Consider the following 144,179-nt stretch of genomic DNA (forward strand, 5'->3'; position numbering starts at 1 on the left):
CCCAAGTGAAGGAAAGGATGGATGAATGTGTGGCAAGGAGGAGAGGAGCGGAGGCACTCACTGGCATGGAGGGATGGAGAGAAGTCATGGTGAAGGACAGGATACAAAAAGAGGAAAAGTTTTCGGAAGCATAGGGGATAGAGGAGGGCAGGTGAGAGGGAGACAAGAAGGGATGCATGGGTGTGCAAAACTGCTGAAAAATAGGTAGAAAACTGTTTTGGAAGTGGAGGTGGAGGGGATAGAAAGGAAGAGAAAAACTGCTTGAGATGATAGTTTGTGTTGGGACAAAAAGAGGAGAAGATGGAGTTAGGAAAGAGGGAAATGAGGGATGAGGAGGTGGAAAAAGATGGGGAGTGAGGGGGCAAAAGAGGGAAGGAGGAAAAGGAGGGGAGGACAGATGGAGAAAGGGAAAGCAGGCATGGAGCAAAAGGCAGGGGGAAGGAAAAGCAGGGTGCTGAGATGGACGGAGGGGGAGAGGAGATTGGCTGTTTGGTTTTGATAGCATGTGCCAAATCGATTGTGGCTGACTAATCCAGTTAGTTATGGCAGAGGCATGCAGAAGAGGCGCTTATGGGGGTGTTAGGTTATAGTGTAGGGGTGTGTATGTGTATGTGTGTGTGTGTGGGAGAGAGTGTCGTCTGGGGTGTGTTTCCTGCCCTGTGTGTCTGCATGTGTGTTTGTGTGTGTGTGAGGCATGTCCAAAGCTGACATGAGGCAAAGCTACCGCCATGCTGTGAGACTTAGCGATTGGAGAAAGAACAACTCGTCAGTATTCACTCACACATGCACAAGAATAAGTGCTGAAATGTTGAGTTAAATTAAATCGCTTCCACCAGACATTTAAGGATGATTATGACAACAGCAAGAGAGACTTACTTTAATATGCTGTCTAGATTCTTTTGGCTGAATGTTGTATTAATTAGATCCTTTAAAGTACACACTTTGGGGCACACACAGATGAGGACAGATGGAGTCTGCTGGCAGATACAAAGGGTTTGTTTCAGCTGGAAGTGAGGCTTTTTCCCCACTAGCCATTTCCACAGTCTATGCCCAAGAAATATAGCAGAGAATAAAAAAATTCCTTTGTCATATTCCATTTAAAGGCATAGTCAGAAGTTATGACCATGGCCGCAGCCATAACATGCAGCAGTGCTTTGCTTAGCATGCCCTGGCCCCTTAGCCTGCTCTTTACAATGAGCCACTTATGTAGAAAAGGAATGCTGGCATGTTAAATCACTTCATCTATAATTGCCTGCATTTACTTCTCCTCAGAGGCCCAAACATAAGAAATCCTCGCAGGCCCAATAAATGCTGCTGCTGACCGTATTTCTGATTAGTGACCGGGGGGCGGGGGGAAAGGGGGGTTGACGCTCATTTTTCACAAACAATTTTTCCATTTTTCTTCACAGGCAGACAGTTGGCATTAGATTAGGGCAGGCCTAACAGAAGAAGGGCCGCTAGCAAATTGTGCGGCTTGAAGGGCAAATGCCCCTCTGAATTTATCAACTTATGGCTCCAGTGAGCTGCGAGGGATGGTGATGACCTTAAGATACCCTCCTAAGGATGCCTTTTACCGTCACTCCATGCTACAAGCAGAGGCTCTTTACAGGGCCAGAGGGTACTGGTCTGAATGAGAAACAGTGGCTCTTTTGAAGTTAAACTTAAATGAATGTGGAAGTAAATTGGCTTTTAATAGTAGTGGTTATTCTTATGTGTTTACCGCTTTAAATGCAGTAATAGTATATGGTATTTTCTTTATGTCTAGGAGTGTATTGGTTTTATTTTAAGGAACTGCACTTTGGTACCACTTAAAAAACTTTCGGTCATATGAACTATGGGTGCAATGGTAAAACAGGTTAGTTATGGAGGTGAAGTGAATACAATCTAGTGCTGATAAAATGTATTTTATTTTGAATGTCAACCGGATGTTCCGATTGAGGGCTCTGACCTGGCGGATCTGACTTTCAGCATAACAAAACAAAGCAGAGCTGGTGTGAGTTAACACATTGAATGGATTTGAAACATATCAGATTCTGTGCCGTGAGTGGAGACGGATCGGGCACGGAATTGGTGTGATCTGGCTGTCATCCCCACTTCTGTTCGAACCACAATAAATGCATCTCACAGTCCTGCCAGTGGACAGTGCAAGCTGGCCTACTTAGTGTTGAGTTAACTTAACTTTCTCTAAGAAAAATACTAAGCAGCTTGCTTTTGGAGTTTGCTGGCAGCTATGCGTTGCAAGTATGCAATATGAAACGTCAAAACTTGTCCTTGTTTGGTGTTGAAAAAGATAATCTAAAGAAGTCAAGGACCGATTACTGATCATGCTTCATCCACCTCAGCTGTTCAATTATGTTATCAAGACATTAAGTATCATAGTTATCTCTTGTTTTCATTTTTAAAGAAATAAAATGAGGTATCATCTCACTGATGTTCTGTAAATGTAAAGTCTACTGATTAAAATACTTGACATGGGATAGTTTCTAGAACATATGCATTGATATTGTCATACTGTGGAAGCAGAAGTATCACATTTTCACTCAGTAGTATCAGCAGTATTGTAGTAAAAAATAAAGCCCTTCTGGCTCACTTCCATGCTCAGCTAAAGTGGGGATACAGAGAGTATGACAGAGACTATAGTGGATAGGCGCCACATGCACACAGCCACATGTGAGCGTAAGTGTGTGCACTGGTGCGTGAAGCCAGAGGTGTGTTTCGCCTCAACTCTATCACTCACCTCCTGTGACAACTCCATACAAAGAAGTGTTGTTCCATCACAGTCGTAACTCAGCTGGAAGGACAGATCCAGTGGAAACACACACATCTCAAGGCTTGTGTAAAATATACTGCACTGTGCTTCTGACTGTGAGGACTGACTGTACGCTCCAATGAAATGTACCTGAATGGATACATTGTGCTTTTAAAAACAACCAGTAAATTATACAGTTCACAGACGACATGTGGCTATGGAGGTGGACAGATACACACAGGGACTGACTCACTCAAATATGCAGACAGGATCATTTGAGCCTGTAAAGACATGCATCCTGTAATTATGTGCAGCTTTAATTCAGGTTAGATAAATGCACCTCATTACTGAACAATGCTCACACACTGGATATTATTAGAGGGAAAGAAAGTTGTATACTCTTTTGTATTTCTTTTTCCACAAATGGAAGATTTTTTTTTTTTTTTTTTTTTTTTATCAATATTGGAGCAAACTCCTCCTGCATGAACAGAAGACCAGGGCCCATACATTAACAGTAAAAGGACACAGCCATTGCTAATGGTGTTATGAAGATACAGCAGGGATTACCATACACTTATTACATAGGTGTGATTTACTACCCCTGCAGAGTCATTTGTTCTTACTGTAATTATCATGCAATCTAGATGATCTGAAAGCCTGTTAGTAGTTAAGAGTTTAAGGTCACCCCCACTAATGCTTACTTAATGAAAAATGAGATGTTTCAGTACACACTTAATCCATAAACAGCAATGAGAGGCACTGACCATGAGCCACTTCAACATATGATCATTGTGTTTTCCCCATAGAGGCTGCAGTGCAGTGAAGGCTGACTTACACATCGTTTACACTACCAGTACAATGACTTACACTAATGATGCAAAGTTTATATAGCTGGTACTGTAGATAATGTTCTATACAAGCCCATGTGGTTTATGGAAGTGAGTGACTTTGTTTGTGCTGCCCAAGGCAAAATGTAAAGCATTTATTTAAAGGATGGGTCCAAATAGCACAGAGATAGCACAAAGTCACAGAATCGACCACACTGCATTGTCTTTTTGACAAACCAAACATCCTCCAACCTTCTTCATCTTAGGTCACATAGTTTTCCTCATTATTGACAGTTAGCAAGGTAACAAGCAGACAAGTGTGCCAGCCAATGAACTAACTCACCAAACAATCAATCCAGCAAGCCAACCAACCAACCAACTGACCAACCAACCAACTGACCAACCAACCACCCAAGCAAGAAACAACCAGCCAATATACCCATCATGTCAAGTCAAGTCAACTAACCAACAAAAGGAATTATTATTAACAATGTAGGGATTAAGATAACAGAATAACAGAAACAACCGACCAGTTTCCCGCTTTATTGACCATCCCTCCCAGGAATGGAGGCATTAAAAAGATTCAGTTTAAATCTAGTTAACTTTAACGGTCTGGTTGAATATAAATGATATGTTTTGTGCTCACACAGTGTTGAAGCAATAATACGTAGGAAATATGTAAGACAGCAATCAAGCTTGATTTCTGATTTGGTAAATCACCTGATAATGTGCTGTGTTTACCCTAGTGTCATTTTATGTAAAGCTTCTTGCAATAAAAACAGCATCAATATCTTTGAAAAAAATTAAATTTGTATATGCAAACAATTCATAAAGCACACCCTGAAATTATCCCTAAACGCTGCGCTCACTTTGATCCATGAGATGTTTTGTTGCTGTTGGCAGGCTGCATTATTTTAGCATTTGATGAATGGAAATCTGTCACACACCTGAAAGTGCAAAATGCTGTTACACATGGTGGGAGTCTCACTTTATATAGGATATAGAACATATAGTCTATGGAGTACTCTCTGAACACATTCAGTAGAAATCCTCTCCTTACTGTAGGCTGCCTTTTAAATTGAAAAAGCTTTATTTAAGTCCAAGCCATCAATCAAATGGTCCAAACATATTAAAGTCTGAAGATATTTTGATGGCATGACTGCACTGGATTCAATCATGTGTGCTTGAATACCTCGATGACTATGTGTATACATTTTTATGAATGTGTGAGAAAAAAATTAAACTGTGTGAACTGCATGATATTCCCCTTCATGATCCTCTTCATCTGAGAGGGTTTGGATTCCTCCTCTGAACTCTTCTATTTTGACCAGTGAAACATGGTACTTTTTTCATCTATTATTTCAGTGGCTGGGGGCAAAGCAACAGGGAACAACTGAAATGTAGATGGCAGAGACGGAGCTGATGCAGGTCAATAAATTATTTTCATAAGAAGTCGAGGAACAAAGACTGATGAAATAATAACACCAGCAGAGTTCAGGATGAAGAGAAGAAGTCAAAACAGGCAAATAAATCCATGGAGGGCTGACAGGACATCCAGAGTCCAAGTGGGTCAGACAAGGTTACAGAAACACAGAGGCTGTATTCGGAGGTCAGAATGTAACCTGTCTTGCAGACATCACAAGACTAACAAAATTTTTCAAAGCAACTACAGCTTTCTTTTTAACCACACTGCATTTCTTTATAGCATTCTGTTCAACCTAATCAAACAAAAAAGCTGTTTTTTTTTCAGTGCTACTTGTGGAAAAAGAGGTCAAGAGTACGGTGCTGAAGTGCTTCCTACAAGCCAACATCCCTCTGCAGCATTGAGTTGACCTTCTCACATTGGACCAGCTCCAGTTTAAGAGCTCAACTGAGGCCTTGTGAGCATTTTGACCACCTGCTCAGTGCCTTTCAATCCAAAAGAACTCTAAAAGGGGAATGAGTCCAACCTACCTTCAAGGTGGAGATTTGCACTCACTAAATGTAGTCAGTATCATGGATATTAAGCTGCAAAAGGCTTTGAATGTCAAAACATCAGCCACAAAGGCAAGGGCATGGGCAATCTTTCACTTTTTTATTTTCTACCAGATCTTTATCTTTGCTTCTCATTTTTAGCTGCTTAACCTGCCAACTGTGAAGCACTTTCACAGTATTCAAATTCTTCAATGGGGAACACAAGTGATAGAAAAGCCAAAGCAAAAGAAGTTAACTTGAAGGTATTTTATTTTCTTTTCAGGTATGAAAAAAAGGAATCTGCTCATTACAGCCAAAATCTCAGATTATAGACTGATATGCAATGTGCAACAATGACACATGTCCAGCTCAATCAATGTTCTTAGATGTAATAAATCACATCAATGCTACCTTGATGTAATAAAGTAAACAATGATCTTTTTGAAATCAAAGCCATTACCGTGATCAACAAAATCAAGCTATTGCAATGGACCTCTGGGAACTCAGAGAGCCAAACATACACGCCCCAGCAACATGATTGCTTTTGCTTTTTCTGTTGAAGCTGTTATGACTGCATTAAATTACCAACCCTGCTTCATAACCTCAGGTATTGCAGAGCTTAGCGGAGCCACGATGATTCAATTCCATACATATAAAAAACGTGGACAGGGGTCTGTAATCAATGGATAATTTCCATGTTACATGTCCTGTGGACTTCTGAGGTGTCAAATGCAATCAGAAGTGTCAGACCCTGTGGAAGTTCCTCTCAGTTTGTGTATGTGTGAGACGGTGTAGTGAAGGTGTGTGCACATTTTATATCAACACTTAATATCTGCACTATCCCTCACTGGTCTTTGAACAACAAATGGAACCAACCACTGTGGTGTAAATCCAATTTCAGAACCCAGTGGGTGTCATTGCGAGCCTCATGTCAGTCTCTTTACTTTGCACATTACTTCAACATCAATTATAATTAAAACTCCACTTTCACTTACACTAATTAGAAGTACCACAAAGAAGCAGTCTTTCATTAGTGTAAGATACTGTCACTCATCTTAAGGCAGAGGTTTGAATAAACCGCATCATGCTGCAGGTGTTGAGTATGTGAAACTACAGGCTAAGTTTTTATGAATCAGTCAAAGCTGATGCATGTCTTTATTGTGTATAAATGTTGTGTATAAAATGCAATTATAATTACCTCTTAGTGACATTTCAGTCAACATCAACATATTGGAAAAATGGAAGTTTTCCTGGGTTTGTTAAATTCAGACGTCTGAAAAAAACTGTATGCAAATGATTCATAGCACTAATCAGAGGTTTTAGCAATTCTACTGGCAGCTTTAGCAGACAAAAATACATACAGCACATCTATCAAATAAAAAAACAAAACTCCAGTGATCTAATGACCCTGTCTGATTCCAGACATAAGGAAATATCACTAGTATTCATATAAAGTCTATCTTAACCACTCTACTCTCTTAAGACACGAGAATAAGAGAAATGATTAAATTCGTCTTCTCTTTTTTTGCGCTTGCTAATGGCATTACATCTCTTTGTTATGCCTCGCTGGTGCAGACAGCAGTCCCTCAGTAATTAAGTACAAATGCTAAAGAGAGAAAGAGAGCGGGAGAGGAAGAGAAAAGGGAAAAAGGCAGGCTCAGCTGGTTCCCTGAACATAAAAACAGGTCTAATTAACAGCGTTGACTTCACACATGAGATTGACTCAAAGGGGAGTGGATTGCAGGCAATTACTCATACTGCAGAATATCATTTATAGGCGATTCATTTGGAAACTTCTACCTTTTTTTCCCCTCTCTTTCAGAGCCAGAAAGCAGATTGTGGAATAAAGTTCAATTTAATGTGGCAAATTTTGGAAAAAAATATCTCATGTTTTAATATTAATATCAATATTAGTGATAATCATTTAAGTCAAATGAAAAAAAAAATTGACAGGATCAGCTCGCAGAGGAGATTAAGGAGAAAAGACCCAAAAATAGATGTGTAAATGCGCTAGATTTAGGGTAAAATTTGTTTGTTTTTTACATTTTCTTATATTAGTCAAGTTTAAGATGACATATCCAACATTAAATACATTCATATGATCTGCTTGTAAAAGTACCCAGTAGTTAAAAAATCCCCAAATTGTATTACTCCCATTGAATGTAGGCCAATCATCTCCCCTCATTTTGGCTTTGTATTAAGTTGTTCCAATTTCACAATGGGGAAGTTACCCCGTGTGTGGATAGTGCTTTGTCATCAGGTTTGTCTGACAAGAGATGGAAAAAAACCTCCACCCGTCCTTCTGCCTTCTTCTTTTCTTTTCACACCGAGGCGTGATAAATGGCGAGTCAGCGTCCCACTAGAGAATAATATAACTCCAGCCTTTACTGTCTGTCCATGCCTCCTGTCTCTACCTCTTCCAGAATTTTCCATTTTTCTTGCCTGTTTTTTTATCCCCCTGTCTTTTGCAGACACTCCCACCTCACCACACACACGCACGCACACACACACCACCCTGCTCATCTTAGCCCTATCTCTCTCTTGTCTGGAACACTCCCCTCGCTCTCAAACCTCCCCTTTCTGTCTCCCTCCCGCTCTCTCCATCATCTCCCCTCACCTTCTGCTCCCCCACAGAACAGAGAGAGGGGCCAACATTATTCTAGCAGAGGAGCAGGTGAGGGTTAAAAGGCGACCGCGGCCTAGTCTTCCAGGAATTAAAGGGAAAGAGCTCGGGGAAGCGAGGGGGGATAAAGACGGGGCCTGTTTAAAATTCTGACACCTCTACGCTATAAAGTAGGATTTCTGAGCCACTTGGGGCACAGGGAGGAGGAAAAGAGACTTAAGCAGATGCAGAGGGTAAATGCGAGGCTTTGTTATCCCTGACAAGCCCACAGAATGGAAATGTCATTAACTGACTGTAAATATTCAAACTCTATCTTTCTCGCTTTCACTCTCTGATGGAGGTTTTTACCGTGTTGTTTTGTCTTTAGGCACATGCATAGATAATCCACATCATGCACACTGAAGATATTCTCTGACACTTATATCAATAATTCAGGCATATAGGTGGGGAAAAAAAGAAAGGCATACGTAAGTCCCCCAACGTAGAATTATTCATTTCCATGCATTTCATAAGACTGAGCCTTTTTGAATTATGAAACTTGAAAATGGGAACAATGTTTTGCATAGTATAGAAGGTGCACTTTGTGAGAATGGTTTTATGTGTGTAGGCAGCTGTGTTACATTATGATAAAACTGTTTTATAGGACTCACATTGACATTCTGCAGAGCACTTCAACTTGAAGACTTTTAAGAGTTAAACTTTCTATGCCCTAAAGTTTGTAGAGTGGCCTTTTGACTGTGTATGGTATATTTTATGTATTTTTGCATATTCAGTTCACTTAGTGCAGCACACAGAAGTAGATTGATACCCCTTAGCTACAAGGATTTTTACATACTAGTATATTTCAGAGCTTTACTACCACCAAAATCAATCTTTTCCTGTCTGCTTTTGAATATTAATACAGTATACATGGAAGAATAATCACAAGACTAATAGTGAAATAATAATCAACAACAGCAACAAAAAAAGAAATAAAGGAAGTAGTAAAGAAAGTAACATCATCTCATAAAGAGTTAACATGGACAGACTCACAAGTCCAACACCAAGCAAAAAATTGGGCAAGGTACTGTACACACACAAACTAGGCACAAAAGACAACCCAAGCAGATGACAACATTTTCAGCCAACATCTTCAAGGACAAATGGAATAGTGCTGGCAGCCGCAGAGCACCTGAGGGCAGCCAGCAGAATCACTCTCCACCACCAACAACATATATTTGTCATTTAGCCCTCGGCAATCCAGTCCCCTTGAGACATTTGGAATGCCTCATCAAATGATGCCGATGTTCCCTTTCGCTGGTTTTGTGTTGTGTGCCCAAAAGCTGCAAGGCACATTCATCTTTGGAATAACCCAATCCCTTTCTTTCTTCCTCCCCTTGTGGGTAAGTTGAGAGGCCTGCTGATGTGGGTTATTTGTCCCCTCATGCTGAACACATGGAATAAGTGTATTTGGGTTGATACCGTTGCAGTATACTCGACTCTGTTGCAGCAGACTCAGAGATTGAAAAACATGTGGGAGAGAAAAGATTGGGCATGTCAGCAGGTCAGTCACTCTACTGCTTTGGCTCAGGCTTCAAAAGTACACGGCGGGTGGAAAAGTAAGCTTGCACTGGGATTTGCTGTGACCAGAGGTTGAATCTGATTGACTTTGAGGATTCCCTGGTCTTTCTTTTTGGGTCACTACAAGATGACATTTGTCTTGAGATATCTCAACAACCCTTTGTTGGATAAAAGCGGGTGTAGATATTCATGGTCCTCAAAGGATGAATGCCAATAACCTTGTCTTATCTGTAGTGCCACCAACAGGTCATAGTTTATGTAATTCAGTGAGTTATCTGAGAAAAAAATAGCCCCAAAGAAAGGATGATACATGCATGGTCCCTAGAAGATGATCCCAGACTTTGGTGACCCTGACTTTAATTCCACTAGCACAAGATTGAAATATATCACTCTCAGTGAAAATTGTGTACAATGTCTGGATAGGTTGACGGAAAGAGATGCAAAAAAGTACTAGCTTTAGCTGTATCTTGTATGAAATGCTGACACCCATGCAAATGTTGCATGCTAATAACCCAAACTGTGGTGGTAGGACCAGTACTTTGGTAGCTTGACATCATCATGTCTTTTATAGCCTGTTAGCATACAGATGATAGCACGCAGCTTTTTCATGTGGCCTCAGACAAATCTGCAGCCACTAAGGATGGACATTTCAAGCAAAGAACTATTGGATATTCATTCATAACTGTTCAAAAATTATTTGAAGATGCTCTCACATGGCTGTGTATAGTTGTTAATGACTTGTGATGCGCTAGTCTAACCTTACAGAGTTTGCACTGCACCTCATTTTTGTTCATTTTTTTCTAAAAGAGTTCTCACAATTCCCAATCCATTTTTAAGCTTCCCCTCATTCTTGTTTTGGCTGTAAATCCACCAACCTGTTGGCTCCTGGTCTGGCTTCATTCATTGTGTCAGGTTGTTGCTGTAGTCAAGTTAAATACGATCTGGTTTGGACACGGTTTGTTTATTGTTGAAAGTACTTGGGCATTTTAGATGGTTTCTGTGCACAACTTACTGTCTTGTTTGATCTGGGTTTTTTTTGTGAAATTGACATGTAAGAGCTCCGGCATCCAGCATAAAACTGCAACCTTCCGCAGATAGGACAAAGTGATCGTCACCAGGGGTGGGTGATACTGGGAATTTTGGTATTGCTCCGATACCAAGTAGATACAGGGCTAGTATCCCCGATAATGATACCGATACCGATACTTTTTACATGACATGTAATGATCATTGAATAATTTTGTGATTTTGCCTTGAGTTGGTTGATTTTGATTATGGCTATGGTAAAACACAGCACAAAGATTTTAGGCAATAAAAATGCTTTTCATTAACTAACCCCAACAATAGAACAACATTTTAACTGTATAAAAGTAATAAACAATTATTCTACCACCACAATAGTTTTAGGAAAAAAAACAAGAGAAACTGCAGTAGAGAAACTGCAGTATTGATCTCATCACGCTAGTATCAATCCAATACCAATACTCATCTTCGTATCGTTACAATTGATATTTGGATCGAAAAGCCCACCCCTAATTGTCACATAAACAATTCAATTTTTCTGATGTTAATTGCTATTTGAGTATTTAAAAACCATTGCCCATCCCTAGCAGCCACAGACTCGTACTCGACTTGAGTGTGCAGCATGGAGCATATAACAACAGAAAGCGCATATAGTGAGAGTTTAAAAAATTAAAGACTAAAACAATACAGCTAATGCTACTTCTGTTAGAAATATCCAGCAACAACTTATTGAAGTCCAAATTCGTACAAAGTCTTTGAGTGTTATTTTTATGCTTCAGAAGCTGACTAAAGATTACAAAATTCCTTCACAAATCTAATGTGATGCAATGTTTTCGCTAACTAAGTAAGGGCTTTTCCAAAAATTACAAGTTAAAATGATTCTTGATCTATAACAGACAGAAACATAACTGTAATGAAAAAGGCACGCTCATTATCTGGTCGTTAAAAGTTAGTGATACCCATTCTACACACTGCAGCTCTGTGCAGGCAGCAGCTCGTTATGAAGAATGGAAAGGTACTGAACATCAATAGCATGCATGACTTCTTTTATGAGCCTTGCACACAGTTAAATTGGTGACATTTGGCCTTTAATGGGCTGGCTGAAAACTCATATCCCTTCTAACTACTGAATGAGGACTTCTAATGAACACCCGACCAGCTAAGAGAGTCAGTGGCCAGTACCCAGTGAACTGAGAAACCAGGAAAGGCAATTATCAAGGTTCCCCAACAGCACTGATCGAGGATTGCTGCCCAGAGCAATGTTTCTAACCTTGGTTTTAGAGCTGTGGTTTTACTACTGCAGCCTTGCAGCAGTTTTCATTATTAAACAAATGCCATTACACTCTGTTCAGGGACAGCGTTTTAAAAGCTGATCCTCCAAAGAAACTTTAAAGCCAGAAATGAAATTAAACACATTCACATTGAAAAACCTCAGAAGGGTTCTCAATCTAAGCTCTACAGAAGTTGGAAAGCAAGCATTTGGAGACTTTAATCACATTGTACGGATCCGAACCTCCAGATTAGCTTCTTCATGATGCTCTTAAAGGCCACAGCACCAAGTCACTGACGCAGCCAGCTGTAAACTTGCTGATGGAGAACATATATGACATGTTTTATACTTCAGCATCACTTTTCATGCTTTCATTTTTAGCACGGGACTGTGCTATTGATCTACGAGTGAGGTGATTGGACGTTGCGATTAATGACCTCAGATGAAAGAAGTATTCCTCTGAGGTCCATTCCCTGAAATGCCACTAGATTACCTTCTACCTTCCGCTAGAGCTTCATCATTGGAGTGAATGATACAGGGGGGCAGGAGGACAGAACAAATGACGGCCCCTGAGTCACAAGAGAGCTGTGTAAGTGTAGAGGTAAGGTAATTTTTGTAAAGAGCAAAGACTCCATCCTTCTCTCTCTGTCATTTATTCATTCTCTTTTTCTCCCTGTCCCGTCCACTCACTCCCTCTCTTTTCTTGCTCCCCCCTTTGCTCAAGCCCAAGTCCTCAATTATTTTCAGACTGCCAGGCAAGGCACTGCGGGGGCACAGGGGACCATTTGGACTTAGTACATTAAAGAATTCATGATTTGAAACCACCACAGCCCACCCTGACGACTCTATGATATGACTTTTCAGTGCCTGAAGCTCCTTCCCTCTTCCCCCTTTTTCCGCCAGACTAGCTTTCATTCCCCCTGACGGCTGACATTGATCTATCCTTGAGTCTTTTAGCTCCAGGACTCCCATACCTTAAACTTCTGACTCCTGACCATTAAAAGAAACAGAGTAGCCGATATTTATGAATCTGTCTGTAATGATTTCCCTGTCTGTTTCTCGTGTCGCCATCTGTAAATTGGCCTGTTGGTATCAGGGACATGCAGCGACGGACATGACAGCAGACAGCTGAGAGAGAGATGAAATGTCTGCGTGTAACACATGAGATCAATCTGTGTAGAAAGTGGGGCCATTGTTAAGGGAAAATGGGACAAGGACACAAGATCAAGTAAAGACTCTTGGACTTTAAAAAGTGCCAAATCTTTATAAAAAATGATAACCATAGATCAGGGGTGGCCAACCGGTCAGAGACCAAGAGCCACAAAAATAAACGTAGTACTATAAAGAGCCACGTCACACATGTGGTCTTACAAACGCACTTCCTCTCACGCATAAACAAAATGACATAAAATGAAAACCAATACATTTCCAATTTTCAAAGCGAGATTTAATGTGTTTGTAAGTATGTTTGAATTTGTACTTGAAGCCATGTCAAAGACAGATTTCTGTTTTTACTGCAGAAGAGACAAAGTTCTATCTATCTATCTATCTATCTATCTATCTATCTATCTATCTATCTATCTATCTATCTATCTATCTATCTAAATAGCTACGAGCACATGAGCGATGAAAGGAGCACATGTAGAGAAAAGAAACTGAAACTTAAGTATCAATCTTGTCACCCAAGTACTGGTAAATACTGATTCCAATACATAAGATGAATGGACTGAAGAGCCACACACCAAAAGGTAAAGAGCCACATCTGGCTCGTGAGCCACAGATTGTCCACTCCTGCCATAGATCACAATAGTTGTTCTTTTAATAAATCTAACATTAAGTTTTCTTTAGATTGAAACTAAATAGTTCTCCGATTGACCAAAAAATAGGCCTTTCAAATTAAGTTTTTATGTGTGTTCATGTGTGTGTTTTGTGTGCAAGCATCACTAATGACCTCCATTTAAGGGTGCTTCTCTCGAGTGCTTGCTATCACTAGATTACTGATCATTGTCCATTGGAACTTTCCCTTCCCTTCCTATTTGACTGAGGTCTTGTTGCATATTTAGCACTTCCTGACCAGAAAATTGTTTTCACAAAAAGAGAAGTGAGGTTACTTTATGTTTTATTGTTTTAAATGAGGAAACTGATGTAAGAATTACCGCCCTGTCTTGAGTTTTACTGGTGATTAAAAAGTGATATTGATGAGTGTGACATTGTTTCAAAAGTGGTACTGATTTCAAACTTCAAATGTGCAGTGTCCATTAAAAAAAATTGACATAAAGCATGAAACTGTATTGTTTTTGTGAAGAAAAGAGGCACTTATGTGCAACAACCACCACAGACACAGGCCCAAATTTCCTTATCTTGGATGAATCTTACTGGATAAACTGTACAAGATGATTTCATTAGCTAATTATCAAAATTACTGTCAACTGCTGCCTTCGCAATTAAACACCCTTTATAACCTGACACGATTCATCCAGAAGTGTTATCACTGTAAGCAGTAAGTGTAACACAATGCTCCTCGGTTCTACATCCTCGCCTGCACCTGTTTGCTCTTCACAGGAGAGGATGACATCACCAGTTTCTACCTCACAACAACACAAGAGTTCATTTTCAGTGGGAGAGAAAAGACACGTCTGCTGTTACTACGCTACTCGCAGCCGCCTCATTCATAAATTTCCAACCGCTGCATGTGTAAGAGAAGAAATCAGGATTCCACAAAAGTAGAAATAATGTCAGGACTAAAAACTCTTTCGTTTGTGATGTGCTTGTTAAGTGGGGAAAATTTAAAACTAGCACCCTGCTGAGTTCTCAGCTCTTTAAATATAATTTGTAAAATGCTGACTGAAGGATCACTAAAAAGATGAGCAATAAAAAAAGAAGAAAGCTTTATTTGTCAAACTGAAATGCATTATCGCAGGGTAAAATCACACATTACATTTCCAATTATTTGTTTTGACATTTCGAAATGTTTGCATGCCAACACTATATAAATGCCAGAACAGTGAAAAGCTTTTAGACAGCCACTCATTCAACCTCTACCTTTTCATTCAAGCCCTACTGTACATCTTATTTTGGATGTTTTATTTTGGTGAAACAACCTGCCTTTGTATGAATACAGCATACAGTACGGTGTGGTCAATGTGGTGGGAACATACTGCCATCTCCTGGCCTGGATGGATTCTGTCATACTCTTAAAACACAAACTGGCTGGCTGTCTGAGACATCTGGTTGCAGACGTATAATGTTGCACAATCCCTGGAGACTTAAGTCTTTTCTTTGCTCGTCTCCAGTCCAGCCTGCTGTTTCTGTTCTCTTTATGTGTGTTTGTCTGGAACAGCCAGACTCAGACAAAGCAAGAGTGGAAAAGATAGTGTGAAAGAGAGAAATCATATCTGCAGCCCATCACTGGTAAAGATACAGAAAAGCCTGAACATGTGTTTCTGGGGACATTATTCCGCTCCTTGGCTACAAAACCCTGACGCCAAGTGAGCCCTCCTCACTGTGGGCGGCATGCAACTCTCAGTGTGAGTTCCCTAATGGCCATAATGGAGGACAAGACCATTTATTATTACCGGGGGGTGAGGTATGTATACGGCTACAATTAAGGAGAAAAACATCCTGGTGCTTGTAAAGGGCAGTAATGTGACTCGGGAGTGATGGATGCTGGGGGAATGAGTCGCAGGCCGGTGGGAGTATCTTATTATCTGAGGCGGGTTGGGGATCAGTCATTGAGGTAAATTAGAAAAGGAGAAAAGATGGGGTGATGGAGGGGCAGGAAAAAAATGAAGGAAGGAGAGCGAAAAAAAAAAGAGAGGTATGTGGATATTGCAGAAAAGTGGTGTGGAAGTAAGAAATGCTATTAAGATAGGACCCAGGTTTGCTTTTACAGTTAGTTATAGCAAATCAGTGGCTATGAGAGTCAGCTCTACACTTGTTTTGAGCAGATGCATTTTCTATTTAGATGATTGCAAACAAACTTAGAGATGCAACACAGTTCACTTTAAAAAAAGATGCTTTTGAATTTCTTATACCCTCAAGGGGATAAAACCATTGTTATAGTTTATGTATGAGGGTGTTTGTAGTATGCTGTTTATCACTGCAGCCATCCAATGTATGTAATTATAAAATTTCTAGTTATTATTACTCCCCAAGTGAGCACAGGTGTGTAGGGTGTGTATAGTAATGTGTAGGGTCTGTTGATTTAACCATGTTTGTATGCATGCCTGTTTTTCTCTGCAGTTGAAATTATTGTGTCATTGCAGGAAGCACAGTCATTAGAATATGCCTGGTAACACATTGTTGTATGCATGTACAGAACATGCCTGTATACCCTTTTTAATAAGTAGCTATCTATTTGAATTACTGTATCTAGCTGCATCCACAATTACAAGTTTACCCTGGGGACTCAGCAGATACAGACGGTATGGGTGGTCAGCAGCAAGCAAATCTCAATTACAGTGACAGGTGACAGTGAACTGAATAAATTATCATTATGCCTGCAGAGTGGAGCCAAATGTATTACTGGGTCTATGTGTATGTTAACGTGGAGGCGCCGGTACACGTGTGTCCTCTTTTGGAATAATCAGCAGTATGCATGAATTTACTGTGTGGGGCAGCAAATGCCAATGAGCTGCCTAATAGTGCCATTAGGCTCTGACAAATGAAAACGCTAACTTACACCAAAATAGAGATTCATAGCTTTCATTGCAGTTGGTTTCTTAAGCATCACTGCAGGGTCAATCTTATGATTATGTATGCCTGTGACATTTTGAACTGCCATTGATTCAAATGGAACATTTAAGCGCATGGATCACAGTGATTCGGGTTTTACAGGAGGTGAAATTGGAGAATGTAATGTGGGCGGATTTTATTATCTTTGGTGATTGGTCATGTCCTGCCCTAATAAAGGCAAAGTCTGCCCAAATCAGACAATCAGAGAGGTTAACTCTGTGCTGCCATGGGCTTTCAAATACTGATATCTCATCAGGCCATGGTGGATATAATGTAATATAAATCTAAATGTAACTCATGGATTCAACTCTAAGAAGAAAGGCACATTTTGGATTTTTCCCCCCACTAAATAAGTGGTAAACAGTTTCAGCTTTGTCTAAAATGTATTTATCAGTTCTACAAGCAAGGTTTCTGAACACCTTCAACCTTTTAGACATGAAAATAAATGAATAAATAAATAAAGGAATAATGGCATATTTAGTACCCAACCATCAGGCTAACAGCTACAGCCTATCTTAATTTGGATTGGCTGAAAATCTGTATTCAACCAACATCTTGGTACCAGATGTGCATGAGGACACAACCAGATGCCACACATCCGCTTCCTTGTTGAGTTAAAAAGCTACAAAAGAAATCAGTTCTGGGGCCTAATGATTCATAAAAGGATGTCAAAGGTCCTTGAAGCTAAAATCAATCAAAAAGAAAAACATGCCAATAGATTACAAGTCAAAAATGGTGAGTTTGTAGAACATACTGTCTACAATACTCAGTTGTAAATCTCTAAAGCAGTATTTGTACCTCAACAAATGAGAGTAGCATTACACATTCTAATTTCATTAAACATTGTAAGATGTTGAACGGCATTGACAGTTCTCCCTGTGTGTCCCTTTTTGTCATACTTTTGAATTACTTAAATGCAAATCATGTAGAATAAACCATCCTGCAGTCTACATGTTTGTGAGAAAATAAATGCAGTCCATAACCTTAGAAAGAAATTGGTATTTAAGCCCGGTGACTAGGAAATATCCCATTTAAACCAAGCTGATATGCTGTTTAGACACCATGCAACGTTTTTCCATCTCATCCTTATCTGGATAATCCAAAATTCCCAAAATGGGAATAAAATGTCACGGTCCTCTATCTCATGTACATACCCATGACATTTCTTGAGCATGGGGTATAAACTTTGTTTATCCCCATATCTTCGTGTGTAGTGCATGTGTATAAACACACTTTGTCAGTTAGTGTGTTAAAGCTGATGTGTTTGTTGCATGTCAGTTGTACCTCTGTTTGCAGGTGGACTTTGTAAATTTACTTTCCGGTAGATGTCCTTGATTTGCAGTGTCAGTGGTGTGCACTGAGAGACAGGCCAGTTTAATGCACAAATAGATAATCCCCAGCCTTGTGGTGGATGCAATATGATAAGACATTTGTTGTCATACCGATGTGCTTTCAGTGATGTCATGTGCCAAATGCAGGAAAGGAGAGCAGAAAAACAGAGAGAAATAGAGCAACATAGAGAAGCCCTGAGAGGGACAGAAACTAAGACAATTAGCAAAAAAAAAAGAGAGAGACAGAATGAGCACGGGGCGAGAATAAAAAGCTATTCAGTTATACAGACAGAAGGAATGACAAAGACAGTCAGACAGCAGGAGCAGGAGATAGAAAGAGGCAGATGGGGGACATTAAGTCAAAGTTAAGTAACCATCGTCTGCTTCTTTATCTCACCCAGATATGCTAATCCAGTGAGCCTCTCCTGATATGAGTTTAACAGCCTGGCTGGTGTGTGTATATGTGTGCGTGTGTGTGCGAAGTTGAGAGTGAGAAAAAGACCCAGTTGTCCTTTTTCATCATGCTTCCAGTTACACCAGCTCTGCCTAGCCAGCACCGGATGACACAGTTATAATCTCATTGGAATGGAAAAGTGAGGATAAATTACCTCTAAGGCACTCAGCAAAATGTGACTGTGTGTGTAAGGGCAGGATAAACATAAGAACAGAGTGTGTAGTAAAGAAATTTGTGTTTTTGGGTGTGTGTGTGGAAGGAAGGAAGGAAGGAACGAGGGGAGAAGTGTTTTCTCATCATAGAGGACGGAATTAATCTGCATGTGCATGATTCTTGAACGGGACAGAGGAATTAGAGAAACTTGATCAGATGCAAAGTGACCATCTGCAAAGCTACATATTAAGGACTTGAATGAAAGGTCACCTATAAACAATAATATTCCTGTTACATCAGGGGAAAGAGTATGTCCGAACAAGCCATAAGCATTTGGTCAAGTTTGTTGCACAAAAAATTATACCTTCTCCCTCTCTAAACTTTGACCTGTAGGTTGAGTAGAAATTCAGCTCTGTACGTAGGGTTTGGGTGAACCAGCTGTAGCCCCCAAACTTGTGCTGTAGGATTGCTTAGCGACCCCCCTTTCACAACAAAAATAATTTCATAACTTACACACAGTTGTCTGGGGTTTGTGTGATAAGCTGATGGCAGGAGAGAATACTGTGAGTGCACTTATGAGCTGGTTATTGCAAGGATGGGGTATGTAAACAGGGAAGATGATGAAAGGTCTGAGGATATCTGGTGAAGTGTAAGAGAACAGCGTAGGATGATTGAAAGTTGGAAAATAACCTGTAAAGAGCATCAAAGATAGACAGTCGGAAGTTAACTAAAACCTTACCTTCACCAAATTTCAACAAGTTCCTAAAACTATAGATTTTTTATTTTATTAATACATTCCTTTATACAAGGGCAAGACAGGGGATAGAGTGGAAAAAAGGTGTGAGGAGGGAGTGATATGCAGGAAAGAAGCAGCAGGTTGAGTTCAAAACTGGGCTAGCCGCTTAGCTACACAGAAAAAGGTTTGGGTATGTTCTCCAGCAAATGAGTGAAGACATACTTTTTTTCCCAATGGAGCATGCTGTCAGTCCTCTAAGTAGTATTCTACTGGTTCCAGTTAAGATAGGCCCATTTAGTGGTCTAATATCATTAGTCAACCAGCTATTGATCATTTTTTTATATATATAGTTTGAAGTCACAAGTGATCACTGTATGTGTTACAAAACTAGCATGCAACTACTACACTTTGTCTTATCATTCAAAGGCTTGTTTACTGTTACACTGAAATTATGAATAACTTATTTTCAATTGTATTGAACTTTTGCTCTTTGAAGGGCATGACTGACGTGATTGACAAGCGGGCACACTAAAGGCATCTGAAAAAGGCTCAAAGGCTTAAAGTGATACTCCAGGATGGAACAAGTTGGGTCCTATCACAAGGTTTAGGGCAGAAATTACCCCTAGAGCAGTGTTTTTGTGCAGCAGAAGCCCAGGGCACTTGCACCAAAGACCCCCTCCCTGCTCGTCTGCCAGTTTCCTATGCATTCAGACGGGGCCATATTGTACTTGACCAAAAACACAAATGAACGGACTCCCACCGAAAAAGTCTGATATGGGTCTGCATTCATGCTTTATTTAGAGAATTTTCAGCGTGTTACTTTCACACAAAAACACCGCTAAATAAGGCTCTAGTTCTCATAGTGTCTCTTTGTCCTGGCAGACTACCTGCGTTTGTTTATATCTGGCACGCCGCGCGCACAGACTGATACACCAAGCGGTGAGCGCCTCGTAGCCAGCTGTGGCTCTGCTGTGGAGGTAGCGCCGTTTTATGACACGATTAGAACTAGAGCCTTATTTAGCAGTGTTTTTGTGTGAAAGTAACGCGCTGAAAATTCTCTAAATAAAGCGTGAATGCAGACCGATATCAGATTTTTTCGGTGGGAGTCCGTTTATTTGTGTTTTTGGTCAAGTAAAATATGGCCCCGTCTGAGTGCAGAGGAAACTTTCTGACAGGCAGGGAGGGGGTGTTTGGTGCGAGCGCCCTGTGCTTCTGCTCCACAAAAACACTGCTGTAGGGGTAATTTCTGCCCTAAACCTTGTGAAAGGACCCAACTTGTTCCATCCCAGAATATCACTTTACAGACCCACCACTGTACCTTATCTAAACTTAAAAGGAGCTACACTGAGTTCAGTATTACTAGGGATGGCTACTTTTTACATTTGACATGATATGGTACCAATACCCGGTACCTGACACTCAGTACTGGTACTCAACGGTACCAATTGTTGGTACTTTTTTGTGTTTATGTGGTAAAAAATATCAATTTGATTAATAGTTGAATATAGAAATTATTCTATTTAACATGTTTTTCTTCAGTATATAAACTTGCAATGCTGTGTTCATGCCCAGCATGGAAAATCACCTACTATTCCACTCCCTCACAGTCACAAGGATACACTTAGGTACCTAGACATGGTACCTTTTGGTTTTACCTGAATCAGTACCCAGTACTTTTGACAGAATCCGGTCGGTACCTATAAAAGTACCTAATTCGGTATCCATCCCTTAATATTACCAATATAGCCTGTGTCGACTATAGGCTTCAAAATCTGCATCAGAAAACAAAAGGGTGACCTCACAAACTCCACATCAAAATATTACTGACTATGGTTTTCACTCAGCATCAAACTAAAAACTGTCATTTAGGATGTGCCCATGGGTAGAAAATCTGTGAACCACCGATTCAGAAAGACTGAACATAAACAGCAAACAGTTGGCAACTTTTGGCAGCAGAGAAAAGGAAAACTTCTTTTTAACAGGCAGAAAACAGGGAGCAGGTTTTAGGCTACATCTGAAGCACATCTCATTTCTGTTCCAGAGCGAGACCTTATTACCATTTGAAACATTTTAAAATAGTCACAAATGATCCTGGGCCAGCTGTGATGACCGGATTTCCAAGTGTGCCTAATAGCTGTCATAAAACTCTCCATTAGGTGTTCTTCATGTTTTAAAAACATGTTTTAGCTCAAATATCAAGCATAATTCTGGGTCAAATTGCCTGACAGAAACCCATACATATCAGTGCTTTCATATCAGACAACCCATAGACATTGTAATTTCATATCACATGGCTGTGAGTTTATCTCCCATACTCGCGACCGATCAATTGGACATGCTTCTTGCTAACTCTGAGACTTGACCTAGTAACACAATTAGATTATAATCTAGCAGATACTTTCATGTAAGGACAAGTCCATGCTAAAGATAAAGAAAATGTGCTTGCACGTACAGATCAGCTGTTAGACATCCGCTCGTCTCGAACACATCTAGTTTCATTTTCAGTGGCATGTTCATGTCGCCTTTGTGCGTATCAAATCATTGCTCACCCTTAACAACTGGTAGAATATACTATAAGATAATATAAAGCAGGCCACATGCTGTGAAATCCATGACACATGTGCAAGAACAGACATGAACCCACAGCCATGCATGTTAACTGACATGTGCACACACTCTCACAAACACACTCACACATCACAGATCTCAAAACCTTTTGCTGGTAAAATGACTATTTCAAGCCCCGATGGCTAAAGTGAATAAAGCTCCATTAACTCTCTCTCCTTCACTTTCTTTGCACCTCTCTCCATTTTTCTCTCTCCTTCTGTTTATTTCCTTCCTTGGCAGTCTCTTCCTCTCTCCTTCCTTCCTTACCCCCACCTCTCTATCCGTCTAACTCCCTTTTTCAGCCCTCTCTCTCTAATATCTCCCCTGCAGCCATTTTCGGGACTCTACAGGGAGAGAAGCAATCTTAGATTTATTTTACCTCCAATTTCCAATTTGAGAGACCCCTGCTGCTGGAGGCGAATCTTCAGAGGGGCCTGATGTGAGTCGTCCTGTTAAATTAAAGTCTGTAAAAAATGGTGAAAAGAATTTGACGACTCCACATGTTTATAGAGCGGCGTGAACTAGCACAACACCCATGTCCTTTACATGGGGCGGTATGCATCACTTATCGTTATGGTGTTCAGGGCCCGAGATGTGGGACCTGTTAGTGTTGAATTCCCTCACGACATAAGGAGGACCATGACTCATAGTGTGAGATCATAATCTGTCCAGAGCTAAAAATGTCATGAAAATGCTTGACTTTAACGGCTGTCTGACACATCTCATGTGCACAGTGATTCCCGGGCAGAGATGTGGGGACTGGTCTTTATATTTATAGTTGTGCAGTGCTTGTTAAAAGCCTTTTGTGTGACTTCATTTGTTGCATAACGTGTCTGAAACTTTTACAGTATATCTTCCGTCTCTTCCAAAGAACAGATATTCAACAGTTATAGTTGCTTCCTTTCAAATTGCAGTAAAAGCCCTCTTATACTCCTGGTTCCTGCTAATCTGACCCTCTGCAAAATAAAACCCCATTTCTTCTCAGAATGCCCTTTGATAGTCCATTACACTGAAAAGAATACAGTCTGCTCTGTAGTCTCCATATGTCCATTCTCAAATCCGCTCACAAAAGAGCCACGCACACAATTTTCCTTTTTTTTTCTCTCTCTCTTGATCTCGCAGAAACACAAACTGTCTCACTCTCCCTCAAAAAACAACTCACAATCTGCCTTCCACTCTTAATGTCAAACACACACTGTATTTGTGCACTAGCACTCATGCAGCACACACCCGTCTATTCCCAGTATAAAGCCTGGAGACAGGTGTTGGATTAGCTTTCTGGAAGAAAAGAGCTCAGCGCCTTTGATAGGAGTTGAGCTGGCCTGGAGAGCAGGGAGGCAGGTGCACCACGAGAAGACGGGAGGGTGTGTGTGTTAATGAAAGTGTGTGTGTGTGTATGTGTGTGTGTGTGTGTGTGTGTGTGTGTGTGTGTGTGTGTGTCAGAGGATGCAGCCCAGTCATCCCATCTATTGAGAGGAATAGAGGGGGTTTTGGCAGAGTCGGCTTCTGTAATTGGAGAGCTTGGCGCAGCCAGAAGTGAAGCGTGGTTGGCTGTTGCCACGTGGTGACAGTTGCTTGCCAGCCGGCCTGTCTATACACATGTAAACACACACATTTGTGCACAAAGACACACACTAAGTTTTTTAATGGCCAATCCTCGACTAACATTTGAAATCCAATGGAAATTTTTGGAATTCTGCGTCTGTTATCTTAACCTTAAATTAAACTCTGAGCCTTTTACCTGAAATTAAAACCATGTTTTGATCCCAAATCTAGGGAAAAAAACAGGGATTTGGTCAGGATGTTTCAGCTGCACACTAGAGTAAATACATGCAATACATACTCAAATGCTATACAAACACAGACACAAGCTGCCAGCCTGTAACCACGGTAACAGAGAGAGCGAATGAGGCCTCTTCCAGATGCTTTTGTTCTTAAGGACATCCCTCTGAGAGTGTCTGCCCTATCACCATGGGACTGCCTGTCTCTCTCTCACTCATAGAGAGAGACAGAAAGACGAGACGCGAGGGAGAGAGGGAGGCAAGCACCTCTAATCCCCCAATTTGAGGCTTTTTCATTTAAATGACCAATTACAGACACAGAGGGAGAAAGAGAGGGGAAGAGAAGCGGAGCAGAGGGGGTCGAGGACAAGAGTAAACTGAACGGCAGATGGAAACTACAGAATACAAAAAAGAGCAGTGGACGCAAGAGTTACTGGAGTGTGTGTGGCGTTAAAGTCCAGCTGGAACTCAGGCTCACCCTGCTCACTGAGAGGCAGGTGCAAGGTGGCATGAAGCAGACTCAGGGCAGTTTTAAATCAAGGAAGGAGCACTTGCTCAAACAGGGGTTTTGTTCACAGAGCAGAAGTGTGGGTGACACTGTTAAGCCAAGACTGTTTGTACTGGAGCTGCTCTGTTGTACCAGAGCTCTGCCAGAGTTGAAGTGTTTTCTGGAAATCGGTTGTTTGAATGAAACAAAACAGGCTTGAATATCAGTCCAGGCCAAATGCACCGTTAATAACAAAGTGTATGTAAGGAAACACTGCCATCTCAGTCAAGGTTTGTGCTGAAAATGGATTTAAATTCAATTAGATGTACAGATTTCTAAGGCAAACAATCATTTCATCTCTTTAATATCATTTTTAACGCTTTTTCCGTTGCTAGGCGCTGCCCAAGTAGCTGCCTGTTGCAGTAGCTCTCTCGTCTTTGTCCTTTTCTTGTAATTTTTTTCGTCTCTTTTTCGTCATCTTTGTATTTGGAGTGGATCATCACTTTGTATGGTTCATTGTTGGTCACGGACACCAAACTTTTTGTGGCTTCGGCGATATTTTTACTACTTTTCTCCTGTGTTTGTCTGGAGATCCTACATGTAACCATGGCTGCATTGTTTACATGTGAAATTAGCTAGCAGCCTGTAGCATGTCAATGCTAACTAGTGTAGGGCTTGATGATTTCCCTCAAGCTGAGGAGGAGGAGGTGAGGATGACGTGCTGGTTCTCGGGTGTGAGCTGGGAGGTGACGACGTGGACCTGTCCTTCCATCCATCGTTGTTGGTAACGTGGGATCTAGCTCCCGGGGATGGACGAGCTAGCCGTGCTAGCCCAGCGGCATGGTGCTGTTCACGGACGTGGCTGACGGAGCTGACATCGGACACCGGCGCCACATTGGAAGAGCTTCACCTGCTGTGAGCAGACAGGATCCAGGAGACAGAGACTGAACAGACTGCTGGGGAGGCTCAGTCCTGGACCCTGTGGAGGTGGAGACTGGCTGGGCTGGAGAGTGGTGAACGAGTGGTGGACGGGATGTCGTCATCTAATTTCTTATGGACATTTTTGCACTTTCTATACACTTTCTTACTTTTGTTTTCTTAAATGCTGCTGTGACTTTTGAATTTCCCCTTGGGGATAAATAAAGTATTTTCTATTCTATTCTATTTTTAATAGAGCTGGGTATTGCTAAAAATCTCACAATTTGATTCAATTTTGATTCTTTAGGTCACGATTTTGATTATCAATTCGATATTGATTCAAATTAATATTGATAGAATTTTTTTGATTTCCACACTGTAAAAAACTGAAATCTTATCGAGTGTTTTTGTCTTATTTAAGAAAAAAATTGTCTTGTTATATAGATATGAGCCACATTCAACTCATCAGTACAGAAAAATGTCTCGTTTCAAGTTATTTAAAGATAAAAATTAGGTCTGAATTGATGAAACAAGTAAAAAATAAATCTGCCAATGGAACAAGAAAAATTTGCTTGAAACCAGAATAATGTCTTGATACAAGTAACTTTTTCTCTTGTTCCATTGGCAGATTTTTTTTTTTAAACTTGTTCCAGGCAATTCATACCTAATTTTTGTCTTTAAATAACTTGAAACAAGACATTTTTCTGGATTGGTCAGGTGACTGTGGCTCATATTAAGTCTAAGGAGACATTTTCCGCTCGAAATAAGACAAAAACACTTCATAAGAGTTCAGTTTTTTGCAGTGCATGCCCATCTGAACATATGTGGTATGTCACCTCATGTTTTGGAGCAATAAAACAACCCTAATGTCAGACTTTTAAGGTGAAGGAGCTGGCTTTAAGCGGCTGCTGCTGCTTTGGCTGCCATTTAGTTGTTTGGTTGTTTGGCAAATAACGCGCACAGCACCCCCACGCGAAGGAGGTTAATTGATTCAGAGGATTTGCCGAATGGATATTGAATCGCAATGCATGGATTCATTGATATTTTACCCACCATTAATGTTTAACATCTCCTGTCAAAGTGCCACTGGAAACAAAAATGACAAAAGTTCTCATTCTAATACTGTAGGGTCCTGTTTTTACACCAATTAGATAAAAGTATTTCCTTTCAGTTTTTAAAAATCAAATGCAAGTGGAAAGATTTTTTGGGATTATTTCACTGTTATTGGATAGGACATTTTAAAAGTGGCAGAATATGTAGGGATTAGCGAGTGGTGGAAGGCCTGAGATCAGGAGTCAAAACAACAATGTGCTGGGACAATAGTCATATCTTTTGTATATGGAGTGGGCTTGTACTGCCAGGCTAATTGCACAACAAAGAGTAAATGTTTTTAAATGATCCACATAATGCAGCTCAGAAGACATATGAGGATACTTGCACAGAAGTTATCTTTGTCATTTTTCAGAAGCCAGAGATAAATGCAGATGAATGCAGACCGTCAGCAGTAGGTGCTCAGGAAGTTTTGTCCCACAAGAAGTAAGAAAAACAAAAAAAAAAGAGCCATGACTTAGCATTGCATTTATAACAGTGAGGGGTGTATATCAGCATTTATGATGAATTTTGCTGCAAAGTAACTTTATTCAAACAGCTTTTCTTGATTCACTTTTCAGTCAACTAATAAATCATTTTACAGATTTTAAGCCTGACTCTGACTCCAACCCACAGGTAATGCAGGACTATCCAGGTCTGCTATATCTCTTCTGTTAATGGATCCAAGTATATGCCTAACGGAATGTGATTTTCTACTGAGTTATGGTCTAGACTGCAAAATGAGCTTTGGTTTGAACAGGGTTTGGTAGTGCTAATGGACTTGTGTGCATTGTTACTTTCTGAGATGGACAGTTTTATGGTAGTTTACTCCATGTTTCCAGCATGAAAACACTCACCTCAACGGCTTGAAGTCACCGTGCTGAAGTGTGTGTGTGTGTGTGTCTAAGAAGGAGAGTCTGTGGGGTGTGATCCAGTGTGATTAATTGCCGCTAAGTGTGTCTCTCATAAGTGATGTTGTGCCTGAAGAGCAAAGCAGAGACGATTACAGCTCAGACTCATACATCAACCCACATAGACCTGTGACTGATGACCACTCAGAGAAAATGTCTGAAATGGGACAATTAAAATAGAGGGGAACTGAGGATAACTGTAGGAGCAGCAGGCTGTAGCCTCAAAAACTGCATGTTGTGTGAGTGTGGGCATGCGGTGGAGCCTGCAGGTAAAGAGTTGTCAAGAGGCTTGAACAAATCACCGACCATTATTTATTAATGATGCATGATTATGACAAATAGCAGAGTAATGACACATTTTTCAAGCAGAGGCAGCAGAATTGATAGAGCTTGAGATAAGAAAAGGGACAATGATGCACTGATTGCTAGGATTGTCTTTACCTACCAGTAACTTCCATCAAAAGCAGTGAATGATTCATCTCGTCAAGCCTCTGGTGTAATTTTGATGTTTTGTTTTAAATAAATGTTACAACAACAATTAAAAAATGTTAAAGTTTCATTTTCAGCCCAAGTTTCAAAACTGTTATTGATTACTAATGAAGAAAAATAATCAAAAACTATTATTTTTTCCCCAAGTGAGTATGTCTCTATTTGACTGATTGCTTTCAAAATCTACAGCCATGGCTTCACCATGCTAAACTAATTCTCTGTATTCACCCTGAAGCTCCTCAGATAGATAATAAATGATTACAGGACACATAAGGGATGTGTTCTCATAACTAGATTTGTTAAAGGCTGAGTAAAGCAGATAGCCACAGGCTACAGTTTTAATATGTGGATGAAGGAGCTGAATAATTGCGAGGCTCTTCTGTATATTATCTCCATCGTTCTGCAGCAGGTCACATGACAAAAAAAAACAAGCTATAACCATTTCACAAAAGGAAACTCGTGACAGTTTGTCGCCTCTCTAAATTGCACCACAGAGTTTATTTTTTATATTCAGTTATTTCCTCGAACGCACTGCCATTCTTTGAGTCTGTAAACGTTGCCACAGTTTAATGTCCACACAGCTATAACTTTGACAGCTCTGTCCCACAGAGAATGATCGCTTCCATCACGGCGACACTTTTTTTGCCCCCTCCAGTCAATGGTTTATGAAATACAGCACGGCCCAAGAGCAAAGTCCGAGCTTCCAGCCCTTGTATGGCAGGGTGACAGAGAAATCAATACAATGAAGAATGGACAATAACACCAAGGCTAAGGTTCCTGAGATGGATAGATCAGGTGTCCCTCCCTCTCATTTATCATCAAATATAAGAGAGGAGGGGAGGGTCAATGCAGGAACGCCAAAGCAGGAGTACTTAAAGATTAAGATTGATTAGAGCAGGGGTTTTGGGTTTGTTTGCCAAAATCCAACACAAATGACAACAGCTGTATCACTTAAATTGTCTTATATGCTCATACTATTATAAAAGGAAGTTTTCAAAGATAACAGTCACACATGTGGTAAAACCTACATCAAGCGTTTTTTATAATTATTTTTCAATGCTTTTTCTGATAAACTGAGTGGAGTTATGAAAGTTACTTTCACTTCTTTGAGAGAATTTTATTTTTTTTACACAATAAAAATTATCAGTGATAGACTACTGATTTGAATCTCTGGGATAAAAATGGTCAATGTGGAGATGAAGATACTGAATACATGAGATGCAACTGTTCAAGAGTAAACATTTACTCAATGTTGATGCAGACCCCCTGACGCCCAGTAGATGGCAGCCTTGTTAGAGGGTGGCTGTTTTTGCCTTCAGTGCTTGTGTTTACAGAGGCAGTGTACACACATGAACAGATTGATTTAAAAATCAAATGCATTTACAGCTGCTGCGGTGTAATCTCAGTATTAAACCATAAGAGAAATAATCATAACAGCATACTGTGTCTAGATAAAGAGACCAAATGTCAAACAAGGAGCTAACAGATATTTAGTCTTAATGAAAAATAATAATAACAAAAAAATACATAGAATGAGGTTGCTCCCTTTGTCTGGTGACTGATGGGTATAAAGTGTTTTTTTTTCCATGCAAACTAGTCTTGCACAGGCACAGATTTCATAATTATTTGCACAGTGCTTAAAATTTTAATATTATCAGTTATTCCACAGCTTTGAGAAATATAAGAAATGAACTGGCACCCAGCTAGATTAAAGGCTTGTGGCAATGTTGATTAAAGCACAGAATGATGATCATTATTCAGTACGATCGTTCTGGGTATCAGAGACATCAGACGTGGACAGAATCTCAGGGAGACTCTGTCTTTGTTGTTTTAAATGAGTCAAAAATATTACCATCTGGGACTAATTCAGCATGCAGGAGTTAAGTTGTGGGTAAAACTAAGTCTGAAATGGAAAATGAATATCTGTTTAACTTGTATCAATTAATGACTTGACAACAAGCTCAAAGCAAGATGAAGAGTACATTGTTTGGCATCTGTCAAAACCAAGGTTAAGCTCTTTTCAAGGATCAGTTTGATAAAACATATCTGAAATAAGGTTACAGCTATTTGAGGTACTTGGGTACAAGATGTTTGTACCCTGTGTTCAAAAGATCATGTTTTGTTCAAGTTATGAGTTACTTTGCAGCTGCAACATCTCTGGTAATGTAGGTCACAATGTCCTGCCAGGCAGTCAGGTATCATCGCTCTACACACCAGTGACTGCAGGTATTGTTCTCATCCTCATGTTTTCTGCAGGCTACTGACCAGAAACAACACATCCTACTTTAAAGAAATTTTAGCAGACACATTTGTTGGATATTCTTAAAGTTTGCTGCCATCGCCTGAAATTAAATGAGATTAGCTTAATAGAAAGTTTATGGTGTCCGCTGATTTATCATCTGCAATAAATATCGTCTTGAATGGAAGTATGGGTAGTGCAAGCATATAAATTGTGCTGCACGTGGGATTTGCAACTGTGACCATGTCTGGGCCGTAACACCATCCTCAAGCAGATATTCAGAGTGTAAACGTGGCACACCGTTAGCGGAAATGTTCTATTGTTTCTTTGCTCTATGATTAATAATCTCTCTCTGTCTTTCTCTCCGTCTCTCTCTCCTTTTCTCTTTCTCTCTCTAATGAGCTGTGGTCTGTTATCAGTCATTACGGGAAGCCTGATTATCCCACCGGCATGCTGCACACGCTCACAGAGAACTTCCTGAAGGTGACCTTTTCACGTCGCCATAGAAACCGCCTCTCTGCACTCGGCGATGCTCTACTTGTACACAGAGTGAGCAAGATGGGCTGTGTGTGTGTGTGTGTGTGTGTGTGTGTGTGTCGGGGGGTGACGGAACATTTCCTCCCAAACAAAAAGTCCATTAGTATGCTGCAATGTGATAGCACGCACACAAGTCATTTTACAATTTGGCAGCAGAGATTATATTGTTAACCAATAATGTATTAGGAATGAACTCACCTATTATTAAACACTGGGCATGCAAAAGTCTTGTTTTCTCATTCTTTATTGTGTCTTATTTATCTTAAAAATGGGACTGTGAAGGTCCATTAGTTTCTTTGGCCTGAAAGCAGTTCTCACAGACACACTCAGTGCTGTGTGAGTTCATTCAAACACATTCTGATTTATTTAGAAGTGGATTTGGCCCACAGAGAAACACAAATAACTGTCTAAAAGACAAACTCAGAGTGTGCATGTGTGCAATACTTCGTGTGATTACTCCTCCTTCCCGAGTAATTCCTGCTAGTTATTAGCACATTTTTGGATATGGAGGCGTTCCTGGACATGTTAAAATACACAAAAAAAAACACCACTCCAGAGTAATAACACATATTGTGTTATTAAAGGACCTTGTGTCAAATAGGTGAATTCTGATGCACATTTCTGATAATAAGGGGTGAAGTGCTGCTTTCAAGAAGACTGTCATGTTCTCACATCTTTGCCATCAGCTGAACCACATGCTTATTTATGTTTATACTAAGGAGCTCAACCCAAAATCAAACACAAAACTAAAGTGAATGACACATCCTGAGTTGATCACCTGTTCTTTGTTGTTCACTGTTTCTGTATGTGATTAACAGGTAGTTAAAGATTTAAAGGGAAAAAAAGGAGGAAAAGGAGAGATGCATTTTCACTAAACACCAGCCAGTAGCAGTAGCTCTATCATAACATCACAGGCAGGGGTAATTATCAGCTTCTTCTGTTTGCATGACACACACAGTACAAGGTACCAGTCTATAATGACAAGTGGTTCAAAAATAACTTTTCCCAGTAGCCATCAGAGACATCAAAGAGGAGTACACAGCCGCATTATCAATAGACTATGTATGGACATTTGCATATCTATATTGTATCAATTTGTCTTTTGTATTTTGGTTTTAATTTGTTTTAGTTTTGGGCACTGTTGCCCCTTGTCCAACACATTTTCCCACCTGTGTTGTTGATTGAGTGCAAAAAGAGGCAAACTCACTCACTGTAAACAAAATCAACAAACAGGATTCAACAAAGTACACCATCTATCTATTATCTTCAGTGCTTAGATATGCTCCATGGGAGGGAACAGTCTGTCCTAGCTGTCACTGCAAGGCAGGTACACCCTGGACGGGTTGCCAGCCTATAATAAAGTTAAAATTTAGAGACAAACATTCACACATCAGCTCATCTACAGCTCTTACACTACATTGCTGCAGTCTTAAAGTAAACTTGCTCTCTTCATAGCTCTGACTCACTGTTACAAAAGCCAAAGTGGAATGATAGTTTCTAAAGACAATGCACTCCTACAAATTTCTAACTGTGTAACAGTGTTCTTAAAAGCCAGAAATAAACACATACCAATGCGATGGATGGTGAACAACTATTAAATTCTGTGATAGTTTATAATTAAAAAGGTTTGTTAATGAACTAGGGGTAATTTTGATGCAATCTGATTAAAGCCATGTAACCAATGGATTTCTATGGAAGTTAAATGACAGCTCTCCTCACAAACAAACTGAAACCTTCATTTGAAGTGACAGAGCGACACAACCTCTCCTCTGAGACATCACAGCCTCTCCTCATCTTGGAAATATTCACGAGATCATTGTCATGACAACCGCTCACCCAACCTTTCCATCTCCCATCGCTGCCTCCAGTTCAGAAGCATGAGTTCCTGCATCCTGAATGACCTGCTTACTGAAACATGCTGTTCCACACCTGTCCTCAAGCTGAACCAGCTCACCTGTACTTTTCTGACAAGCAAGATAAACTAACTAAAGAAAGGAGGTCATTTACCACACCAGGTCTTCCCTCTCTCTTAACTTTAGAAGTCTGGTGTTTCGCTTAAACACAACCTCAGAGCACATAGTAAAAAGGATTGCTAATTAATTATGCATAAATGTAGCTTTGTATCTTTTTCAAAATTGTCCTTAAACTGCCATGTGGATAAAATAAACCATGTGTGGCACTTTATTTTAAAGTATAGTTAAGAGGAACCTGAGCTCATTTAATGAATTGTGATCTTTTCCTCCACAAAATTTACAATAACAGGGGCTCATACACCATCAGCAATTTTTAACAACCTTACTTTGTGTGCAGGCAGTATTAAGTCATAGATTAATGATGATGATGATGAACCCTAACCCTGATGATCTAGCTCACTTCCCTCAACAATTATACAGAGGAATAGTTGCCCACTTCACCAAAAGATTTTCTGTAAAATCTTAAATTTTAACAAAGGTTAACAGAAGAAACGCTTTAAAGCTGGTCTGAAACAAAAGATAACATTTTAACAGTAGAAAGGTAAAACAGGTCAGCTATTTGATGCTATCTCTTTGACTGAATGAATCATGAAACTGAATGAAGAGGTAGGTCAATATTGTGATTGATCAAGCTTTCATATTGGTGTCGTGATGCAGCTTGTCAGTGTAGGTCATTCCCTCCTCGGGAGGAGAATCTTGCTGTTGAGAGGGTGACTAACACTTCCTATAAGGGTTTACGTCATTGGCAACACTAAAAATAGAGCAACCTGGAACGTTGCTGTAATTATGGAACTGGTACACATGCCTGTTTATGTGTGTGTGTGTTTTAGTGTGCATGGTGTGGATTTTGTTGTCTGACTGATGTGCTGTTATTTCACGCTTGATTATAATATGACTTGAAAGTCACATGGTCTGAAAATGTCAAAATTATAATGATATATATATATATATATATATATATATATATATATATATATATATATATATATATATATATATATATATATATATATATAAAGCTCCCATAAGGAGAAGTGTGTCTACCTTATGTTAGACACCTGCATCTATCTATCTATCTATCTATCTATCTATCTATCTATCTATCTATCTATCTATCTATCTATCTATCTATCTATCTATCTATCTATCTATCTATCTATCTATCTATCTTTCTGTGAATCAAACTGGGATTGAATGTTGAGTGATGAATGGATATTTCTTCTTTACAGGTACCCTTCCAATCGTCTCCTCTGGTTATTTATATTCGCCACTGAATCATATATTGTCATGGAAGTTACGCCTGCGCAGTTGAACGCGTGAAAATCTGAATCATCGACGAGAGAGAGAGAGGTGACCGTAGAGTGATGGGACCCGGCTGAAGGAACAGCAGCGAGTGATCACTCTCCGAGCTGGTAATGACAGGTAAATGACGATTTTAATCATATTTGAGCTTTTCGCTGGCCCACTAGAAGCCCAAATAAAAGCAGAATTGTTTGATTTGTGAGAAAAAAACGCATGGCTAAATCATATTTCCTGCTCGCGTTTCTTCAACGGGGTCATCCTTGCACGCGATCTCTGCTTGCACATCTGGAGCAACGTCCATGCAAAAACTACGTCGACAGAAACGCTGTTTTTAAACTTTGTAGCAACATCATGATCCTGTGTCGTTGGTTTAGTGTCAAATATGTTCCGTTTAGGGGTTGTTTAGCTACTCTGGGGGGATTTAACTTCCAACTTTAGCTCGTAGATGATATCTTTTGAGAGACCGTTTTCAAATGGGTTGACACGTCAAACGGCTTGATTCAGTCAAATTATCAAGTCTGCATTCCCAAGTTGAATAAAGAGCGTGCTATGTGCTATGTATGTCTGTGCGAGTCCCATGGGGGTTGGGAGGACGGATGTTCGAGATCTGTTATCAGACTGGCGTCACACAGTACGTCTGTGTGTTTTCCTGCTGGGGCTGAAGGCTGCATGTAATAATGGCGCTCAGCACCATGGACAGCTCCCGGCTCAGCGGCTCAAAGGACGTTTGGCCTCTCCTCCAGCAGTTTTCTTACAACTTCAATTTGATAATAACATTTTTTTTGTAGTGATTTATTCGTTAGAGTATCAAGAACATCAGTCAAACTAGAGTCAAATCAATCCATATATTGTTTCATTTCGACCACAGTAAAGTGATTTTGTAGAGAAAAGTGTAATATTGCCAGAAAAAGGATGTTGATACCTTTCAATACTTAGTAAACAGAACTTCTGCAAAGTGTTAGCTCAAGTAACTTAAAACTTGGATCATTTTCTAGTTGGTTTTGGTGGTGCTTGTTTGAATTTTTGATTCATATCTGAAAAAACAGCCAACTCCGTCAATGCTGGGCCTGTCTTCTGTTTTGCTCTATCCAGTTAAGGTCAAAGCTAGAGGTGAATTTCACTTGCTTGAGAGTATTGTCAACTGACCTATAGCTAAGATGAAAATTTGAAAAAGTAACTGCTACCTTAAAATGTTCAAAATTTGTTTGAAAGAAAACATCTCTGTCTCAATTTTTAAATGGACACAAATAAGGCGCCCAAAAGCCTCTGTTACTTAGTTTATAATCAACAGTCTCTCATATTGTGCATTTTAATTACACTTCAGGATGATGAATATTAAGGCTTTCTTCAATAGATGCAGATTTGGATACAGATGGACTTAACAGCATCTGGGAGAAGGCAGATGTTCATGAGAGTCTTCAGCAGGAACAAATTAAGCAGTAATATGATTAACATGAGGTACCAGGGAACTGTGTGTCTCATTTTAATGCTACATTTTACACAGCACACTCATCTTGTAACCCGACTGAAACTGCAATATTTCCAGGACACTGTGTGAATTTATTTGGAATCATTTTTAAAAGAAGAACAAAAAGTGTCCTGGAATAATTTTTCACCAATAACAACAATTTTTTCCTGTAGGCAGGGTTGGAAACAAAAAATATCCACTTCCTAACTCACTACTCCACTGAATGTACATTATGTTAAACAGAAACCATTCATAGTGTGTGGCAATCAAATGAGAGTGGTCCATTTTAAAACAAAGGTCAAAATTTAAAGAGTGTCACATGGAATCTATTTCTCTAAAGTATACAAATGGCCTACTGTGATAAATACACTTTGAGGCAAATTAGTGAGTTCACACAACGTAAAGTCAGCTGACTTGACTAAAGTGAAAAATACTGCTGAATCTAAAATGAACTGAGCAGAAATAAACAAAACAACCACGATCTCCTTTAGTGACTATGAATAAGAAATAACCATTTCTAATACGGCTGTGTCTGCTATCAGCTGTTTCTGCTTCTCAGAAACAATGCATTAGGGAAATATCAAACTTTTAAATGTAATAATTAACTGAATTAAAACACATTAACAGACCCCTGATAAGTTTGCAAAACAGAAAGTGCTTCCACACACAAAGACTTATTCCCAGAAGTACTCTGCAAGTCAACATTATTTCTTATTTCGTATTTCATTTGAAGCTTCTTGAGAGTAGTTACATGATGTAACTGATGTAAATGGACCAAAGAGTCTCTTATGCTGCTTTTTCTTATTTGTTTTTGCAACAGATGCCATGATAGCATTGCATTTTGTTACTTCTACTCTGCTGTAAAAGACACATTTTCATCACGGGAATTGTTGTTTTGTTGATGCTTCTGTCCCCAGTCTGGAGTAAATGTGGTAAAACAGACGCTGCAGTTAAGATTTAATGTTTGCTGACAAAAACTTGAAATAAAATGATGTGTGTTTGTATAAAGTCACCGAGCTGTGAAAAGCCTCTGGATCCAAAATGAATACCTGGGGAATTGGGAGTGTGTCTAAATCAACGAGAGCAAATGTTTCTATTTTTTTTTTTTTTTTGTCCAGAGGGGCAACAATTCACAGAGCAGAAACCTTTATGCCTGTATGCCATGTATTGCTTGTATGTAGGAGCGAGTTTTTAAAGGAACAAATAAACAAAATTAAGATGCACAATTATGTAACTCTCAGGGTTGAAAGAAACCACTTTCAACAGCAACGTGTCGACTTAAAAAATCAAATAAGTCACATCAAAAATTAACATACCATCATTTGTTTGGTAAAACGTGAAACTCTGTCCCTCTTTAAAGGAACAAGATAACTAATGCAAAACTTAATACAGTATACCGTCTATCTCTATGCACAGTTCTACATTCTGTTATCTCCTGTACAGAAGCAGTTATGATTTTTGCATGCAACGAAAAGAGGAATATACACATCAGCACTTGGTGTACTCAGCTGATACAATTCAGACTCCATGGAGGAAGACAGATATAATATTTCACAGCTTATTTCATAACCCAGACAAGGAGAATGCATCATTAATCTCAATGTACGAAGGCACTGATGCCTTTAGTAGGATGTTACATAACTCTTAGGCTGTATGTGTGTGTGTGTGTGTGTGTGTGTGTGTGTGTGTGTGTGTGTGTGTGTGTGTGTGTGTGTGTGTGTTTGTGTGCGTACGTGTGTGCGTGTGTGTACATGCTCATGTCTATAAATGTGTATATGTACAGCAAGTTGTGTGGGTGGTTTCTCGCAGCAAGTATGTAGTCCTGCATTTATATATATTCATATATGTATATGTATGTGTGTGTGTGTGTGTGTGTGTGTGTGTGTGTGTGTGTGTGTGTGTGTGTGTGTGTGTGTATGTCATACCCAGGTAGACAGATGTGAAGGATGACTTCCTGCTCAGAGATCTGTAGGTCAGACTACAGTGAGCAATCTCAAACCAGCGGGAACTGCCAGCAGTACGGAGTCCGCTCCTACCTACACCAGGTACAACATGAACGCACACATGGACACACACATACAGAAAAGATAATTATATGCCATCCTTGAAAGAAAAAATCAAAACTGACAAATTAATCACAAATGCCCATTTTGTAAATTCTTGGCTTTTTCTTTTCAAAGCTTCAGGTTTTAGACTTGGATCCTTTTTGTTGACTCAGTTTCCGGTATCAAAATGTGTGAAACTTCTTCTGATCTCTTAGTTTTATGAGGAATGCACAGCTTCCATCTGGGAACGAGATGAAGACTTTCAGATTCAGAGATCGCCGAGCAGGTGGAGCTCTTTACTCTGGAAGGTGAGCTGATAACCTCCTAAGAAAACCACATCTCCCCTGCTGCTACTTTGATTACTGTATTGTAATTCAAATTGCAGTAAGCCAACTTAATCACTTCCTCTCCTCCCACCTGCAGGTCTGTCTCGTGTTCGGCTCTCTGATCTTGGTAGTAGGCCTCATTGTTGTGTTGGTGGGTTACGGCACTCCAGCCAGGATCGAAGCATTTGGCGAGGATGATCTGCTTTTTGTTGACAGGTAGGAACCACAACTACTGAGCCATAGTGATGTGAGGATGTGATTAAAGCAGGGGACAATGCACTGGAGGGTTAAAAATAACAGGTAGGGGTATTCTAATTGGGACGCTTAAAGCAAAGCCCAAAAAGCACAAAAATGTTTGATCTGAAGGAATAAAAAAAAAAATGAGGGTATGAACTAGACAGGAACAGATAGAGAGGAACAGGAAGACATAGTCAACCCTTAGTGAGTGGAGACCAGTGAATGGGATATGCTCATATCAGAATAAAGTATTTAACCTGACAACAAAAAAGAAAGTTGGACACCAAGCAGATAAAAATGTGACACTAAGCTATTTATCTTTACCTTGAACAGCCATGCGGTCAGTTTCAACCGTGCGCTGGATGTTTGCAAGCTGACCGGTGCTGTGCTGTTCTGTGTGGGAGGCACGTCCCTGGCTGTGGGTCTCCTACTGTCTGCCTTTGCCAAAAGCTACTCCAAAGAAGAGCTGTACCTTCAGCAGAAGTTTAAGGAGAGGCTGGCTGATCTGCATGCAGCAGTCGGTAAGGTCTCATTCCCAACTAACCTTAAAATCTCTGAAGCCATCATGAGGCCACAGTAGAGTTTGTAGATATGGCCAAGTTCTAGGTAGTCTGTAACAGCCACCTGTTAAAGGGATAGTTCAGTTTTTTTGAAGTGGGGTTGTATGAGCTCTATGTGACCACTAAGGACATTAGATACAGTAGAAAGTTGTCTCCTCTCCCTCAGTAAGACACAAACTGTAATCGATGTTGACGAGGAAATAGGCGCTAACAGGGAAAGACCGTACCAAATTCAAAGGCTATTTTCTCTGCCTACAAGAACTAAAATCAAAAACTAATACCACAGTTTAAGAGTACACTACATAAAATATTTTTTAAGTGCATTAAGTCTTCGGAAATATAAACATTTATCCGGACCTAACTAACTGGTCATGTGTCCTTCCGCGCAGCGCTAGTGCGCTCCGTCCCCTCTCCTCCTTTCAGCTGTAGGGAATGTAAACAAGCTATGCTGCGGGCGCCGGTTGTAGCCTCATGTAAGTTTGATCAAGTATCGTAATGCTTTTGTTTGTACTCTAAGGATTGTGAGGCAGCGTAGGAAATTCAAATTAGTGACTATGACAGCGACGATGAAGTTCCATTCACTTCAGAAAAAAGGATACCTGTATGAACCGGAGCACACAGAAGAAGAGCTGCTACAGATGGCGACTGAAAGGAATACAGAGGAAACATCCATGGACATTGTGCGCTGTGCTTAGATCTGATGAACAACGACAATTAAAGCTATAGTATTATTGGATGCTGGCTGATGGGTGCCAGGGTTTCCTTATGAGGGGGTGTGTTCATCCTTTTGGCTCTCCTCACTGATGGTTTTCTTTACTATAGCAAACACAAACTGAAATACTAACAGAAGTATATATACTCTTTGTACTCAAATAATTTACTCTAAATGCCAACATCTTGCATAGAGTCTAGAACTAGAGATTTATTTCTATTTCACTTGTTTTGATTCTGAAGTTATACAATCATAAGCAGCAAATGTTTTCATCACAGGTACCCCCATCATGAGGGCACCAACCCCCGGAGAGGGAAAAGTGCCAGTCACACTTTCCAAAGTACAGAACATCCAGCCAACAACCACAAAGTCAGAGACCTGACAGAAGACCACATGAAGTCATAAAGTCAAGGATGTGTGTGCTTGTGTGTGTTTGGGAGAAAGATGAACAGACTGGGTGGGTGTGAACATGTGTGTGGATGTCAATCGGTGTGCATTTTCTCCTCTTCTCCAAAGGTCAGCTTACATGACTGATAGTACTAGTTCCTCATCTTTACTTTCTGTTTTTGACATTAGAGCTGGATTATTTAGTTTTTTAGGTGCAGTCGCTTTAGCTGAGCAAAGATTAACTTCACAGTTTAAACATCAGGTGTGTGAGATTCATATCAAAGTCATGCAGGTCTGGAGACTTACACCAAGACAAACCACAGAAACAAATCAATCCATGTTTTTCTTTTGAAGACTTTGTAGAAATAGACTGTGTATCTGCTGGATGGTTCAGTGTTTTAGATGCAGTGTTTGAAGTAAGTGCTAATTAGCCTGCCATTCACAAAAAAAAAAAATGATCAAAAGAAGCCGTGGACACAGCAACCATTATCTCTGTCCAGGAGAACATCAGAGGGAGAATTTCTTTCTACTCATATCTTCATGTGTTCCCTGTGTTCATTTTTTTTTTAGCAGCGCAACTTATCCACAACAACCAACGAGAGCTGTCAGTCAAAACCGCACAATATCACTCCATATGCTTAAGCTCATCAATACTTCTGTAGGTGCTGTTTACATGCCAGTGGAAAATAAAAGGACTTAAGTTTGCATTTGATCTGATTAGAAGAGACCTCACAGGGTAGATGTCACACTGGCATTTTCCCCTGCGTTATTAGTCCTCTGACCTTCAGTGAGCTTTCAGACAGGATCAATAGAAGAGACAACACAGACCAATGAGAGGCAAACTGAATCAGACAGAGCACGTAGAACAACACAGTCTGTTTTTTAATCAAAGGAGAACCTTTATGATAATAGAAACAATATGTTCATAATGGATTATATCTTTGATTTTACAAAACACCACACAAACCTCTCTATCTCTTTGACAAACACAAGCCTGTAAACACCCATCCTTCCAGACGTTTTTATAGCAGTTTGAATCAAATCATCCTCAGCAAGCTGTCAAAAGTGCAGGTGCTGCGTGGTGAAATGGTGCAAAGGGAGCATCAAGAGAGGCAGCAACGTGACAGAGATGTTACATAACAGGGTGTGAGGAGAGGACAACCAACTCTCCAGTGAGATCACATCAGCTCCATGCTGTCTGACAGCGCCACACTTGCTGTCCTAAGTCGGACCCACAAATGCTTCACAACACGTTAAAATATCTGCCTACAGACCACATGGTTTGCAGAAAGCTGAGATTTAAAAAAAAATCTGTCTACTGTTGTCATTCCTGTGTGCCATAGAATTCAAGTTTTCCATAAAACACAACACTCTTTTTACTGTAACTTACAGGAATATAGACTGCTAAGGCCATGTTTTGCTGCTTTTCAAAACAGTACATGTTGTATGATTATATGTATTTTAAATATATTTTAATAATTGTGACCATGAGACTTTGTTTTTATATGTGTTTTTCTTTGTCTTTTAAAACCACTCTGCACAACCACCTTAACTGTAAAATAGCAGATCTTTCTGTAAGCGCTTTGTTACAAAATGTTTTAGTGGCAGTCACTGTCTAAGTGCCATCCAGTAACACATTGCTGTGCATTAATGCTGCAGGAACCCTTCCAAACAACATCTTTTCATCAGATCCACGCAGCAACAATGCATTCACCCACTGTATAAACTAATGAACTGCTATGCTGGCTAACTATGCTTGTGTAAGTTGACCTTTTCCTTTTATTCCAACAACATCCACTTTTTGTCTCTACTTTTACTTTGGTTTCATTTTCATATCTGGTCTCAGATACAACAGAGACTTGTAGCTCTAACTACACAAAACAGCACATAAGTAATGAAGAAATTTTCAAACACTGTTAAGCTGCAAACAGACACACTATGAAAAGAGAATCTGTTAAACAAGATGTTATAAACCAAATCCCTGTGTGATCGGAGCATTTTTACGTAGTCTTTAAATGTGCTGACGTGATTCCTCATGCTGTAATTTGTGATTATATTTTTATCTTTACATTGACCAAAATTGAGTTCTGCATCATAATCCCAATTTCCCAGAGATTATTTTTGTTTTCAGGTAAACCATCAGAGAGAGATGGGCTCCCAGTTTAATCCTGATGTAACAGTGAATTTAAACGTTCAATTTTAAAGTTACTGTGTACTGCTGTATTGAAGGTCAGATGGATAAAGAACAAATATATATCAGTGTCAATATATATACAGTATGTCTATTTTTCAAAGAACACAATAAAATTATCTGCAGCTTACAGTTTGTGATGAATCCATTTTTGATTTCAAAAGTACTTTACCTTGGTTTTCTATCACTAAGTATTGTCTTCTGCTCTACAACTTGTTTTACTGGAGATGCAATCATTGACTGTTGAAAAGAATTTGATCTCTTGTACTTACTTTAAAAATACAAATTACCTGAAAAACAGATGTGATGAAAAAGACAATATGTGATGTCTTGACAATGATTCACTTGAGTCAAAATTTCAAAAAATGTCTATTTTAAAGTCATAAGTGTATAGTCAGAAGTAACTCAGTACACATTCTCCTCATATATCCATAGACTGTATGAAAAATGGGTGAACACATTAGCTCACCTTTATAACTGTAGTGAAGGTTGTATAGCCTTTTGTCAACACAAGAAAATCTGAGTACACATTAAAATTTATTTTAAATTGGTTATGGTTTCTGCTATTATTTTTCATTGCACCAATGCATAGAATGAAATATGAAATTGATGGTGAAATCATAATCACGCTTTATCTAAGAGCCCTCCTATCCGAGATCAGAGCAAATTGACTCAGATGTCCCTCTCCTTAGCAACATTTTCCAGCTCCTCCAGGGGGGATCCCAAGGCGTTCAAGAATAAAAGGGATACATAAGCCCTTCACCTTGCTTGGGGTCTGCCTCTAGGTCTGGGTCTTCCCCCAGTTGGACATGCCTCGAGCACCTCCAGAGGGAGGAGACCAGGAGGCAATTTTAATCTTTTCTTTAGACTGACACCATGTGGGATCAGGAAGCAGGTAACCTGAAATAGTCACGTGACTTGTGTTATCTCTGTTCGAAATGTTGACGTTGCACCTCTCTCCATTAAACAACTATTAGTTTTTTTTTTCTATTCTGCTTCAAAATAATTCAAGGTTTAGTTAATTTAACAGAGCTGTTAACTCACTCACCATTTTCCTCTCTATTTCTTCCTCAAATCACACGGTCCTTTAAACTATAGACTGACCGGCTTCTATCTTAAAATTTATCCATTTTAGTTTAGCAGCCAGCACTCTCAGCTGTGTTCAAGCTGCACCTTTTCTCTCATTTTCTCAGATTGCAGCCACTGACTGCGAACAGTGACTCACACACAGAGAGAAAGAGAGCAACAAACCGACTGACAAACTTTTCCATCTCTGTCAGAGTCAAACGTCCAAAAACACAGCAAGCCGTCCTCTGTACCATCTCATTTCACATTGGAATCACTGAAGCCCACTGTGGACCTCAACTGTTTGATTGAAACTACGATAAGTGGACATTAACTGCCTCAGGTCCACTTACCTGCTGAAAGTGCGTTTGCACACGGTCGGCCGTCTCGCTCGTGACGCAGAATGCACGTTCTCAAGGGCGGAAGACATGGCAGGTAAAAGTGGTCACATGACAAAACAAAATTACAAAATTGTATTTAAACTTTTAAATATAAAATTATTTTTGGGGTTTACACGTTTGAAAATATTTAAATAGCGTATCAAGGAAATGCTTTGTTGTTTGTTGCTAAAATAAGGAGACTTTTTTTTTTTTTCCAACTAAACCTCTGCTTTTAAGCTTTTTGTGAGTCAATCACAAACTTCCAGTCTCTCTTTTTCTCTAACACTGATACTGCTTCTGCTGTGTCAGCTTCTCTCTTATCATTTTAACTTACACTTTCTGATACTACTTATGCTCCTTATTTTAACACTAATACTCTTACTAATACTACTACTCAACTTGAGGTATTGCTTCTTTGTAATTCTGATACCAATTCAGTTGTTGTAGCATGTATTACCAGTATAACATTGCAGCATTAAACATGCTTTTTAAAATTACACCAATAAGCACAACAACAATTATCAGTTTTCAAAATTCCCATGCAATTCTGTTCAAGAAATGCAATTATTCTAGTTTTTCTTGATGTTGTTTTACGTGTTCAGGTGCTTTGGTAGGCTTAGTTCCCCAATCAATGAATGTGGGTGGAACATTTTATGTTAAAGATAAAGCGCATCCACTTCATTTTCAAGGAGGTTAACAGAGAAATATACGGTTTGATCTATAAAGATTTCCAATAGAGCAGCCATGCTATAAACCTTCATCTCTCTATGTGGAAGCTGTTAATGTAACCAAACACACACACACACACACACGCTCAGGAACACACTTAAAGGGGACCACGGGAGGAGATAAGACAGAATTAATGGCAGCTCCAGAAATAGCACCTCAAGGATCATCACCTCAACCAGTCAGACCGTATGACTCACTCGAACACACCCCCGCCTCCACTTCCTTCGCCCGTCTCCTTCTCCCTCTACTACCTCATCCTTTCTCTCTCACCCATATCCTCATCCTTTGGGATTGTGACTCACAGACACACTGACTGCATGAATCCTAATTTGTGCAGCTGCAGGAGGGAGCAAGCAGTGAAGACATCAGAGATGTTGAATCAGACCTCAGTTTACACCAAAGCTCTGTTTGAAGGAAGTGGTTTGATGGTGGCTTCATGAATCCTTGTTTCATGGAAAATCAGAGGCAACATAATAAGAAAAAATGGCTGACATCACCTTTAAGATCTCACCTCAGCTGTGTATGACACAAAATGTGTTCAACAATTGTGTTAGCATTTAGCTCTAGAATACAACAGAGGCCCCAATAAATCATCACTCTTAGTTTACATGATTATATTCTTGATTGCAAGAAAAAAACTGTAGGCCCCATAGTTTTTATTTAAGTATTTTCATCACCCAGTGGAAATGTGTTACTCATGTCGTCATGGCAGTGTGTCTACCTTTTTTTCTCTGAGCTGACATCATCCTCTTACTCATGTGTCTTGAGCTTTTGCTGTACAACTAGCTTTTACTTTATTTCTGTTTGGAACTAGTTCAACTAACGTGCTGATATTCAGAACATCTACCTGTTTGATCACCTGACTTCAGCAGGTGAAAAATGTGTCTTTAGTTTTCTTGATAACAAGTCCAAGTTGAGCTAACTCTTCTAGACAGAACATCCAAAATCCAATGATACATTAAATTAACTCATGTCTTAAATGCAAGTCTTTAGTTTACCTTGTGGACAAAAACAACAGCTAGATCTCTATTAGCTGTATTACCTTTAAGCTACATGAAACTTAAGGCCTAGTATTGCACAGGGTCTCAAAACATAGCATAGTATAACAGAACACATCACCTAAAAATATCCAAACAACAAAAACTTTTTGCAACAAGTAATTATGATTTGGAAGGCATAAAAATTAGCAAGAAATATTTTTCTCAAATTTTACATCAAATGAGGCAATAGTGCACAGTAGAGAAACAAAAGATGCTCTGAAACCTTTAACAAACCTGTTGACCACAAAAAAAGAGGTTTAAGAATTGTCTTTAGCAAAAGAAGTTTAAGAGGTCTTACACTTCACCATATCTTAAAAATGGATATGAAGTAACAATGATGGATTGTAATGCTAAATCTGTGCAGGTTTTCAAACCACTGCATATTGATATGTAAAAGTCCCTAAACATGTCTATAAACTGTTCAAATCCAGGTGCTGTAAAAGAAGCAGAACATCGTCATGAGGCTTGCTGAAATGATTAGGTGACTGCATAAGGATTTCCTACAGGTTTTTTTTTTTTTTTTTAGGACATAAGGGTCTCAAGCACCAAGGTATGCCCATAGCTCTGCACCTAACAGGTCTCCAGAAGGCTGTCCAATAAGGAAAGGGGGGTTGTGGAGCAGGGGGGTCTTAAAGGGACAGTAGCTAAGACAACACATTTCAGACAGATGCTGAAATACAAGTATTCTCTGCAATGAATTGAACACTGACTTGACCAACAACAAAAAAAAAAAACTTTAAAGAAAAAAAATCCACACCTTTCAAATATTATCTCCTACTGGTTCTTTTGAACTGGGTATGATAAAACCAAATAGAGGAAGAGAGAGACGGAGAAAGAAAGACAAATCGGTTTCAGTATGTCCCTCTTTAATTCCTCTTCTGGCAAAACACAGAAATAAATAAATATGTATATGTTACAGTGGCTACATGATGAAGGATTATAGTTTGTGAAAGCATACAAAAAAGACTTTCAGCTCTATTTTCGTTCACAAAAATTCTTATAATTAACATTTAAACACATACTGCATGCTAAACGTATAACACATGGCCTACTGTCCTTACATAGAAAGCTCTTTTGTGTCACATGTGCTGGGACATAACATAAAAACACCATACATACAAAAACATCAGCTAGAAGAAGCAGCAAAAATGACCATACCTGAAGAATCATACATTAACAATGAAAATGAAATATTTTATTGTAACATTAATTTTTATCCATCTGAAGCAACAATGCAGCCCAAGTGCTTAAGTATTTTATTATAAATATATAACTACAATGTTTCCTTATTTGGTCTGTTTTAGACTTGATAAAGCTTGATAGTTTTTGAATATATACTTGAAACTGATACATTAAAAAGCATTCAGGCTTTGAAAGCTTATAAACCTGTTCACATTTGGAGATGGATTATTTTTTAGAACTGCAGATTCTACAAGGCGGTTTGGTGTAATGTGTCTTTAATTTTTGCATTGCATTCTGTGAATTTGCTCTGCCATCTCCATTATTTTTTAACATGATTAAAAAGCAGAACTTTAGCATGACTCCCCCCTTACTGTCAACATCATGTTGCTCTTCATTAATCCTTCTCTTTCTTGTCCTTGGCTTTATTTTCTTCATGATATTTCTGCTCTTTCTCTACCTTTTCAGTGCCATCTTTGTGACTGGCTGTATTGTTCTCCTCCACATCTATCTCTGCTTCACTTTCCACCTCATCATACTCACCACTAACCTCTCCACTCACCCTTTTCTCCTCTTCATCTGACTCTTTGGTTGCTCCCTCTTTGGCTTTGCTTGCATCTTCCACCTGGTTACTGGTACCATTGCTGCTTTGTCCTTTATCATTCTCTTTTGTGTTGTTATCTGTCTGGGTCTTCTCTGGGTCACTGCTGTTTTCTGTCTCCTTCTCTTCCTCCCCTGTGTCTACATCATTAGCTTGGTCCTTACTCTTCCTCTCCCTCGCTTCACTCTCTTTATCTTGCCCCTCGTCTTTTATATTTGTGTCATGTTCCTGGTTTTCACCTTCAGGAGATCCATTGCTTCGGTCCTCTTTCTCTTTGCTGTCTTGCGTCTTATCATCGTTGCTTCTTCTGGACCCTTGCGCTTCACTCTTAACCTCCTCTTCACACTCATCTGTGACCTCCTTCTTTTCTTCTTCCTTCTTCTCCTCAGATGCTTCTCCTTCCTTTTCACCATTTGTCTCCTGGTTTTCATCCTGTTCGTCTTCATGTGCTGAGGCATCTTCTTTGGCAGTGTCTTTGTCAGCGGCCGCCTCTTTCTCCTCTGTGGCTTTTATTTCATCATCTGCAGGTTTCTGTAACACAATTAGAGCTTTAAATATCTCGGCAGACATACACAAAGTGTGATTAGATCATACATTTGTACACTTGTTTACCTCTTCAGCTGACTGGTCTTGGGAGGGCTTGTCCTCAGGACTTCCATCATCTACCTTTGATTCGAGCTCATCTGTGAAATAAAAAACAAAAAGGTTTTGAGAATGAAACACCATTTAGGCCAAATACAAAAATTATGCAGTTTCAGTTAAAAAAAAATTGACTGTTTCAGTGTGATGTAATAAGAATAAGAAAAAAAGAATTGGAAAGTTTGGCTTTCATCCACGTGTGTGATATCATGTCTTACAGTAGTATCTTGGGTAAATGTACAACTACAAACTTAAAGAGGGGGTATTCTGCTTTCCCATATTTTGGGAACAAATTTTAAAACCACAACATATTGACCCATTGCAGAAATCCCTGAATCTGTCTGTGAACTGCCCAAAACAGTCAGCTGTTAAAAAAAAAAAAAAAAAAAAAAAAAAAAAAAAAAGGAATAGTACACAATCTTCTCAAGATCTTCACAGGACTTGCTGAATGAGGTCATCACACAAGGATCTCCTAATTGGTTGATGACACATTGGAGGAGCAAACCTTTGAACACCAAGGTTTGCTTAAAGCTGTGCCTAGAAAGACCTCCAGAGGGCTGGCCAATCAAAGGGAAGGGGGGTTGTGGAGAAAGAGCTTTAAAGAGAGGGGAGCTTTAAAAAATAAAACCCAATGGTTGATGAAATAAGGGGTTCGTGAAACAAAAGTGATTTTTTTTCGTTAGATGAAAATCGTGTAAACTTTTATGGGGGTACCAGAGGGAAAGTAAAAAGCACAATACCCCGTCTTTAAGAATTTATTCTAGAGCTTTAAAAGAGCTAGTCAGTCACAATATGATAGACCAAAGACAGATGCAGTTACATGTTACATTGCAATTACATTGCATTAAAGACTTTGTTATTCCTATAAATAAAGAGGACACAAGGTACCTCCACACATGGTTAATTGATAGCCACTTGTTGAGATTATTGTCATATAAAACCCACATACAGTTTATGTTACTCCCAAACATATCACACTGAAATATTTCATCATGTGCTGACTATTTTGCCAGACCCTCAACCCCGAATTAATTCATCAAAGCTGATAGCATCATCTTAGGAAATCATCAAACCTCTCCTTTTAATAAGAGGATCTCTCTCCTCTCTTCTCGTCAGCGACTTGTTGATATTATACACCTTTATACTGCAGTCCTGGTTTTCTGAGTTTGAACAAACACAGCACAACAGTGACACCTGGTGGTAAGGTATGAACGCCCAAATACCACTCAATGCAAGTAAACAACCTCCCCAGACAATGGAGGAGTGCCAGAGAGAGCCAGAAAACACTTCATAAGCCAAAGAGATGAGGAAAGAAGAGAGAGCAGGGGAGTTCAAGGCCATGAAAAGCCTCAGATTACAGATGTTGCACAATACACCATGATTATTATTATCACAGCTCCTGGTAAACATCTCTGCTGCTTTAGCAGGGTGGATGGTGTCATAAGCCACTAGTGATTTTAAACAAAGTGTACTGCAGAGTAGACACAGTGACCCAGAGGATCTAAAGTAGATGCTCAAAATGAGCTAAAAGCAGAATTCAGTGCCATATTTTTAGATTTTTCTTTTTAGAATAAACTTTTTAAGTTTCTGCTTTCTCAATTTCATGAATTTTAATGGAGCAAGTTAAAAAAATTATTGAGTGTTATTCAACTCAAATGATTCAAACAGAATAAAGTAAGCACACAAAACAGACTGGCTGCAAGACAAAGAAAGTAAAACAGGCATAAGGAGGACAAAAACATGTTTCCCACAAACCCCTGAAGAAAACACTTCACGTCATCATTTGCTGTTTAAAGAGCCGCACAATGCTACTGGGGATCTCTGGGTTTTAAATGAAGACATCACACTACAACCAAGTAACAATAACCTTCATTTCAATTGAAGCAATCAGTTCCACAAGACACATTTGCTTGAGTGCAAAATTAATACAATTCTTTTTAAGTTTCCATGTGTCCATCAAAGGGCTCGGAGTAATTAACCCAAAGCATCATAAGAGGAATACAACTCCACGCTCTGATAAACAACATAATTACACACTTGTTTTGAAACACTGGATGAGACTGAAATTTCCAATCAGAATTAAGCGGCAAAAGAGTGTGCTTAAAAAAATAAATAAATAAATGAAAAACAGAGGAGAACAGTGTAATTAATGTCTTTAATATTAGTTTCCCTTTCCACACACACCAGTTAAAGAAGAAAAATGACTCGAGTAGAGATTAGGAGAGTTTATGGAGACATTTAATGCATTTCAAATGCAAAACTGATTGAAGTTTAGCTATGGCGGGAGATGAAACGTTATGGTAATAATAACGGACCTCCTTAAGAATATTTTATGGAAATCTCCACATTCATTAAGAGCAGCAAGGGCCAAGCGACAGAGTGTAAGCAGTAAGCAGAGGATGAGCCGCAGTGACTCTAAACATCTTAACGTGATTTGAGGATGAGGCACCGGCTCATGAAAATGCTAAATCAAATTAAACACAATATTTAGAATCGCTCCTTCTTGCTCTTCATTTAATCCTCTAGATTTGGGGGCTACGATTGCAAATGATAAGACAGTTTTGGCGTATGGGTGTGCAAGTGTGTGTAAATGTGCACACAGACAAGACCCAAACACACTCACATTTCAGGGGTGTTACAACATCTCATCCATCAGTGTGAGTTAAAACAAGAATGCAAGAGTAAGTGTGTATAATTACTCATATAAATGGCTCTTGCTGACATTTTTTTATGAAAGTTGAAGTTATAAATGACTTTAGCTGCTGAGAAATGTAATAAAACTCAGCTAAAGATGAAGTGATATCAGGTAGTGAACTAGACTAACCTCCCGCTGCTGAACAAACAACCTCTATCTCGCCTTTACAAACAAACATAGGATCTTATTTACAGCTGCAGGGTTTTACTTTTCGGGGACTACTTCAAACAACAAAGAGAAATTGTCTGTTTGTGATCTCTGCATACATTAAGTTGCACAATGATGCGCAGCATCACTTTGATCTGTATTTCTATTTGATGTGCTCATCCAACTCCAGTAACCCCGAACGCACTGGGGGAACCCAGAGTGCAGTTTACACCAGGTAACATGATGTAAATACTATTCCATGAAATATGAATGGACTATATTAACAAACAAGATTAAAAAAACAATGATATGTATCACAGCTCTGATGAATCCACAACTGCACTGTCAACAATGGTCCCAGCAGTGCAGGCAATCAGATGCATTTTCTTTGCAAGATGAAGAAATCATTGCAGATTTTTTTTTCAATTACACAGCTTAGCTGGGAGTTAGGTATCTAACTAAAGTGAATAAAAACTCACATTTTCTTTGTCTACTCGGGAAAAAGAAACAACAAAACAGGAAACACTGATGTGCATTACATCGTCTTTTTCTTGCAGAGTCAGAGTGTGCAACCATTCCTCGCAGAGACTTTAAAGATCTCTTATCACATCTAAAAGCAATTCTACTCCTCCAGGAGGCATGTCTGAGTAATACTCTTCCAATGCAATCATGTCCATGACTCCAGAGTGAGTCTGCAGTAGACCAGGGCATAAATACATTTTTCTTGTTGCAAATGGAAGCACATATAGGCAACTGAAGACATATGCTGCTTTTAGCAACTGAAAACCCACTGTGCTGGAGAACCTCGTCCATTTATTTCAAGTAAATCATTTGTTTAAAGTTCCTGAGAAAGCCTTTCTTCATTTTCCCAAGATTAAAAGATTTGAAGCTCTGTGATACAATTCTGGAGCAAATAACCTAAATACAGTTGGGCGGTAGTTTGAAAGCAGGATTTGAAAACTATATTCAACTCAGTAAGTGTGCTGAGAAACTCAAAGAAAAATCATCAAATAATAGAAATCAACTGATCTTTGCCTTTTTTGTATTGCTCTTTTTGAATGACTAACGAGAAAAGCATCAGAAATACTTTTTGTATTCAACATTAAATCATTCCATTTGCTTTACATCAACCAAAGAGTGTGACAACATCCCAGATTCATTTAGCCGATGCTTTTATCCAAATCAACATAAATGAGAATGAGTACAACACAAGTAAGGTCTGCCTCAAGTTCATTCCACAGACAGTGCACAGATGATACAGTGTAGTCACCGTGGCGTTACTTATCTCTTGTCAAAGTGTAGATTTAAAGCCCTTCATCCTTTGGTTTGATGTCTGAAATGCTGAACTACACCAAACTTCAGACAATCTAATGTGCCATAGACAGGCTGAATTCGGGTGAACTTTGAAGCTCCTTGTAACACTGCCTGTCAGTTCAGGTCAGCTGTGCTTCTAATTATGCACGACTCAGGCTGTGAACATGTTTCTTTTTACTGTAAAGATGGAATTTTTTAAATGGCTGTGGATGTAGTTCCAGTATTTCAGAAGCCAGCCTCAAGCAGACATGGTTTTAACCCTTGTATAAGCGCAGGGGTGGCCAACCAGTCAGAGACCAAGAGCCACAAAAATTACCGTGATACTACAGAGAGCCACATCACACACACACTTCCTCTGACACATAAACAAAAGGACATAAGATGAAAATCAAAAGGTTTCCAAATTTTGAAGTGACATTTATTGCGTTTGTAAGCATGTTTCAATTCGTACCAAGAGCCATGTCAAAGACAATTTTTATGTTTTTACTGCAGAAGTGACAAAGTTTCATCCATCTATTTATCTAGATAGCTATGAGCACATGTGCTATGTAGAGAAAAGAAACCGAAACTTTAGTATCAATCTCATCACCCAAGTATTGATCAATACTGATCACAACATCAATATATCAATAATTTAGATTGATTGGTACACCATTACTCATAACAATAACAAATGGATCAAAGAGCCGCATGTGGCTCGCGAGGCGCAGGTTGGCCACCCCTATATAGCGTAATGTCTCGCGGCTGAATATCCCTGCTTTTTTTTTATCGGACACAGTTGTTGATTTGCAGTACAAGAAATGAAGCAATTCTTTTTTTATACATCATCATCATCATCATCATCATCATCATCATAAATGACCTTGTCATCAACTCCATCCCAATCAATATCGAAAGTATAGAGTGATCCACTGATGAGCTGGGTTTAACTCTTTCAGATGTAGAATGGAACCTTCAGAATCAAACTCTGTTCAGACAATGCGGTCATAAGATCAAAGAAAGGCCTACAGATTGAAATAATTTCTGTGTCGCTGCCATCGCTCAATGTAATACACATTTTTATTATACGATTTGGCTCTGCTAATACGTATCGTGAGTGACACACTTTGGTGTTACGGGTCAACATTTACCTTAAAGGAATTCTGGGTAGTACGTCCTGGAAATGCTTTACATGTCTTGGTCAAAATGATTGTAGCTCTCATTGCCAGTTTCTTAAAGATCAGGTTTTCAAAGGTAGAGGCTACAGCTCCGCATACAACAGCTTTTGTACAGATATTATGCATCAAACAAAACCACAGCTTCGAAAAGCCATGCCAATGCTCCACAAACCAGATGAAGAATGAGTGGATTAGCTGCGCAGTGTTAAATAAACACTATGACCTTAATGTAGCACTTAATGCACCTGAAACACCTCCTGTATATCACTATATACAGTACTCCATCCTGCTTATTTACACCCTGGTTGGTTTAACCCACTCAGCACATGGTTGAGTTATAGCAGGTTGTAAAAAGACCTGGGTACTAACTGTTAATGCTAATTATGAAATGTTGCCACTCAGCAAGTGTGCTCCAGTCACTGACCGAGGTCCTGTTAAAACATTTAATGACTGTATGACCAGTGAAGGCCGTGCTGCTGTTGAGTTTATAGTAATGTGATATGCAGAACAATTCAGCCACTGAATGTAAAACCTGATGACTGGACGTTCTGCTTGTTAGTGGGGTTCTCTTTGTCTCGTGCATGCACACACATTTTACTAGATTCACATGAAACAACAGAGCATAAAAAAATCAACTGGAAAATTCGTAATAGATGACAATTCTAACAGATGGGCAAAACTTACCATGCTTGTAATGCTAATGCTGGAAAAAATCTGAGTTTAAGACTAAAACAGTATGAACTTGAAGGTACAGGTCACAGTCACTGCTTCAGGAGTGCAACTAAGCCAAAAGAGGTGTTTAAGTGTCTTCTTTGGCTGGAGGAAACTTACTGATCTTCAAAAAAATTACTGAGACATTTTTCTTCTTAGATCTGATTCTTTGAATTTCAAAGTTCAGTGCAATGCGAAATCCACGCACAGTCCTGGTAAAAGCCTTGCATCAAAGAGCCTAATGGAAATTGCGGTGAAGACATCAACATCATCATCATCATCCTGAATGCACCAGAACTGGATTACAGGTCCTGTATTGTGTGTATGTGTGTGCATGTGGACAGGATAAACACAAGTAATTTCCCCTCTGACAGTTATTTCTTATGAATAACATCTTTTGCATTAACGTCTTTCAAAGATGCATCTGCACAAATGAACCCTGGACCGTATCCTTGAATAGAGCAGACATTTCTTTCAGTACATAAAGTGTCTCTTATCTGCATTGCGTGTGACAAAGAAAGCTTTGACGTTAAATCAAAGCTCTGCTTAACAACGTAGCAGTCAGACAGGCTGAGTAACATTTAGAAAGGTCATGGCTTCAGTAAGATAATTTAATAATATGCTGATTTTTTTCCTCTCTCTCAGTTTTCCTACAGTTGCTTATATTATCCAGTGTCCTTGTGAGGTGAAAGTTTAATTTCAGTGGCTTCTGTTTGGTTAATGTTTAACTGAATATTCAAAGACATGTTTTTAACCAGAACTCAGGTTGTTATGAATTCTTTCTGGAAATATTTGATAAATACTTAAGACCAGTAAAAAAAAAATAACATAACAACAGCGATGAATTACCAAAAGCAAATTCGACACCAGGGTCAACCTGAGCTCACATATCCAATCAAGACTAAACGTTTCACATTGACCTGTTAATACTGTGGCAATAAGTCTCTATCAGTATGCTAAGGGATGTATGAAGTTTTTAGCATAACTTTAAATTTTTTACTGTACAACTCTTTTCTAAGGGTAGTCTTGAGAGCAAGGAGGTTATGGTGGTTACCAACCACAGACAAGAGAGCTAATGAGAAAAATATAATATTTAAAGAGGTCGGAAACAAATAATAAGGCCCGGGTTGCTTGTAATGAGTTAATGAAAAAAAAAAAAAAAAGCTGAATATGTTTTTACCAAGGGGCAACATCCAATTTAGAAAAATGACACCTATACAGAAGTGCTAAAAGTTGTTGTTCATTGAGGATCCGCTTAAAGACAGGAGGTCATGTTCACCAAGCCAAAACATTGGACTTTTATGGTATTAAAAAGCATATTTACAGCCTGATTCAAAAAAGAAAGGGGTATTTTTTTTTTTTTTTTCTAACTCGCCGGCTATCATTGTCCAATCAGAGACACAGCTCAGCTCACATGACTGACTGGCCCCCTGTAACTGTTTGAAAAGAAGTTCAAAGCCTGGGTCATATCCAATGTGGCTACATACCTTTAACACACCACAAGCAATTCAGATCTTATTTTTAACTTGTAGCATCTAGATACATAGTTTTCCGTAACTGCAATGTAAATCTAACTTGACAAGAGTCTTTGAAGTATTTCTGTTCTTGAATTAAGACAAAAACACTTGCTGAGTTTGGATTTAATGCAGTGCATCTTGTCCTGCAATCCAGGCATCAACAGCAGAAGAGGTGAGAGCATTAAAACCCTTAAATAGGCAAATGTTTTAACCTGACTTTGACATAAAATGCTCAGTTTTTATGTTAATTTATTCTGCAAAAGACTGATACTGAAAAAAAAAAAAGTGTCGATCAACCTAAACTGTGACATTTGGACAGAAAATGTGAAGCAATATTCAACACTTACTGAACATAAATTGACAGCGATGAAGCACTTCATCCTGTCAACACAGCACCTTTAGATGCCTTCATGAATCCATCTTGGATGTAAACTTCTGACCTCAAAAATTGTGAGATACTGGATTTCCTCTCATCATTTTGGTTGAATGTCAGAGCTTTTCTCTGTGAACCCTGCAGATGCTTAAGCTACTATCCTAACTTCCCAACATGTGCTTTCAGTAGCTCAAGCTAAAAAAGTACAAAAACACAGAAGACAGGCTGGATCCCAAGTGACAGAAATGAAGAAAATTTGTGTCATTAAAGTGTCACACTCTACCCTAACCCTATACTTTCCATGTCACAGCCAGCACTGTTGTATGTCGCAGCTGAAACACTTGTTAGCAGATTAACGTGACAGATTAGTACAGCCACCCTGCTCTTTAATCCAGTAATCCTGCATCAAAGGGTCATGAAGAGCCTTTTTCTGCTGTAGTTTAAAGAGGGAGATGAAAAGAGGTGAAGAATGAATGACGGGAGGATTGGGAGAGATAGTCGTGTTTTCTGAAATGTGACACAAAGATGCTTGTGAAAAAAGGCCACGCATAACCCACATGTGAATATTTTTAACACCGTGCCCACAAACTCACTTTCTAAAAATCCAACAAGCAAAGAAAAAAAAAACGTTGCAGTTTCTCATCTGTCGCTGCTGAGCCTGGTTTTTGACACAAGCACACGATTTAAGACACACAGCCTCTTTGTGCACATGTCTCCTGCCTCCCAGTGCTGTTTTGAACCATGTTTCACTCTGACAGGAATTAGAGATACATATGCTAACAAGGCTAATTCCCCAAGGCAGCATCACATTTTATGACACCAGAGGCAGAAGGTTGATGTGGCTGGATGACTGGTGCCTGTGCAGAGGCATAAACATACAGAAGCACGCACTACACTCACACAGCAGCAACCTATGCTAAAACCTATAATTTTAGATTTTAGACTTAAAACTTTGATAACAAATATCCTTGAAAAAGAAGAATAGCAAGGGGCGTAATGTGGAACCCACCATGTAACAAAAATTTAATTGGCTTCAGCACATTTTAAAGACAGATCCTGCAACATGAAAAGGAGACAGCAGGCTACTCAGGAAACAAGTCTTCATCTGAATTTGATGTCCTTGGTTTTTCAGTGCAAGAGCCAGCCTTTTGCTGAGACTCATTACTGACATTCTGAGAGATGGGAAGCAAACACAGGACATACCCGAGAAACTGAAAAGTGGCATATAAAACTAAATGCGCATTTTTAAGGTGAAACAAAGATCAAAGATGCATCATCTCTAATGAGGAGTAGAGTGTGACTGGATTACATTTGTGGTAGTAGGGATACTGAACTGGGTCATTGCAAATCCCTCCGCTTTCACATCAGGTATCCAAAGGTCACAAGTGTTCTGCCTCTTGACCTGCAGACCCTTTAAGTGGGGCAGTGTGGACGAGCTTAGTCAACAGAGTCAACCCCAAGCTGCTGTGAGCCACAACCACCTTATACTGGTCTTAGCCATTGAGTGTATATAGAGTGGACAGCCTAGCTTCGCCATTTACCATTATATGGTTTAAAAGCCAAAAACACCCCCATCACAGGTGCCGCCATTGGCAACCATTGCGCAGCCAGAGTCTGCTCAGTAGAGGCTATGAGGGACTTCAGAGACAGTCTGAGTGGAGCCAGGTGACAAAAATATAAATTATTGTTTTCTTTTGAGAGTCTAATCTCTTCCTGGTTCCCCCCTTCCGAACTATTTTACAATCCCTGAAAAAAATACACAAGAACTGCACCCAATCATTGCTAAACGTGACGTAATGCCTCGTTTTTAACCTCTTATAACTTACGAAAACAAAAGTTTTCAGAAAAAAAGGCATTGAATACATGGCAGCCAAATAATATCTTGAAATTACCACAGCAATCGGATGCAAGAAATAATTCCACATGATGTTATAATGTTTTAAAGTTTGACCACAGCCCATCTGGAAAGACTGAAGAGCTGTATTTTTTGACCTATACTGCAGCCAGCCACCAGGGAGAGCCGTTTTTGTGGCAACCTCACCTCAAGCCGAACAGGATGATGTCCATTTTTTCTTTAGTCTATAGTCTTAGCTGCCATATAGTTTTCCCCTATTCCAACTCTCGTGAAAAAAGAGGGATGGTATCAGTTGGGCAGGTTTGATAGCAAACTTTCAGGAAAAGGCTTGTATGCCATCCTGGGGGGGTGTTCTTTGGTTGCTGGTACGACTGTCTATACTCAGCAGGCTGATTCATCCAAGGCTGAGTTCAGCTAGTGAAATGTTTTTGCAGTCATGGATTACAGTCAGATCAAACTGTTGATACTGCCACTTACACTAGGTGGACCTGTTTACTCCTGATCTCCAGGCGTGCTTTTATTTCCCCAAAATGGAAGGTATTATCTTATCTCAGTTCTCTGACTTGGAGCCATGTCTCCTTTCATGAAAATTGCATACTTTAGGTTATGAGGTTTGTTGTTTAGAGGCTTTTATCCTCTACAGATTTGTCCATTTTAGATTTTAGGTTGGGATTATTCCACACCTCCGACTGTAGCAGCCTTCTGGCAGTGCTTTGGTACATCTGATCAGGATACAATCCAACCCAGCTTTATATGTATAGCACCTTTCAAAACAAAGTTACAAGGTGCTCCAAGTTAAAAGGAGTTCCAGACACTATCAAGGCCTGAACAGTGGAGGCTTAGGAACCACTAGTAGGGCCCTGGTGGATGATCTCAGGCAACAATCATAGGATGTGGTTTGGAGTGGAGAGAGCCTCTATCACCACTTGGTAATGGATCTTTCCTTCTTTTTCCCAGTTGTGGGGAAGCAGCAAAAGTTGTAGAGGAAAGTAAGCTTGCCTGATCAATGCTCCAGTGATCCCTACAGTAAGTGAATAAATTCCAGGTCGCACTGCATTTCATTGCACGTACTATCCCTTTTCCTCTGACTGGGCAAAAATGGTTTCAGGTTGTTAAAACACTCTCTTAAAGAAAACTTGAGGGCATTATTGCTTGTAGTTATTATCCCACTATAAAGCCAGTCAGTGGCCTTATCCTGCAGTTTTAAAAACAAAAACAAATGAAACAACAAAAACGGACACATAAAAATGTTAAAAGTACAAATTTGTTGCTATAGAGAATTTGTGGTCAGAGTAATCATGCCAAAACTACATTTATACCTGTTCCTATGAATCAGTACTTGAGTTATTGGTCTGTTTCTAGCTGTAGCTATTGCAAGACAGGCACGTTTTCTTATTAAAATAGATATTGATTATATTCAAATGCATTTGTCCACTCCAGAAGTATACTGAATGTAGAAGTCTGAAATTTATCCATTGATCAGAAAACAGCCCTCTCCCCTTTAAACACCCCCTGTCTGTTGTGCTCCTCTCTCTTTATTTTTCTCCCTTCCCTCTCCTTGTGCCCATCTTTTTTTTTCTGTTGGTCCATTCTCCTTGAAGTACAGGGCTCTTTTGTTGATTTTTTTTTCCTAGAGTTGCAATTTGGCCTCAGCAAGGGGTAGAGGCAAGTCAAATTCTGCTTTGATGACTCTAAATGGAGAGATTATCCAAATGAAAAGCAATCATCCAAACCCCACCCATCCCCCAACTCTTTAATATCTCTGAGTCTTTTTGTCCCCATCATCCTCGACCATCTAAGGCTAATTATAATGTTCACTATTTCATTCCACCTGTATTCTGTTCTCCTTTCTTGTAATATCCCTCCCTTTAACCCTCTATCTTATCGTTTGGTTCTCTTTATGTCCTGTTCTCCTGAACTTATTCCTTCCCTTTTTTCCCATCTGCTCTTCTTCTTAAACTTCTTCTCTCAAGGAGGCAGTGAACAGAACTGATCACAGGGGCCCATTAAGACAGAGAAAAAGAGGAGACAGATAAACAAGCCAGTTCTATTTTGGGGTCAGCAACAGCTGCTTCTTTTTAATCTACAACCTGATTATCTAAAGCAAAAGCTGACACATACTAATGCAAACCATTATTTCCCCAATTTACAAGATCTTCTGTAGAGTAAGTTAAAAATAAATACATTTAAAAAGAAATACTCTACTTGACTAAAAAATGTAGAAAAAGTAATGACAGGCAATGCTGTTGGTTAAATCTTTAGGCCAAATGTCTTTGTTATATCGAGTTCAAATTCATTCTGTGACCTTTGCTGCATGACTTATCGCACTGCCTCCCCCTTGTCTCTGCTGTCACTCACCGCTGTGTTCACTCTAATGAAGCAGAAAAGTCAGAAGCTTTACAATAAACCAGACAGAAACTGCTGGAGTTATCCTCAGTCTGCTTCCCAGCAGCTGATAGACAGTGAATAATGGGAGCTAGCGTGGTGACACACACACATGGACACACACACACAAAACTAGCCCCGGTGTCACAACAGGGTCCGAGCGGAGCAGGGATGAAGAATCTCGAATTACGGGCTCACTTTGTCTCATTTGTCTCTTCTCTTCTCTCACTCTCTCCATCATTTGCTTGTTTGTCTCAATGCCTGTCTCAGTGTATCTGTAATAAGATGACACCTTTATAATAATCTTTTGTTCCAGCACACTGAGATCTACAGTGTGGGTTTCATGCTGTGTTCTTTCCACTGCTGCTGCCAGTCTGACAACTTTGTTCTGGCGCTTTTCCCTCTGGCACCAGAATAAGATTTGTTTACCTCATGGCCATTCATGGCTGAAGTTCCCAAAAGGCAAAATAACACCAGAAACATCACTGTCCTGTTACGGCACCGGTGAAAAGGGTGAGAAAAAACGTTTGTTCCAACTGAGAAGCTGAAGTGGCCAACATGACACCAAAGCTTAATTTGGCAACAGGTACAAAATGTTTTCAGAGCCTGTGCAGCTACAGTTTTATCCATGTTTGTGCAAGTTAATGGACAAGTTTTGGAAAAATGGCCAGTAGGGGGCTGAACTGTGTGTTTTGACCCAGATAGAAAAAGACAGGGTCTTCATAACTTGTGTAAAAAAGCAAGATAAAAAAATAGTTTTGTAATAAGTTATCTTCAGGGCTTTTCTACTTATGAGTAAAAGGCACATACCTAACAGCCAGTAACCTGGGTTGAAGATGAAACATTTTTAGTAGCCACCCTGTTACCCAGTTCTGTTAAATTTTGGTTAAGATCATTCCCACTCTTCAAAGCCAATGACAAAAGATTTTTTTTTTTTTTTTTGCAAGCAAATAGCTTTGATAACAACTTTTTGAATTCAAAGATATAGAGTCCAAGCAGGGATTCTCTTGTATTCTTTCAAATGGCCAGCAGGGGCAACTTCACTAGAGGCAGAAATAAGTCAGCTCTATTCAACAAGGCATGAAAAGTTCTGTAATGACTAGAGATAGACCAATATGGAATTTTCTGGGCCGATACCAATAATGATTATTTGTAGTCAAGGAGGCTGATAACTAATATTTGAAGCCGATATTCATTTGCAGTCAAAGTACAAATATTGGTGTCAAAATTTTGAACAATACAAACTCCAACACTTCATTCAAATGCCTTTCATTTTATTTTAGTTTATTTAACAGCTCCCAGGCTTAGCTGCATGTTTTATAAAGTTAAATTTAAACTTAAAAAAATAAACAGTTAAAGTTTTCTACAGAAAATAAAGTTTTCCAGTGTTTCAATATAACTGCAATAACTGTAATAACTGCACTGCTGATTGGCTGTTTCCCAAGCCATGGCTCTGCTTGTAACCAATCTGATGATAGACCATATTGGTCTATTTCTAGCCGATATGCCTCAAAATGCCAAATATCGGTCCCGATAATCTGCCTGGCCAATAATTGGTCAATCCCTAGTAATGACTGTATGCAACATTTGTCTTTCTTTAAAAAAAAATATATATATATATAAAAGTGCCATTCCAAATTGGAAATGCTGACTCCAACAATCATCCAGCTTATTTTCAAAACAATAGAGTTAAGCCTTGCATGGCAAACAGCTACTATGTAGGCCCCGCCCCTAATTATGCCAAATTTAGCATAATTTTTTGCCTAAATGTATTTAAAATATCAAAAAAAATGTACTGTTGCTTTGAATAAAAAAGAAGAGGTATGTAGATCAAAATTGTTTTTTGTACCTGGCTGTTACCATCCTTAATCCTGCTGTGAAGATGGGATTCTACAATGGCTTCACTTTGCAACATGAGTGGTCCCACATGATTAGAGGTTCTTGTCAACATAGCATGATGTTCATAGTGTGAAATGTTTGTATTTTTCTTTAGGGGGGAACATAAGTTTTATACTTGAAGCAAACCACAGCCTACTGTTACTGTTCAGACTCACATAAAGAGACTACATTGAATAAATTAAACCATACATCTCAGCCAAACCAATAAGCAAAATATCTTTATGTAAACATGACAGCACTTGAAAACGACTTTATAGGTCAAACACTGAAGGATGATTGAGAATTTGATATGCCCTCTAAGCCATTCAAATCATCCTGTCTGTTGCCTGATCTTGTTTTCCGAGCTGTCTGTCTGTTAATTTAATCTTTGGTCAATGTCACCCAAGGGGACCAATAATGCAACATGTTGGGCTTTTTTTTTCTATCTATCTGCCTGTAATGTGACATGCCACACAATCTGATGTACAGAGGAGGACTCTGAGGGTGAAATTACAGGTTTCAAATGCACACATGTACTTACACACATACAGACAAAGACATCACGCATACACATTTCGCATCCCTCTCTTTTGATGCAAAATGCCAGCTCCCCTGAACCAAAGACGCAATTCTCCACGCTCCTCTGGGCTTCTGCTGTCAACTCTGCTTGCCAGACAAGAGAACAGGCAACATCTATCATGAGCCACAGGGTGACGTCACATGGTAAGTACTGCAGTAGTCCTGACAAAAAGGTCAGAAGTAGTCTGAGGAAAATCGAGCTTCCTTTTCCTGGAGAACTTTGAAATTAGATGACCACAATCATCTTTTCTGCTGTTAAGATTGTGTGGTGTTCATACAGAAAGTATTTCTGATACATAAATGCTTTAAAAATTCTATACAATCTGTTTGTGTCAAGGGGTAATTAAAGATCTTTAAGTACAGAGGATTGCAGGCTGACAGTGTGCACAAAAGTAGCTTTTTCTCAGGATATTTCGATGTACTGATCATGAACCTTGAGGATGATGTAATGTGTTTCTTCTTATAGTAGTAAATGTCATCATACAAGACCTACTTTCAACACTTCTCCTTTCCTTTTCCTGTAGAGCAACAGTGCCACTATGTGGGCATTTAAGACAGCAGCAGGTTACATAAGATTTCAGGAGCCATGCATTACATCATATATCTTTATGTGTCATAATCCTACCTTGCATATGCCTTGTCTGTGTGACATGTTGTAATCACTGAGGATGTGAGACATCTCAGACATCCAGACAATAAAGGGCCATGTGGTGGTTAATGTAAGACAATGTGACATGAAGATAGGTAGAATCTTTTCTCTTTTTTTGACACAGACTTTTTTTCCTATTATTACACAAGCCTGTGCAACCACACAAGATAAGTGATCTACTTTTGAGAACACGGCGCCCAAGGTGAAGTCTGACATTTTGTAGGTATTATTTCAAAAGGTAAATACAGAAGCTGAAGGATGAAATGGCTTTTGTTGGGGTTTTTTTTGTGTTTTGTTTTCAGCTTACTTTAAGGTGTTTGTTGTAGGTGCCTCTTTAAGGTTAGCACAAAAACAACCTGGAACGATGCAAGACCAGAAAACCAAAGCTGTCCTTTTAAACCTGTACTGGATCATCGTTTACATACTTGTGTATGTGTTTCTGTATTACCGTTGTCAGTGACGCTGAGGGTCATGCTTTGTCCGCTCCTCTTCTTCCTGAGAGAGATGAGTCTAGCCTGAGAGATCTCTCGGACAATAGAGGACAGGTGCTCCTTGTTGTTACTAGTGTTGGCTGGAGGAGAGGCCTTCGAGTCTCCTTCTCGGCTATCACTGCATTGCGCTGTCGACTTAGCCTGGAGGAGATAAGAGGCTAGATCAGCTGATGAGGAGAGAAAAAGTGCATGAAGCAAAAAAAAATAAAAAAATAAGTTCACTAATAGTTAACTCTGATTCTTTGCCCCTTGCTTTTATTTTGAAATTCCAGATCTACAGCATTTGGCAGACTTCAGTCAGTTTCAGTTATGTATGGGACACATTCAATAATAATTATCTCATAGCTGAACATTACTTTCCTGTTCCCATGTATTACTATTATTTATTTTATTAGTAGACCGTCTCTGTACTTAAACAACAGGCAGCTCTTACATTTCCATTTTGCTTGGAGAATCTGTAGATGGGCGGCAGAGAGTGAGCTTTTATTCTGAAAACATAAAAGACAAAATAATTATACCCATCTCATACAGGATATAATTAAAGTGAAAAGAATAGACATATCTGAAATGAAAAAGAACCTTTTTGGTCTCACTTTCTTCTCCAAATTACAGACTGCTTCACAACCAACGTGACCTGCTTAAAGGGGATGTGAGGACTATCTGGAAAAGCTGGTGTCTGTCCGTGGTAAAGACTCTGTTTCCCATGAGCATTACCATCCATTATCGTGGAGACCTAACTCTTATCAAGACGTGTTTGTTTTAAAGCAAATAATGGGAGATTGGATCTTTTTACCACTACTGCTCAAGACAACTCTGAACCAAAGACCAAGCAGCAAGGTAATGTATTTATCAGCTACTTAGTGTAGTAGTTTGAAACGTGACATCAAGCAAACTTTGTGAAATCAGTTTGTACTGTAGTTTGGTACCAGACTATACTGACGTGACTGTAGGGCGTAATGTTGGTGAATCCTGGTCATGTCCTGCCAGTCATCTACCAAGGAGAGCTAACGTAACCTCACTCTTTGTTTTACTGATAGACTCTGAAGTTTGAACAGACCACTGCAGAATAACTGCTGACTGTGGGTAACCTATTTCGGTGCCGATAATCTTGATTTTTAGTTGTGGATTACAATCAGGCGTATATATGGAGAGGTATGAGACATTTTCAAATCATTTAGAAAGTCATAACAGGGACTTTAAAAAACATAAACAATAAAACATCCAAAAAAAGTAGAGCATCATAAAAGAAACGGAGTAAAATTCACATCAATAGAAACGTCTTTCTAAAACAGAATGTTCAATGTCAATATTTCAAATCAATGCCAGGTTTCAGCAGAGTCTACAAGCCTTCACTCAGGTTTTCAGCACCACTAACAATCATACATTTATAATAAACTGATATAGGAAGGCATATAGGCTCATGTGGAGTAAGGAGATCAATGATGTACATTGGGGTGGGCTCATGTATAGCTTAAAAGTTTTAACAAGTTTAACAGGATTTTGCAGGAAGTAAATTCAGAAAGGCCAGGAGGTGAGTTGTGTAATCTGTTTTTTTCCTGAATCAGTGATTGGACAGGCTCCAGCATTTTGTTTAAATTGTAGGCAGTGAACTGGAAGTTTCATGCAAATGGTTTAATGTTTTGTGAAAAGGATCAAAGCTGGCATAATCAGTTTTAAGTAGAGTTTTGAAATAATCAAACCTAGGGTTTGCTTTTACTACCTACAATGAAGCTTTGAGATGATGATATCAGAAAAGAAGGTGGTCAATTGATTTAATTTTTTATTATTAGTGTACTGTAAAGGGGGATATGTCTGAGTGCCATCAGTGTTACAGAGATACTGTAGCTATATTATGGTTACTGATTACATGACACAAGGGTAGTATAAAAATGGAAAAAAGTAATGGACCTTGAATTCAACTTTGGGGAACTGCTGGCTGGAGGAAGTGACAGTCACTTAAATTTCCAGAAAAACAACAGAAAATGTTAAATGACAAAGGAAATGAGAAAATTGAGTGAAGTTGCTTTGATGCCAACCAAGGATCTGAGATGCTGAGGGAGGATTGTGTGATCTACAGTCTACAAACTCAAGCAACCTTTCCCCTTTATAGCTGCAAGGAGTATGTCTTTTGTCACTTTAACTAAAAAGAGACTGATAACTGATTAGTCAGTAATGACTGAACACATTTTCGAAAGTGTTTCTAAAAAAGGATTTGCAAGGAAAAGAGTAAATAAACACCTTTATTCATCAGAGTAAAACACTAAAGAGGGAAAGTCTATTTCACATCCACATCTTTGGAGCTCAGGGATGAATGCTCTGGAGATTTGAAAGAACATTTTTGTCCTGAAGGAGCACAAACTATCCTCTCTGGAACACAGAACAAACTGAAAAATTTCTGAGAACGATCCCTGGTAGCCGTAGAGCTTAATTCTGAAGTTTCCACAACTCTTTCTGATCAAGTCTACAAATATGTGGTAACAAAGTGCATTTTTTTCAAACAAAAAGATTTAAAGTTTTCCTGAGGAGGTTTTTTTGTTGGTGATAAAGCCAGAATTAACAGTGATGTCTTTTTACGATAGTAAAGCAAACAAACCATGGTCATTTGAAATGTCTGAATTTTTTTTTAAATCATAAGCTTTAAGAAATCATATCTGACTAATATGCTGTACATCTGGTTACTTGGTGCTCACCCGTTGACCCTCCTTGTTCCTCTGGGTTTAGTGAAGAGCAGGTCACTGTACGGCAGCTTCTTAAACCTTTCTCTCCCCACTGCCACATAAAGCTGACCACTCTCCAGCTGAACCCCCTCAGTCACCTGGTGGCCCTCATAGGTGTACAGACTGCAGAGGGTTCAAAACAACATATTTACATCATGTGCTTTCCTTGAGTTATCATTTGTCACAAACATGAAAATACATATAGCAAAGTGTGTGACAGATCAGATCATTTGTCTTTAATGGAAGAACATATGACGCAGGACTGAAACTTCAGATGTCTTCAGCTCATACATTGCTTTAATGACATAAATGGATGTAAATGGATGTAAATGTAAATGTATGAGAGGTTTGAACATTTTTGTACCTTCGAACTCCTCCAAGAACTCTTAAACCCATCTTCTCTGTGATCATCTCAAGGATTTTGTCAAACTGGCTTAGCATCCTCTGGTGGATTAACAGCCTCATGGCAGGATTCAAGACATCCCCGTTTGCTACAACACTGGGTACAGAAAACACACATTGTAAAAAATACACTACTGCTGAATATTTGTCTAGCATGACATAAAGCCTTTAAAGCTCAACTGGTTCAGCTATGACTTTAGGAGTCCATGACGTCATTTGACATTCTGATAAATAGACTGAGATCCATGCACTATAATCTATACACAAATCAGTAGAAACAGCTATAAACTTACAATATTGTACAGGGCTCTTTGATGGGTTTCAGGAATCGAGCTGACACAATGAATCGGTTTGGTGGCAGGGGTTTGGCCTGAGGGTGAGGGATAAAGAAAGAGAAAAAAGGTAAAGTGTAGCATATTAGAAATAAATGAACAATGCTTTTCAACAGAGAGTGACTGCTTATTGAGAACCATAATCTGCCACCTCATCACTGGATGCCTCTGATCTACATCCCATAAATACAGAAAAACTGTTCTTTATTAAGGAATTAAGCTAAAACTGGAGTCCAGTTGTTAAGGACAACATTTGAATAAGCCACAGTGGCTAAAAATACCTGCTGGTAGCACAGGGAACGCAACCAGGTTAATACTGTGGATCCCCTAGAGAAAGAACTGCTCAGAGAATCACCTGTAGCAACAGTTTCAAGCAGCTTGTGTTGCCTGTAGATGATAATAGTATTTGTCCACCCATACATGATCTACTACATTTTTTTCTTTGCACTAATTATTTTTGGGTCCATAGTACAAAACGGACGGTAAAGAAAAAGAGCTTTTGTCCACGCAAGAATGATCCGTCCTTTATCACTGATGACAAAGAAGAAGAATGACTCTTTGGTAATCCTTTGAGGTTGGGAGGTTCATAGAGCGAGCACTGCAGGCCCCGTCTTATATCACCAAGCCCCCAATGACTCCCTGGCTAAGATTCGAGTCCTGAGAGGATAAGAAAGAGAGATACTGAGGAGGTATATTCAAAGTCCTCTGAGGTCTGTGAGTGCTGCCTGGCAACAGATATGTGAAGGCTAAAAGGGGGATTGATAAAGTTATTTCATGGAACAGGATGCTGGACTTATTTGGAGGATTAACCAGAGAAAAGGTCAAAGCACACACACAGCAAGGGTTTGACACAAACCTTTTTATAGCTATAGGATGCACTTTAATTCACATAAGATATCTGACATTAAACAAACCTACTAGTGATGCTTGATAGTAACATGTCATTCATGTGTCACTTTTTAGGTCTATATAACACAGAAAACACATTTGGTTCATGTCCATGTCCATGTTAACTTTGCATCCCTTTAAATTGTGGTGAAGTTTAAAGCTCCTGTGAAGAACTTGATTTGTGTTGACTTTGGCACCTCCCGTAAACAGGGCAATCATCGAGGATTTAGAATTTCCAAAGTCTTCCGAATGGTATCTCTAAATGTGGAATGGGAATGTCAAAGGTCTGCATAGGCTGACACATGACGATTTGGCGGCTTGCTCCAGTCAGAACCAGTTGCTATAAATGAGTGTAGGTTCCTGTAAACATCTGAAGAGAGGGCTCAATGAATCAATATGGTAACAAGTAGACTATGTAGTAGGTAGTATGTTAAAACCTGCAAAATCTTCTGTATGCCAAAACCCAAGATGTCCTACTAATCCAGGAAAATTTCTCAGTATGCAACAGACCAGTCTACCTGGCATACTGAATCCCACAATGCACAGTGCTAATGCTGTTTGTCTATGCAGGTGGCATGTTTTATTGAATTACAGCCATCTACTGGAATGAGTCAGCACTATAACTACAATACAACAACACTAAAGTTAGATGGTTTGAGAGATAGAAGTGAGGTGATGCGAAAGAAACACAAGTAAATCGTGTTACTTCCAGTTATGCAAGAGGCATTTACTTCTATTAATTCAGTAAGGCCCATACAAACCATAATTCCGTTTTTTTAAAACATACATGGATGATACGGAAGTGGTTTTTCCATTAACTGTAAAAATTAAAATTAAAATTAAAATATTTGTCACTCTGTGAACTCTAAAACGAAGAAAAACAGCTTACAGACAATGCTAACAATGAGTGAAAACAAAGGACTGTAATACATAGCTGAGCACTACGTATAAGCATGTGACCTTCTCACTGTTCCTATGCTGCACTATCCATACCTCTGTAGGGGTAGATAATTTATCAACACAACCATCAAATCTTTTGAAAATGGTCTTGTTTACTGACTCAGTTTTACTTAATCTCAGTTTTTTTCATAACCTGTTTATAAACACATCAAAGGAGCTTTAATAAGGAAATGACAACGCTGACCCTAACTCAGGTACCTTCAATACAAAACCAATGAAATTAAATTTTCTGGCAATAAAGTTAATAATTTTGTTTCCATGGTGATATCTGCTTTAGATTTTTGATGAAGCTTCACATCAGATACTGATTAATGTTAATATGTTTAATATTTTACTTGATGTACGAAAAATGAATTTATATAAGCTGCTGCATTGGGAAAACAGTATGATAAGCGTTCGCTGCTCCAAACCACTTCACGGATGTACTAATTCTTACTGACACCAGAAAGCTAGCTAAAAAAATGTAGAGCTCCGGAGGGGAAAGGAGAGAAAGAAAAGTAACACACATTTACGATCTTATACAACAAGACTGAAATAAACAAGCATGTTTTAACCAGCTATGTCCACTTTAAGCTAGAGATGTTGCCTTCCTTAATACTCATCATTTAGTGCTTTCAAATCAATAAGGACAAGAAATAAACTCACCCCCCATTCAGCCAGCCAAGAGTTCTCATCATTAATCGACACAATCAGGCAGGTTAAGTGGGGTATTGAGGGGGAGGCAGGGTCCTTGTAAAGTAAATTGGCTCTTTTTATGCTCACCACATAATCCCAGCAGCAAAAATAGGCTCTTAGGGTTATCTGTGATGAAAACTCTTCTAGCTAGTGAGTGATAAGACTAAATCAAGAGAACAAAGAACAGGGCCTGATTCTCTTTGTGTGATTAACTATGCTGCAAAGGACAAAAGCAGAGGATACACAGACAATACTTATTGCTGGAATTCAGAGGAAAGTAAAGCACTGGGCTCCATACTGCCTTAGTAAAGCTCTTGTATGACTTATTGGCAGATTTTAAATTATAAAGTTTGCTTTTGCTGTTTTTGTTGCTGGGTGTTTGTACAAGCAACCATTCCCTCCTTTGACTGAATTTTGTTGCATAACATGTAAGCAACTCTTATTTTGAAAGGGGATCTGCAGGGGACTTTCAAGATTCATGAGCTTGTGGTCTCCCTGACTTTGAGCTGCTCCTGTTTTGGCCATGACTTCACAGCTGGTGATTAAAGATGCATCCAAAGACTGGGATGATTATGATCCAAAAATCAATAATGCATGGCTATTGAGACGACAACAAAGTGATTCTTCACGGAGAACAATGAAGAGCGATGCTCAACATAACACCTTGCTTAACTGATCTTTTTAAAACCTTGACATGGGGGACTGGGGAGTGCAGAAGTGATGTCTACTAAATCTTCATGTATCTGCCAGTTCATTGCATTTGCTGGAGAAAGGCTTAATTGAGTAAGGGTAATGTATAATGCTCACCCTGGCCTCGAAACATGGCAAAAAGAAAGGGTTCCATAAATCTCTCCAAGTAAATCTAAAATAAGCATAAAATAGCTGCTGTACGTTCTGCAGCCTCTGCAAAACACTACAGAGTATAAACATCTATAAACCCAAACAAAGATGTTTTTAAAAGTCCACAGTCAGTAACAGAGTGATGGTGCATCAACCAAGGAGATGAGTTTCTTCCTGCAAAACCAAAAGAGGTGAAGTGGAACTTGAGGATCTTTTGGCAAGATCACGTACGGTTCAACTACACCCAAAGACTGTCTGGATGATTGGCAAGACTGTTAATTATGTAAACAAGTTCCATCTCTGCAGATTTTAATTTCATGATGTCAACAAGTGTGTGGACTGGATTATTCCCTTCTTTCCCCACACAGAGCCAGGTGAAAAAGCTCCAATTCAAGCACGTTTGATGTTTGACCTTGGGTCAAATCCTCAAGTTAATACAGAGGTGAACAATCTAGTGTTCACTACAGCTACTTGCGTTACACTACTTTTTTTTTTCTTGCTGCATGCAGCATGAACTGGCATACCTCATCAAACTTCATAAAAGACTAAGTTTTAAAAACTGAAAATGCCTCTCACTTTAAGAGCACTGACCTGTATTGGAAGAGTCTGCATCATTCTCTTCTTTCTTGAGCCAATCTGGACGTAACTGAGACAAAACATGGTATGAGAATAAAAACAGAGACCTTTTTTTTCACATTAGAGGTATTTTGTGCAATTCTATTGTGTCACAATCACATTAACCTCTTAAGACCCAGCGACCCAGACCCAGACATTACTTTTCTATTTTTTTTTTATTTTTTTTATTTTGACCAATAAGCCACATTTAGGGACACTGCCCATCATCTTTTGGTGAATTCACAACATTACACCCATTTCAGTGAAAAGAAACACACTGCACTTAAGTACAGTAACACTACTGATAAACAATTGATAGAGAACTCATAACACAAATAATCAAACTTCCTGTACAATGACCAGGTTTAGTTATTATACTTATTAGGTCTTACTTGTTCTATAAAGCAAAGTGAATTAAAAATTGCACATCAGACAAAAGCTTGGGTGTCAAGATGTTAAATTAAACCTCATAATATTTGAGGCTGAGACCGTTGTAGCAGCATACCAGCTTTGAATTATGCATGATCAACACTAGTAAAGGAGTTGTTACTACTATATTTTATATGATGGACATTAAAAAAGATGTGCAGATTATGTGGATAGTCAAAGAACAGGTGGTAAGCACTGAAAAGGATGGATGAGGATTTTAAAAGTTTATTTCTCATCAATTCTGCAGCAGACTGCCCGGTACCCATCCCATACATATATACATGTACAAGTTTTCAACTCAAAGGCTTTAATACCATCCCACTGCTTCCTAACACTCGCAACTGCTCCACCACTGCACTCTATGAATAACCAGTTGCACAAAGCTCATTATGTGCAGTATTAGACCACTTATTTTTAGGCCCCGTTAACCCACACTTCACCACAGAGCTGATCTTATCTGCCACATGCTGTGACTCAGGCCAGTTTGTTCGCTTACACTGTTGTCTTGATATACTTTAACACCATGACACAGCAAAACGGTCTGAAAACAAATATTATATAATAACTTTGACCAACTAACAGCATTATCTGTGGTACCCACTCGGGGAATTATTTACAGTGTGATTTCAGCTTAATGTTTCAGCCTCTGGCGTGTTAGAACAAAGTGGGTAACTTTTAACAGTTGCAACGTGAGTAATGTCAACATTTTCACATATTAATAACGTTTTGAGGAAGTTACCAACATGTGGAACATTAGCTTATTCTTACTCGAGCCTTTTGAACCTCTCTCTTCCAGCAGCCACGTATTGCTCCCCGCTCTGCAGACTCTCCATGCTGTCCACCTTGTGTCCTCCTCTCGGTGTGTAGATGTTTCTCACTGCTCCAAATGGAGCTTGTATCCCTCCGGTCACCTCTCGGAGCAAAGTCTCAAAGTTGGACACCCTCTTTTCGTTGATCACAATACGGCGTGCCTCAAAGTACGGATCACCATTGCGAAACATGAAAATGTTTTTCACAACCGGCTGCGATAAAAAGTTTGGTTTCTCCGAGCCCATAGTTGTGCGTAAAAAAATCAGGCTGGCGCGTGACGGATAAACAGCTGTTACGATAATCTTAAAACAGGTGGATTCCAGTCGTAACACAAAGGTTTATGGGCCATTATAATGAGACTGGGAGCTGGTCCATCCAGGAGCAATGTGCAGGAAGCTGGATGTAGCACGCAAGAGGTCATCAAGTTGGAAAGACACCCGGAGTAAACCCACAACGTGCGTTAGAGGAGGGGACTTCGTAAAAATTAAACAACTCGCATGCAGCTGAAGGCTTCCACTGGTGTAAAAAGTGAAGACTGTGCATCCAACAGACTCGTGCAGAATGCACAATCCGATTGTACCAGAAGAAGAAACGGTGCAGGGTTGCCCGCCTCGTTACGCAGCAGCAGGTGATGTTAATAGCCAAACGGCTCCGTGGTTCCCCCACGATGTCAGCTGGGTATCATGGGAGCTCATCTGTTGGGATGTATCTATGGTAACACGCCCCTGATCCTTCACAGATTACCAAGGACCTCACACTAGCACAATCAACAGGTAGTCATTCATTAACTGGAGGGAAAAAATAGACTTATCTGATCGAAAGCACAGAGAGTGTTAGGCGCATTAACACGTGCGCGACGAGCTGTGGGACGTAAATGTAAGTGAGTCTGTCAAACCCAGAGAGGGCAAAACCTCTCCAACAGCCACGTGAGGTAGGTAATTGGGCATCAGGGGACCAATTTAAAAGCTGGTGACATCCCGAATGTGCCACCAAAAACATGTTTGTTGTGCGTACTATCAGTGTGTTGCGCGACAACAGAGATCTGCACAGTTTGTCCTCTTGCACATTATTGTCAAGTGGCTCATGTTCTGCTGCAGAAGTTAGAAGTCACAGGAATTCAAGATATAAATGTTTGGATTGATTACCTTTTTAAATGATTGGGAGAAAAAGTATTATTTTGATTTTTTTTTTTTTTTTTTTTTTTTTACTTTATAAAATCTTAAGCTGTTGTTTATTTTCTCTGCTGTTTATTTGATTTGTACTAAAACACACAGACACACACCTTCCACAGCCTCTAGTGACCTTAACAAAACCTCTTGTACTGCCTTTCCTTCTCTTCATCTCCTTCAATCATGGCTTCTTTCATCAGCAGCAATCAGAGAGAATTACAGCTGACATGTTTGGAGAGGGCAGCAGCAAAAAGTAATGGGAGGATAAGAGCCTTTAAAAACTTCAATAGGAAACCAAATAGGTTTAACACATAATATTTCTCTGTTTTATAGTGATTATATCCCTCTGACTCTTCGTTATTGATTTGTAGCTTATCTGAAAGCAGCAACACAGTTTTAAGACAAGCCCACCTGAAGACCAATGCAACGGGTCTCCCTGAGGCGCAATTTCCTCTATGGTCCACTTGAGGGTGCTAGAGTACATGATGAGGAAAAGTATAGTCATTTTAACGATACAGTGAGTGTTTGCATACTGCTACTATAAGTAAAAGTAGCCACAGAGCAAGTTTTACATTACTTTTAATTACCTATTTATTCATTCTCCAAAGGGAAATTGATCTGCAGGAATACTACATAAATATAATATGGTGATGCATGGAGGTCATCAAAAGCTACTATTTTGACTATACATGAAGAAAAAATAAAGAAAAAGCCATAGAATTTGATAGACAGAAAGAGTTTGTGGGCTAAGAACTAAAGTGAGACTTAAAACAGGATCACGTGTCATAAAAAGGAGCTACACCTGTGCTAAATTGGATTAGATATTTATCAGTTTATTTAATATAGGGTTATGTAAACTGCTGACCAGATTCCAAGGTTGTAATAGTTAACTAAAACGAAACTAAAAAAGAAAACTAAAACTTAAAATACATTGCAGTTAACTCAAACTAATAAAAACTAGAAAAGAAAACAAAAACGATAAGTAAACTAAAACTGTATCTTGTGTTCACAAAACTAACTGAAACTAACCAATATTAAAGACAAAATTCCCATAGTTATAGTTTTTGACAACATTAATAGCCTTTAGGATTTAAATTAATCCGACACATTTTCCCAACTTATTTTACGACAGTTTTCGGCAGTTGTCAGTGCCATATGGCACCATCACAGCGACGTACTGGGACGTGCTTGTTTACGGCACTGACTGGCTGTGCGCTGTGCTGCGACAAAACGTAGAGGAGTAATGAATCAGAGCATCTGTAATAGTTTAATTTCATGTGAGTCTGACTTTATTGTTACAGAGTCCTAGTTTCTAATTATTAAAGCTCATATTATATTGTTTTATACAATTTATGTTTTTATTATTTTTTATTTAATTCATGTTAACATTATTTTATATAATTTATGTTTATATTTTTTATACTAAGTTTATATTATTTTCATGTGTTTAAGGCAGCAGCCAACAGTTCAGTATCAGCATTGACTGAGCAGTGAGCACTATGTTGAACTGGAAAATAAACAGTATTACAAAATATTTACTCTGACCTTTTTGAATCCTGTACCTGGTTAATAAGGTATGAAAAAACTAAAACTAAACTAAAACTAAACTAAAACTAAGCCTTGTTGCAAAAATGAAAACTAAAAACTAGAATGCCCGCTCCAAACCAATTAAAACTAAACTGTAATGGAAAAAATGTCAAAACTAACTAAAACTAAACTATAATGACAAATCCAAAACTATTTTAACCTTGCCAGATTCAAATACATATTTTTGTTGTTTTTAAATAATGATGTACAATTGGATCCATATGAAGAATTAGCATTCATTGCCCTAAAATACATTTAAACATTTGACATGCTTGAGTGGAAGAGATATGAAATAGACTTCAAGAAGCAATTCACAGCAAATGCCTAAATTTCCGTTGTTACCCATCCATGGCTTCTTTTGCAAAGATAATATGATGATAATAAGAGCTATGTAAAAAAATACGGTTTGTGTGTGGTATTTAGGCCCAAGCATCTGAGATGTGAGGATATGATTTGAAACACGCTTTACTGTGAAGTGTAGTGCAGCTAACTTGTCAGTAGAGGGTAGTGTGCCACCAACTTGGACAATCACATCTGAGAGAGCTGTGTAGTGCACTGAATAAATCATAGAGCGCAAACCAATGGCCAAGTCCATACTGATAAGCTGCTGGTGGCAAATCAAGCAGATATCTTGGTGGTGGGCAAAAAGCAGAAAAAGACAGAGGTGAAAGGTGCAGTAATTTCAACAACAATTTTAGAAATAAGGAACACAAAAAGCTGGAGTGATACCAAGGGATAAGAGAGGAGCTTATGGAAATGTGTGGAGTGAAGGCTTGGGTTGGAGCACTGTGACCCCCAAACCTGGGAGCGTGGGCTCTAACAGAGTTCAGAGTCAATATCTGGAATTTCTGACCTGAGCTTGAAGGAGAATACATAAGACCATAAACAATGGAGGGTGGGGGAAGAGATATGAGATACAGTAAGTATCTTTTAAGTAAATTAAGACAGTTGAAAAAAATTGAAAGCAAGCAAGATTAAAAAATAAATAAAAATGAAAGTGAACTTTTTTTTTTCAAGTAACCAACAACAACTTATTTGAAAAATCCACCAGTCAGCACACTAATGCAAAGTTCTTTTGTATATAGCTCGGGAAATAGTGCAAATGAAAACAAAACTGCTTCCTTTAAATACATTGAAATATATACTATTGTAAACACCAGAGGTATTTCATGGTTCAGCCCTGAGTTCAGCAGTCTGATGGCATGGAGAGAGAAACTGTTACAAAATCTTGATATCGTGGTCCTGATGCTGCAGGATCCTCCTCCTTTCAGAGGCCAGCACAGAAAACAGTCCATGGTTGGGATGAGTTGGGTCTTTCACTCTGGTCAGGCTCAGTTTTTGTGCAATGTCCTGGATGGGGAGAAACGAGACCTCAAGAATTTTCTTTGCTGTCCTCACTGACATATCATTAATCATTTTACCAGCCACAACAGAAGCCTGCCAGTTCAAAGACACAATGGAAACCCACCCAACACTTACAAAGATGATTCCAGTTGATCCTCATGGATGAGGGGTGAGTCGCCCAGGGCAAAGATTTTCATATGCTGATTAAATGTGACCTCCAAAGGATGGTACAGCCAAGACTTTGTGTAATATTGCTGACTTTCTTTGATACTTGTGGACAAGGGTGTAGAGAGTACTAAAATATTCTAATCAAGGTCAAGTACTGATACCTTGATGATTTTTTACTTAAGTAGAAGTAAAACACTTCAATCTATTTGATTGTTCGAGCCAAGATCCTTTACGTTACTTGAAAGTCGATATTTAAAATTTGTTTTAGAAGTAGAACAAAAATTAACTAATAAATAATGTTCCGGTAATATCTTGCCACTTCATGTTACTGTATTTATCATGGTGCTGTAAGCATATGAAAATTACTTAGTCACACCGGGGCGAATGTTCTGGAGATTTTATGCTCCGTCAGGGATGAAATAGGGTGACATGGTAAAGATGACGCATTCAGTACACAAAGTATTATTTCTGTCCTCTCCTTCAGCAAGGTTAATATAAATAACCTCCAAAGAACTGATCAAGCCTATGATCTAGGACATGACACCTACTTGCACAACAGGGGCTCTCTCTCAGCTCAGAAAAAAAAACGACTTAAGGGGATACCGTCCAAAGCATACCAAACTCAGAGATAAAAGTGGAGGAAACCAAACAAAAGTCAATATATCAGAAAGCTTCTCAGACAGTAATAAGTCCTGAACACCGTCAGCTGTAGATAACAGGTCATCTTTGTGCAGACTGTTCCTGCGACTTTATGTTTTGACCCCATGGTTACTGTAATGAATACTGCTGGTTCAGGGTCATGCAGACCGATCTAAGGAGGCTAGCAGTTGTAAAAGTTGCTGTCTTTTCTGTTTGGAGCTTCTGTTCTTTTGAATGATGCAGATCACTGTCTGGTTAGAAACTGGATGATCAATGTCACATTTTGGAATTTGGAATGCAACATTACAATGGATCATTACATGTGAAAGAGCAACTGTATGTTTTGTTACTTAGTTACCAGTGATGATTCAATTTTTAGACAAACTTTCCTATCACTTGCAAAGGAAACCTACAAAAAAGTTAGACCGTTGTAGTAATAATGGGGTAACTTGAAGACATTAAATGATTGCCATTGGAAAAACATGAAAAAAAGTAAGGTTGTGAACAATGTGATCTAAAAAAGTGAAAAATATCTTTATAAGTAAATTATGTATAATAATACAATGGACAAATCTGGGGATTAGGTGTAGTCTGAGGTAAGAAGTCCTGACCTGATGACCACCACACAATAACAAAGAGGCAGTTCTGTATGTGACCCTATCTGACTGCTGCGGACTAAATATCTGAGGATTAAAAAGGCGCCACACAGAGGAAGATTTGGTGTGTCGTAATTTATTAGCCATACATTTTTTGACAGTACAAAACAAAGTCATACAGTCAGAAACACCACAAGGCACAGTACAGCAGCACGCGCATACAATTTGTGACATGGTTAACCTTTTAGTCTGATACATGTACCACAAGGTGAAAACAAGTCTTACCAGTTTGAAAGGATCCTGATAAAACTGAAAGACTTCATGAGAGGAAGGTTTAGATGAAGTTTCCATTTAAATCTCATCAAGATTGTTAAGGCTAGTATAATATATGTCTAACACACATTAGGTTTCATTAATCAATATCATAATATCATACAGTACGATACGATACAAGCCCCTCTACAGTACATACATTTTACAGGTGAATAATTTCAATTACTTCATATATGACATCACGCACAGTTCATTTGCAGTTCAATAAAGAGCAGCTTTTCAAACAGTCGTAAAACTCTGAATAGATTCTGTAAACAGTAAAATTAAAGCTTTATGCTTTCTGAAACTGTGACAGTCATAACTTCCAAACTGAATTCTGAATGCAGAATAATAAAACAGAAATCATAGTAATGATTTAAATATGTGCACTGGCACTGACCTGTTTAAACTGGGGAGATACGTAGTTTGGCCTATCTATGGAGGAAAAAAGCTGCAAAAGAAAAATAACATTTATAGAAACTCCCAAACTCATGAACAACATGTGTGACTTGTACCATTAATAAGAGTGATGGAAAAAAAATATAGTTTTTTAAATGTTGAACGAAGGACATAGTTTGAAGTCAAATTTGCCCCAATTTTTTTTCTTCAATTTTCTCACAGACACCTCAGTTATTATTTGTTAGCTTTATCTAAAAACCAAACATTAAATTGAAGTACTCTCCTTTTAATTTAGTTATTTTTCACTTATTTTATGTTAATTTGTACTTATTTTAAAATGTGTTATTCCTATTAATTCTGCATTTATCCTTTTTGCTTGGTACTTCCACCTTTTCATTTCTTAAACCTTATCAAATCATAATAATGTATTATAAGGCAAACAAGTTAAACCTTAATTGATTGTTATAAAAAAAAAAAAAAAACATGTGCAAGCGAAAGAAAATACAATGTACTGAAGTCTCTTTAATTTCATCACGTACATCAGCCAAGCAGCAAGGGAGATCGCTTCATGGTTGCCAGGTATGTGGTTTTCATGCGATATTGGGCATATTTTTTAACACTGCTGCATGTAGCTTTTTTTTTTTTTTTTTTTTGCTGATAGGCTTGTTTTGTCAATTGTGTCATATATTTCTGGCCACCATGGCTAGCTTGAAAGATGGTGCAGTACATGTTCAGCAGATGGAAATACCTATCACTTTAGTTTTGTTGAGAGGAAAAATGACAGCTTCATCATTTTCAGATTCAAATTGTGTTGTAGGTCCTTTTTTTTAATTAGATCAACTTAGACTGGATTTCAAAAATGGTGTCTCTTGTCCTAAGTTAAACAGAATGTGTATTTCATATAGCCTGTAACTTTGATGTGTTCATTGGCTGTAGAAAAAACGCACTTGCGGGCAATTTCACTCATGACATTCATGTGCAAACAAGTTTTTCCTTACCAAACTTTTATAGAAAATGATTTATTGAGTCACCTTTTTCTTATTGGTTGATCAACACCAGAATGTTTTGGTCAACTTTACACAAGACAAGATGGCATCTTATTTGTAAGTTGTTTCCAGAGTCAGGGGAAGTGTTTGATGCCAGCTGCTGAGCCCAGTAAATGGCTGACAAAGAAACTCCAGCTGAAGACTATTGTCTCTGTTCTTTCGGAGCTCCAAAAGAAATAGGCTAAATATGAAATCTGGAGCTCAGTGCTCCTGTACTTTGTGGGGCTCTAATGCTGTTGAACTAGCAATACTTCCCAAGATGTTACTCTATTAAAGCAATTCAAATACAACGACCAAGTTTTACATTACTGACTTATAATTGAGTATAATTTAACAGCCATCAATCCCACTCTTGTTTTAAACACTACTGTAGATGCATAGCATATTTTTTTGGATACTTTTATGGTTTGATTTTTTTTGCAGCTTCTGTCCTCCATACGAAATCAACAATCAAGTGGTCCCCCAGAAGAAAAAAAATCCTTGGCAGAGTATTTTCATATGAGGAAAAAGATACAGTTGAATATCTGAGTTCATTAAAGTCTTTGGTCGATTGGATCGGCTCTGTGGTTAATTTTGTCACGCCTTGGTGTCACTGATTTCACTGCTAAAATGTTTCAAATTCAGCACTGGGCTACTCTATTAGCTATTTCATTTCATTTTTTAACTAGTTCAGTTTGAGAATGTTTTTCTTTCTTTTTTGGGGGGATATACTCAACTATGTAATGGGCTTGTGGTTTCAAACATAAATCAACTTTGAAAACTCTGCTCAACAAGTCTATGGAAAGACACTTGAACTCTTTGGAGGGGAAGCTCTGGTTATGTTTACTTAGACATAGCTTTGTGGTGATGTGATAAAAGCTCCCTCTAGAGGATCATTTAAATAAACAAAACTCTTGGTCTTTTACGAAGTCAACTGGAAGTGGTGATTATTATAACAGTCTTTAAGTAAAGTAGATAAAAACTACAAACCAGACAAAAACATGGAATGAGATCCAGTCAAATATGCTGCATTCATTAAATGTCTGACTTCTGATAATATGGAGAGGAGAAATAAGAGCCCTAAACAAATATTTTCACTAAATTCTGCACAAAGATAACTGACTAAGAAAATACAAAATAAATTAATTTAAAAACAAAAACAAAACCTGCATTTATGAAATAAACTCTTCTTTCCATGTGTTTGGCTGAATATTTCTTAAAACATTTACATAAACAAAATACTAAGTCTCAACTGTACACTGTGCCTCAGCAAATGACCTTGCAGCTTTGAGTTTTACTGTTTCATTACGTTAACTGCACTTGTCACTATGTAAATCTTAAAGAAACGATCCATTCACTTGCTTATTCATCACTCAAGATAAGATAGTAATATTGTAACAAATGCAGGATTAAAAACCTTTAAACTTGCACAATATTCCTCAAAGCAGAGTTTATAGTAATGGAAGAAACATCACATTTGCTGTGTCACTGGATTTCACTCACCAACATGAATACAGAGGTGGAAAGTGTCCAGGCACAGCATTACACATCCACTGTTGAAATTAAAAAAGCACTACAATTGACGGGTTTTTATCGGCACTTTTAAGCTGCTATCACCACCTCCACCGTCACTGAGCTTCATTGAAAAAGCTATCACTTGTTAGCTCTTCAGACCTTTGATTTGCATTCATCCATCCATCCAAGACCCATACTCACATCCTCTCTCTTCTTACTTTCTTTTTGTATAGTTCAGACCACCAACCAGTGATGCAGCTATGGAAAAAACAGACAAATGCCATGAAACACACAAAAAATATGATTAAACAACTTAGAGGTTACATCAAAAACAAATAAAAATTCTGTTTTTACCGTAAACTGCCGGACTTCACCATTATCAACCAAATGATGCTCTGATTCAGGAGTGATGGCATAAGCCAGCCTCTGTTTCAGGACAAAGTGAAAAGAGCAACATATACATGTTAGAAAGTTATTAATAAAATACTAATAACTGCACAAGTTAAAGTTTTCTTAAAGGTCCCATATTGTGCTCCTTTTCTGCGGCTCAATGTGGATCATGGATGTCTTCATGAAATAGTAGTAACATGTTTTGGTCCAAAAAGCCAATAAATCAAGCACCGCAGCATTGTTTCCAGGCTCTCATTGCCCCTCAGTTCAGAACGCTCTGATTTAGTGGGCGTGGCCTTCATATGTAAATGAGCCACTGCTGATACTGCCCTGCTCCAAGTGCACAATGTTTAAAAAACAGCGAAGCTCCTTTACCCTAACATTACAGGCTAAGACAACAGGCTAACTGCAGTTAAATTTAGCATCCTGAAGCTAACACAGAGACAGGGGGGACACTGAGGAAAAGCTCTTACATCTGCTCCACAGCACACAGCATTTAAAATACTCACACTTCAAGGGTCTGAGGTTTGTTGGCAGATGGTATGTAAAGCACCTGGATTCAGAACCAGTCTATTCACTGGCCCTCTGTTGTACTGTCCAAAGTTGGAAAAGCAGTCTGCCGTGAAGTGACTCACACACACATGCACAGTTTTACTGAGTGTAGTTGGCACATTTTCTTGATAAATGAACCCAAGCCACTAAGTCTTGTCTTTTTCCAGGATGGAAAGCGTGTGCATGATGGAACTTTGTGGCTGTTTACAGCCAAAAACAGAGCAGTGATGGCTCTTCAACTTCAGCATTCTCCTCCCCGCTGCTGGAGAGATTTCTCTCCAGCAGTGGGGAGAGGAGTGGGTGGGGAGGGGGTGTGGTGGTATCTGCTCCTGTGGACCAATCAGGTCTGACTTGCTCCTGATTGGTCCAAAAAGGGAATTGCTGACGTCGGCGAATCCCCAAAATCCAAACAGCTCGTTTAAGGTCAGGATTTTATGTTCACAAGCGCTACTAGGTACAGGTTTTGTCATTAAATATCACATTTTTGGGGCTGGGAGGAAAGCCAAAGACCCACAAATTTCACTAAAAGACTTAATAAAGTGATTTTGCATAATATGGGACCTTTAAGTTTTTAGTATTTTAGTGGATTTTACCAGTTTCATTGGAAATTTCACTTACATCACATAACTTTCCAGGCAGTGTGCAGAGTTTGTAGATGGCGTAGAGAGGCACCATTGACATTGAGGACATGGCCAGACACCATCCCACCATATTAGCCCAAGGAGGAAACATGTAGGAGCCATAATGCGGAGGGTTAAACGTGGCAAAGCTCACAGACACCATGAACTGGAAGAAAAGAAGAGTCATATTTCTTAATAACACTTGCAGATTAGCTAGAAACATTTGAGTTGATCTGTTTGACTTAGTCCCTCTCAAACACTCAGGTCTGTTGGATTCTTGGCAGCAGTGTGTTGTTGTAAAAGAAAATATTTGCTCTTATTCCAAATTATCTTTGTTAGGATTTCAATTTCAATTGCATCAGTGTATGGACTTACGAGAAGGAAGCAGGGGCTGACAAACTTCCAGCACAGCCTCCAGTACAGTCCTGGTCTTTGGCCAATCATCTCCTCGATGTCATCACTGAAGCGGTCCACTCCTGGAACACATGGAAGTACTTGATGACTCCCCAAAAACATAAGCACAGCTGTTGGTAATTTTGTTAGATAAACTAACAGTACTGAGTTTCAGGACAGTATCAAGTTTGGTGTGCAGACCTGGTGTTTGTTGCATGTGTTGTGCATGTGCAAATTATGACTCAGGAAGACTCAAAATTAAGTTCACCCTCTGATGTTTTGTGTTAACTAAAGTCAATCTGGAGCACAATTTTTACCTTCACATGATTTGCTCTGTCTCATAAAGCCTGCCTTCCTTTTTTATTTCATTCCTTCTTGTCTGGAGGGCATCCCTCTGCAGAAAATGTATCCAGGCTAATGAGGAGGTATTGGGCAAGGGTAGCTGTGCTTCGTTGTGGACAGCAGAACGAAAGACCAGAGGTTAAGAGTTTTCTGTCAGCTGTTATGAGGATGGGGGTAAAAAGCCTGATAAAGCCTTGGGCTTGATATATCTGCCTTGCCAAGGTTAGGACCTGCCAAAGTCGGGCAATATGCTGACCTCACTGCCTGAGGCTTGGATAGATTTTAGCCCTGAATGGGTCCTTCAGTAGTCAGGTTAAGTAGACATTAGACAAGATACTTAATACAGAAGTTCAGGTCAAGCATTCACCCTCACCTGAGACTGGTTTATATAATATTTTCCTCTGGTTGCCTTTTTTTAAAAATAAATAAATAAAATAAATCATACTAGTAAGAATCACATTTGAGGGATTTCTGTAGGTGCTAAGCAAAATATTTAAGAGCACACTTTAGGAAACAGTTTGTCTTCAGATGACCAAACACATAGGGCTCTTATTTTGTGGCACAGCACAGGGGGCGCAAGCCTTGCACACCCTGCGCAGTGCTTATTTCGTGAGGCGCACCGCCTTGCGCTGCCAATTTGACAATTTGGTAGACCGTCCGTGCAGAGATGGGTGTGATGGCGCACCATGGGGAGTTGACGGCGCACCAGGGGGAGGTGTCGGCAGATTCATGTTGGCGCAGTGACAATTTCTTGCCAAAAACAGTGCAGAAAGTGCGCTGAAAGCTCACCAGCTCCAACCTGGTCTATTCTCGGCGCAAAGTGGAGCACACCCTCCGCAGCTGCAATTTGGTGACAGGCGCACATGTGCGCACATGTCATCAAAGCCTCAGAGGCAGGTTTCCAGAGTGTCACGCACATTTTAATGCAATAAACAATCACAGCAATCACTATTTAATGTAACTGTCTGAACCAGCATATACATTTATATCTATATTAACTGTCCTGTCATATCTGATGTCAGATTCAAACCGTTTGTCATAATGGAAAGTTAACCTGACGCCAACTGGAAGTTTGATGCACATCTTACAATTAAACAATAAACAGCCTTAACATCTGATACAGAGTAAATATCTGGTTCTCTCATTCCATTTAATTCAAAGAAAAGAGGGAGAGAAAAGACAAAGAAAAAAGAGACAAAATAAATGTATGTCACTCATTATCTCATTATGTATGTCATCACATTATTGTAAGGGGGATGAGGTGGAGACACCACGAGAGTATACAGTATAACACCAAAGGTTCTGCTATTTGGCGATGACAAACCAGGAGTGCAGGTGGATCAAAAGTATTCTGAATGGATAAGCCAGCTGTGTAACTGTCTCTTAATTTTGTACTCCTATTAATGACAAAGGAACAGATAAAATCTGTCCCGGGAGCTGACCCACAAGGTGACGCGCCTCGTGTCCTCCAATGCGTCCCGCTGTCCATTCACCTGCTGCAGGGACAGCGGCTCTGACCGTCTCCGCTGCCGGCTCTTTCCAGCACACTGTTTCCGCGGTGCTGAGGATCACTCAGACCAATCAGACGCTGCGCCTCGGCCGCAGGGCATTTAAAGGCGAGGACTAGCGCTCATTTGATTGGTGAAAACAGCGCTCGGCTGTGTTAAACCCACTCACGGCTTTTCTCCTCCCTCTTTGCCATTTGCGCGGAGGGAGGCGTGGAAGCGCACCTCTGCACCTTGACTGCGCCTTGACTGCGCCTTGACTGCGCCTTGACTGCGCCTTGACTGCGCCTTGACTGCGCCTCTCTTGGCACTGCAGGAAACTTGCAAAGTGCGCCGGTCCCACCCTGTCCGCGCGGCACAGGCCGGCGCAGGGCAGGTGCGCCTGCGCTTGCGGCTGGTCTACGAAATTAGAGCCTATAGAAACACGGAATGAAGAGGGGGGAATGTAGCTTACTGATTAGCTTCACAGGCCGTAATTTCTTATGACTTAAATCTTTTTGTCAGTATTGTCTTCCTAGAGCAAAAGATAAAAAGAACAAGAGAGATGGCCAAATATAATACACTTCTTTTGTGAAACAAAGAAGGTAGAACTCATTGGTATTTGGTGTGTTTAAAAACTTAAACCAAAATAATAATAAACATTGACATGAGCACATCAACACAAACATTGTAGAGATAATCTCAAAACTGTGTTTAATTGAGTGCTTATAGAGTTTGGACATCTGGAGAGACACTGACTTTGTTGTCGCCTCCACTTGCCACCCACAACAATCATCCACCTAGCTATTAGACAGCTGACTCCTGTCAGTGACAAATGGGAAGAGCTCATTCCCCAGCAGCAATTGGCTTTATGTGGTGGCTCAGCGCCGCTCAGTGAACACAGAGGTAACACTGGCAGCAGTCATAACTCAACCCAACACAGATATAGGTTATCCTTATGCTTTCACAACACATGCACAGAAGCTGAAGAGGCCAAAACCATTATTGGCCATAAACCCTGTTACTGAGGTGTCCTCACATCTAATAGAACGGTGTGTCATTGAGTCACAGCTCTCCTAAACCAACAGATTTCTCATCAAAGCCTTAATATAGCATCAGCGTTGCTGACCATGAAAACATGAAAACATGAATCATCGGTTTCTCTTTCCTCTTTTGTGCTGTCAATCTGTCTCACCGTAAAACCAAGCAATGCCAATGGCTTCAATAAGCACTCCAAAGAGAATCGATGTCCCCGCAGCAAAGTAGTCCAGAAGAGTGAACACATACATCCCACCCTGGGGAGATATCAAGAATGAATGGTTATTTTCTTATTGTATTACAGTCAGCATGCAGGTTGGCTACAGTAGAAATACAGAAGCTTGATATAAACAAATAAACTTATTGATCTCCATCAGTCAGACTACAGAACAAAGACAAAAACTATCAGCCAAACCAAACAAGATCAACAGACTGTGTGGTGTGCTGCTTACATTTGTGACACAGAAGAGTGATATTAGAAAGGTGGCTGCAACGATGAAGAGTGTGAACACCTCTCTGTGCTTGTGGAGGCATTTGAACTCATCAATCAGCCCGGTGATCACTGATTCCATCCCACCCATCTGCAAGACAGGACAAGAGTTAGACATACAAAGTCAGAGGCTGTAGATTACTAAACTTTCCCCAATTGCTACCTGAAAGTGCTGCTGCTCATTAAGTCACTATTCATTAAGTCATCATTCATGTCCTTTGGCTGAAATAATAGGTGTGTATGAGAGGTTTGGTGCAAACTTACAGCACTGTCAATGCCCAGTGTCAAAAGCATGATGAAGAAGATAACAGCCCATATTGATGAACCGGGTAGTGTTGCAATGGCTTCTGGGTAGATGACGAACACCAAACCAGCCCCTAAAGAACAAAAAAAGGGAAAGCAAAACAAAGCACAAAAGAGCAATAAATACCTTTGTACTGACACGTCATGCAGAAAAGAAATTATAACTGTTGGTTAGAGTACGGGGTTTTTTTTTTCTCTGAGCTACTTATTTCCTGTTCGTTTAATAGGAATATCTGAGGTTAGAAAACATTCAGAAAGCTGTCAAAATCAAGCAAAGTTTATTCAACAAAGGATTTGATAAACTTTAGGACAAGTGGTCCAAGGCTAAAACAATGGCTAAAGCTTGCAGAGTTAGTACCACCAGCCTTGGGTTCTCCTTGTTGGTTAATGCTTGTGCAGAGCATCAAATCCTCTACTCAAGTGACTTTGTGCCAACCAAATACAGCCTAAATACAACTTACAGCAACTTGGACTATTCTTTTGCTTGCAAGTGAGGGTCTTTGTTCAGTCAACTAAATGTGCACATCACTGAGTACAAGTATCCAGAAAGCTGTGACCGAGCTTGATGGAAACATTACTGATAGATATCAAAACCTTACCATCTCTGGCAACTTTGTCCAGGGGCACGTTATGCTTGTGAGACATGTATCCCAGGAAAGAGAAGACCACAAACCCAGAGAAGAAACTGGTCAGAGAGTTGATGGAGCTGGTAATGATGGCGTCTCTGGATCAATTAGATCAAATGAAGAAAGAGCAGTCAAGAATGACAAAGAAAATCCACAGTTCATTATTTGTTTATCAGCCATCCCACAATCAATATGACCAATATTGATCAGTCAATCGATCAACAAGTCAAATGAGGAGAGTGTCTGAGGTGTGCCGAAGCCTACTTTTCTCTGCTTTGATGTGAAAACTATACTGAGTACCCTTAATGATGTCCACTGCAAAAAAGTTTCCTTGATAGATTTTATGGATCAGGCAGGAAATCAATATTCCTCTGTTATGAGACAGACTTAAAGGCTGTGGGGATTGAGGAAAAGCCAACAAGTGCAGGGTACAAGTCATTTAGTAAGAGAGATGACAAGGCTTAACTATCCACAGCGAAAAACAATCTTACTTAAATTTTAGAAATATATTCCTCAAATTCTGACACTTGAAAGCATTACACATTAGCCTTTTGCCCAAGAAGGATTTTTAAGGTGAACAGAGTCATGTCAGACACAATAAATGTTTAAGAAGGGTATAAAAGCCTCCTGCAGAGTGCTGATGGTTTCAGCGAGTGCATCAGTTTTGATTGGTGTTACGGCTGTCTGTTGCACAGCATGGTGTCAAAGACATAGCGGGTTTCAAGGACCTCAAAGGTTCTTGTAATTCACCTGTTTGTGTCACCGGCATGTGTTTCTATGTGTGTGTGTGTGTGTGTGTGAGCAATTCCCAGGCTGATCTCCATCTTGTAAACCCCCTCTTGTCTCCCCCACCTCTGTGGCTTCACCTGTAGCAGTTGTTGCTGAATTTGTTGTAGCTGGAAAAGGCAATTAGCACACCAAACCCCACTCCCAGAGAGAAACAGATCTGTGTCGCAGCCTCAATCCAGACCTGGGGAGCAACAGAGCAAGCACACTTGTGTGAAGCGGCAAACAAAAGGCACAGGAGAGGAAAAAAGCCATTATTAGGGATAATTGCAGGAAACTCATTCAACGGCAGTAGATGAAAGACGCTAGTGAATACGGGGGGTAATTTTGCAAATTACCGCTCCATGCATCTACCTAATCTAATTCTCTGATTGCTGCCATGCATCTCGCTATCTCTCTCCATCTGTCTTCACTCTTGTGCTCCATAACTGCATCCTTTAGTCCAGTATTATCACTTATTGAGCTCCTTGGTCCTTATTAAGATAAATCTGATTGTTTGATGAAATAGTCGATTAACGATTGGGGAAAATATTTTGAACATTTCTCTCACAAATTTCTATCATTAATTTTTAACACCCATGTGAAATGATGTTTTACTGGTTGTAGTTGGTCCTGTTAAGTAAAGTTCACAGGCAAAATTGTGTTGGGCCAGAATAATGCCATTGAGCAGTGACTGCACTAAAATCTCTAAGTCAAAGCCTAGCAAAGTCCTTTTTATCAACCCCACTTTGATAATAACAAAGCTTAATCTGAAAATGTCAAGGTATTCTTTTAAAGTCGCTTTTATTTCCTTCTCCTCTTGTACCCTAAGCGTGCTCAGTTTGATCGGGTACCCCGTCTCTCCTTTCACATACTCACCTTGGCATCACAGAGTCTCAGGAAGTCCACAGAGAGGTAAGCCTTAATGCCATCGATGGCTCCAGGCAGAGTGACTCCCCGGATCAGCAGTACAGTCAGGACCACATAGGGCATGGTGGCTGTGATCCACACAACCTGAAAGAGTCACACAAGGTAGACACACGTGCAGGTGCACACTTTAAGATTACACACGCAGAGAAAACAAGCCTAAGTTCATAAATATACCAGCACAGACACCACCTTATACACAAAGTGTCGAGTTTATTGGCAAAGCTTGAACTTGAAGCCACAATTCTGTACGTCAAAGTTCTTTAAGCTTGTGCTTCATTTGAAATGATTCATGCCTCTTTTTTAATCCAGGATTTGACTGTAGCAGGTTTTAAATTTCCACAGTGTAATTTCCTACCTTTCCAGAGGTCTTGACACCCTTCCAAAGACTAAAGTAGAGCAGGACGATCACTACAGCAAGACAAGAAGTCAACTGCCAGCGGGGACGCCCCAGATCATGGATCCCATCGCTATCCTGGATGTGGAGGACAGCTCGACTGAGGGAAGAAAACATGCATGTATCAGGAAATACTTCAAAGGTAGGTCAGCATGTTGATCTACGCTTAGCAGTAAAAGTGCAGCAATTGGTGTTTGGTAGGTTGTTTCTTGGTTACAACAAGGATTCTAGTCAATAAATCTTATACCACTGGAAAGCCTGATTATTTCTCCCCTTAAACAGCGCCACATTTGAAAGAAACATGCATTTGTTGAATGAGCAGCAGTGTTTAGGATGGGAAATATTTGCCAAATCTTCTCTGCCAATGCCAAACAGCTTATTCTGAAAATGGCTGGATAAAGCAGACAATTTACTGATTACTTTTCATTGTAGATTTTTTTTTTCTTAGCAAGTACTCAAACTAAGATAAGCGCTATCCATCTTTAAAAGGAGGAGAGCTCTAGTTCCTAGTTCCAAGTTCCAAGCCATTACTAACCTGGCCACACCACATCAAAATAAAGGAGTGACCCTGAATGAACTGATCCAGGAACTGCTGAGGGGTGCCTTCAGCAACCATATGGCAATGTTCTGTGCAGGTTACCGCTGAAGCGCTTCTGAACATCATTATTATTCACAACAGTTGAGCTCCTTGCTTTTGGTCTTCTGGCTCGAAAACCAACACCTGGATTTTTTGGACGCTGAGAATATATATTTCACTGGTGACAGGGGATATTTAAGATGCCACAAGGAAATCTGGCTTTATCAGGCATTCCTATGTCTGTTGCATGTATTGCTGCAATATGTTTCCTCAAGATAAATTGAAAAGGCCTCAAATATCAGGACAACCTGCAGCTGCAGAAACTGACACGATGAAGTTTGTTACACAGATTAGAGAATATATTTTCATGTCAGCATAGATAAAATGAAATAGATGAGTTCAAAGTATCACATGTAAGTTAGTATATGACTGAACATACTTTGATTTGGATTATTTAAGGCTTGAAAAACAGAGGAGGCTGAAAGTTATTCGCCAATATTCATCTAATGTGGTCAAATCGTCTGCAGGTGCTTGTATGTAAATAGCACAGTATATTTTCAGATTTACGGATCACATGCCTCAACTGTCACAACACATCTTCCTCTCACTTGTTAGAAAAAGAGACACCTGCTCGTCTTTGCAGGGATGTAGGCTTCATGAGTCGATGCAGCCAAATGCTAGAAATTGTACCTGACGTTCATCAAAATGTTATAACTTATCTTGAATTTTAGACTTTTGTTGATTAATGAAAGCATCAAACCTTCTCTGTACTGTTTTACAACATGTCGATTTTTCTCTCACGCAGTTCCTGTTGTGGAATTTGTGGAGGTTATACAAATATTTAAAGTCGAAGCCCAGCCAATATGTCAGAATCAGCCCCAAACTGGATTTAAAATTATAGACTACTTTTTTTTTTTAAGCAGGACTGACCATTTATCAAACATTTAAAAGACACAAAAGAGCGTTAGTTCAGGCCAACTTACTCAAAGTACTCCTGAGCAGGGGTGGCCTTGTAAATGTCACTGACCGAGCTGTTGTCAGCCCAGTCAGAGCAGTTTGGACTGTTCCACGTGTTGTTGCAGTGGACCCACGGCAGCTCACCAGTGAACGATGAGAAAAGGTAGAAGAGTGCCCAGGAGATGATGACATTATAGTAGAAACCAACATAGAGTGAAATGAGGATCACTGTAAAGCCCACACCTGTTGGAAGGAGAAAACCGCTCATATTAGCAGACATTTGAAGGCAGAAGAAGAAAATAACATTTTGTAAATATCTAGCAACTAGAATATTCAAGATATTTTGGGCGGTAAACCCTTTAGGTCAGCCAAAAAAAGATAAAACAATGTTGGAACGAACAGAAAACCAGCGTGAGGTGGGCAGAGTCTGAGCTCTTCAATCACATTTTTTTAGACCAAAGATCTAGGGTTGGGAATTGAAAACAGGTTCCTGTTGAGAACCGATAAGAAATGTTTCAGTTCATTTATATCGTTAGCCTTTGTGCTAAATGATTCCCTTATCAATTCTTTACAATGTGCCAGAGCTGCAGTACCTTACATGACTAGTCTGCCACAGCTTTCTTAGCTTGGCAGTTAGATAGCATTTCCCAAGAAAACCCTGTTCAAGGATTTCTAGCTTGAAATTTTGCAGACGAACTGGACACAGAAATCTACATTACTCTCGCACAGGAGATTCCTATTCAATACATTCAAACTAAACAAAATAGTGCTAGCTTGATGCTAATGTGTACGGGAAATTGCATTGATACGTTAGCACTTAGCATATATCGGTATAACTTTGGCTTCAGAGTAGAATTTCAACTTTCATCACTGAGGCATATCACAGTTACTCTTTTAAACAATACTGAGAACTCCAAATGTCATAATACTTCAAGGCAAATGAAAGAAAAGTTAGGCTCATGGCTGGCTTCATGGCTACGGCAAGGTTCCAAACAACTTAAATAATGCTATAACCACTTTGAGACACTAGATGGTTTACTTGAGTCTTTTACTTATTTCTTTATATTTACGCCCAGAGATATCCAGATCCAGTGACCAATAACATATTTATTCACTTGAAAAAGAAGGAATTGATATGGGAACTGATAAAGAATTGAATCGATAACAGAATTGATAAGGGCATTGATATCAAAAAAATCTTATCAATGCCCATCCCTACAAAGATCCTCCAAAAAGAAGCACTTGGTACTAAGTGATGATGGTAGAGAAAATTCTGAATAATAACAATACAAGAGGGCATCGTAGAAATCAAAATGCAAGATTCAAAAGACATGATCCAGCCAGGGGAAATCTTGAAAAGTGTGTACATGTACTAAACTGAAATTACAAGAAATGAATGAACAGCAACATTTATCCAGTCATCAAAATGAAACTAGAATGAGATACAACCTTCAAATTTCTCACAGCTGGCTTCATATTTTGTGATTTAACTGGGTGTGGCAAACCACTCTGGACTATGGTGATTTGCTATTTATGAATGCACCCGAAAAATAAGAGAAAAAAATGGATTCTGTGTATCACTGTGCTCTAGGTTTTATAACTGGCTATGGATATGGTGTCCATCACTGTCTACTGTATGCTGCTGCAAACCGTCCCTCCCTGTCCGTCTGTAGACCCTCTCACCTGCTACTCTTCATCTACAAATCTGTTCTTGGGCTGCTTCCATCTTTTTTTGACCACGTATTTGATCAGGTCTAGTAACTGTTGTGGACTTTGCTCACAGAGTTTTATTAAAATGTTTGTTCCTAGAGTCAGAACAGAACTGGGTAAAACAGCCTTTAAATATGCCGCCCCCTCTACATGGAATACTTTCTCGATGGATTTTAGACTAACAGAACTGGTCACTGTTGGTGAATTTAAGACTTTGTTAACGGACCAACAGAGAGCTAGCCTTGGACAATGTGACTGTTTTAATTCTTGACTGCTTCTTATTTTGTTTTGAATTGGTGTTTCCTGAACGGGTTGGTTTCGATGTGCTGATGACTGAATGTATTTGTTATTTTTATTGTGTAACTGTCTGCTGCAGCCATGCCAGGTCCCTCTTGAAAAAAGAGATTTCAAATCTCAATGAGGCTTTTATCTGATTAAATAAAGGATAAAATAACAAGTAAATCTCTGACACTTTAAGTTATAGAAAGTTGTCATTGTGAAGTATTCTCCGTTTACTTCTGACTTCACCAGAGGAGGAGAGTAACAGGCCTTAAACTGACCCTTGAGGAATTCTGTGGATTAAACAAAACATAAAAGAAGGAGTTTTCTTGTTTGTTTTTCTTTTAAGTAATAAATAAAATATTTTATTTGACTGATAGGAGTACAATAAGGTAAGAGCAGACACTTTTCAACCAACGCAATATCAAAGATACCTGTAGCGTGAAAAGTAAAACTCAGCTTTCACCATTGTCAAAGCTGTCTCAGTACTGTGCAGAGGTATTTTGCCATTTACAGCCATTGTGAATCAGCACAAAGGCCATACACTCTTTACACTTAGGAATCAAACTTCTGTATTTTTTGCATTGTGGGGTGACATACCACCAGCAGAAAGAGAAATAGCTCACTCAGTGTGAGCACAGTCACCTTTGAAGGATCTTTATGGACTTGAAGTAAAAAGCACTACTTCTAAAGATCCCCTCCTCATGCCTGTTTAATATCAACCCATCTGCCCTTTCTGTAAATCTGAAACCCTGACCACTCTTCTAAGGCTAAATTTAATCGTTAACCTTTGCTGGAGACATGACCACAACTGTGCCTTATTGAATCCTTTGTTATGTGGATGTGATATTTGTCCAGGCAGCGATGCCTCTTATTAGCACCACACGCAGTCATGTTATCTCTCCTGCTCGGCCATCTCTCCCTTTCTCAGTCATTTTCTTGAAATGCATTGATCCTGAGAGGAAACCAGCTTGTTGATCAGAATAATTACTGTCAATATGGGCATGTGTATGTGTGTATTTGAATAATTACAGTTATCCTCCCGCTGAGAGACAGGGAGAGAGTGAAGCATGTGATTAGAGCGTCAACCTACTCAGTGTGGTCCCTAACAGACGGCACATGGGCACACATAGGAGGCTCACAGGCACACAGACACACATGAAGAAGCACAAACACACACTGTGGGCCACCTTCAGACCAGCAAGGACAGGATGCAACAGAAGACAGCGGTATGGCTTCAAATCCTGAAGCAACAGATGGTCTGGTGGAAATAATGGTGTTTGAGGTTGGGATTTCTTGAAGCTTTAGAATACAGCAGTGTGTCAAATATGGTTTAAAGGGAAACTACAACTTAGGATAAATGATTAAAAGAATAATATTAGTGTGATTTTTGTAATAAATAAATATAATGATTGAAATATCAACCATATTCAAACTTTGCAACTTTATCAAAGCAGAAAAAGTGGAACTATTCAAAGTGCTTTATTATATTTTTGAATGTTTATTCCTCCGCCAGCTTTGATGTCATCTTCCAAAGATGTGCTTTGCTCAGCGATGTGTCGAAAAGTACCCTAAGAGACTGTCATCAAATGTTCCATGCCACTATTTGACAGAAGGATTTGGACAATCAGGACAAGAGTCTAAAAGCCCAATTTTCATTTGCTTTCCATCTGAGTGCCAGCACAACCTGATGTGGTGCGGAGGATAAACAATGCCTGTCGCTGCTCAGCGTGGAGATGAGCAGACAAAAGAGACTGGCATGCGGACAGACAGGCATGTGGGCAGACAAGCAGACAGAGACATGTACATATTAAAGAAAGTTTACTATCAGATGGATAGATCAGCACGTAGGCAGACGGACAGAAGGACAGATTGCCTCCATGTCATGTCATGGCAGAGTTCTTACACATGTGCAAGCAGACAGGTGTCAAAATAAGGTATTTTGCATGTGTGGGTGCGTGTCTATCTGTACATCAATGTCATAAAGAATGTCACCTCCTACCTTTGAATATTGGGCAGATCTTCCAGACCCCTGCTGCCCCCTCTCTGTTATACTGTCCCAGAGCCAGCTCCATGTAGAAGAGAGGCATGCCTGCTATCACCATGAAGAACAGGTAGGGCACCAGGAATGCACCTGCGCAAACAAAAGCCATCCTCTGAATTAATAAAGGCATGGATTTAAAAGGGACCTTTAAAAGTTGGAACTTTGTGACTTTACGGAAACTTTGTTAACTGTTTTGCCCAATTATGCAAATTTTACCTCAAACAAACTGATGCCTAAGTGAAGACCTGCACTCACTGTCAGTCACCCAACCCCTCACCCTTGACTTTGATATGTCCCCTTACACTTGAAGCAAATTAGTACATGCCTGGTTGACAGACAGAGCCCACGTAGACATAGTTTCAAGTACAAGGGTGTCAGCTGTTACTGTAACAGTTTAGGGCAAATTTAGTGAAACTTTCAGACACTTTTTCAGAGTATCTCTAAAGCACAAGCATGGAGATGATAGAATCTCAAACAAGTTATTATATTTCATGATACTTGTTCAGACAGAGGAGAAGATATATGATAGTTTGGGTTGTGTCAGCAATCAAACATCAAACTAGAGCCCGACCAATTAATCGGTCGGGCCGATTATGCCTATCACCGATTAATTGACATCGGCCAAAACGTAGCCGATTATAAGAATTTTTGCTCCACAGAGATTCCGTTGCTCCTTCTCCCGTGTGTTGGGCTGCACGCTGCCCGAGTGCCCGCCCCCTCCGTCCACCATTATAAAATGTAAGACTTTAGAGTGACGTTTTAACATCGTGTTAGTTGCTTTTTTTGTGAGATAAACAGAGATAAATGCTACTGTTAATTCACACGTCCACCATTATCTAATGTAAGACTATAATACAGCATTTTAACTTTGTGTAAGTTGCTCATTTTTTCTTTACATTTTAAATTTTTTTTATACTTACTGTGTTTAAAGTTTGACCTCTTTATTTAAGGTTTTTACAGTTTGCCTCCTTGGTTTATCGTGTTTACAGCTTGTTCTTATTTATCATTGGTTAACACTACAGTTCTTATGTTGACAGTTTTATAATTTAAGTTCCTTGTCTTAATTTAATAGTGTTCTGTCTCTGTCTTGAATCATATGGGTATTTTAATGATTTGTGATTATATACAGTATATATCCTGTGTATATCAATGAATTTACTATATATATCAGCCGATATATCGGATATGGGCCGATATATTGGATATGGGCTGATATATTGGATATCGGCTTTTTTTTGCCCCCAGTATCGGTATCAGCATCGGCCCCAAAAATCCCATATCAGTCGGGCTCTACATCAAACATCTGGTTTGCAGCTGGTCAAGAACCTCTGTTTATGTTCTTTTATCTCTTTTTGTTCAGGGATCAAATAAAAGCACAATATTATAACACTTAACTAATCATTTTGAGCTAGGTGTCATGGAAAATGTTACTTTTTTGTTCACAGGTATGGCAACGTTCTGGATTGAAGCAACACACGGTCACCGTTGACAATGGCTACAGTATCACTGACAGCTCTTGAACATAATGAAAGCTCTATGTTAAACAGCCATAATTAGTGGCTGTGATTGATGGTGCTAATCTATTCAAAGCAGCTGTGGTGTTTTCCCCCCTATTTTGATCTCTGTGAAGAGCTAAAAAACTACAACAGCAACCAGTGAGCAAAAGGAGCTGAGATTTAAATTTAACAAATAATAAGCACATGAATGTCCACTAGCAGACAAGTGCAGTGCACTTTGCAGGTAAGAAGGTAAAATCATCAGATTATGTTAGCTCTGTGTGAATAAGTCCCTCCATATTCCACCCCATCCTTATTTTCCTCATACACCACTTTCCCCAAATATCAAGCCTTTAACTCTTTACTTCATGGCTCTTTTCTCAGACATTTAACCCATTTCTCCCGGACACTCTCTGACAGCGGACCATTCAGACATGATCTGGCCACCTTACCTCCTCCATTCTTGTAGCAGAGGTATGGGAATCTCCAGACATTGGCTAGATCTACAGCAAACCCGATCACAGACAGGAGGAAGTCAATTTTCTTTCCCCAGGTCTCCCTCTCCTCCTCCCCACTGGGAACGGTCTGATTGGGAGCAGGAGCCACAAGGGCAGTGGAGGTGAACTGAACCCCATTCTGCTCCTTCACCAAGATCAGCTCCACCTTATAACAAGTCAAGGAAGAAATATTCAACAAGATGCAAAAGGTGTATAAAACACAATGAGGTACACTATGACTAATTCCTGTTATATATTATGATAAATACACATTTACTCAGTTTTATCTGTTTAAAACATTTTCAATACATCAAAAACATGTAAGGAAAAATTAGAGTGCACCAGATAGAGGCTCACAAATTGAGCATATAAACCTATGCCCAATGAAGTACAGCATATTTAATGTAACGACTGAGCACTGGGTCACCCAGTGATTTCCTCACTTCCTGCTCATTTTAACCTCTAGATACACATAGAAGGACATTTTGCCTCTGAGTAAATGTTACCACTTGTGTCATTATGACTTACCCTAGCTTGTTGGATTCTCATAAATTAAACAAGACAGACCATTTCAGAGAGAAATGCACTTAATTAAGAAGCTTGCACCATGCAGTGATGCAATTAGGTTTTCTTAATCAGAATGAACAGCGTATCATTAACCCCACTACAAATGTGTCAGAACTGCACTGACCTCTTTGGGGCCCATTGTGTTGGAGGTGGGTTTTTCTGGAGCTACAACGGAGGACATCAGGCCAACAGGGACTCTCTCTGAGAGCATGGAGGGGGGCACAGACTTGGGGAGTGAGATGCCAGCAGTTGAAAGAAAGGAAGGAAGGCACAGCTGGAGAGGAGTGGAGAAAGAAAAGATAACATGAAACTTTTTTTCATTTGGAAAAATAGTGTAGAGATTTAAAAGTGTTCAAATTGTGAACTGGTGAAAAAAAATGCCACAAAAGCAAAATTATATAAAATCATGACTGAAAAATAAGAAATCAAATATTGGAAATGGCTGGTTATAAAGAAGCTGATACTATTTTTTACAGCTCATTAGTATTCATGAAAGAAAAAAAAAAATCACAGAGCTCCTTTTTTTCAGTTGTTCATTTATTTCAAGCTTCAGATGTGTAGCCTTAAGTTACTCAATATCAAGAGATGTACCATACATACCATGAGAAGCAGAGGTGTGGAAAAAAGTGACAGAGTGATGGATCTATGGCTGTGGGCGTGGGGCAGCTTCTCTAAATGGTCATGATAGTCTGCTCATTTTATTTCACACTTGTTGATCGCCATTTTGCTCACAGATATGGCCCTGTGTCCACAAGCATCATCCATCCACTGTCTATCATTCTAATTCAACACTAATAAATGAATAATGTTCATGAAAAAAAGCGCAGAAATGAGGAGATTTTCTTTTCAAAAACAAATCAGGTCTTGGGAATGAACAATCAGTATCAGCAAAGTGAAAATGATTTTTTCTGCACATAAAACTGATTTCAGTTTTATTTTGAAAATCTCATTTTTTTGTGATCCAAAAACCAATTTACTCTTAAATACTTCTAAAGATTTTTTAAACCTTAGATTTAAAACAACACAATCTCTTCAGCTCTCACCAGCATTCAAACTTCACCAAAGTGCTTAAATGCTGCCAAATACAACTCCATGCTCTGAATTATTATTTTAAGATTTTATCAGAATATTACTTTAATCTTAAGACAAAAGTGTTATAATAAATGAAATGCAAATACAGTTTTATTTCAGATTGTACAATTACTTAAATTCTTTAAAAAAAATTCTCAGATTTCAAAAGAATTATTGATAAACACTTACTTTTTTGGATGAAAGCCTTTTTTGCTTTTGCTGATGATTTAATTCCAGCTGCGTCTGTGTTTCTTAAAGCTCTGCAAATGGACGCTGACCATATTTACGCAAACTGTCCTCGAGAAGTTAGAGTTGAACCCAGGTTTGAGCAAAAACATAAAAAAGACAGCAAGGACAAAAAGATGAGGAGGTGAGGACAGTAAAAATAAAAGTCTCTCACAAAGTGTGATGAGTTAGAACAGGCTCTTTGGCTCCAGTGACAGACACACTGAGCCCAGAGTACCCTGTGGTCTGGTATGGAGATCTGCCTGCGATACCACTCTTGTATGAGAAACAATCACCAGCTACCCTCTTCCCCGTCACTCTCCTCCCTCTCCCTCCCATTCCAAGCTTCATCTGTTACTCCTCCTCTCTGCCTTCACTGCATATTTTCTGACCTGTTTCTCTGATGACTTTTTCACTCTGTGGATGCAAATCTGTGAATGCAGCATAAAGCAATTCATTGCTTCAACATGGAAGCAGATAGGATGAGATTTCATTCCAGTGTGATGTATTTTAACGTTCTCTCATCACCACCAAGAGCACATTATAGGAAATGTTCCCTGATCTTTTTTTGGCAGAAGTTAAACATGTAAGTACCTGCTGGATGATGTGATCCTTATGGGACTGATTCATATTTATAGCATAAAGACCAGCGAGAGATGTTGACTATCAACAATAATAATGTAATACTATCCAGCTGACTTAGTGCTTTTGCTTGATGCAGTATAACACAATCTTTATTACAGGGGTGAAACTTCTATCTCACAGTGCCCTAATGGAAACCAGGTTTTCTGGCTTCCAGCTAATTCCTTTTAAAATCTAAAATACACAAATCATGTGACTTTAATCAATGATTTGAAAGTTTCCAGGTTGTTATTTAACTCACACACAGTATATAGTTGGTCCTGTGGGCAGTACAAATGTAGAATGAATCATATGTGACTCAGCTAAAGTGTTCATTGTGGTTGTACAAAGAGTCTCAACAAAGAGTAAGAGTAAGACAGGTAGCCTATTTTTCAGGATCTGTTAGTGAAAAGTGTTGAACACCCCTCAGTTCTTTCCATCCCCAGAATTGCCATCGAAGCATGGAACATTGGTAAACCTGTAAATCTGGGAGCTGTGTTTACAGTGACATTTGTGCCCAATAGGGTTGACCCTAAACAGGATAAGGTAAGTCAGCCTATACCTGTCTAATGAGTAGAGAAACTGAGGCCAACTCCTGGCAATGGACCTCTGGAAGGTGTGTTTGGAAGGTCATTTCTCTGATGGGCTTTGATCTACAAGGCTAGGCAAGACTTAGTAGGGCATACCTGCCAACAATCTCGGTTTCTGTGGGAGTCTCCTGTTTTTTAACCTATTCTTCCACCATACTCCCAATTTATAGTTTTTCCCCATCAATTTGATGCCAATTCAAGGCTTCATATGTGTTGTCAGACCTCTCAAGCAGCACGATATGTTCTTCTGCCTGCTGTGCACTGATCGGCTACTAGTGACACGTAGCTCATACAACCCAAATCCCCATAAAATAAGCAGTAAAAAAAGGTTTCTGGCTACACCAAACTGGAATTACACCCAAAGGTGGACCCAAACCTTGATGGAAGGATTACAAATATCATCTGGCCTGGCAATGCTTAGTGACACATCAAAAAGAGCTGAAAAATTGTTGCAGGAGATGGACATCTTGATTATTTTACATGCCTTACTTTGAGTATGGCTCAACCCTGGAAAGGAAGAAGAAAACAGATGGATGAATGAATGCACTGAAGGAGAGAAAACTGTTCATCAAGGCCCTAAGTAGACTCAGTGTGACTTCAGGAATACATGGTATCAAAGTTTTCTACCAAAGTCCCTCTCATTATAGACACAAGGAGAGTGTCCTGGCTGAGACAATTAGACCTTTATTTCGGCAACAATAATTCTGTTTTGGAACACCATAAAACACTTATTGTGAATAAATGCTTCCTGGAGACTTTCATTTCTAGTGTTCAGACTTCTTTATACTTTCTTTAAAGATGCATGAAGGAGGATCTGTTTTAATTGGACTGTCTTGACGACTTCTGGCCCGATGTCTCACACACACTGTCATAATGATGTGACTTTTAACCAGGCGTGTTTATTTTGAAGCAATTTCTTTTTTGTTCAAGACAACATTTTACCAGGTACAAAGTGACAAGGTAAGGCATTTATCAGTGCTGTCGTTTAAAGCATGACAACAAGCAAACATTGTGAGTTTGTACCATACGTCAGTAGCCAGCTATATGTTGGGCTAGTAGTAGGCCAACGTGGCTAATGTGGCAACAAGTAAACAGTCAGTTCGTACAGTAGTTTAGTAACTGTCCATACATAGTGCTACTGACAGCTCGATGCTATGATACATGTATGTAATGTGTAACATTAGTGAATCCTGGCTATTTCCTTCCAGAACTCATCTACCAAGCAGAAAACTACAAAATTAATCACAGAAACTGTTTTCAACAGAGAAAAACACAGATCTCTCTTCTCACTTCCAAACTTTATTCAGCCAGCATGGTGTTGTCATAGAAGTAGCATTTCTATATAACCTATATTGGCGCTGATAATGTCATTTTAAAGTGTGGATTACAATCTGGCATGTATATAAAGAGGGGAGACTTCTCAAGATCGCTTAAAAGTCCTCATAGCCCTTATGATTTCAAGGTCCTTCTCTTAACAGTCTCAAAGAAAACAGATCAGCTTTTGCTCTTTTCTCTTTGCTCCGCCCTTCAGTAGACCCCCCAGCCTGTCAATAGGCAAAAATCTCATTACCTATAATGTTGGTCTGGATACAATCACCTCCAGCACCAAGACCTCTCCCATTTCCAACTCAACAGTAACAGAACTGGGACATCAAATAACACAATCAGCCCGCTCCCCACGGACAGATTTATGACCCTTATATGTGAAATGACAGCCTGTTGTTTGCCAGCCCATTGAAGTGATCAATTGGCTGCTAATCCCTAACACCAACGTCACCCTTACCACAGCACACACACTTCTAAAGTGCAATCATCAATCAGGCCTTGGGCCTTGTATCAGAAATTGTTGGGTCGATTTAAGCCGCGCTGGACGTATGAGGTTTTCGACTGAGCTCTGACAACAGTGAGGTGAACATAATCGAGTGTCTTGTTTTCATAAATGCAACAGCTGAGACCCGGGGTGAAGAAGGCCGAAGAGGAGGAGGAAGAGGGAGACAGCAAAGGACGGGTGAGGTAAAGGAGGAAGGTGAAAAGAGAGGACTTCATAAGAGTGCTTCGGTGTTTAAATAATAATGTCATTTTCAACTTTTAAGAATCCTTAGTGCTTCTACAAGAACCTTTTAGCATTTCTTCTGATGACCGTCGGAATAAGTGTTAAAACCTTTCAAATTACCACATTAAAACCATTTCATCTCATGTCTTGCTCTCTTTCACATGTTCGTAAAATGTACTCTTGGTTTGCAAATGTAACGGTATTGACAGTAAACTCTTTGGTAACCTCAAACACAGAAATATACGAGGAGACCAACTCATTCTCACCTCTGTCTATTTTCACTGTGGTAAAACCTTCTAAATTTGTGACTGAGGCGACAAAATTAGTCTCTGTCACAGGCTGGTCTTATGACAGTTATCTGTCATAGATGTGAAAGAAGCCCGGGAGGTGACTGGTCCCAAAGCACCTTAAGAGGGACCTAGCTTTGGACACAGCTGATCTCTGAGTAAATGCTGTTTCTGAGCCTTGTCCTCTACAGTGCCGAGAGCTACTGCTCAATCTACTGTTGCCTACATCTATAGCTGCGCCCCATGACTTTTTCTCTGCAGCAGTGGCAGATTCTCGCCCTGCTACAGCTGGTTTTAGCTTGTCCTCCACTAGCAGCCTGGTAAACCCCTTGTCTCCCAAAGCAAAACAGCTGGAGTATCAAGGAGCATCCCTGGTCAGATCTTCCACCAACACTGCCACAAGAAATTGTTCATTTAAAATCAATCCAATCATCTTCAGATCTAGCTCATGACACGTGAGCAGCAAAAAAAGAAATCAATAAATGGAACCTTGCCCAAACCCCATTTCTAGCTCATAATATCTTGGGCACACATCACTTGTTACAGCTTGGGTCATTTTGCCAACCTAGTCAGGCAACTTTAGCCTCTGCCTCTGTTAGGCCACATCTGGCCAACACCAAACCATGACTAGAGCTCAAGGCTTAAGGTCAACATCTATTTACCATAATTCAAGCTAAAGGAAATTTTTTATTTTTATTAAACACAATTCTTACCATAACCTAAGACGGATCCTGTTTATTATATGATATGATATGTCTCGCATCTGGTCCACACAAACTTACCAGTGCTTTAACTAAGGCACAAGTGACAACAGTCAGCCAACTTTTGCCCAAACATTTAACCATTGAGGGAACCATTTTGTTCATAAAACCTGTATTAACCCTTTACTTATCAGCTTATAAGTGTCTTACTCCTACTCTGAGACCAGAGAAAATTGTTGGCTGGGATATCATGGGTGTTGAGTTCTTATAATCTGTGTTACGTTCTGTTAAATATTTACCTGTTTGGTTTCAAACATGAAATCATGAAAACAGTACTTTGGGAATCAGGGTACCACTAGAAGCTTTCCTTTCATCGTCTTGCTTTGTCCGGATGCTGTCTGCTAACTCCTGCAAACAGGAGAAAAAAAAGACAAAAGCAGAATGAGGACAAATTCTTTGTCTATTGAGTCATGACCTTAACCACTGATTCCAGACAATTAAAACTTTCCCCCCCAGACAGAGATGACTATTTCACCTGCTGAGCAACACAGTGGGCACTCTCATTTAGTATGAAATGGTGCACAATAAGTTCTGCAAGAGAGAAATTGGAGAAAACATTACATTAGCAAGTAAGCAATTTTAACTTTCTGCATATTGTCTGTAAAGTCATTTAAAAAAAACTCTGCATTTTAATCAAGTGACACATGAGCTAATGAGATGTGCTAAGCCTCAGTGCTTAATGAGTTTTAACTTTGGCTGACTTAATGACTAAAGGTCTCCTGTTACGTCTACAGGTTACAGTACTTTGAACTAAATGCTAGCCCCCCAAGCATATTTTCACAACAACACACAATGTTGAACAAGACTGAGGAAATGGCAAAGTTGAGTGACTGGGTAAAGATTAGCATTTCATCATCTTAACATAGGCTAAGTGTAACAAAATCAAGTGGCAACTTCTGGTCTAGAAGTATGAGGCAATGTAGAGGTGCTAAAATCTGCAGTATGTTAAGTGACTGCATGATGCTGGCTCCAGAGATACCAGAAGTCACATACACACCAAGCTAATAAAAAAGCCATTTTCAATGCAGAAATAAACATGTTTACAGCCTGTAAACATACCAGCCCCCCCCAAAATTCTCCTGTCTGAATGGTTAATTCTGCTAATGGCACACCTTTTGAGAGAGAAAGGGCAAATTTCTTTCTCTCACAGCAGTTTAGAGGATTATATAAAACATGAGATTGCCTAGTTAAAGGCACAGCTCAACTAATTGGCAGGCAGACACCCTATAGCTCAGGGGTCTGCAACCTATGGCCCTAGAGCCTCATGTGGCTCTTTGACTCTTTGGCAGTGGCTCCCTGTAGCTTTGAATAAATATTACTGATAATAAGAATTAGCATTTTTCTTACAAAAGGCATTAATGATGCCTGGACACTAAACAAAATCATGATAACTGTAACCCTAACTAGAGCCCAACCGATTAATCGGGCCGGCCGATTAATCAGGCCAATTTTAGCCTGTCACGATTAATCAATATCGACCAAAATGCTTTTGCTCCGCGGAGATTCTGTCACTCCTGTTCCTGTGTGTTAATTAATATAAGGCTACTACACAGCGTCTCACTTTGTAATGCCATGCAGGATTAACCAGGGCTTATAAATTCACTAGTTATTCTTTTGGTTGAAATAATTTTTGAAAATGTTTCAATGTATTTTGTTGTAATTGTATTTATTGCATGTTTTGAAAGCAGCGACATTACTACTTAAAATCTAGTTTAGTCCTGTGCGTTAAATGGAAGATGGAACTTTTTAATAGCTCGTCATAATTTGTGTTCATATACAGTATTTATCCTGTGTATATGAATGAATTTATTACATATACCAGCCCATATATCGGATATCGGCCGATATATCGGATATCGGCTTCTTTTTGCCCCTAGTATCGGTATCGACATCGGCCCCAAAATCCCATATCGGTCGGGCTCTAACCCTAACCTTAAAAACCCTTAAACTAGCCCACCATAACCCTCAACACACTAACCCTAACCTAACCCCACCACTCTACAAAATCATGATTTAACATTTTGTTGAACTAAATATGCATCACATCTTGCAATACAGCCTGCCACCTTTCTACTTCACCTCCTACAACATCAACAGCCCACCAACTTTTCCTATGCTTTTACCTGTGGCAAACCTAAAGTTTTACGCCCCTGGTAAGAAAACTAAATTAACAAAAAGACAAACCGGGAAGAAAATACAGATTTTCATTCTGTGGGGATGGAATCATTTAACTGCTGTGCCAGCATAATATACCTGCTTGATGGCAAGAAATTAGCAGCCAATGAAAAATATGGAGTAGAGCAACATGATCAATAAGGGCCATGCTATTAAATTCAAGTCTTCTTTTTGTGGTTCTACAATTTCATAAATAAAAACGTATTGTTTGGAAAATCATTCAATATATATTTAACTATGTTTAAAATGTTATACTACTGTGGCTTTTGGAGAAGATAAAGTGGATTTTGTGGCTCCATAATGGCATAAATCCAAGTGAGATGAAGCAAAGTAGCTCCTTTGATGGTAAACTAAAGGTTGCAGATCCTAGCTATATAGCTGTTAGAGTGAAGGCTCAAAGCCCATTTAATTTCCAAAATGGCCCTCGTCTGATTTACTTCCAAAGTCAGAAAAGCTTCACAATAATGTCTACAGGAGCAAATTTTAAGATGCTACTTTTCCGTTAACTTTAAAAGTACTTACCCATTTAGGGCACGAGTCAAACCAAATCCGCACTTTCTTCAGTTGAATCCACTACGTCATCACGTCAACGGTTGCACATCGTTTTGCACTTTCTTCACACAGCACTTCTTAAACACAAAAATAAACAGGTACTGAATGTCGGCCTTTTAACTGCAAAGTGTCATGTTTAAAGAAACTTTATAAATCACCAGTGATGTCTTCAGTCGTGCAGTGATTAAAGAAAAAGATAGCTTACCGCGCACTTGAAGGACAGGCGCTACATGCAGCCATTTAAGCTAATTCAGGCCTCTTAACAAAATAATGTTGAACTAGACTTTTCCCAAGAGGTAATGGCGCTTTTGTTTATCAAAATACTCATTTCATTGTATACATCTACTGCCACGGTCTTGTGGATACTTAATGCTCCACAATGTTCTGTTTGAAGACAGGTAAACTTTATAACACATGACACATTTATCCATGACACTAAAAACTGCTCATACACTGTGACACCCCAAGAGGGAGACATTTATGCAGTGTTAGCAGATAAGGGTATGAATTTGATCTTCATCCAGAAATACACTCTAAACCTTTATTTTAACATCACACATTCATTCACAATCACCCTCGACAAAGACACAAATGTGTTACCTTTTCTTTTTAATTCAATCCAAGAGTCACATTAACAAGTTATATCATAGCAGTCCTGAACAGACAAATTCAAAGTAGCTTGCAGTAATGACTCTTTATCATCAAAATGCATTAATAAAATAAAACCTGTTGAGTATAGAAAAGACAGGAAGTGAAGCTACAGAGAAAACAGAGTTCAGTTTCCTGGTCCATGTACAATAAGCCATCAGAAAGACACCATCGCTCTGACAGAGTACACAAGTCTTTCGTCTTAGGCTCACTGCTAGACAAACTGGTAAGCAGGCAGCAGTAGCATGAATATACAAGTTTATCCCTTGCAGGTTTACATTTTCCCCAATGATAGGAAGTAGAAAAATGAGATTCACCTCTATAGAGGTATTAGGATAAAGGGAAGTGAAACAAGTGTAGAAAGCAAAAGATCCCAGATTGTTCATACAGGCCCCAATGTGAGATTGTTCTGAATGTAAGAATTGAATACATAAAATGTACATACTTAGCTTGCTGATGAAATACATCATGAATAATATCTGTTTTAAACAAAACAGCGTGAGTGTTGGCTTGTTGCATTTCATTCTGGGCCAGGTGTCGAATCTTTTTTTTTTTTTAGTTTTATTCAAATCAGATACCCCACAAAAGTACAAAAAAAGTACAGTTTCCCTCAAACATCTAGTGAAATATATCACCACCTACTATAAGATCACATCACTTAGGAGTACATTTAATACTTGTCCATTCCAGGGTGCAAACACATTTTAGTCATTCAAATCTGTATGCTGTTGGCAAGCCTTACAATTAATAGTCATTCCAAGGTACAAAACTTTCACAAGACTGAGACAGAGAAGAAATCAGTTCCTCAAAGTTTGGTTGAAACCGAATCAAACCGAACTCTGTCTTCATTTGGAAAAAAAAAAAAAAAACTTTCTTTGAATGTGTGTTCCCTAATTTCCTCTGTACTCCTTTTGTAGCAAACATAACTGGAAAAACGTATTCATATTAATAAAAAATAGCTACAATACTGTAACTGAAAAACTCAAGTTTTACAGCATGTGATATCTCTTTAAAAATAAAAGAAAACAATCTAAAGTGCAAGCACAAATATAAGTTAAAAAAAATAACCCGGGAAAAATACTAAAAAGATTGTTAAGCAACATTATGTTAGTTTTTATGAGCGTACAGTCTAGTGTGTTTTTGTGATGCGGCCCGTCATGTGGTGGCAGACTTCACCTCAAGGCCTGACACACTTAAGCACTTGCACTTTTGCTTATGCTAACCTGCACGACTGAAACATAAAACATAAAAAAGTCACTAAAGAGGGTTTGAACAGGATAAAAAGTACATTTGAAAACCAGGAATTTTTCAGAAAATGTCCACTAGAGATCAGCGCTTTGAGTAGCTTCTGATTGTGACAAGATTGTCTATACATTCTCTTTTTTAGCATAAAAATTCTATAGATTCAAGGCTATCGGTTTCCATAAGAAATCTGCATTTTGTTTCTAAGCAGTCAACTCAGCAATAACAGTAATAATATAACAATAAAACTTTACACTTTGTCGGAGGAATACAGCACAAAACAATCGCAGTATTATACAAAGGAAAACAAATGTGGCTCATTTTTCACCATCAATACAATCTGCTGAGGAGAGAAGATCACAGATCTTTGTCATGGCAGTGAAAATAAAAATCATTCATATACGTATATCAAAAATTCACAAAATGTCCTGCATTTGGAATATTCAAAATACATATCAGAACTCTCCAAAAGCGTACGTCTTGAGAAGGCTTAAGAGATGTGAACTATTGCTTCACTGAAAGCCAGAACGTAGACACACAAACAGTATGAATGGTCATGAATGTGGCGGGAATGTGAGACTCACCAACAAAATAAAGAAATACAAAATAAAATAAAAAATATATAAAACTGAATGAGGTTGGATATATGATAAAAGCAGCCATTAAAGTATAGATCCCACACATTGACTCGCTACAGAAAAAAAAAGTAATGGTATTCCCTTTATAACTGATTATCCCATAAAATGACATCATGTTAAGTACTGCACTGTTTGATGAAATGATTGCACAGTAACATAAATGTCATTTATTGTTTAATCTCAAGTTTTATGTTGTTCTGTCGCTTGTTGCTTTCAGAAAGATATAAACAGCTATTTGTTTGAAATGGACTGACATTATCATCTTTGGATGCGAGATGTTCTGTCCATACACTGAAAGGACAATTGGAAATTCAAGTTAAGTTTTTTAAATGAAGATTAGATTACTGGTCAGATTCAAAAGCATTAAGTTTCTTTCTAGTTCAAGTTGAGGTAAAAGTCTATTGTGATCAATAATTTAATGATGAGTAAAAACTAATGTACAGCTGTACTTTAAGTCTGTTTGAAATACATATGCATTTTTTACTGAGAGGTTAGCAAATCATATTAATGGACAATTACGGTTGTGCCAGCCAGTAGATAATGCTACTGTTAAAAAAATCCCAATTCCAGTCAGGCCTCAAATACTGATCTTGGATTTAAAAGTGTCAGATCACTGTTAATAAATTAAGCATACAGTTTATCTTATGTTCAACTAAATGGGTTTGATGCGTTAAACTTTTAACACATGCTATAACAAAAGATGTACAACTAAGGAATGATAAAAATGTAGCGGTGTAAGGCAAGCTTTCCAACTGAGTGTGCTTTCAGTGGTCACACATTTTTAACTTCCCTACCTGTTACACCAACTGAAAAAAAAAAAAAAAAAAAAAAAAAGAGGTGACATGAAATCACCAGATGCATTTTTGGTCCACGTTGTGAAGTTTCACCATTTAAAAAAGACACTTAATCTTGCTGACCTGAAAGGAATAACAGTGATGCAGTAAGATGAACGAGGAATGAATAGGGAGAAGAGTACTGAGAAACAAAGACATGCGCGATACCCAGTGAGCATCAAAAATGATGACATCATACGAGTTTAATTATTCATTTTTGTTACTGAACCCTGAGCTAACTCAAATATATCGCAGTTTATATTTATATATGTATGTATGTAACAGGCTCATAGCATTTATGACCATCAAATCACAGAAACCTGGGTTCACCTCAAATGTGGCCTGTAAAAAACCAAGTCACAATTGTCACCGGTACCCTTAGGTCTTCCTTCAAACATGAATAATCCTCAGTACTGCTCATAATAACATGAGCCCATGCATTCTGCACTTTTAGCTAAAAGGCAGCTACCATTAAAGAGAGGAAATAGATAAAAGTTACAAATAAAAGAGTCGAACACTGATTTTTACTAAAACTTGACCATCTAGGGCTGTGTTTTTTTGAGCGTCCCTCATGTTTAAAACATGCATAGTCAGCACTATGTTGAAGGGGAAAAACAGTACAAATGTTTGCCCCAGGAAATTTTGTAAGTGCTTGCCCTTCAAGTATTGTATCTGAAACAGCCACTGTTTGGCGTTTTGACGATCTTTGCAATTAGAAGAAAAAAAATCTTTTAATAAAATAAACTTTGACCAAGCTGAAAATAACTTCAGTAATTTCATGGAAACAATATGAATAAAAAAAGGGTCAGGTAAACGTCTTCATATTTGTAGTTACAGAAATGTAGTCCCTTACTCTTCAAGCCAGTTACTTAATGACAAGTAACTACCTACCCACTCAGCACCCTCTCACCAGGAGAGGTGTTAAGTTTTCTGACTCGACACTTTTGTTCCCTCTCAGTTGTGTTTCTTGTGAAGTCCATCTCTTGTGCCGTGGTCGTTGGGACTAAAGTCAGGGCAGATACCGTTTGCTATTTTGGTGCTGGCAGTGCCCTGAAGGTTCAGGGGAGACAGGGTGGGCTTTGTTTGGTGGCTGCGGCACGTGCCGCAGTGGAGGCCTGCGTTTTCTGTATACAGGTACTCTTCAGAGAAGTCCGGGTGCTGCTCCACAAAGCTCCTGAACCTGTCTGTACAGACACCACAAGAGGGCACCAGAGACAAAGGCAACATTAGTTAAAGGCCGTTAAAGACAAGGGCTGCACTAAAAACTAGGTTGCCTTGTTTCATGAGCGAGAATTACAAGAAAACCAAGCAAGGACTGCTTTTCATCCCCAGCTAGTGGGGCTTTTATAATCCACACACTTACCGAAGGTGATCTTCCCTGTGTCTTCAGCATCAATGGCAGTAAACAGACGTGACACACTGAGGCGAGTCACACCTAAAGCTGTCTTCAGGATAACTGCCAACTCCAGCTCTGTGATGGCACCATCCTCTTCTGCCTCAAACATCTGGAGAAGGTACAACAGGTAGAAATGCAGATGGTCATCTCTTTGACTTTGCCTTTAGGGATAATGCTTTGACTGGGCTGTCAAATGAGGAGCCTATTAACTTAAATTTCATATTTGCTCTTTTGACCAAACTATTTGGCAATGTGATTGACAACATATCCTCACTGGAGCAGAGAGGTCACAGGACTTTCAACTTCAACATTAAACCTGATGACATGAGGAAAAGATCTGAGCATGGCCTTGTTGAAAAATGTTTAATGAAACTGGGATTTGATGCATAAGAAAAGTCAATCTATATCAAGTGACTTTACAACACAGAAAATGTCTGACTAATGCTATGGAAGAACAGAAAATTCTGTAGCATCAAACCAGAAAGAGGACCTACCTTGAAGGCCAGTTTCATGGTTTCCAGAGTTTTGGCAGGTCTGCATACGACAGATAAGGCTATTACATATTCTCTGATATCCATGCAGTTATCTTCATGCTGTAAAAACACACAGAAAATAGCATGTTAGAAAAGCTGGACACAAAAGATGAGATGACACTGTTTCACTTAAGAGTTAAACGATCAGTGTTACCCTGAATTAGAAATATGACTCTGTGGTAAATTCCATAAAAGCAGCAGTAATAAATTTTGCAACCAGTGTTCAAGATGTTAATGATAAAACCACTTAGCTGACAAACAGGTTTGTTTGGGCGTCTTACTTTTGAACTGAACCACAAAATGTAAACTACTTGCATATCAATTCTTAAAAGTTCTCGTAGTCTTTACCTCGTCAAAAAGAGCAAACAAGTCTCGCAGCATGTCCGAAACTGGCACGTCGAGGAACTGGGCAAAGTCATCCAAGCCCAGCTTCTGTCCCTCTAACTTCCTGGCTCTGTTCCCATACTCCTGCAGGACTTTTTCAGTGTTCTTAGGTTTCAGCCTGGGATAGTTGAGCAAAAGACTTTGTTAATAAATAATTTGGGAAAAGAGAAACAGGAAATGTAGAAATGCTACAGTGGAAAAAACATCAGCAAAGCAAAATAAAACAAAGAATTATGGTCACTTGAGTTCAGGCAGAGACAAGATTCCTAGGTTAAAGGTCTCAATATTGATAAACACATTTTTGCCAAACAACCCTGATATGTGAAAGAAAGTAAAAATTAAATTTAAAAAATATATAATGAACAAATAAATTAATAAAAAATCCTGCGTTGCTTCTGTCACCTAGGAAGTGAGGCAACAGCTTCTACCAGGTGATTTGAGTGGGCTCCTGTGGTGTCTTACATGTGTCCATTTAACCACAGGAGTGATCAGAGTTCACAACAATGTTGAGGCATCTGAGGTTAGAGACAAATGCACAATCTAAAACAATACCACATACCTAAACTCTTAATAACACTCAAATTTTACCTCTAAAGCATGCTGATGTAATTGTGGCTGTGTATGAACAGGGTGGGCCAATCTTCATATTGAACTAACTCAGAGCAAACTATAACAGGAAAATATGAAGTTCAACACGTAAGCAAGACTAAACTCAACACAGCTGTGTTTGCAAAATAAAAAAGCTGGCAGAATGAAATGCAGAGTGCAAATTCAGACTTGTATCACTTTTCCCATCATGACTGCAACCAACTGCAATGACTCCTGTGTATTCCCTGTAACTGAATTTTGCCAACTCCTTCTTCTGTGCTAGACAGTTGTAGAATGGTGTTAATGAGGATCAAGGGTACGAAATATAAAATCTGCAAAATGAAATTCAAAGACAGACAAAATAAAAGCACTTGAAATACACACACACACACACACACACACACACACACACACACACACACACACACACACACACACATATATAAACGGGTGGCTATTTTTTTTTGTTTGTTTTTTTTCTTGAGGTGTTCAGTGTAGTTCTGGATGAACAGGAGTCTTTACTGTTTGCTTTTAGACTGATTGACAGAGAGCTGTCAGCTGCTTCATAAGCACATATAGTGTTAAGAAGGGTTCACTTGATCTTTTCATCCAATCTGCCCTGTTTGTGGAATATCTATATAGCTGCAGTAGATGGATGTCATTTTTCTTCAAGATTGCACATTAATTTCAGAATCAAACTCTGCACTATTTAATGTGCTGCAATACAATAAATACATTATAAGTTCTTATTCTAAGAATAATGATGATATGCTTTTTAGTTATGTCAATCAGACATAAGAACAAACTCTTTGGGAAAGTAATGAAAAGACAAGCATCAGGGGGAAAAAAGCATCAGTGCTTCTTTTGCACAAGAATCTTATTTGTTATATTGTGAACAGAAGTTAATTCACATCGTGAGTATTTCGTATGATAAGGCCTATATTCTATTATGTATCCTGAGTTGACTGTTTTGTTACACCCCTAATGAAAATAAATGGTACAACTTTAGTTTGAAATAATAATCATTGTAATTTTTAGTGCAACAGCCCAAAGAATCTGTTGTCATAGAATAATTGAGCATTGTGTTGGTTGTTGTTTTTGTATGTGGTGGTAATCTTTTTTGTGGAAAAATAAATGTATACACTAACAAAAAAATGTTCCCTATTAAGCGAATTGGTGGTAGCTAGGCATGGTTTTCTACAAAAACTTCTACATTCTGCATTTCTCTCTGCAACAGCCTGCACCCTTCCCTCTAAGAAGACTTCCTGCCTGCCAATCAGTGCAGAGCCTCATCATTATACCCTCCCAGCCTGCTTGGACCAGTGTACGGATAACAATGTGAAAAACTGGGAGGTTGCACATCATCCACATAGTACAAATTTGTTTTGCATCTGAATTTAAAACTTTGCTTAAATGACATCCAGGATACAGCTAGTTTGAAATAACCAATATTTTTAAGAGTTAGAGTAAATTAAAACAATATCAACTCATATGACAACTCTTTGCGTTATCTATTTAAATATTTACTCCATTTCCTTCTTCAATGCACTGGTAGTGGTCTTTAACATTCCTTACAGCTGGATAATGGAGGAAGCAGAAAAACTTGTGTCCCTCTGATAGACATGGTGCTGCCAGACTCTGGTTTTCACCTGCCAAAGAGGGGCTGCCCGGAAAAACCCCCAAAACAAAACCTGTACCATGTGTTTAAGTCACACTCTCCTCCTCCACAGATTCCCGCTGCAGGCACCTGACCAACCAGTGGGAATCACTGACACAGTGACAAGGACACAAGCTCAAACTGCCTCCCCACCTGTGGGCACAACCGGTTGCATTTGCTGGAATGCTCACCACGGGTCCCACAGCCCAGACACTGAACCTGGGTCCCTGTGGTGCTTTGTGAGCGTTTTCCCCCTGTCATGCCCTTCAGACCCCTTTTTTCCTCATTAATCTTCAATAGTAGGAGTGTATTGGAAGGTTCAAGTGACTCACCCCAGTCTCCTGACAAGCTTGGCATATTCCAGTAGACAGGTGTCGACTGGCAGTCTGAGCTGGCCTTCTGCCATTGCCAGCTGGCAGTCTTCAAATGAATAGTCTGTGATGGGTACCCCCAGGGCTCTGAACACAGCACAGAGGAGACAATGACGAGACATGAGTTTGTGCAAATCGATACCTGCCTTGGGCTTATAAAGGACAGTCGCAGAAATGGCTTCTTGAATGTTGAGAAAGACGTGTTTTCTTGTCTCTCTGCAGAGGTGAAGTTTTCAAACTCAAGTGTGGGAGTGACAAGGCAAACAGATGGCAAGAATAGTCATTTTCACCTGAGCACTTTATACAAGGCTTAAAAAGAAGAACAAAGTTGGAAGAGAGGCTTTGAAAAACAGTTTAGGTTTCTATTCAAAGGAGAGTGACACTCATGAACTTGCACAGGATGAATACTTATTGAGAGGACATGAAACCAACTTACAGCTTTTACTGTGGGTATATTTCCAAGCATCCTGTAAGCGCTAAGGCTGACATCACTACTGGGTGTAGCTTTTGTTGTACACCCATGAATTATGACAAAAATACATAATGTATCATGCACATATGTCCAATCTAGAGGTCGACCGATACAGGTTTTTTGGGGGCCGATGCCGATGCTTTCCAAACTTGGGCAGCCGATGCCGATATGCATAGCCAATTTTTCCAATTTGATATTCAGGCCGCTTATTAAATAAATATATATTTATCACATTTTTGTGAAACGCAGCAATTTCTGAGCAACTAAAAGAAATCTATTACAACAATTCGTGTCCAGTCCTCTGAACATTTATTCAGCTTTCAAAACAATGAAATATTTTGTCTGAGTAAACACACAATGTAACAAGCAGTAGTAAACATTCACACTCTTCTTAAAATGTCAAAAAAGAAATTTAAACTTATTAATATAATTTGAACAAAAGTATGTAATGTATCCAAGTGGTTCCACAAGTTTGAGGTGCTCATCTTTTTTGTGCCTGATCAAAAATTGCGTCATTTTATACAACGGATCAAAAATCGGCTTTTTAAAAGAAAATACGGCCAATGGCCGATAGAGACAAATGTCCAAATATCGGCCCAATATATCGGCCAGCCGATATATCGGTCTACCTCTAGTCCAATCAGTACCGTCAATCGTCAAAATTTGAACTTACTTTGCCATGACGCGCCTCACATTGATAGCGAAGAGAACTGGGTTCTTTTTCTCTTCCTCCGAGGGCGTGTAGACTGGGAGGAACTGCAGAGAAACGAAAAAGAAAAAGATAATTTGTTAACCAAATCTTAGACATCACTTTTTTGTTCCCAATAAGTTTACTTTTTGATTAATTGGAGAACTTTGTTGGAGAGGAAACTTCACATCATCAGAGATAGAAAAACATCAGTACAAGAGCCGTTTTTCAAACAGCAGCTGTTTCATTGATTTGAATACTGAACAAAAGTTGTTCTGATGAGTTAAGAGAAAATGATACAGTCTTTTGAGTGCACCCAGGAAAGAGGCACCGCGGGATACCAGGTAGACACCTCTAAAAGGTAGAGTGCAGGATTTATGTTAATGTCACAACCACAGAAAGTCATGAAGAAGTGAGGCTGTTAGTCAAAAAACGAAGGCACTTTTATTTTTGAATTAATATATCAACAGTTGTTGCCAGTGATATGATTTTAGTGTCACACAAGTCAGGACAATGCTGCTGTTTTGATATTTTGTCTATCCCCTGGCCACAGAGTGTTTGTCTCACCTCAATCACAAACTCGTTGTGTAACTGGCAAAGTGTCAGCCACAAGATTTCGAACCTGGAGAAAAACAGAACATCAAATAAGAACTTTTTTTTTAATCTGTTCAGCTGCACCAAGGGGGTTACGACTTTAGACTCCAGTTGCATATGATGAAGTTTCAGTCAAACAGCACATGGATCTATTAAGTTGTGGTGAGATGACAGCTCTCAAAGAGAAATTCCGGTGATGAAGCTGAATCAAAACAGGACAGAGTATTCTGAGGACACCACAGAGACAGATAACAAGGGCAGCCTTTCTCCTGGAGCCATTACTAATCTGCTTCCAGTCTATTTGAGATCTCATTGTTGAGATTCTGGTACAGACTTAAACGTTCATTTCCAAAAGATGAGCCCCAGTTTTTAGCTACGAAATGAAATCAATGATTTGTTTTTATAAATGCAAAAATAGAGTCTTTCAGGGATTATCATGTCATTTGTATACACAAGAAACATCACGCTTGTTAATAAAGGAGACCTCTATGTTCAAGGATAGAACAGTGTTTCATAAGAACGTAATTTGAAGTTTTAATGACTGTAACTTAAGTCCAGTTAAAGAAAACATAGAAAATGCACAAATCAAAAATAAGTTATGCACTTACGCTCCAGGCCCTTGCCATGTCCATGTGATTGTGTCCTGTAAAAGTACATGAAGAAAATGTGTCAGGCAGGTGCCAGAGAAAAAAAACATATCATTTCAGGAAGCTCCAACTTAACAGTTTCCTTCAAGCTGTTCCTTTAACTTGTAGGAGGGTTGGCCGTTTATTCTCTTTTTCAGATACAAGCTAAATTTCTAGGTCATCAGGTTCAGGCTGAAAATCAGTTCTTTTGTACTTCCTAATTTGACTACTCAAGACTACTGGTGCTAAGATACATCTTACACGAAGCTCATTATTTTTTAAAGGTTCATAGATTCGTCTGTTATTTAGGGAGAGCAGTAATCGACCCTGATTTAAGACATTTTATCCTTAGTGTCTTTTTTATAATGGCCACGCTTTTCACATATATTCCCTCACAATACAGCTAGACAATAATCAAATTATAAAGAGTGTTTAATTGCCACATTTACTAAAAATTAAGTCATCTGCAAAAACGACTGAGTGATTTTAATATTTAACTACTCCCAACATGGTTAATTGCCCTGATGAAGGCGATGTTGCGTAATTGATAATAAAAATGAAAGGCAATAAGAAAAGGAAGGAAAGTACACTACTGCTACTGAAATGGCCTTAAAAACCCATATGAAGTGTTTGTTGGTGACCAGAGAAATATAGTGTGTTCTCTCTGTGCTTGTTCCAAATTATATGGAGCAACAACACTGTTGCTGTGACAGAGGGCAGAATGGAGAGATGCACGGCAAGCCATTACAAACCAAACTACAAATCAGCAGCAAACAAAATCTGGCTGTAATACTAATCTGAAGTAGTAATCTTCAGCTCCTCATGATTTCACAACAAGTTTTAAGGCTCTGAACTGGTTAAATTCTTTGACCTCACAAAAGGACACGTATTTAAAAGTTTAAAACTAACATCAAATTTTAACAGAAAATTGTTGGACTTAACATTTCCTGTATCAAATGAGAGCAATAAAACAAGAACCACCACAATGACAAAGCAAATTTAAATCTAAGAAATCTTCACTTTGGTCAAATGATGTTTATTGTTAACTAGACCTAAATATTAAAGAACATCTCAACATAAAACCAGCACAGGTTTACTCAATGTAAAAACCTAAACCAGTCTCCTTTCTCACCATGTCCTGAGTTAACATTGGTTTGCAACAAAATAACAAGCCTGAGCAGAGCCCTGGACTTGCTTTCTGAGTCACACCATGATTAGCCAGATTCCCAGTCAGGCCATCACAAAGTTTCTCCGCACACTTCACTGGATTCTTTTCATGGCTGGGCTCAAAACAAACTTTCTGAAACATCAACAGACCAAAGTCATACTGCTTCAATTAAAGCTTAAACTTGAACTATTATGGACACTGGACTAATTCTGGAGTACAATAGTAATCAAATATGATTAATAAATCAAACTCATTCTGGCATCTGTTGCCACTTGAGTCCCATCTGCAAACAGCACACATATTGCTGGTCTCAAGAGGGTAACAATGCTTTTAAACAGACTGATGATTTCTGTGAAACTCCATACAGCAACTTGCAGAGTGATTTGTGGTGGTGCAAATAGTACTTTCAGTTTTCAGTTTAGAGATTATATCTTAAGGCATCTGACTTTTTGTCTTTTGGATCCAGCAGTCTCTGCACGTTCTGCAGAAATAAAGCATTTAACATCCACACAATGCTTTGCAAGCTGTGCAGAGGTGAAAAAGTATTCACGGACTGAAACCTTTGTTTTCTTTTTTCATTTGTTGCACAAGAACTGATCTCACTGTCATGTACACTGCAACAATATAACTGCCTTAAGGAAGACAGTCTGAATAGGTGCCAGGTTAGTCCAATATTCAAACAGCACCTTGTCCCCTAAAACTATGGAAGTAAGATATTCAATCAGCTATTCACATTCAATGGCTTTCAATAATTGTACATGGTATAAACAAGCCTTGAATAGAGCATTACCTGAGCCCCAAACTTTGAGAAATGACACAATATGAACACGAGTACTGACTGGGGGCAGATCGTACGGTACCGTCTGGGATTCTGCTGAGTATGTGAAATCTTTCAGCATTACTCAGAACATTTTCTTCTTCATGGGTGCCATATATAACTGCAATATCTCTCAACCCGTCAGGCGGTCTGCTATATGTTTACCAACCTACAGAGTGAGACTCTGGCAGGTTGCCAAGCAGGCTACAGGGCACACATAGTCTGACTTTAAGACACAAACAAATGCCCCAGCAGCACATACCCCACATAAGACAGAGGGATATGAATTAAAAACTGTTATGTTATTAAACTTGCTACATGTTGCATGACAAAGACATTTTGGTTATGCTTATATAGTTAAGTTCAATGTAACAAATACTCAATTGCAGTTTCAACTTTGAAGCTTGTAGTGGAGTGATCTAAAATACTGAATGGAAGTTAAAGACCATAAAAGATTATCTTATAGAAAGGTGTGTTTGAATGACTTTTGGACCTGAGAAAATAAAGTTAAGAGTCATTTCAAAACACTATGTTACTGATGTACAACCATAAACAAGCTTACCAGTTGATTTGGGTAACGAATCACCACAGGTTGCACTGGTACAGCTGGGATAAAGGCCCCTACAGTAAAACAGACAGGTTATATTTCAAAAAGACTTTTCTACATAAACAAAAAATGACCAAATAAATGCACCCACAATTTTTACCATTCCACATGTGTGTCTGATGTTTATAAAGAATTAAAGTACACCAAGTGTAGTACAAAACACCAGCAGCAGCTTGTGGCATGAGATTTAAGGGACAGAAAGAAAGGGAAGTTGAATAAAAGGAATGAAAGGAGAGGTTTTACCTGGCTTAAAGGTGATTAGGCAGGATCTATTGGTGCATGTTCCCTCTGGAAAAATCATGATCTGCAGGAAACAGAAAATACTTCACATTGAAACAGAAACCATATCAAAACAGTAAGACCAGTGTATCAAAATTATGAATGTCAGGGGGTTTAATTTTAACATTATTGCACCAGGTTGTTGTAAATGAAAGTCCAAACACAAGGGCACAAGTTGAAAACATTCAATTCACAGCTGGCAAACTAGAGTCTATGTGTCTCTTAAGTCATCATTTGAAACTAAGGGTGATACAACAAAAGTTACTGAGGAATATGGACAGGTAGGCTCACACCAAGTGTAAACTTTCAGTCTGAAAATATGAACTCGTTAAAGCAAAAAAATAAACATAGTAATAATAAATAATAATAAATTTTATTTATAGAGCGCTTTTCAAAAACTCAAAGTCGCTTTACATTAAAATGTTAAAAGTGCAGGTAAAAACAAGTGTACAATAGAAAACATAAAACGTGGTGACAAAAACATGCTTATAATCTAGTTCAGAACGATTATTAATATCAACTAATTATCATGATAACACCTTTTAAAATATTGCCCAACTCTACAGGGCCGCTCAAGTCTCCCATTTTCTGATGGATACTGACATCACTACTGTGTGTAGCATGATGATGCTCCATGTCACAAAGCTCAAAGTCACAAATCATCTCAAATTGGTTTTGAACAGGAGTTAACTGTACTTCAGTGGCCTACACAGTCACAAGATCTTAATTTGATAGAGCTCCTTTGGGATGAGGTGGATTGGGGGTTTTCATCATGGATGTGCAGCAGGCATTTCTGCTGCAACTGTGTGATGCTAAGAGTAGGCCTAATCAGGTACCAACAAAGTATACCTCGTCCTGTGTATGAACTACAATAAAGACTGTGGTGCCTGTTAATGGTTACAAACAGACAGCTAGATCCATGCCATATATGCTCCACTCTGCTCTGAAACATCTGCATCGTCCTGGTGACACATTAAACTAATCTATGATGAACTGGTCTGGGTCACATGGCTCATCTACTGTCCTTCCCCACATATAGACTCATCAAATATTGAAAAACAAAATGCTTTGTCTCAGAAAATCAATATGTGGTGTGATTTGTTCACATTTTCAGACATAGCCCACTGTACATCAACAAAAGCTGGGCACAACAGAATGGATAAAACAGAAGTTTTTTCTAACAATAAGTCATTAGGAGAAACTCAGAACAGCTGTGTAACTGTTTAAACCAATTAGATCTAAACTCATCTAAGATATATTTCTACCTGTGCTTAAGGCTTTACACTCTGATCTGTCTGCCCAGGACCCACTGCAAAACCTAAAGTAAAGAGTCTGTCTTTGTCAAGAAACATTAACACTTCATAACCCCTGTGCTAGATAGTTTTTTCTATTAGAATAAACTCTTTGAGATGTATCATGTCATATTTAAAGTGGCTCCTGAAATAACTGAATTACAATAAAAGAGCAGAAGGGTTGAGTTGTATTGTAAAGGGTTTTATAGTTGGGTCAATGCTATAACCACATGCTATTGGATAAGTGCGTGTTTTCATCTAAAAACACAAGTGCCTAAATGGATTTTAATTCCTTGTACCTGAGGCCATTCCCCTCCAGAGTGTGCTCTGCGTTTGATCTCCTCCACAGTCCTCTTCCTGGAGTCCTGGTCTGACCGCGACACAAACACTGGCCTGATATACTTTATCAAAGCTAGAAGCAAAAGAAAAAGAAAAAGAGAAACAGGGTGAGAAAATGCAAATGAATGCAGACATTTAACTTTTCTGGTTTCTCCAGAAAGCCAGGTAACCAAACCTTCACTGCATTATTTTTATCTGCAGTATTTAGTGAATTAAGGGAGGTGGCTGGGGGGACTGTGACTCAGACTTTAAACTTTTAAATTGCACAAAGGCCATACTGCATAGACAATAAATATTCCTGCAGTAAAGGTGACGATTAAAAACTTAACAGTCTGATGCATTTAGGAGTGAAAGTACTGCACAGTTTCAGCTCAGAAAAACCCAGCAAAAGACAAGAACGAGGCTCCTCGTCACAACAACAACAACCGCTCTAATGGTGCCCTCAATCAAAGCACCTCATTTCAACTTTCACACCGCCCCAGAGCAGCACAGCGCTGACGAGTGGATTAATGGTTGTATTGAAACATTTCTACTGATGCATCATTCATAGGATTGTAAGCACTGTTGAATAAAAAGCCTGTTGTCTGAATACACTTTAACAAGTGTGAAGAAACCAACGGCAAAATACAGTTCAGCTTCAATACAAGTTTTTCAAATCAGGGATATACAAAGACAGAAATCAGAAGAAAAAGATGAGACTCAAGTAATGTAAATTCTTAAGCACATCTCATGGCATACTTTATATTTTTTAACTCCTCAAGGCCACTTTATAAATGTTAATCTTCAAAATTTTGCATTAACATTTTAACGAGTACAATTCATGTGCATATTTGCTATAATAGGCCTGTAACGTGCTCATCTTATGAGTAACAATATACTGTAAACAAAAATGTTATGAATAATATCCAGCTACATGGAAACATAAGATCCGCACATCTGTTTGGTTCCTTTTTATTACTATAAATCCATGACAGTCATTCACACAGCATTGCTCCTGAAGGTGTGGCTCAGTAGGTGAGGGTGGAGAACTAAGGTGAGAGGGCAGGTATACATATGATTATTAGACAACCAGATTCTGAACACATCATGTGTTACCAGAGTAAGGTGGATCATAAACCAAGAACTGAGTTGGCTAATTTTGTGGATAAGTAAAAATGAAAACTCAAGAAACTCTGTTTCTGAGCAAAAATACAGAAAAGTCCATGATATGTCTCCTAAATGATGAGTGTTCATCAGTTAATTGATGCAGTAGAGATAACATGTATCAGTATCTCAGATTTCAAGCTCTTATTTTGTTCTCAAAGTTCCAGAGACTTAGATTTGTTGTGCAGTTCTGTCATAATAAAGCTACACCACAGAGCGGTTACAGTGTGAACACTACGTAACCATGTAATCAAACAGAAGTTTCGCATCACTTCAGTCACGAAAAACCACTTTGCTGTTGGTGTAGTGTTTTAAAGAAGAGTGCAGCCTTCACCCAGAGTGTGCAAAACAGTTTATCATCATTTCATGTTTTGTAGAGTCTGATGAAAGTAAATGGGGCTGTGAGTTAATTTGCAACTGAATCGGGAAAGTGCAATCTTATTTAGATTGTGTCACCGGAGACCCATGGCTGATGCATACTTCAAGCTGGTCACTCGAGTTCCAGTCAGTAATTTTAAATGCTCATAAAGGTGCCTGGATGCCTTTTTCTTTTTTTTTCTTTCTCCATGCTCTCATTCCTACTCTCCTGATACAAAACCACGCATGTGTGCATAATAACCTGTCTTGTATTGTGATTATTCAATATACACCTTAAAATTAAGCTGTTTCTAGCTATGCTGATCTAATCACAGACTGTAACTGAAATCATGCCAGTAAAAAAAAAAAATACAAGTCAGGCTAATTTGATGTTATTTCGTTGTACAGAACATACTGAAATATAAAAAAGCAAAAGAAGCAATAGAAATTAAAAAATAAAAGCAATAGAATATACACATGAAGCAAAGAAAGAAAATACATGGCACGTTAAAGAGAGGGTATTGTGCTTTCCTGAATTTTAAACAAGTTTTAGCACTGGATGTAAATATCATAGGTTTGCAGATTTTCAATCAAGCAATCTCAACTGTCAGTTCCAAAAAACAGCAAAAGATCAGACTTGTTGAAATGATGATTTCAACACATAAGGATCTACAGACTGGTTCATGACACTTTGGGGTGGGCCTCAAACACTGAGGTCTGCACATAGCTCTATTGTGACAGGCCTCCAAAGGGCTGGCCAATCAGAGAAAATGTGATTTTTGGAGTGAGGAGCCTCAAAACAACTAAAATGAAGGATTTCACTCAGAAAGTGACAAATGGATCATCTAAGGGGCCGTTTACAGGACAACGGTTTTAGGGTGAAACACAAAAGTTTTGTTGTGTTTCAGCCTAACGTTTACACGGAAACGGCATTTCAGACGACCTAAAACTCAAACTTTTGAAAACGGCCTCCAGAGTGGGATTTTTCTGAAACGCTGCCGACACCGTTGCCATGTAAACAGTAAGCCAGCGTTTTCAGTGGAAACGCTGACGACACACTCCGCCTCGCGCGCACGCATACAACAGAACAACAGTACCGTTGTTACGATCGTCGTGAACTACTGTATTGTGCTTGTGCTGCTCAATCTGCTGACTGTTTTTATACAAAATGCGCATCTTTTGCTCCATTTTTTAACTTAGTATTCCCCAATACACCAGATGACCGGCTCAACTCTACTTCGGTGGAGATCTCCCAAAAGCGGCTTCTAGACAAGACAGTTATGGCACCACCTACAGGCATGGCATGCTTACTACAGCGTTTTCAGTCCATCAGCATTTCCGTGTAAACGCAGATTTTTTTAACAGCATTTTGGCGTTTTCAGATGAAACGTTGTCATGTAAACGGGGCTTAAAACACCAAAGCTACCAAACTTTATAAGTTTAGGCCTGCCATCCACACGAAAACACAGTTCTACGTCACTAAAAATGATGTTTTCTGAAAACTACAGCCAAAGTGAAGATTTTGTAAAACTCTGGTTTTGTGTAAACGCAGGGAAACTGAGTTCTTTGTTCTAAAACATAACGTAATGACAGGGGTCCATTCTGATTGGCTGGCACAGATTTTATGTCTGCAAAAACAATGCTGGATATGGGTTTAGCGTGCTTTAAGAGGCACTTAGCGGATTTCCCCAGTGAGTGTAGACAAAAGTATTTTTTAAAGCAAAGGGGGATGGGGTGACTGCTTTTTGAAAATATCTGGTGATGTGCAAGGCCAGAAAGTGACCTGAAAGTGATGTCAACCAAACCTCTTTGGAACAAAGAAATGCTAGCTTAAATTTAAAACCACTCTAAGGTGAGCAGTGCTCTCGGCAACTCATCAGGAAAGACCTTATGTTGCAGACTGGACATTTATAACTGAATATAAGCAGGGCCCGAATGCATGTCCAGACATCGGCAAGGAAAACGGTTTTATACAACTTTTATACAGCTATCTATTCAAGATGCGTGTGGTGAAATGCTGGAGTTCCTAAACTGCGTTGAGTTATTCATCGAGGTACTGGAGCATTGCTGAGGTACTGAGGCAAAGCAGCTTTCGTATTGTTTATCTTATTTTTGAGGTTTTCTACTGGGCGCTCTGACAGGCATTACTCTGTTCAAGATAGCCAAACTTTTTCTTTGTCTTTGTTTACCTGATTGACTCACTGATAAAAGCTCTTGTAATAAAATGTCCACTTCTTCCGCTAAAAAATATTTTTCTTGATCTTCTTTCAGTGACACCATTACTGCTCGCCAGGTTTATTGCTGTTTATGAGATTAAACATGCGCAGTTTGAATTTGTACAATGGAGTTTTCCAGGAGGTTCCCCTCAATTGCAATGTAATCCGCATCCGCTTTCATGGAGGAATCAGTTAACTGGCCGATTATTTGCAGTCATGCATGTGGCTAACGCATGTGGCCGTTCCATAACACAACATCAGGAATAATGGTCCTGTTTGTTTAATGACTAGAATTGCATACAGGCCCAGAAGGCTCAGTTTTTCTCATATTGTGTGGAAATGTGATGTTTCCATAACACAGCTGACGAATGAAGGCCCTGAAACTGAGTCACAGTTAAACATATGACTCATGCTGATATAGAAGTTAAATGTGGCCTGGACTCAATGGGACAATGGTCAGGCGTGGGTGGCTGCAACTTTTCTATCAAAATGCTACAATGCTAGGGGGCTTAATGTGGATAGCCAGCAGCAAACATCACACCCCAAACCTTGTTTATGGGTGTCTCTAAATAAAGTATTTCTAACAGGTCTTAATTTCTAATGAGGTATTAAGGACAAGAAACTGATAAGGAACTGAGAAAAAAAGAGTAGGTTCATTTTGCTGATTAGATGTACAGTATATTTATCCATGTGTGCCATCTGTATAGACACACAAAAAGTGAGCATAGGTAAAGCCTCTAGTAGAGATATGATAGACCAGAGCAACAAGTTGAGATGAGTGAGTGAAGCGTAAAGTGAGGAACAAAAAGAACAAGGCCTCTCTCTCCTTCACAGGAGAAATTGATTCCCACTGTGAGCTGTCTGTCCACAGGAAGGGATTAGGTCTCTAGCTAGTACTCTGTGACACACTCCACACACGTCACTGTGGCTGATCAGGTCTTAATGCCTATTCTGGATACCACTTGCCTGGTCAGGCATTGATGCCTGCTTCCTACTGTGAAGCCTACAACAACAGACAAATGATAGTTTCACAGACACACAGGAGGATGATCTTTAAACATTTCCAGTGCAAAAAGACCACATACACCAAATTTAACAAACTGTTCAGAGTGTCTAGTCATTATGCTCCTTCTAACCATCTTCCTTAATTCCTTTTATTGATGAAAAATAAAAATTGTGAATAAGTAAATGTTACAAAATAGTGCGTCTTAATATTGCAGCAAGTGCCAGTAAGCTGCAGTGACTTGGCAAAGGTCAGTCAACCAGGGGGTAACAAAGTTGCTAGTTAATGAGTTAATAGGCAGTGCAGAGGGAGGAGACAGGCAGCCTAAAATAACAAACACCTCTCCCTTTTTAAGTGTATCAGCTCCCTCAGCTGGGGCCAAAAGGACAAATCCTCTAACTGGCAACTAGACAGGTAACTAAACTCGAAAGCCAGTTAATAGGATCGGCTGTTACACTATTGTGTGTGTTGGCTGCAACAGAGCACTGCCCATTTGACCTCTGCATGAGGTCACATGGCGCACGGACACGGCTCCAGTTAGCTGCCGTAGCCCTGAGACGGTTTTGCAGCAACAAAGATAGAAAGATACCAACATTTAGAATTTAAGTTTGAAGTACAACTTCAGCCATTTTTCTTTTGATACTACTAAAATACTGAAACATTTTTCCCTTTGATGTCTCATGTACAGGTACAAAACTGGGCTTGGGATTTCAAAACATTTCAACTTAGCAGAGGCAATTAAGTGAAGTCAAATGAGTTTGTTACATTTTTACCTTTCTACGAGTGACTAAGGACGCGGTCACACTGGCCATCCAAAACGTGCCGTGCTTAAGCACGATTGCCCCCCTGCAGCGCCGATCCCCAGCTGGAGAGTACGGCCGGCGGTCACACTACCCCAATATGAACCAGACTTTAGCGGGTATCAACCAACACGCGCACAGGCCGCCTGCGTCATCGTGAAGCATTTGTTTACATGAAGCGCGATCTCATCAGAGTCAGCACAATGAGACACAGAGAGCACTGCTACAACTTTAGAGACTTTAGGACTTATATTAAGTCATTTTCACCCGACACAGCCCTCTAACACCCCGCTTTGTTTAAAATGATCGTCGAGAGATGCGCTCGCGGTGATTATACGTAATGGATCGCACGCGCTGTCCGGGTGCTTGTGCTCGTGCATGAAGTAAACCGTGCCGGAGCCCACCTCTTCGAAGCGTGCCGAAGCACGGAAGGGAATCGTGCTTGAGCACAGTACAGTTGCGGTCACACTGGCCATTCCAAACGTGCTTTATGGCTGAAGCGTGCTTAGGCACGGCACGATTGGCCAGTGTGACAGCGTCCTAAGACCACTTATTTGAGGAGGATTTGATTCTTCGTCTTCTCAAGCAATGGGTTTTTCAATGAGAAACAATTTTATAAACATGTAACAATGTTGCATGACCTAATGTTAACAAAAATCATACATATTTTATAAAACTGACTTGCAACTAGGCTATTTTTGGAAACACCCTCAGCTTACACATGCAAGGTGCCAGTATTTCTGTGTATTTACACATTTTGTTCTTGATACCCCTGTGGAAATTAACCAATTTTTGCCTTGCTCAATAAAAAAAAAATCACTTTTAAAAATCCTCTTGCTCTTCTCCTCATAATCTCCATGTTAGGTGTTGAGGAGACAATACATCTTGTAAGTGTTCGATACTTACTGCCCCAGAGAGGTATATCCTTGCTCTCCGCCTTCATAACTATTGAGGCCATTGTCATTGTGACTGGGATGGCATCAAAATATGAGGAATGAGGTCCCAAGGTAAGGATGGGTGCTTCTGCAGGCAACGCTCTCCGCCCTTTAATAGTCATCCAATGAAAACCTCCCGCAAACCACATGACCCGCATGATGATCTTCAGAATTATGTCCACCAGTCTGCAAAACAGATCATGTATGTGTGAGAGGGATTTTTCATTGAATATGCACATGAGTGTAATATCTAAGACAAAGAATAACACAGTGATTAAAGGCAGAAAGAGTTAAACAGAGTACTTTGTAGGGTTATTCTATCTGTTGAAATTAATAGAATGTATGTGCTGTGTGGTGTCAGAAGCTAAAAACATCATCCAAGAATAAGATCAGTTTTAGCATCCTGCGAGGCACCATTTCTTTTTTAATTATCCCTCTCTTCTTCAAAGGATGACCCTCTTTCAGACACATCTTTGGTCAAATACTAAACAGTCGCTTAGATTAATCAAATCAGGCCAAGGATTTGTGTAGAAAGCCATTAGGCAGCAGGCATCACTACAAATCACATCTTTCACAAGACCCTTTTAAAAAAGCACAGTGTGGGATTCTCTTGTATTAAAAGCAGGTATGATTGCACGCACACATTTAACTGAGCACTGATGTTGACTGGCTGAAATTCTTAAGCCTAAAGCAGCGTATTAAAATCCTTAACTATTTGCTGCTGGCAACTTGTGTGCATTCACCTGCATGTCTTTCCCTCTCCTCTTTAACCTTCCCCTGGGTCAAAGATAATTCTACCTCTCCCTTAAAGCATATTTCAATACGTGCTTTGCCTCCAACAAAGTCTCCTATGACAGTACAACACAATTCTCTTGCAAGTTTCTCAACCTTTAGAAATGTATCTTTAGTTTTTTTTAGGCTAGAGACAAGCATTTAACAGTTGCAGACCTGTAGCTTAGAAATACTTCTGGCAGTGAAGCTTGTACTCATATTGTTCTTATGTAAATAGTAATATTTTTCAACTTTTGTTTTTTCTTTAAATTTCTGATTTCATATTCTTCTTCTTCTTCTTCTTCTTCTTATCATTATTATTATTATTATTATTATTATTATCATTACTATGATTATTATTATTATTATATTTTCATTAGTATTATTACATTCTTGCACTTGTCTACAAGCTGCTGTGACAAAAAATGAATAAAGAATATTCTATTCTATTCAACTGCAGCTTTATGACTGATGAAGATGAGATGACCACATTAAATTGGGATTTTTTCATTCCAAACATGGAAATTTTGAGCATTTCAGCTCTTTTGTCAAGACAAGTTTACAATTAACGCATCAGTTAACTTTGAATAAAGTTGGCTTTTGCAAAACAAAGGGGACAGTATTTATGAACAGAGTGATCATTAAGGCAGGACAGTCGACTGAATGGAAGTCTTACCACTGGACACAGAGTCTTCTAAAGAACTAAGGTTGCTTATTATGGCTTACTGGACATATAATGTCAGCCAAGCAGGTGTATTTTAAAATTGAGACAGTGCTAGATGCCACCCACTATATTTTGAAAAATCAGTTCAAGAGGGTTCATATGAAAATGCATGAAGTCCCTCCTCACAACACATTACAGTTGGAGATGAGTACAGTAGACAAAATGAAACGCTACAACTAGAAAAAACAGCTGTGCTCCAACATGCGTGAGAAGACTGCCAGAGTATAATACCTGTGAGAGAAACGCTGATGTGTGTCATGACTTGGAACGTTGGTTGTCCCACATTAACGTTCATTCTGGTATTTCCTGACAGTTAAACTGATATTAATCACAGGTTAATATGTAGAACAAAGCACCCACCTCCTCCAGAGGCACTGGGGTTCAACGGTGGTCTCTGAGCGCCCTACTGAGGCCAGGAAGGCAAAAGGCCAAGCCAGCAGCATCATGAATGCAGCTATGAGTAGACGGATGGGGAACAGTGTGACTGTCATTAATGCAATCTGTAAGAGAAAAGAGGAAAAGTTAAGGAACACGTAGAAAAATACACTTGCACTTTCAGCCCTTTAGTAAACTCATTATCTCATTTAACTACCCAGGAACAAGAGGAAGACACTGGATACTTCAGGAACATGCGACAAAGACAGGGTAAAACTCATAAACAATCAAAAACATGAACCTATGGACATGAAGTAATAGGCAGATGTCACAATTGCAACCACTAACCAGAGAAATGTATAAAATTGGTGTGTAATATGACTTAAACAAGTGCTCATCTAGTTCTCCTGCATAGTTAAAACAGGCTGGAATGCCTCCTCTTTGGAATGTTCTTAATTTGAAAAATTTGCCAAAAGAAGGGTATTCAACATTTAATCTGATCTGTCTGTACTAATGTGCAAGGGCAAGAAAACTGCTTATTTCATAAAACCTTAACCTTAGACAAAGACAAGTTGTAAAGATAAAAAGCAGGGCTTGAAAATCAAAGAAAGAAAGAAAGAAAGAAAGAAAGAAAGAAAGAAAGAAAGAAAGAAAGAAAGAAAGAAAGAAAGAAACTTCAAATCCGACATAAACACAGGCTGTTAAATGTGATGTTTTCTGCTCACAGGTTACATTATGGACCTTATATAGAGCATCGGGGGAGTAATACCAGTGCTTCACTTTTTACACAGTTTGTCATGTTACAGCCTCATTGCAAAATGAAATAAATCCTTTTTTTGCTCAAAATCCTACGCACAACACCCCATAATGATAACATGAAAAAAGTTTCGCTTTTTATTTATTTATTTTTTTCTTTTTTTGCACATTTAACAAAAAAAAAAAGACAAAGACATCACATGTACATAAGTATTCACAGTCTTTGCTCAAAAGGATAGCAGGCGTTCAACCAGGATGTCTCTATTGCTGTGTTCATCTCTTCCTCATTCCTGATTGGTCAGTTCCTGTTGCTGAAAAACATCCCCACAGCATAATGCTGTACCACCATGCTTCACTGTAGGGATGGTATTGGTCATGTGATGAGTGGTGCCTGGTGTCCTACAAACATGACGCTTGGCATTGATGCCAAAGAGTTTAATCTTTGCCTCATCAGACCAGAGAACTTTCTTTCTCATGGTCTTAGAGTCCTTCAGGTGCGTTCTGGTAAACTCCAGGCGGGTTATCATGTGCCTTTTACTAAGGAGTGGCTTCTGTCTGGCCACTTTACCATACAGGCCCCCCTGTATGCCTCCCCTACTTAGTCCGTGTTTAGAAATGAGATCATGTACATGTATGAATTGAGATTTTATTTTTTTAATAATTGATTGTTGTCCAACTCAAAACAATCCTGTCTTGGAGACACACAGACAATTCCTTTGACTTTATGCTTGGTTTCATGCTCCGACATGCACTGTAACCTTTAGGACCTTATATAGACAGGTGTGTGTCTTTCCAATCAACTGAATTACCACAAGTAGACTCCAGTTAAGCTGTAGAAAAATCTCAACATTGAGGCAACGACTGAATACTTATGTAAATGTGATTTCTTAGGGTATTTTTATTTTAAATACGTATTCAAAAACTAAAAAAAATTTAAATGTTCATGAAGTCATTAAGGGTTGTGTGTAGAATTCTGAGAAAAAGAAAGGAATTTATTCAATTTTGGAATGAGGCTGTGACACAACAAAATGTGGAAAAAGTGAAGTGCTGTGAATACTTTCCAGATGTATTGTATGTTTATGAAACTCTGTAATAAGATGTAGTAGCATTAACTAGTTAGTGTTACAAAACACAACGTGTTCTTTATTGGAACTGACAAAACCTAGAACCGTAATGCTGACTGTTTACTCTACAGCTTTTCATGACTCAGTGAGAGCAGCACTTATCTTATGTCAATATTTGTACTGATAGCAAACACTACTGGGGAGCATGAAGTTGTCTTCACTATCTTATCTTATCCAGAGAAGCTTCTAGACTGACAGTTTTCTCGTTTTACGTCAGTCAATTTAAAGATTGATGGCTAAACTAGTGACAGACAAACACATCTTTGAAGCCATAGAGCTGGTATAACATTAGCAAAAGAACCAAGTCTTTTTATAATACTTTGGACGTATTTCTTCAGTCAAACAAATTCTGAGAAGTACATCTGTTAAGTCCTTCTGTTTACATTATAGCAGGGTTATCCATTATATATGTGCTTCATAGGGGTTGGAATAAAGGAGAAACATAAAACTACCTTGCACTAATCTTACTATATCAATGTTTATCTTCATTCTTTCAAACGCTTACCCAGGATCCTCTAAAGATACATGAATTCATTACATAAATCTACCCCACAGAGTTCTGTTCCACAACGGTATAAATTGTATAGTTTCACATAAGAAAGACCAAACAACTGACTAAGTAATGTGCTTTTTTACTATCCTAAAAGGTTTCTTACAGGAATGCTTTAGAGCTACTGTATAATGCATCTGTTAAAAGATTTATTCAGACCCAAAGTATGAGAATGCATGAGTGTCACTTGGAGTTAAAATAAACGCAATGCTGCAAAAGCAGTGAGGATATTTACACTAAAACATTTTCAAATGAGTGCAGTAAGACTTAAAAGCAAATAAAAATGTATCTTAAAGCACTTGAAGAAATTTATCAAAGCTTCTACTGTGAAGCTTAGATTGTATGTTAAGCTGGGCTTTGTGATTAAACACAATATCTAAGAGTAGTCTGGTTGAGCAAATCTCTATTTTCAAGGTGAAGTCAATTTTAGGTATTTTCAGCAAAATGTCAAACAGCTCTTTTATAAATTATACAGGACTCACACATTTCCACTATTTTATTATCAATAAAGTGATCAAGGTAGAAAATAACCTGACTGTTTTATCATTATTCTGTATAAAAAGATGAGGAGAGCAAGCTATTTGAGAATGAGCAGATGTCTTTTCTATTGTTCAAGTCCATGGGTCTTGTATTTTTTCAATGACAAACCAACAACAGGTCACGGCGAGTCATGCTTTCTGTCTTGTTTTATGAACTCTTCTCGACCTAACACTCTGTCAAACAGGAAGTTGTGCAAAAACCTTCAGACAGAGTACAGCGTTTGAACTGAAACCTTTTAAGGAGAGCACAGGTAAGGTGCGTGAGCTTCCTGTTTTCAGACTGCATGATCATGATGTTCATGCTTACAAGTCTCGACACTTTCCTCTCTGAACTCTGTCCAAGGTTAGAAAGCAGCTGAAGAGGCAAGTTCAGTTTCACAACCCCAGGGACAAGGTTGTTGTAAGGTTTTGGTTGTGGCAGTTTCACCTTAAATATTGACATGACATGTAAATATCTGATGGCTACACCTTCAGCTCACCTTCAGTGAGAGGGAGTTAAATACTGTAAGCCTCGAACTGCACGTTGACCTTCTGTCTGCTGAACATACATAACTACACCAGTAAAGAACAGATCAACTTCCCTCCTCTGAAGCCAAGTCAAAGAAAAGAAATTACTTTTTTTGTTGTTGTTTTGTTTTGTTTTGTTTTGCAAGAATAGGCTCTAGGCGACTATGCAGCCACAAAGATTTTGATCCAAAAAGTAGGGGGAAAAAGAGGAATGATAATCAGGCTTGCCAAAGCCAAGCTAGGAATTAATTAACTTTAACTTGTACAGTTAAAGTTAAAACACCCTATGACAATTAACCAACTTTTGATGATTTAAGGCTACACTGAGTTTGGCTGAACGCTAAAAAGCCAGTTGATGAACACCCAAAAGTTTCAAAAGTTGTTTCCAGATGTAAGGACACTTACAAAAGAAATAGTCAGACATGTCAATGGTTGTATTTGTGCCCCCCACACAAAAATGTGAAACATAAAAAGTAAAAGTCCTTTTCCTCTCACTCTTGTGGTCAACAGCACAGAGTCTATATATGTGTGAAAACACCAGTTAGGCATGGGAATTACCAGGAACGCTTCAAGTATGCTGCAACCTCTAATTTGCCAGGCCTGTAGCCTGCACTCACAGGAAGTGATGGAGTTTTATGGTCTTTCACAAAGATTATTTACATGGCTTAATCCATTCAGAAAAAAAAAAAAAACATATCGGGTGCTGGTGTGACAGAGAAATTATGTTGTGCGCCCTGCGTGAGAGTTTGTAGCTCTCAAGCGGTTGGTCCAAGGTTCAAGTCCAACCTGTTGACTTGATGTCCTGTGTTCTCTTAATACAGTCACTAAAAAAGCCTGAAAATAACACTTTCAAAAGGTTCACATCTATTAAAAGAGTAAAAATCTTATAACTAGCCATACACATGGTCTGTAATTATATTGCACTCAAAAATATTTATTTGCCAATCAACATCACAATAAGTTTCCAGTCAAACATCACAGTAGTGTTGTCAAAAGTATCATTTTATCGTTAAATATCGATCCTGAAATTTAGCAAACGATTCAATATAAAGTTTCCCTACGCTAGCTTACGCTGAATTCCCGCTGTAGCGGCTCGCACCGTCACTCCTACTAGCCACTTTGGCGTTTTGAATTATTTAATTGTAGTTTTCTGAAACGGCATCTGAAATACTAAACCCATTGCAATATGAGACCACGGCACTACAACTCCCATGAGCACTGCCTGCACACAGTGTTTGCTCACTGGACGCGCTCGTCTCGAGCCTGCGTCTTGGACAGCCTGACCGCTTCCGATTTAAAACACTCACGTCTTTTTGGCTCTCTATTGTAAACAGATGCCGGGGTTTAAGTCACAAACTAGCGCCGAAACTCCTGTAACTTTTTAAAGTGAGAGACGTTCATCGGATGGAGCTCATTTAAACTCACACTGCACCGATCTCACCAGCAACACTCAGGAGGAGTGGAGGAGAGGAGAGGAGGAGAGGAGAGGAGCGCACATAGAAAAGAGAAACTGGTCACAGATACGAGGAGCTGTAGGAACAATATTTAACCCTCCTAATGTACAAATATTTATCACAGTTATTTGTAAAAAGTTTACTCTGGAAATACTGTAAACAAACCAAATCATTCTAAATAAATGAAACTTATGGCCCAGTGTGACTTATATCTGCTGTTTTCCTCTTCATGACGCATTTTTTTCTTTTGATTGATACGACTTTAAAAAAATGTATAATTATACTACCAAGTGACATAGTCCAGACAGTATGGTACCTCCAAATACAGTTAAGTGACTTTTGAATGTTTGACAAATATCAGAGGCCTTTAAATAAGTGCCCTACCTCAGTACAATTGCACTGTTTTTTGTTCTTTCAGTTGCAGCTAAGTAAATGTGTTCTGTACTCTTCTGTACTGTTCGTTAAATAAAAAGAGAAGTTTTTGCACTGAAAATCCCTGTGGTTGCGTGGTATTGAAAATCGTATCGAAAATCAATATTTTTCAAAATATTGTTTCAAAGTTAGAACTCCAGTATCGTGACAAGCCTACATCACAGCACACACAGTACCAAAAGCCGCCAAGCATTGTTTTTTATTACGGTAACTGCACCAGTAAGTAAACCACTCTGGCTATTTTTATGCCTCTCAGCAGGAAACATTCACATATCAACTCGCTTTTTGAACTCACAGATGAACCTATAGTTTCTGTTGCTTGTCTGTCAGTCAACAAGAAAACTAGTTGGTGGACCTATCACCCTTGTCTCCAGTCTTCTGAGTTTCAGTTCACATAAAGCCTTCCTCATGCTGCTCGAGATGTGAAAGTAAGATCACTGCAACATGCTGAAAACACTTTTCCTCAGTTACATCAGAACAACTAGGAAACTCAACTCCATCACTTCATGACCCACTTTAGGTTCAGCACTTAGTGTTTACAAGAAACTGGTTTTTAAGTGCTAAGCCACTCCGGCTTCTATTATGTAAAGTTATGTATGTATACAGGAATGGAGAGGGAAAACTTCAATCAGATGTCATTGCTGCAAAAAAAAAAGTATTGCATACAATACTTTGCCATTGTTGAGGCCAACTTTTCTCTGAAATGTTAATGTGCACATTTAGTAAGACTGCAGAGAATGAACCAGGGGGCTGTAAGAGGTCTGAATGAATAGGCTTTGTTCAGTGCTCATTAATAACTTTAGAACTTAACTGTGCTGGCATTAAAGGAGTAACCAGAAATCCTGTCTTTCTCTTAGCTTTGATCCTCCTGGTAATCTATCTCCCTTTATTGGCCTCTTTTGAAGGAGCTAGAAGGTCAAACAATGTTGTGAACCTCCCGAGGTCACCTTTCTTGTTATTGTGATGAGCTATACTTGTAAGTGCCATTCATAAATCTGAGACTCAACCATTCAACTCTTTCTGAAAATGACTCACAGCTATGTCTCAATGTTTGCCTCGTAACCTAGAGACTCATCGAACTATTTTGACGGCCAATGAACATTTAACTAAGTCTTTTACCGATTTATAATTGCAGGATGCACCATTTGATACACATCTCTGATTGATACAGCTGATACTTGAATAACTGCGAATAGTTCTTTTCCAGTTTTGTAACTTGGTTATCTCTTTTTTTAATCTGGCCAATGAGGATATGATGAGGAAATAAGTAATCTGTAAATTATGGTACAATTACACATTCTACTGAACCAGGATCTATGAAAGGGTAGAGTGGATATGCACAGAAACAAACGTGCACACTTACCTAACTAAGCTTTTCAAAGAGTTCATATGAGGTGAACTACAAAGAGCCGACATGTGCCTCCAAATTTATCAGCAGCCCCAGTTTAAAAAGAACAAGGCTGTGATCATGATGAGTAGAGGTCTTCTCCATTGGCTCATAATGCCACATGTTGCAATATTTGCAATGAAGAGCCAATTTTGTCTGTCTGCAGTGCAACATCAATCAGATAGATGAATCCTTTCAATTACTGTGTTGTAATGGCTGTGCAAGCAGCATTCAAATCATACATTTCTCATGGTTTTTGGAGCTTTGAAGGTCAAAAATATAAATGTCTGGAAGCTTCAAGTTGGCAGCACGAGAACACCTTTTCCTGAGAGAAGTCTGAAACCTTTAATCTGATTATGAACAGCAATTACAGATAGCTGGGCTGCATCAGTGTCCTCTGTGCTGCAAAACTATAAAATGCAGAGATGTAATTAATCCGTCTTCAAAGAAGCTGGTGTGCAAAACACAGCTCCGAAGTTTGCCTGAGGGGAAATAAACACATGACTGACAGTTTCCCGTGCAGTTTCCAAGCCTTCACATTAACACGTGTTGGATGCTGGGACGCACCGTGATGACCAACAAAGCTTGAAAAATGTAAGAGTAACTACAAGCTGTGCCTAGGCTTTACAACACGGCATATTAAAATGCTTCGGAATCCCATTATATATTTTTAAACGCCCCCAAGAAAGAAACATGCGACAGTGTAAAATAAGATGTGACAACAGTTTTAGAGCAACAAGCTAGGCCCGTGGTGGACAGGCGGCCATGCTCACATAGCTGTGTATCATATAGTGAATAGTAAGCGGATTCCTGGGAGAGGAGCACTGATGCTCACTTAGAATGAACTTATACGTAAAATAAATGCAGTTGTTAGACGTAAAGAAATGAATTGGAAAAGGGGTTGTGGTCTTTCTTGCACTGAAGCGGAACAGTAAGAAAGCAAGATAGAGAGGGAAAGCAACATGTATATAGCCACGGTTAGCCGACTAGCTAACACTAGCTCAGCTGACTACATAGAATAGGAAAAACTGCAAAGTTAAATGATGCTGACAACCTCTCCACTATGTCACACTATTGTGTTAATGTCAAACTACTCACCGAGCAGCGTGTGAAAGTAACTGTACGAGAGTAAAGCATAAGCAGTGATTTTTTTTAAAATTTACCTTTGCCTTTTCCAGAGGGCTGAAATTCAAGACGTGCACAAAAGGGTTTCTGATCGGAGGAGCTTGGTCCATCTTTTTCCCATCTCCTTCCACCGCACACTGTCTGTGACTCGGCAACCTCATTCTTCAAAGGAGTAACGTGGGTCGAGGATGAAGCTATATTCTGAATATTCAAAACGTACTCTGCCTGAGAGGATACTCTTCCCGCAAAACGCAGTTCCCCTTCTCCTCTTCGCACGGTGGCTAATTAAGGTGGCAGTGCGGGGTTATTACCGTTATCTTTCTTTCCTGGACTGCATGGAGGGATAATGGTTAGCTCAAGGATTAGCAAGGGGTATTTGAAGTCGCCGATATCTCTCTGCCTACAGTGCGCAGGTCGCCTTCCTCCACACCGTGTTCCCCAATCAGTCCGCTAGCTAAGGATGCTAACGGAGCCACGATTCCTCATCTCTGCCAGAGCGCATGCGCAGGACACATCATTTGTATCCAACTTCATGTGAGTGGAAGGATGCGATGCTGCCTTCACAACTCCACAAGATATCGTATTTTCGAACTTTATACACATGTTAAGTTGGCTCAGGGTAAAATAAAAGAAAATAGAGCACGTTTCAAACTGCACAAAGTGCTGGTAAAACGTTGGTAAAAGAAAGATAATTTCAGCGCTGTAAACTATAACAGCATGGACACAAACATCTATCAAATAAACACATAAACAAACAAAAAAGAATGTCTGAAGAGACAAAATTAAAATATCTCACATTCAACATTCTTGTGTCACGTTTACGGCACATATATTTTAAATGTAATTTATATTGTACCTTTCCCTAATATCTTACATGTCTGGAAGACGAAGCATTGGCCTGAAGTTGTGGAACTACTTTGATATAAGTGTCTATTTCCAAAAAGTTCTAACATTTAAATTATTCAGTGTTGGGCTTTGTAAAAGTTGCTTGTAAAAGCTAATGATTTAAAGATGCAAAATTAAGATCATTGATTTATCTGTGTCTGTATAGATTCACAGCTTTGCAAATGTCTACAGAACATCCTGTCTTTTTGCAATTCAGAAATAATTAACTACATGTTCTTGTGAATATGTTATCCAATGTCTTTACCTCTTTTTCTCTATCTATCTATCTATCTATCTATCTATCTATCTATCTATCTATCTATCTATCTATCTATCTATCTATCTATCTATCTATCTATCTATCTATCTATCTATCTTTAGACTACTGTGGTCACCAAGGCTGCTAATAAAGAGGCGATACCGCCTTCTTTGCTGAGAACAAATGAAAGGTTAAACTATTATTAGCAGATCAGAATGACTGTCCAGCTCTTGCAGCAGAAGCGTGGGTGTTGTTGAAGTTGGTGTTTATTATTGGACAATCAGGTGAAAATGCATTGTGGGCCATGGTTCTTAGGAGCATTGTCTGTCCCCTAAGTGCATGTATGTATGTGTACCCATAGGTAATTGAGTGGGTGTCATATCCAAAGTGCACAAGTGCAGTCATTGAATCTGGAAAATTACTCATCACAGCTACACAAAACATTATCCATATATATATATATATATATATATATATATATATATATATATATATATATATATATATATATATATATATATATATATATATATATATATATATATATATATATATATATATATATATATATTGTGTGTTCTGTGTGTGTGTGTGTGTGTGTGTGTGTTACAGCTGCAATACAACAAAGTGCAAATGCAATGATCACATATCTGTTTTCCAGATATTGCTGCATCCCTTGTTATAGTTTTCAACCCATTCAAGTTTCAGTGATCAGTTAAACGTTCTGCTCAGCAACAAAGACGATAAACTTGAATTTCCCCTCTGGGGATCAATAAAGGACTATCTTATCTTATCTTAAACCCTTCAGTATGCTGTTGCCTGTATTATTGGGCATGAAATTCAAATGGCTCTCATATTTGGTTAAATGCTTCCCTCCAGTGGGGAAAACCTCACATTACATCCAGGGCAACAGTTATACATAATATGCTGTAACATTACTTCCACTTCATCATGTGAGTACTTTTTTATGGACATAACCGCACACTGATGTACAGAGTCACCACTTATAAACCACATTAACCACTTGGTTATACGTTTCCACCCACACTTCCATAGATACTGTAATGTAAAACCAGAAACAGATATAACATGTACTTTGTTCTCAGTCATCAGTTTTTCCAGAAAATTTGAATAGGTGGTTGTTGCTGTTGGAAGAAAACTAATTTGGTCCACTAGGATAGAATTTGTGGGGCAGTAAAATTTATTAATGAGTTCAAATGTATTAAATAAATTATTTCCATGGGTCTTGTAAATGAAGAAAATACAGTAACATTTTTTTATAATGTTAGCTGAGAGGATATTGAGCTAAAACCATTTAACAGTTGATCATTGTTAAATCAAACCCTGTTATTAATGTTATAATAGGTTGTGATTATCACGACCTCTTGATTCTTAGAAATTATACTCATTCATTACCTTTTGTCTCAGCTTCTTTTCAAAACATTTTAAGTTCAGTTCTTATTTACAGCACTTAACTGTAAAAATGTGTGTTAAATGTTTGAAATGTATCTGGTAATTTGTGTATTTTGAACATATCACTCAAGTCAAGTTTTGTCATCTCTTTAAATCACTTTAAAATGAAAATTTTCTTGTTGCATATTAAACGAAGTCTTTTCAGTTGGAAAGCCTGACATCAAAGTGAATCATAACGCCAACCAAGTTGACACTAAAGTATAAAGGAGAAACCAATAAAAAATGTTTGTCTTTATGGCAGTGCTTTATTCTTTTGCTGACTTGTGCATGCACAGCAGTTTGTAAAGTCTCCTTTGAGATTGAGTTCGTCATTTCCAAACCTATTGATTAGATTTCATGTTCGTACAGGTACTGAAGCATGCAGTGTGAACAAAGGGGTTGTATTTGAGATCCTGTACTTTATTTATCACACTTGATTTCTCCTTGTCCTCTCAGCAATCCAGCTTTTGCTCATGGTTTTTGTAATTGCAAGTATGTCAAGACCAGTCAAACTTACATCCATGTACATGCACATTCTGCATTCCGCAAGCACACACATACTAATGCCTCAACTTCATATTTTAATTTGGATGTAGAGCATGTAGTCAAAGTGCCCTGTGGGCTGACCATATCAGGTCGTGACATTTGCATTTGACAGGAATCACATCAGACAGGGTTAATACTGGAGAGGATGGAGGGAAAGAAAAAGAAAAAAAAATCAGAAAAGGTTCCCCCCATTCTTCCCACATCCCCTTTCCTCTCTCTTTCCCCCTCCAATCTCATAGCTGAGGTGCTTAAATTAAAAAGGAAGAAATGCAATTTAAAGACATGGGGTAAACAATCACAAAACACTTGTTTCTGGAGGAGACACAATTTCCTGGTGCCTTGTCCAATTTCTTATGGCCTGGAGGGCTGCCGCATGCGTTTTAACACCTGGTTCTACACTGCTGATTAAAATTGTAATGCCAGTGTTGAATCAATCCATATGACATTTTGGAAATACACAAGTATCGGGACATTTTATATATACAGCATTTTTTCTGTTGTTTCATTTGGAAACTGAAAGGTGCAAGGTGGCACTGGGTGTCACTGCTATGCCTTCCAACTGTTTGAAGGGAAAAACTTAAAAGGGCCATTTACAGTGCTGTGCAAATCATATACTGCGCCAATTAGGACTTTATATATTTGGTTTTAACAGCCTCTCTGTATCAGTCGGCTGAGATTCAATGGTTTGGAAAGATTCAGATGAGAATCTGGAGAATTTTGGCTAATATCTTAGGTGTTTGTATTTACTGCCAATGCGTCTTTGAAATGGATCCAGGACTGAAACAGATTTAAGCATATGGCCAGGTCAGCTCATTGAATGTGAATACATCTTGCTGGAATAAAACAAGTGGAGTTAAAAATAAAAGGGAAACACATAAAGGAGAATATTGCGGACACACAGTAGACAAGGTCAGGAGTTGAAAAATAATCTTAAGGCAAAAGAAAAATTGAAAACAGTTTTAGAGCTGCAAGAAAAGAACAAAAGAAAAGAGAGAGAAAGGGAACAATGTCCAGATTTTGCACCCCTGTTGTATCACCGCCCTCAGGCCAAACATCTGAGGCAGGGCGACAGACAGACCGATGTTTGCTTCACTCCACCATAATGTTTTACCAGCCTTGCGCCCATGTCAATCAATGGTCGGCATGTTCCAAAACATATTCAACACACAAAGAGAACACTTTGGCTTGAGGAAATGGATTGTGCACAAGATTGGCAGGGGACTCTCTGGATGTGTCAATCACCAAAGGCCCTTTGTTTTACCTCTGTCACAAGCTTCAAGAACAAAGACGTTTCCTTTTGTTTTATACAACATATGTCTTTGAATGGGACAGAGCCACATGAATCCTTTTTTTGTTTTGTTTTGTGTTACATCCGACTGCAGGAGAATACACTTTCTTTCAGATAAAAAACATCAAAGTCTAACACTGCAGCTTTATCCCAAAGAGGGGATTTTATGTATCCCTCAGAGCTAATCTACACATTTTATGATGTGCCGACAATGAGTGTAGGATGAGGGGGGTAGGAGTAGGTTTAGGTAGTCAGATTGCTTGCATTTGAAACCACAATTTCACACGACAGACATTTGAAATCTGAGAGAGCTTCTCTGGCATGGAATCTAAGCGGCTTCTCTCTGTGTTTTTTCTTCATCTCTTTCCTCTGCTCTCTTGTTGTCCTTTCTTCCTGTCTGGCCTCTCCAGGTGCTGCGCTATCTCACTGCTAACACAGGAATCCGTGAGCCATGTACATCCTCGGCCCTTTGAAAGGGGAAGCCACTTTGCTGCTCATCTCAGAAAGCACCTTCCGTCGTCCTCTGTGTTCCTCAGGGAGATGAAGGCGGCTGCTGCAGTAGAAGAGCAGGGTTTTTGTAACCAAAGCCACATGCTGGGCAGGACAGCCAGTTGTAAGACAAGAAAGATCTTTGTGGCGAACACAAGTGCTTGGCTGTCCTCTTGCATGCCTGTCTGTCGGCAGTACTTGCCGGCCGGACACCTGTACAGCTGTAATTGTTCACAGGCAAAAACAAAGACGTGCCACACAGGGGGGCGTGTAAGGAGGGATTAGACAGGCGTGTGTTTTATGTGCCTGTGTTTTCATTGCGAAGTATTCAGTAAGAGGTTCAGAGTGGCCTCTTTTGAAGGGGAATGTTTGAGGGGGAAAATCATCACCCTCCATCTCTGGAGAGGCCGCCATTCAGGAGGTGAGAGTGAGGCCGGACAAATGAATGTGACATGTGACACTTTCAGAAAATGTTGCTGGAATATTCAAGGCATGACCTTTGACCTTTAGAGAAAGCTTGACCGTGACCTGTGCAAACACTGAGTGGTGAAATGTTGATAAACATTGTATTTTCATCATCACAAAGACATGGTTAAAGAAAGACAAGACTGTAAAAAGTTGTAACACTTGAACCCACTTCTTTAAACACTGCTCTCTCTACTTTTGTCTTTTATAATCCAATTTTAGGCCATTTTACTCATTTTAAAAGTATTAAATAGCCTTGCTGGTTAGAGATGTGCTGCCAAGCCTTTAATTATTCCAGAGCTCCTGCTTTTAATGCCACATGTGTTCCAAACAAGCACTGATGAGAGAACGTTCTGTCTGTGTTTCCCCAAAACTTTTGCACACCCTCAGAATTTTTAAAATTCAAATTTAACACCTGTTTTAGGGTCTGACTTTTCACCTGGACCAGTTTTAAATCTGATATTTATTTTGATTCCTTTGAGATAACTTGAAGGGTTTCGGCATTTGAAGTCTTGCTGCTGCCTCTTCATGGCCTTCATTGTGAAATGAGATTATCAGCAACAAAATACTTGACTTATTTTGTCTACAAAGAATTTAAGTGTCTGTGTTTGGGGGCAGATTTTTGACTTAACAGTCTTTAAGAGTAAAATTGCCATAAATAGGTTTTAATGTTAATGCTGGCGTGGGAAGGAAGGACAGGATTGTGGGGACGAAAGGGCTAAACTTTGTGTTTATTTATGTCATTTTAATATCATGTCATTTTAATATTTGTCTCTATTGCACATTCATGTTCATTTGTCATGTTCAGTTTTTTTGACTTGCAAATTGCACATTCTATGTCTACTCAGTGCACTACTTTTTTTTTCTTTTTTTAAAAAACTTTTTGTAACTTAAATTGTGTATATATCTTTATTCTAATCCGTTCAAAGTTGTTTATTTTAATATTGTAATCATTATTATTTTCTCTACTACTTAAGTTCTATTTTTTCTACTTTTTTAATATTTAGTGTTTTTCTGCGCTTTTTCTATTCACAATTGTACAAAGATAGTGCAGCTTTAACCGAAGTCAAATTCCTTGTATTCTGGAAATACATGACGAATAAAGCTCATTCTGATTCTGATTCTGATTCTGATTAATTGGGAACCAGATTACGCATCATGGCACTGACAATGTTAAACCAAATGTAATCACTCTTGGTGAGACAACTTGAGAAATTAATCAGAGTATGGACAGTTTTCTTGTGAGCCTGTGTCAAATTATTTGCGTCCACAACACATCCACATTTTGGCAAAGCCGTATCCTTATTACTGTGGGTGATGGTGATCATGAGAAAAGTTTTACTCAACCTGGAAAACAATTTCTTCCAAGGGGGGAGGGGGGTCACCAGAATCAGAGTCTAACCTGGAAACTCCTCACAGTGCCTTTAACTTTCAGCTGCAATTGATCTGTTTAAGTCTTTCAAGTCACTGATTTCTTTTCTTTTATTTTATTTTAAAGATTTTTTTAGCTCTATTATTTGGTTTTCTGTTTCCAATTATACACAAATCCAGGTAAAGAATACATTCACTGCAAGAACTGAAATCTGACCAAATATGAATATCTTTGTTTCATTTTTTTTGTAAGACTTGACTTAATAGACTGAATGTCAGCCACATTTAACCAGTATGTCCTGAAAAATGTTTTTTCCAGATATTAAAAGACAAAAATGAGGCCTGAATTTCTTGTGGGAAGTACAAAAACTTTTCCTTCTTCACTAACAATTCAGGCCTTATTTTTCTTAAATGTTATAGAAGGCTGTTTTCTTGGCTTGTCAGCTGAATGAGCTATTATCAAGTCAAAAAATATTCTTTTTTTTAAAAAAAAATGAGACAAAAACACTACAATTTCACTTTTTGCAGTGTGCAAGTTTGTGTGCAAGGTGCTCAATGAATGAATGCAGATGAGCTTTGGCAAGTTCAGAAGAAAGTTGAGCTTGTTTAAAAAATAAAATGAAGAGGTCATGGCTTTGGAATGTGACTAGACGATAAACAGCAGGAAGAGGAAACAGATAAACTCTTGCATGCTTCCACACACACGCACACACATAATTACCCTTGGCTTGTTGTATTATCTTTAAGTGTTAGCTGACAGAAACCACTGATCTGCTGCTCAACATGT

General features: G+C 39.0%; 4 protein-coding genes across 4 annotated transcripts; 1 reads left to right on the forward strand and 3 right to left on the reverse strand.

The window, feature by feature from the left end:
- The first annotated feature begins 33,750 nt into the window (after window positions 1–33,750).
- nrsn1 (neurensin 1) lies at window positions 33,751–40,048 on the forward strand. Its single transcript, XM_074682659.1, has 6 exons — window positions 33,751–33,866; window positions 37,144–37,259; window positions 37,475–37,567; window positions 37,683–37,801; window positions 38,156–38,343; window positions 39,373–40,048. Exons 2-6 carry the CDS (start codon window positions 37,161–37,163, stop codon window positions 39,474–39,476), a joined length of 603 nt encoding a protein of 200 aa, XP_074538760.1. The 5' UTR covers window positions 33,751–33,866; window positions 37,144–37,160; the 3' UTR covers window positions 39,477–40,048.
- Window positions 40,049–45,754: 5,706 nt separating this feature from the next.
- Window positions 45,755–72,259, reverse strand: LOC141801100 (uncharacterized). Its single transcript, XM_074684002.1, has 9 exons — window positions 71,683–72,259; window positions 70,462–70,516; window positions 66,469–66,545; window positions 66,138–66,272; window positions 65,747–65,896; window positions 63,490–63,544; window positions 63,014–63,197; window positions 47,279–47,349; window positions 45,755–47,197 (listed from the first exon to the last, which is right to left on the reverse strand). Exons 1-9 carry the CDS (start codon window positions 71,967–71,969, stop codon window positions 46,463–46,465), a joined length of 1,749 nt encoding a protein of 582 aa, XP_074540103.1. The 5' UTR covers window positions 71,970–72,259; the 3' UTR covers window positions 45,755–46,462.
- Window positions 72,260–77,364: 5,105 nt separating this feature from the next.
- slc6a3 (solute carrier family 6 member 3) lies at window positions 77,365–98,490 on the reverse strand. Its single transcript, XM_074683778.1, has 16 exons — window positions 98,193–98,490; window positions 97,057–97,206; window positions 96,321–96,531; window positions 94,331–94,462; window positions 90,366–90,582; window positions 88,767–88,905; window positions 88,361–88,495; window positions 87,583–87,686; window positions 86,690–86,814; window positions 86,052–86,164; window positions 85,750–85,878; window positions 85,455–85,554; window positions 82,416–82,516; window positions 82,039–82,206; window positions 80,833–80,904; window positions 77,365–80,736 (listed from the first exon to the last, which is right to left on the reverse strand). The coding sequence occupies exons 2-16, from the start codon at window positions 97,141–97,143 to the stop codon at window positions 80,713–80,715; spliced, it is 1,857 nt and encodes a 618-aa protein (XP_074539879.1). The 5' UTR covers window positions 97,144–97,206; window positions 98,193–98,490; the 3' UTR covers window positions 77,365–80,712.
- A 7,378-nt stretch (window positions 98,491–105,868) lies between these two features.
- Window positions 105,869–137,122, reverse strand: LOC141800918 (lysophosphatidylcholine acyltransferase 1). Its single transcript, XM_074683776.1, has 14 exons — window positions 136,676–137,122; window positions 128,749–128,888; window positions 126,865–127,079; window positions 120,400–120,512; window positions 118,773–118,833; window positions 118,485–118,543; window positions 115,920–115,954; window positions 115,285–115,339; window positions 114,703–114,785; window positions 113,519–113,644; window positions 110,906–111,059; window positions 110,519–110,617; window positions 109,992–110,133; window positions 105,869–109,812 (listed from the first exon to the last, which is right to left on the reverse strand). The coding sequence occupies exons 1-14, from the start codon at window positions 136,796–136,798 to the stop codon at window positions 109,583–109,585; spliced, it is 1,635 nt and encodes a 544-aa protein (XP_074539877.1). The 5' UTR covers window positions 136,799–137,122; the 3' UTR covers window positions 105,869–109,582.
- Between the last annotated feature and the right edge of the window lie 7,057 nt (window positions 137,123–144,179).

Source organism: Halichoeres trimaculatus, unplaced genomic scaffold, assembly GCF_033239565.1.
Source record: "Halichoeres trimaculatus isolate MK-OKI-2021-1 unplaced genomic scaffold, fHalTri1.1 fHalTri1_scaffold_12, whole genome shotgun sequence".
NCBI classification, from domain to species: Eukaryota; Metazoa; Chordata; class Actinopteri; order Labriformes; family Labridae; genus Halichoeres; species Halichoeres trimaculatus.

Coding starts and splice junctions, on each gene's coding strand:
- nrsn1 (XM_074682659.1), top strand. CDS start 37,161: ATGACTTCCTGCTCAGAGATCTGTAGGTCAGACTACAGTGAGCAATCT. Junction 37,568..37,682: donor GGAGCTCTTTACTCTGGAAG/GTGAGCTGATAA, acceptor TCCCACCTGCAG/GTCTGTCTCGTGTTCGGCTC. Junction 37,802..38,155: donor GATCTGCTTTTTGTTGACAG/GTAGGAACCACA, acceptor TACCTTGAACAG/CCATGCGGTCAGTTTCAACC.
- LOC141801100 (XM_074684002.1), bottom strand. CDS start 71,969: ATGGGCTCGGAGAAACCAAACTTTTTATCGCAGCCGGTTGTGAAAAAC. Junction 63,545..65,746: donor GGAACAAGGAGGGTCAACGG/GTGAGCACCAAG, acceptor TTATGTTTTCAG/AATAAAAGCTCACTCTCTGC. Junction 47,350..63,013: donor CCTCAGCGTCACTGACAACG/GTAATACAGAAA, acceptor TTTATTTCACAG/ATGAGCTCGAATCAAAGGTA.
- slc6a3 (XM_074683778.1), bottom strand. CDS start 97,143: ATGCTCTCAGAGAGAGTCCCTGTTGGCCTGATGTCCTCCGTTGTAGCT. Junction 90,583..94,330: donor GATCTGCCCAATATTCAAAG/GTAGGAGGTGAC, acceptor TCCTTCCAACAG/GTGTGGGCTTTACAGTGATC. Junction 82,207..82,415: donor TCAGCCCCTGCTTCCTTCTC/GTAAGTCCATAC, acceptor CTTTTCTTCCAG/TTCATGGTGTCTGTGAGCTT.
- LOC141800918 (XM_074683776.1), bottom strand. CDS start 136,798: ATGAGGTTGCCGAGTCACAGACAGTGTGCGGTGGAAGGAGATGGGAAA. Junction 128,889..136,675: donor GCCCTCTGGAAAAGGCAAAG/GTAAATTTTAAA, acceptor TTTCTCTTACAG/ATTGCATTAATGACAGTCAC. Junction 110,618..110,905: donor TGTTTGCTCTTTTTGACGAG/GTAAAGACTACG, acceptor GTGTTTTTACAG/CATGAAGATAACTGCATGGA.